The 128,983-nt window shown below is 32.8% G+C and overlaps 15 protein-coding genes and 3 non-coding genes across 24 annotated transcripts; 9 read left to right on the top strand and 9 right to left on the bottom strand.

Annotated features, from left to right (window-relative positions):
- Positions 1–2,403: 2,403 nt before the first annotated feature.
- LOC102597104 (protein IQ-DOMAIN 14-like) lies at positions 2,404–5,319 on the top strand. Its single transcript, XM_006352221.2, has 4 exons — positions 2,404–2,853; positions 4,188–4,388; positions 4,492–4,569; positions 4,688–5,319. Exons 1-4 carry the CDS (start codon positions 2,539–2,541, stop codon positions 5,174–5,176), a joined length of 1,083 nt encoding a protein of 360 aa, XP_006352283.1. The 5' UTR covers positions 2,404–2,538; the 3' UTR covers positions 5,177–5,319.
- A 1,922-nt stretch (positions 5,320–7,241) lies between these two features.
- TRNAV-AAC (transfer RNA valine (anticodon AAC)) lies at positions 7,242–7,315 on the top strand. The gene has a single exon. It is a non-coding gene; the product is annotated as a tRNA-Val (tRNA).
- Positions 7,316–8,231: 916 nt separating this feature from the next.
- Positions 8,232–11,156, top strand: LOC102579646 (LIM domain-containing protein WLIM2b-like). Its single transcript, XM_006352249.2, has 5 exons — positions 8,232–8,416; positions 9,158–9,257; positions 9,355–9,374; positions 9,908–9,997; positions 10,875–11,156. The coding sequence occupies exons 1-5, from the start codon at positions 8,282–8,284 to the stop codon at positions 11,154–11,156; spliced, it is 627 nt and encodes a 208-aa protein (XP_006352311.1). The 5' UTR covers positions 8,232–8,281.
- Positions 11,157–13,088: 1,932 nt separating this feature from the next.
- Positions 13,089–23,217, top strand: LOC102596782 (uncharacterized). The gene is made up of 14 exons (XM_006352220.2): positions 13,089–13,692; positions 14,902–15,844; positions 15,926–16,037; positions 16,114–16,234; positions 16,319–16,417; positions 16,526–16,825; positions 16,902–17,009; positions 18,443–18,514; positions 18,604–18,690; positions 18,947–19,018; positions 19,266–19,355; positions 20,957–21,064; positions 21,506–21,574; positions 22,834–23,217. The coding sequence occupies exons 1-14, from the start codon at positions 13,210–13,212 to the stop codon at positions 22,906–22,908; spliced, it is 2,739 nt and encodes a 912-aa protein (XP_006352282.1). The 5' UTR covers positions 13,089–13,209; the 3' UTR covers positions 22,909–23,217.
- A 997-nt stretch (positions 23,218–24,214) lies between these two features.
- On the bottom strand, positions 24,215–24,288 carry TRNAV-AAC (transfer RNA valine (anticodon AAC)). The gene has a single exon. It is a non-coding gene; the product is annotated as a tRNA-Val (tRNA).
- Positions 24,289–36,002: 11,714 nt separating this feature from the next.
- Positions 36,003–42,564, top strand: LOC102596448 (restin homolog). The gene is made up of 9 exons (XM_006352219.2): positions 36,003–36,557; positions 37,714–37,905; positions 37,996–38,118; positions 38,220–38,257; positions 38,368–38,473; positions 38,596–40,770; positions 41,000–41,155; positions 41,366–41,445; positions 42,085–42,564. The coding sequence occupies exons 1-9, from the start codon at positions 36,480–36,482 to the stop codon at positions 42,329–42,331; spliced, it is 3,195 nt and encodes a 1,064-aa protein (XP_006352281.1). The 5' UTR covers positions 36,003–36,479; the 3' UTR covers positions 42,332–42,564.
- A 4,234-nt stretch (positions 42,565–46,798) lies between these two features.
- On the bottom strand, positions 46,799–48,853 carry LOC102596117 (protein LURP-one-related 4-like). Its single transcript, XM_006352218.2, has 3 exons — positions 48,376–48,853; positions 47,580–47,810; positions 46,799–47,015 (listed from the first exon to the last, which is right to left on the bottom strand). Exons 1-3 carry the CDS (start codon positions 48,634–48,636, stop codon positions 46,881–46,883), a joined length of 627 nt encoding a protein of 208 aa, XP_006352280.1. The 5' UTR covers positions 48,637–48,853; the 3' UTR covers positions 46,799–46,880.
- A 4,056-nt stretch (positions 48,854–52,909) lies between these two features.
- On the bottom strand, positions 52,910–56,723 carry LOC102595779 (RNA-binding protein NOB1-like). The gene is made up of 5 exons (XM_006352217.2): positions 56,303–56,723; positions 54,415–55,537; positions 54,059–54,227; positions 53,413–53,526; positions 52,910–53,291 (listed from the first exon to the last, which is right to left on the bottom strand). The coding sequence occupies exons 1-5, from the start codon at positions 56,688–56,690 to the stop codon at positions 53,142–53,144; spliced, it is 1,944 nt and encodes a 647-aa protein (XP_006352279.1). The 5' UTR covers positions 56,691–56,723; the 3' UTR covers positions 52,910–53,141.
- Positions 56,724–72,455: 15,732 nt separating this feature from the next.
- LOC102595236 (serine racemase-like) lies at positions 72,456–77,756 on the bottom strand. The gene is made up of 8 exons (XM_006352216.2): positions 77,551–77,756; positions 77,212–77,320; positions 74,063–74,271; positions 73,844–73,930; positions 73,525–73,755; positions 73,354–73,427; positions 73,078–73,264; positions 72,456–72,965 (listed from the first exon to the last, which is right to left on the bottom strand). Exons 3-8 carry the CDS (start codon positions 74,236–74,238, stop codon positions 72,719–72,721), a joined length of 1,002 nt encoding a protein of 333 aa, XP_006352278.1. The 5' UTR covers positions 74,239–74,271; positions 77,212–77,320; positions 77,551–77,756; the 3' UTR covers positions 72,456–72,718.
- Positions 77,757–77,873: 117 nt separating this feature from the next.
- LOC102594901 (serine racemase) lies at positions 77,874–81,745 on the bottom strand. Of its 3 annotated transcripts, none has more exons than XM_006352214.2 (7): positions 81,645–81,745; positions 79,947–80,155; positions 79,733–79,819; positions 79,414–79,644; positions 78,919–78,992; positions 78,645–78,831; positions 77,874–78,188 (listed from the first exon to the last, which is right to left on the bottom strand). In XM_006352214.2, the coding sequence occupies exons 2-7, from the start codon at positions 80,120–80,122 to the stop codon at positions 77,942–77,944; spliced, it is 1,002 nt and encodes a 333-aa protein (XP_006352276.1). In that variant the 5' UTR covers positions 80,123–80,155; positions 81,645–81,745; the 3' UTR covers positions 77,874–77,941. The 3 variants fall into 3 exon arrangements, with proteins under 3 accessions (XP_006352276.1, XP_015166348.1, XP_015166349.1); XM_015310862.1 differs by having other exon boundaries at positions 79,947–80,156; positions 81,669–81,745; XM_015310863.1 differs by lacking the exon at positions 81,645–81,745 and adding an exon at positions 81,426–81,618.
- Positions 81,746–82,947: 1,202 nt separating this feature from the next.
- Positions 82,948–83,018, bottom strand: TRNAG-GCC (transfer RNA glycine (anticodon GCC)). Its single transcript has one exon. It is a non-coding gene; the product is annotated as a tRNA-Gly (tRNA).
- A 2,854-nt stretch (positions 83,019–85,872) lies between these two features.
- On the top strand, positions 85,873–92,589 carry LOC102594579 (protein QUIRKY). The gene is made up of 3 exons (XM_006352213.2): positions 85,873–85,988; positions 88,249–88,290; positions 89,326–92,589. Exon 3 carries the CDS (start codon positions 89,387–89,389, stop codon positions 92,390–92,392), a length of 3,006 nt encoding a protein of 1,001 aa, XP_006352275.1. The 5' UTR covers positions 85,873–85,988; positions 88,249–88,290; positions 89,326–89,386; the 3' UTR covers positions 92,393–92,589.
- A 626-nt stretch (positions 92,590–93,215) lies between these two features.
- Positions 93,216–99,935, bottom strand: LOC102594241 (AT-hook motif nuclear-localized protein 5-like). Its single transcript, XM_006352212.2, has 5 exons — positions 98,983–99,935; positions 97,197–97,264; positions 96,193–96,324; positions 94,169–94,330; positions 93,216–93,799 (listed from the first exon to the last, which is right to left on the bottom strand). The coding sequence occupies exons 1-5, from the start codon at positions 99,440–99,442 to the stop codon at positions 93,584–93,586; spliced, it is 1,038 nt and encodes a 345-aa protein (XP_006352274.1). The 5' UTR covers positions 99,443–99,935; the 3' UTR covers positions 93,216–93,583.
- A 1,672-nt stretch (positions 99,936–101,607) lies between these two features.
- On the top strand, positions 101,608–106,951 carry LOC102593911 (rRNA-processing protein UTP23 homolog). Of its 2 annotated transcripts, none has more exons than XM_006352211.2 (8): positions 101,608–101,712; positions 102,276–102,466; positions 102,608–102,688; positions 102,808–102,928; positions 103,850–104,152; positions 104,958–105,029; positions 105,880–105,989; positions 106,664–106,951. In XM_006352211.2, exons 2-7 carry the CDS (start codon positions 102,276–102,278, stop codon positions 105,964–105,966), a joined length of 855 nt encoding a protein of 284 aa, XP_006352273.1. In that variant the 5' UTR covers positions 101,608–101,712; the 3' UTR covers positions 105,967–105,989; positions 106,664–106,951. The 2 variants fall into 2 exon arrangements, with proteins under 2 accessions (XP_006352273.1, XP_015166345.1); XM_015310859.1 differs by lacking the exon at positions 101,608–101,712 and adding an exon at positions 101,748–101,824.
- A 4,130-nt stretch (positions 106,952–111,081) lies between these two features.
- LOC102593589 (probable aquaporin PIP-type pTOM75) lies at positions 111,082–115,170 on the top strand. Of its 2 annotated transcripts, none has more exons than XM_006352210.2 (4): positions 111,082–111,487; positions 112,654–112,949; positions 114,180–114,320; positions 114,939–115,170. In XM_006352210.2, exons 1-4 carry the CDS (start codon positions 111,157–111,159, stop codon positions 115,032–115,034), a joined length of 864 nt encoding a protein of 287 aa, XP_006352272.1. In that variant the 5' UTR covers positions 111,082–111,156; the 3' UTR covers positions 115,035–115,170. The 2 variants fall into 2 exon arrangements, with proteins under 2 accessions (XP_006352272.1, XP_015166347.1); XM_015310861.1 differs by having other exon boundaries at positions 114,180–114,324.
- Positions 115,171–116,112: 942 nt separating this feature from the next.
- Positions 116,113–120,147, top strand: LOC102579325 (short-chain dehydrogenase TIC 32, chloroplastic-like). The gene is made up of 8 exons (XM_006352248.1): positions 116,113–116,218; positions 116,602–116,833; positions 117,846–117,925; positions 118,582–118,735; positions 119,052–119,130; positions 119,239–119,323; positions 119,762–119,808; positions 119,983–120,147. Exons 1-8 carry the CDS (start codon positions 116,113–116,115, stop codon positions 120,145–120,147), a joined length of 948 nt encoding a protein of 315 aa, XP_006352310.1.
- Positions 120,148–120,636: 489 nt separating this feature from the next.
- LOC102593262 (BTB/POZ domain-containing protein At5g41330-like) lies at positions 120,637–123,972 on the bottom strand. 3 transcript variants are annotated; one of them, XM_015310857.1, is made up of 2 exons: positions 122,201–123,972; positions 120,637–121,926 (listed from the first exon to the last, which is right to left on the bottom strand). In XM_015310857.1, the coding sequence occupies exon 1, from the start codon at positions 123,729–123,731 to the stop codon at positions 122,313–122,315; it is 1,419 nt and encodes a 472-aa protein (XP_015166343.1). In that variant the 5' UTR covers positions 123,732–123,972; the 3' UTR covers positions 120,637–121,926; positions 122,201–122,312. The 3 variants fall into 3 exon arrangements, with proteins under 3 accessions (XP_015166343.1, XP_015166344.1, XP_006352271.1); XM_015310858.1 differs by having other exon boundaries at positions 120,637–121,497; XM_006352209.2 differs by having other exon boundaries at positions 122,211–123,972.
- Positions 123,973–127,347: 3,375 nt separating this feature from the next.
- On the bottom strand, positions 127,348–128,190 carry LOC102592926 (E3 ubiquitin-protein ligase RHA1B-like). The gene has a single exon (XM_006352208.2). The coding sequence runs from the start codon at positions 128,073–128,075 to the stop codon at positions 127,599–127,601; it is 477 nt and encodes a 158-aa protein (XP_006352270.1). The 5' UTR covers positions 128,076–128,190; the 3' UTR covers positions 127,348–127,598.
- Between the last annotated feature and the right edge of the window lie 793 nt (positions 128,191–128,983).

Here is a 128,983-nt window from a genome sequence, read left to right as displayed (position 1 = left end):
CGGACCCACCCCCTTCTTGATCATAAATCAGGTCAGCAAAAACATTCTTGATTGCGAAATTCATGCAGAAGATTTGTTATTAGAAAAGGGAACACAAGAGACTATCAACTTTCTAAAGCCATTTTTGTTGACTGGCTATGACCTTGTGTTATAAATATGAGTTTAAGTTATATATATCGTCGGAAATTTTTATATCATTTGATCAATTTTACCCAAATTAGTTTTATATATTGTAATAGATAGTTATTTCATTTTTGAGATTATAAATTTTAAAAGATTTCCCTTAATAAATATCTTTTAAAATATTTTTTAACAAGTACTGACGATATATATAATTTAAACGTCATAAATATATGAATGGCATGAATGGTCGGTGTTCATTAATTAGTATGGAAAATAAGAAGATTTGGAGCAAACAAAGTCAACAAATATCTAATAAGACAACTAAGAAATATTGAAACAAATCTTTTATATTTCTCTCTCTTTGAAATATCAATGTCATGTTCAATAATTGGACCTATTATTTTCTCCGTTTCAAAATAAATATCATTTTAATATAAAACGAATTATTATTTCAAGGGTCATCGACCGGTTAAGTCGATAGGAAACTTACGTGATTCATTTTATATATTAGGTATATATGTTTTTATTCAAGGTTTCACACCTGTTACTGTATTAGCTCGAAATGAAATTATATCAAACACCAAGATAATGAAGTCAAAGATTCTACAATTTTATATGTTATTTTCCTAATTTTGGTATTATAATAATTTTCACGTGCCAAGTAAATCTAGTCACCAATTTATTCACATTATTTATCTATTCGACAATAGGAATAACATATATTCTTTTCTTTTTGTCCATTTTGACGATGTACACGTTTCTGTTGTTTTTTTTTTTCTTCTATTTGAAAACATTAATTTAGATTGATAGGCTTCTATTTAATCTTTTTCTAATTTAGAAATTAACCATCCCTACAAAACAAATGACTCCAAAACAAACAAAAAGATGTCTAGCACGCACTCACGAAGGACCTCCAGTAATACAGACTACAGTACTGGAAAGTTGGGATGACGTTAAGTTCGTGAATTAATAAAAGGAATTGTTGTTGTTTTGCTACAAGTAAATATTTCCATCTGTTTTAATATGTTTGGTTAGCTTGTCATAATATTTAAGAAAAACTGAAAATGTATGCTTTAAGCATATCATTATATTTGTATAATTATAAGATTTTGAAATCAACCGTCTTAAATATGTCATAACATTAAGGATATATAAAGATTTTTATTTAAAATAAAATAAAAAGTTTAAAGTTAATTATTTTCAAACATAAAATATTTTGTAATTTTTTTTTGCAACTGATTAGTTAATAAGAAAATAATGCAATTAAATTGGAAGGGTGGAAATACCATATATATTAGAAGAAAAAAATGACCAAAAAAGAAGAAGTTTGATTTGCATTTTAGATTCATTGTTGATATCTGGTTAATAATAAATATATATATAGAAATAACAAGTGACAAATAAATATATAACAACAAAAGTGTTTACATCAAAATATATATATTTTTAAAAAGCGTGACTCACTAATAAATAGAATCTTCAATTATTTTATTTCAATATGTCCATATTACAGACAAAACTTGAAATCTGAACAGATTTATTACGCAGATTATTATTTTTAATAAAATAAAAGGAGGGACTTTTTTATACAACTTTTGTCAAAGTAATATATTTTTATGAGCCATTGATAATGAAGAGATCATATAAAAAACTATTGCCATTACTCAACAGATCTCGGGGTTTCAATATAAATTTCGAACATTAAATGGTAAACAAAAAAAAAAAAAAGAATAAAGTGAGCTTAGGTTCGTAATCAAAAGTCTTATGTTTGAGTCTTAGATATAAAGTTGTCTTTATTAGAAAACACATTAGCCTCTAATATAAAATTTTAATGCAAGAATTCAGATTTAATCAGAAAATACGAGAAAATCTTAATAGGGAAACAAAAGGACTTGATGATTGAGAGAATTTATTAGTTCAGTTAATCGACTATCTGAAATACTTTCATTTTATTAATGAGTATTCGATTCCCCACCTTATTGTAATCCTTTCTCCTATTTTTTTTGTTTTTCATCCGGTGTCCGGTATCCACATAGGAGCCTGAGTCCATATTCGCGCCGGAAAGTCCCACATTGAAAAATAAAACGCTCCCTAATAAAGACAACTTTGTACTCAGTGCTCTCTGATTTCTCCTTCTCCAAAATACCCTTTTTAATATATAAATAAAATCAATTAATAGAAAGAAAAAAAAAAGGACTTGGTGATCCAAGTAAGAAGTAGTCAATAATATATTTATATATTGATGTCCCAATGTCCTACTAGATAGCACATTACATTTGACTTGCTTACAAATCTTTTCCTTCCTCTTTCCTTCCCTTTATTTCTCACTCACTTTTCTTTTCAACCACCTTCTCTCTTCTCTTGACAAAAACAAATGCTCTTTTTTCTAATCTCACAATTTATTATAACAATACTATGGGCAAAGCATCCAAATGGTTCAAAGCACTTCTTGGCTTCAAGAAAAATGACTCTTCTTCTTCCTCTACTTCTTCCACTAATAAGAAGAAGTGGAGTGATGTTAAATCCTACAAAGATAAAGACTTTCAACACCACCACCAACACCATGACAAATCACACTACGTGAATAGTCGTGCTGGAGTGGACCCCACAATCTGTGAGGTCCACTCCAGCTTGACTAGTAGTGTGATCCGTACAACAACGTCCGTGACGCCGTGGAGTGGTGAGGAGTGGGCTGCCGTTGTTATACAATCACATTTTCGAGCTTATTTGGTTAGTTATATTATACGTACCCTCTTTCTGTTTTAATTTATATTTATGTGAAAGTATTTACTCGCACGAAAAAAATAATTTGAGAATTTTGAATTGTGTTTAGTATGAGTTTTCCGGAAAAATAAGTTGTTTTATGGCAATCAAACATTAAAAAATGTATTAGAAGGGAAAACATGAATTTTGTTTTCCTTGGGTTTTTTCTTCTATAGTTCATCAAAATAGTTTCTAATTTTAGAGAATGTTAGATAGTGAGAGACAAACATGTTTTTTTTATCTATAAAATTAACCAATTTCACTTAGTATGAAAATTTAAGAAATATATATTTTTAAAGAATTATGATCCTAAATATGTTGCAAAATTTATGTGCGCGTGGTTAATTATAATTTTTTTCTAAACTTGTAAACTTAAATATATTACATATAATATTTGTGTATAGCTATAAAAGTTTCACACTAAGGTAATATACAAATGTTTCAACCTTTTTTTAATGAACTAACAAAAAGATAGTATCAAATAAATTGAAACAAAACAATAATGTTTTTACAATTAGAAGATTTAACACAATGAAATATAATGAAAACCAAGAAGGGGGAGATAATCAGAACTAATAAGGGTTGGAATTTTTTTTTGGGGGGAGGGGGTAGGGGTGGACGGGAAAAGAAACGATTCCCAATATATACTCTAGTTGAGAAATTGAGCCACCCTGGCCTGTTTTTTTTATACAAAGTTACATTGAATAAAGAATGAGATATACTCTATATTATACTAGGATCATATGATATATGTGAAATTAGGGTTCAAATTTAGAAAAAAGGAAAAAAACTAAAACAAACAAATTAGCTAGATGGTTTTCTTTTCCTCTGCTTAAGTTTTGATTAGTTGAGTTACTTGTGATGTTTAGTGGAAGCAGGTCCGATAAAATAGTTGAGTTGCGCATAAATTGATTGACAATCGATGCAAATTTATATGTACTTTTTTTAAACATTTTTTTTTGGAATGCATGGGTTGTTGAGGTCGGCAGGGGGGTGGGTGGGTGGTTAGCACATGCATGGTCAAATGTATATAGGAAAAAGGAAAGTGGACTATTTTGGACCAGTGTGGACCAGATTGTCTAAAACTAGAAAAAATTGTGGTCCTAAGTGTACTTTAAAATTCTATGAAATTTGTCTATACATTCACACTATGAGTAACTTCAACATCACAATTTATTTATTTTTTAAAATTCACTAACTCTAGTTCTTGTATTCGTCTCTGCATTATTTGGTTGCAAAAAATCGAATGACACTTGATCATACACTCGTACTAATTTTCCATTTTGTGTTTAAATTTGAAGTCAAGGAGAGCTTTACGCGCATTGAAGGGACTTGTGAAGCTTCAAGCCCTAGTAAGAGGACACATTGTAAGGAAACAAACCGCGGATATGCTAAGGCGTATGCAAGCGTTGATAAGGGCTCAATCGAGAGCTCGTTTAGGACGATCTATGGTTTTTGAATCACCTCCTTTTAGCGCGAAGTCTACTCAATTTATTCCTCATGTAAGTAACACATCATCTTCCTCATTTCATTTCATTTTACATTTTATATATGATGTTGTTTGACTGATCATGTCAGTTGATCATTTTGAATCTTGATATATAGGGTCCTACAACTCCTGATAAATTCGAGCAAATTATTCGTGCAAGGAGCATGAAAAATGATCAAATGTTTATGCTCAAGGTATGAATGACCCTAAAGTATAGTAGAGGATAAAGTTAAGATATTTCGTATAGCAGAAAGGTAAATTTGTACATTTCCCCCCTTATATCTATCTAACATATAGTTTGTATTAATGCAGAGGAATTCTTCAAACCATATAGGCAATGCCAATGCCAAACAGAGGAATTTATTTCATTCTTCAGAATTTAGCTTAAATTCAGAGCAATTCTGTTTTAGCTATGATGAAACATGTTACTCCTCTATTGATAATAGCCCACAACTTCACTCAACAGCATCATCGAAATGTACTCGTTCGAGGACAGGACCATTTACGCCAACAAAGAGTAGTACACGAAGCTACACGAGTGATGAATACTCGAATAATCATCCAAATTACATGTCTTACACCGAGGCAGCTAAGGCAAAAACGCGATCTATGAGTGCACCAAGACTAAGGTCTCAGTATGATAAGAGGTACTCAAGAAGTAACATGCAAAAGGGTTCTAATTGTTATGCCAATTTCACTAGCAAAGGTGTTTGTTCGGGTTCTGATAGACTAGATAAGATTGGAGTGCCTATTAGTGGCGATCTGGATGAATTTGGACGTGGTTTTTGTCACATATATTGAGATGATTCAAGTTCTAAGTTATGTCCTGAACGCTTGAATCTGCATTTTTCGTTTGTTTTAGAAATATAATTACTAAACTTATGTGAATCATTTTGTATTTGGTTCCAATTTAACTTTAAAAGATGTAATCTCTTAGTTAACTACATGTTCTATTTACTTTTATTGGCATGATTAAAACTCTTCTTAAGAAGATTAGACTAGGGTGTGTGAAGCTACATGATATGAAGGGAGTTTAATTGAATCTTATTTATCGAAAAATTATATAGTGCATTTAGGTACAAAACTTTTCCTATGCACATTTATAAAAATATAAATAGGAGAAATTAATTGAAACACAATGTAAAATAAAAAGAGTTTAAATGGGACAAAGGGGGTAAAAGGAAGAAAAAAAAAGGGCCCAAATCTAACAAAATCCAAAGAAGAATTCTGATCAAGGAGATGTGTCACATCACGTCTCTCGATATACAAGGTTAGTTAAATACACTAATACAAGGGGAACTCTTTGTATATGAGTGAAGATACTTCGAAAATTACTTTAGATTATAAGTTTGAATCTCAATTACGACATTAACTTCATTTGTTTTTGAATTTTTTTGTTAGAATTCTTGCCTCCATCTAGTTAAAGCATTAGAAAACTTGTAGTATGGTTGTCAACTCATTCATGGCTTTTTGATCCCTTTTCACAATTAGTACTTTTGTATGGTTTGAAATTTTGAATTTCTAGTACAACATACATCTCAATAGTCAATGCATGTGTGAGCCTAGAGGGGAAAGAAACTAAGGTATTTAGTCTTTATTTACGAGTTTAAATCTTATGCATTAATAATATGTAATTTATAAAGTGATTACAATTAAGTAAGTTTTTATGACAAATATTAAGTAATAACATGATAAATATAAAAAGGAACATGTTATAATAAGCTAAACTACACTATAAAAATATTTATATATTAATGTATATAACTTAAATCTTTCTGTATACATGCATAAGTCTAGCTAGTTGCATGGAAAAGATAACATTCCACATAATAAATACTTAAAGTTTTTCTTCCCAATTGTAGACCCCAATGTCCATTAATTTGACTTATAATAACAATCCAAATTAATGGAAAAGATCTAATAGTGGCTGATCAATAGACAAACATATAAATGTAGGAGTTCTGGCAGTTGAAATTTACAATAATAGCATAGCTTAATATAATTTCATAAGTGAAATTTGAGAAAAAAAATGTGTATAAAGATTTTATTCTTATCTAATTGAGAAGTAGAAAAGTAGAAACAAAATTGTTTTTACTACTTCCTCTATCCCTAATTACTTGCCCACTTTTCCTTTTTTATTTGTCCATTTTGACAAATCAAAAAATGACAAAAAAAAAATTACCTATTATATCCTCAATTAATTACTTTAGAAAAGATAGAACTTCTTGAAAATATTAAGTTTTTAATTCATCCACTTTATAATTAATAGGGGTAAAATAATAAACTCACTATGTCAATCATTGTTTTCTTAATATGTATGTTTTACAATGTTTTCTTTATTATTTGCGATGCATGTGTTCATTACTTATGTTTTTCTCTTTTAAAATCTACTTTGATATGTGTTATTTGAGTTGAGGGTCTTTTGAAAACAGACTATCTACCTCCACGAGGTAAAAGTAAGATATGTGTATACTCTACTCTCTCCAGAGACCTATAGGCGGAGCCCAATGGCGTAGCTCCAACCACCCTAGGGTGTCCAATTGGACACCCTTCGTCGGAAAATTACTTACGTTGTATATATATGTCAAATTCTACATTTAAAGGATATATTTATATTTAAAGTTAGACACCCTTCACAAAATATATGCCTTTGGCACAGTGATAATGAGTGTTCATTTGAATAAAGGAGTTTCGGGTTCAAACCCCAAATAACACAATATTTTTTTATATATATTTTGATAGCCACACACCATTATTTTTAGACACCCTTAATAAAATTTCTGGACGAAAGGGTAAGAAGTCAAATTATATCAAACAAAAAGTAGTTTGAGTATTGTTAATATTGTGATGCAATAAGTAACAAGCAGGTTTCGTGGTGTAGTTGGTTATCACGTCAGTCTAACACACTGAAGGTCTCCGGTTCGAGCCCGGGCGAAGCCATTTCCTCTTTAAATCTTTTTGGCAGATATCCGGACCGATGAAACATTACTGCTTTATTGATATCGGGTTATTGGTTTGATAGTTTGTCCAATTTTCTTAAAGATTTAACCGATGACCCATATAAACATAATGAAAATTATATTTTTAACCCTAGAGGCAAATCTCAACCTTGAATGTTATACTACTATATTGTATGTTGATTTTGTTGAATGTTGTTTATCGGTTGGTTTGATTCAATTTTAAAGATTTTCGTTATTAAGTTTTCTCTTTCTTTTTTTTAGTAGAAGACTCTGGAGAAGGTGGTTCTAAAATACGAATATCTTTTTAGGTCCAACATAGAAAGGCCAACGATAAAATCGGGGATCATTTGCACTTTTGCCCCTATTTTATGTTGGTCTTTAATTTATGTCGTCCCTTATAATAAATAATTTTATCACATAGTACAAACTTATATTTTTATATCATAATATTTCACAAATAATGCTCAGGTATGACTTTAATTTCTAAAAAACTTATGTCTCATTAACCATAAACTCGATTGTTGAATGACAAAAATTAAAAATCAGTCTATTTGAAGGGGGAAAGGATGCAATTTTGTGATAAAAATCTACTTATATAATTCTTTGTTTTATACTTCACAATTTATTAAAATTTTCCATTTTTTAATTTTTTAAAATAAAATTCACTTTTTTTTTGTCTCAACTGAAATAACTACCTTAATTTTTGTGTTATGTCCTTAATATTAGGGAAATTTTAGCTTATCCATTCATTTTAAGAAATTGGTTCCTAGCCACTAAAAAAGAAGAATAAATCAACTAATTGTTCATTAGTACATAATTAATTCTATGAACTTTTTTTTTTTTCATTATAACTTTGGGGATTAGAGATTCATTCATATGTAAATTATATTAATGATCTCAAATCTCAATTCCCAAAATTGAAATTTCAAAATAAAAAATAAAAAAAATGTCAAGTTTTGGAACCCAAACAAAATGCAAAGCATGTGACAAAACTGTGTATGCTGCAGAAGTGATTTCTGCAGGTGGTGTTAATTATCATAATACTTGTTTCAGATGTAGCCATTGCAATGGAAGACTTGCTGTAAGTTTTAAAAAAAAATTATTTCATTAATTTTTTGAATGAATCTGATCGATCGATTCGACTGATATGATGAATGGAATGATAGTTTGTGTTATAGTTAGTTAGGACATTATCTCCCTTATTTCGTGAATTTTTTAAGGTATTGTTTTTAAACGGATCGAATCGATCGATCGATTAGACTGATATGAGAGATGGAATGGTAGTTTTTATGTTATAGTTAGTTAGGACATTATCTCCCGTTATTTTATGATTTTATTGATGACTATCGATTAATTCGATTGATATGATAGTTTATGTTGTAGTTAGGAAATTATCTCTTTTATTTTATACTTTTTTGAAAACTTGTTTAATTTTGTGAACGAATTGGATTGATCGACCCGATTGATATGATATATGACATGATAGTTTGTGTTATAGTTAGTTAGTACATTATCTTCCTTATTTGATGATTCTTTTTGTAGGCTCATTTTTGAACGAATTGGATCAATTTGACTGATATGATGAATGAAATGAATATTTAGTTAAGACATTATCTCTTTTATTTTATGATTCGTTTTTTAACAAATCGAATTGATCGACTCGAATAGAAATTATCTAAAAAAATGTATGGCTATGATGGTAATCAATAACACCCCTTTATGATGTGACCCTTCCCTTCAACCTGATGTGATTGAAAAATACTTTGTGTATCAGACTGTTATTATCGTATATTTTGTTTGATTTTTTCGTTTGAATTTATAGTTAAGCAACTATTCTTGCTTGGATGGAACATTATTTTGCAAGCCACATTTTGAACAACTCCTTAAGGAGAAAGGAAGTGGTGCTTTGAAGTCTTCCTCACGTTAGTTTTTCTAAATTTTGTTTAATTAATTATATTCCTAATTAATTTTGTTATTTTCATAACCTAATTATTTATTCATTTTATATCAAATGTGCAGTTGGGAGGAACAATGATCTGGTATGTATCTTATGCCAACTTTAATTATCGAGCTCTTTTTAAATATTCTGTTCAATTCAATTTATGTATCGAACTTTTTTTAAATATTCTGTTCAATTCAATTTATGTGAAATAGTTAAAAATGACACATAATTTTTAAAAAAAATAAAAAGCTTTTGAAACTTATGAAGTCGTGATATTAAACATGTTTATAATTTTGACACTTATAGCCTTAAACTTATAGCCTTAAACATATCATGTGACTATAACGCTTTTCATTAAATACATATAAATATTTGTATGTAAACCAATAATTATTATGTATATATTAATTCGAGATAGGAACTAATAAACTTTAATTTCTGAATCCGTCTCTGTTGATGCTCTGAAATGTTTTTACTTTATTAATTATGTGGAGATGATAATTGTTGTAATAAATCAACAATATTTTAACTTATATCCCTTTCATGTTTTTATTTGTTAAAATGATTAATTTGTTACTAGTTATATATCATATTTTGATTTTTTTCTTTTGAATATTTTTGTGATTACAGAACAGAAGCCCTAGCAAGTTGTCCTCTCTATTTTCTGGCACTCAGGAAAAATGTGCATCATGCAAGAAAACTGTGTACCCATTGGAAAAGGTAAAGAATTTTTTTCGAGTCTCGAGAATGAAAAACTTTTTAGTAGGACGCGCTTAAATCCTTTAGTAAGCTTATTCACGCGAAACTGAAATAGTCAGGCCTGTGAATTTTCAATATCAAATAATTTAACAAAAAAAAAATTGTATTTAGTTATATTGTGGTATGTTCTAAAACTAATTAAGCTTAACTAATAGAGATGACTAGTAATTAATCTGGTTGTTGGACCTAGACCTACTCAACCATTATATTTCATTGAGGTGGATATATATAGCTTAATATTGAGAGATTATTTCTTTCAATTAAAGGGGAAGAGATACCTAAATACTACTCGAACTCTTTAAAAATGTCAATACATGCATATCGAATCTTTCAAAAAATAGTAGTATATATTTTTGAATAATCCACATGAGCGTGCAAACATTTTTGAAAAGTACTAGCAACTTATATCGATTTTGTCATCTTTACAACATCTAATTAAGATTTTAATCATAATTTATATATGGGAAGAATGACAAATATACTCCCGAACTATCGTAAATGGTATGCAGATACCCTCCGTCATACTTTTGGGACATTCGTGCCCCTGCCGTCCAACTAGAGCACATATACCATTTATACTAACGGACATACACATGTCATAATCTTATGCACCAACCTGACATTTATTAAATATTAGATCGACAGATAAGATTGTGTCACGTGTCCCTATTTAGTTTTCTGTTAGAGTGAAGGGCATATATGCTCTAGTTTTTGGATGGCAAAGGCATCAATGTCCCAAAAGTATAATGGAGGGTATATGCATATCATTTACGATAGTTCGGGGGTATATTTTTCCTTTCCCTGTATATATATATATATGATTGATTGATAAAAACAGGTGACAGTAGATGGAGAATTTTACCATCAATCATGCTTCAAATGTGCACATGGTGGATGCAAACTTACAACATCATCATATGCAGCATTAGATGGACTTGTTTATTGCAAGCCTCATTTTTCTCAATTGTTCAAAGAAAAAGGTTCCTATAATCATCTTACAACATCTACAAATAAAAAAAATCATAGTGTTGATGAACAAGAAGAAGGTTCAACAACTACTACTACAACTACTGATGTTGATGAGCCACCACAGCCTCCTGTTGAAGAGACTCAAGTTTAGTCCTTGACTTTTCGTCGGCACGAATCCATATTTAATCAGATCCAAAATGGATATCGAGACATCGGATGAAAAATAAAAAAAATATATAGTTAATATTATATTATTGTCAATGAGATTAATCATATTCTTGATGAGAGAATATGGTATGGTGAAGTGATGATTAATTGGTTTTTTTGATTATTTGTTTCTTCATTTGAAATTTTTGTAAAAGCCTAGTAAGGCATCATATATATTTGTAATGTTTTTTTCCTCAATTTTGCTTTAATAAGAAATTAACACATTGTTCTCTTACTATTTTCCCTTTTTTTTTTTTTGGTTTAATCATATAGCATGATTAATTCAAATTCGGGTCAAATACTGATAGGTCAATAACACACTAAAGAGGTAAGTCAAGTACTTGATATATAGTGAGTAGAGCTGTCAAAATGGGCTTGGCCAGTCTAATCCAACCCTTGAACTAGATGGGATTGGGCTCAATTTTTCAGCCCATTTAGAAACGAGGCTTTTTAGCCCAGCCTCATTTGGCCCGCTGACCTCATAGGCCCAATTCGCAAGCCTCAGAGGCCAGCCCGCGGACTGTGAATTTTAAAAATATTTACTATATATATTTTAAGTAGTATTTTACTTGTTAAGATTTTGTCAATAAATAATTTTTAAAAATACCAATATAAAATCAAGACTATATTTTTTTACATATCTTTTACATTTTAGGGCCATTAGCCCACTAAATTTTTTTATTAGCCCAAGTCAATTACTCCATTATAACTAAGAATCTTTGACCTCTTTTACTTTTAATTTTATGCCTAATTTTTCACTTCTCCTTTATTGTCTTGTTTATGAAAATAGTGATCATGTAATTTTTTTGCTCAGATGAAACTTATGAATGTTGTATCTTGGCTATTATGTATTTGTTTTGTAAATATGCACTGAAGTATGTGTAATTCGTCAACGTTCATATTCTTTCTAACAAGAAAATGTTATCCGTTTTTTGGTTGAAGGGCCAACCCGTCTCAACCCGTGGCCCGCTTAGGACTGGGTTGGGCTGCTATTTTATAGGCCCTTCAATTAAAAGGGTCAGCCCGTCCCAACCCATTTAACTCTCTAGCTCGTTAGGGTTGGGTTGGGCCAGCCCATTTTGACAGTTCTAATAGTGAGTTTTGAGGGTCAAGTTATAAGAAATTGGATTGAGAGGAGAGTTACAATCCTGCCGAGAATGTCATTTGCGAGTGAAGGCGCTACTATGCTCCTTAATGAATCGAATGGTCCTTCGACCTTCATTTGACTTCATGGTCCAACATAGATCTTGTGAGACAAGGCATCCTATCAAAAGATTTTTAATTCTCAAAACTTGAACTTGACATCGCTAGTCAAATAAGGAAATGGATTGCTAGGAGAGTCACAACCCATGCCAACATGAGTGCTGATATCCCCTTAATGAATTGAATGGTCCTTCGACCTTCATTTGATTCCATCGACCAACAGAAATCTCATGAGACTCGCCGTCCTATTGAAAGGTTCTTCATTTTTTAGAATTCAGACCTATCGACATTGCTAGTCAAATAAGGAATTGGATCAAAATGAGAGTCACAGTCCTACCAACAACAGCGTCGGGCTAGGGTGTCGCCTATGTCATTGATAATGGATCCAAAGGTCCTTCGACCTTCATTTGAGTCTGACGGCCGATATAAATTTCATCGGATCCACTCTCCTACTATAAGATTTTGAATTCTCAAAACTCAAATCTGACATGACTAATCAAATATTTATAGATATTTATTGAATTTCTTACTATACATTACACGATATGCACAAAAGTTAATGAGTTCCCGCGAACCACGAAGAGATTTAAAACCACATTATACAACATCACGTGCTAATCACGTGACAGCCCCCTTGCCCCTGCACCACCAATTGTAAAACTCTCACCATCTCAATTTCAAAACTCAAGAGAGGATAAATTGGGATTTTGAGGTGCAGTGCAAAGAGACCCCATATATAAATTTTTCAATGCTATTCAATATTATCTGATGAAATTCACTTTATTTTTTCAAGAATGAACAACCTTAGACTTGACAAAACCTCAACACCCAACCCCTTCTTGTCAATTTCATCTCTACACCATTCAAGAATCTCAAAATCCCTTTGTTTACCCAGAAAAGTTCTTGTTTTTGCTGACAAAAATGATAATTCAACCTCAATAACTAGTGGGTTTTTGTCAAAAACTCATTTTTCCTCCAAAAAAGTTATTGTTTTTGCTGATAAAGATGACAATTCAAGTTCAATAGCAAGTGGGGTTTTGTCAAGAACTAATTTTTACCCCAAAAAAGTTGCTGTTTTTGCCTCTAAAGATGATAATTTAAGCTCAATAACAAGTGAGGTTTTGTCAAGAACTGTTTTTTTCTCCAGAAAGACTAAGAAATTTGCTGTTTTTGCTTCTAAAGATGATAGGAATAGTAATAAGCTTGACCAGTGGGACCAAATGGAACTCAAGTTTGGCAGATTAATTGGTGAAGACCCAAAATTGACCTTAGCTAAGGTTTATTTCTCTCATTTAAACTTGCACTAATATGTTCATTGTTTTTTTAAACTTATTTATTCAGAAAATTATGTTCTTAATTGGTTTTTAAATTTTTCTTTGCTTAGTTAAGAAATTAGTTACTCACTTTGTTCCAATTTATGTGACATTGCATGGCTATAACATGTCATATCTTTTATATGACTATAGAAAGCTTGTCATTATTGATTTCAAATATAGAAATCTGTCCGTCGTTTTGGAACAGACTGATAAGGAAATAGTGTCAATTAACTTGTGAGTGAGGGGATATGTAGGATTCATATTGCTGACATACAGTTGGTAGTGTATAGTTAAGAGACTTTTTAAATGATTTCAAAATTGAATTTTGAGTAGTCCAGTGGCCTTTCTACTTGTGTGTTGAGAGTGGGGAGTTTTATCCCCTCTAAAGTTTTAAACTTTGATTCTGTTTACCAACACAATGTGGATTCTAGAGGAAAGAGAACTACACCTGCATCTAGAATTGAGACAAAGTTGATAGTATCAATAGTCAAGAGATTTTTCGAAACAACGCGATTTCAATTTGAGTTGTACAATTTATATAGCGGTCGCGAAGACTAGTTTAGGATTATGACATAGTTGATAGTATAGATAGTTAATAAATTTTTTGAATTAATACAATTCGAATTTGCATTGTATGATATATATAGCCGACACGAAAACTAGTTTAGGATTGAGACATGGTTGATAGTATAGATAAAAGAGACTTTGCGAAATCAATGCAATTCAAATTTGAGGAGTTGAGTGATTTTCCTCCCTGTTGGTGAGAATGGAGAGTTCTAGCCCTTGAGAGTTTTATACTTGGCTTTGGTTAACAGCAAAATGAGGGTCATTAAAGGGAAAAAAAAATTAATCCTGCATCTGGAATTGTACAATCATATACTGTAAGTTGATATCTGCTAACATGTTATCAGTTTCTTAGTATGGACTTTATGTGTAACTTCAATTTTTTAAAATTTCAGTCTTTCATGCCAAAGTTAAACATCCCTGCTTGACTATTGTATGTTCCTATTTGCTAATTGCTTAGAGTTATTTTCCATTGAAGAGGAGAAAAAGGTTAATAGTAATTTGAAAGAAGTTCTCAGATTGGTTCCTGTATGTCCTTGCAAAACTTCTGTTGGTTCAATGCTGTATGTATCTGTCTATTTCTGATTGTGATTCTTGATTTCATAGATAATTAGTAGGAAAACAAACCCGGAGACATCTTATCTTGAAATTGAAGAATCATTTGACCAGAAGAAGGGAAAAACGTCCGGTGAAATTGTGGAGGTTCCATTTGATGCATCCAAGCAAAAGAAATCTCTCAATTCATCAAATGGATTAAATTTGGTTCGCCCTGTGCCCAAGAAGGGTGTTAAGTTCGAGGTTGATGAAAAACCACCAAAAACTGAGGGTTATAAACAAAGCCAACCAATTTCAAGACCTGAAGTAAGTAGAAAAAGTAGTGTTCCAAATGTCATATTGCGAAAACCAAGTTTGTATTCTGAGGAGGATGAATCATCAAAATTCAAAATTAAGCCAAACTTGACACTGAAAATGGGCAAAGAACTGAAACCTGAGAAGTTTAGTGATGTTACATTGTTGAAGAAGCCGGAACCAATGAGGATCAGCTCCGACGATAGTGAAAAGAATGGACAATCAAGTGATAAGCCTAGTGATGCTACATTGTTGAAGAAGCTGGAACCAATGAGGATCAGCTCCGACAATAGTGAAAAGAATGGACAATCAAGTGATAAGTCTAGTGATGCTACATTGTTGAAGAAGCCGGAGCCAATGAGAATCAACTCTGGCAATAGTGAAAAGAATGGACAATCAAGCGATGTCTTGCCTGTATCTAGTGATGACTCCGTAGATGCTAGTCTTACAGAGGTGTATGCATCAACTAGTGAACCCAAAAACAGCTTGTTTCTAAATAAGCCAGAGCCTAGTAATTTAAATCTAAAGATAGATCCAAATCAAGAATCTTCCGAGGCTCAGCATCCTAGTATTTCGGATGAAAGTACTTTGAATGCTGCTAACTCTTCTTCTGAGCTTATAAGTATGGCAGAGAATAAACTCCGCCAACCGTTACAATCTAGCAGAAGCAATCCTCTTGAGAAGCAAGGCTTTGGTACAGGTAACAGGATTCTGTTCTTGACAGATAGTCATCTGAGTGGTAATTTAGCATCTTAATCAGCGTACTTGGTTGTTTTTCAAGGATTCCAGCAGACTGATACACAGCCTGCTGAGAGAAGTTCTGATTCCAATACACCTTCTAAGACTGGACCCATGGAATCTTTGGATGCTGCTCTTCGTGGAAAACCGAAAAGGTACTTGTGGACGTTGTTTTGCCCTTCTATACTTTGCTGTTATTTTGTTCTTGATTAATAACTTGTGCTACTATAGATTAGACCAACCTAAAAAGGAAGCATCAAGTGTTAGTAAGGAGGATATGCGCCCTGTCAAATCTGAGGGCTATGGAAATGCTTCAGAGATTGAAAACTTCCTGGCAAAATCATCCACTAAGGTAGATTAATTTTTTCCTTTTTAAGCATCCGTTCCTTAACTAGGACGAATGTATTGATGAATACTGAGTGCTGCAATCTCGTAGGAACATGAAGATAATGACTGGGTAAGAGCTGAAGAGCTTGTTAAGAGTGGGGGAAGAGAGGATGTGGAACTAGTCAGCTGTAGCACCAGAGGCTTTGTTGTAAGTCTACTTACTACCCAACTCATCATATTACTTCATTTTTGTTTTTGAAGGTGCACATCTTCTCTCAACTTATTCCTTACGGATACTCTCGACGTCTTTTTACAGGTATCTTTTGGTTCCTTGATAGGATTTTTGCCATATCGCAATCTTGCAGCCAGGTGGAAATTCTTAGCTTTTGAATCTTGGTTGAGGCAAAAAGGCTTGGATCCATCCCAGTACAAGCAAGGTCTGGGGATCATTGGAGGCTATGATGGTTTTGGCAAGGCAGCTTCTCCTGAGGCAGGAGTAGATCCGCAAATTGCTAAAAATGCCGATGAGGAGATCTCGCCAGATATGAAACTTGAAGATCTTCTCAGGATTTATGACCAAGAGAAACTCAAGTTCTTATCATCATTTGTTGGTCTGGTGAGGAGGGCTTCGTTATTTAATCTCAATCTTAGAACTTTGAGAAAGACCATAATTTTTTATCTGTGTCATGTAGAGGATCAGAGTAAGTGTGGTGTTGGCTGACAGATATTCCAGAAGGCTAATATTCTCGATAAAGGCAAAAGAAAAGGAAGAATTGGTCGAGAAGAAGAGGAGCCTTATGGTAAGAAAATTGCATTCTCGAAAGCTTGCAATTTTTTTGCTTAATCTTTATCAAACTGGCCATCTCACAAACATCCTAGCTTCTATGGAATTTGGTTTCGGTTTTCTATGTGGAACTGATCATGAATATTGTAACTGACTGCAAGATATCCAACCTAACTTCTTTCTCCTTGTTCTATGTTGTTCAGATAAGAGATCTAGTAAATAGCTAGGAACCCTTGTAGAAGGACATAAGCTTGGTGTCACTGTTAATAAGATAATAGAGGGATGACAACAAGAAGTTTCTTAGTTAATACTTTGTCATTCTCTTCAACATTTCTGTTTGCCTTCCTACATACGACCAGTTTCCTTCTTTTCCATCTCCTTGTGCATTGCCTAGTCCGTTAACAGAAAGAGATGTTTACTGATGAAAGGCTAGTTTTTTTTTTTCTCTTGTAAATTAGCTTTGAGCAATTCCAGAAAATAGCAATTAGGTATTGGTTGAACAAATGTACATGTTATGTTAGATCTTTCTCCATATAAAAGTAGGAGTACATAAAATCAAAAGTAGTAATATATATGTTGATCGGATGCATGTTACTTGATTGGAAATATTGTGTTTCATATAAATGATGCAGCAAGTTGTTTGTTCTTTAATGTTCACGGTGAGTAAGGTGTAGCGCTGTGAACTTTTGTGGTTATGCTGCCATGTTTCACCAAAAACTCATAGTATATCTCTTGGACAATAAACCATTGTTACTTTTATAAAACACAACTTTGAAACGTTTGCTTGGGTCATTTTTCTGCAACTTAACAATTACTGTAGGTCACTATAATTTGTTGAGTTATTGATTTTCTTTAACTTGTGGAACTTTTAATCTAGAGATAGTTTGTGAAATATTCCGAAATCCAGCACTTCGAAGAAGATTCTGTAAAATGTCAAATCTAGGACACCTATTTGATCTTCTGATGCAGCGGTTTTGAAGTTCATATTTATTATTTCAAGTGCCCTACCTTGCTCTTTTTGCTGCCCCTGCACTCTGCTTTAGTTTTCATGTGTCTCTTCATCAGGAACAGAAAACACTCGTGGTTGCTGCTTAATAGGCTATTGTGTATGGATTTAGACACTTTATCAGTGTGCTTTATATGCCTTTCCTGTGATCCTGGTGAAATTTTGATATATAACAAGTTATGGAGACTTTCTCTGTCAATCTATGTTAGATATGGGATATCGACATCTTCCACTTTTGAAATGAAGTTGGTCATTGAAAACCCATCCCCTTCCTCTCAGCCCCCAAAATAAGGGACTTGTTGTTTGGGATTGGAAAGAAGCTGGAATATCTGCAATATTACCAATGTATTTTGGATAATTACTGTATGCTACCTCTCAGTGTTAGTTATTCTGAATCTTGCTCCCACAATGAAGTCACCGAGCTTGTGTGATTTGCATTGCAGGCAAAACTTCAGGTTGGGGACGTGGTAAAATGTTGCATACAAAAAATTACCTATTTCGGTATATTTGTCGAGGTATATCAATGACAGTAGCATGAGCTTCTTATGGAAGTAACTCCAATCAACTATTGATTACATCTTAAATTTGCAACACTTGAATATAGGTTGAAGGAGTACTTGCGCTAATTCACCAGACAGAAGTCTCATGGGATGCCACTTTAGACCCTGCGTCATATTTTAAAATTGGCCAGGTAGTTGCTTCTCTATAAATATGCATAAAAAAATTGTAATTCATACCTTCTGATGTAAAAGTAAAATGAAATTTAACTGATCCTTATAGATAAGTATAGTGTTTTGAGTTATGATATATCCATGCTGTCTCAGAGTTTATTGAATATATTGTTCATGTGAATGTATTGGAGGTTAAGCGCATAATACGTTCTCTGGTAATTTCAGAGCTAACTATTTTAGAGATATCTTAGTTTCTGAAGAAAGTTATCCTTGTAGATTGTGGAGGCAAAAGTTCACCAGTTAGACTTTTCACTTGAGCGCATCTTCTTGTCGTTGAAGGAAATAACGGTAAATTTCTTCCCATCTTGATACAATAACATTCCTTTTGAGCTGAGGGTCTATCAGAAATAGCCTCTCTACCCAGGTAGGGGTAAGGTTTGCGTACATCCTACCCTTACCCTCCCCAAACCCGGCTTGTGGGATTACACTATGTATGTCGTTGTTGTTAAGGAAATAACGGTACTGTCTGTTTTTTTTCCTGATATTGTATGGTAAGATTGATATTGACCTATGCCTTTATAAGTACTTTCTGCAGCCAGATCCCATGATGGAGGCCTTGGAGGCTGTAGTTGGTGATCATGATAATTTGAATGGAGAACTCCAAGCATCAGAGCTGGATACTGAGGTTTATGTTCTCACCCTTGCAATTGAGTAGTTTTATTCCTTTTGAACTTGATTCAATTTACCAAAGACGCCTTAGCTCAATACGTCATGGTTGTCCTCAATTTCGGTTAAAAGAAAACTTAAATTTTATCATCTCAGCAATGAATTGCATAAATAACTCATGTAGTTATTGTTGATACTTGTATCATGATTCCCTACATTTGTTGCAAATAGATTTCTTTACGTCATTGGTAAGAACAAGGGAGCATTTGCTATCCCTATTCTACTGGCCAGTGGTTCATAACTCAACAACTGGAGTATCATTTTAGCGTTTGGATAGGGTCTTCATTGATGGCAGTTAGGAGGATGTTTCGTAATAGAATTCATTCGGGTTTAAACGATGTACTGTATAAAGAATTTGCTGCATTTTCTTGGGGCCTTTTCTTTAGGCATAATACATAAATAGATATTTTAACTTGGCCTCAATTGACAACTAAACACGCCAACTTTGAGCACATCTAGACACCTCAATATGTCTCCATTGTGTCCAGTTGAACACTCCCACTTACAAAATGATCTTCTTCACACCTCCAAACTTTATGTGTCACATCAGGGTCTTCATTGACGGCAGTTAGGAGGATGTTTCTTAATAGAATTCTTTCGGGTTTAAACGATGTACTGTATAAAGAATTTGCTGCATTTTCTTGGGACCTTTTCTTTAGGCATAATACATAAATAGATACTTTAACTTGGTCTCAATTGACAACTAAACGCTCCAACTTTGAGCGCATCTAGACACCTCAATTTGTCTCAATTGTGTTAGTTGAACACTCCAACTCACAAAATGATCCTTTTCATACCTCCAAAATTTGTGTTAAACGTCAGCTTCAGGTGTCCACGAGACACTGTAGGGACGAGTTGGAGTGTTTAGTTACCAGTTGAAACCAAGTTGAGGTGTCTAGGTGTGCACTTTCAAAGTTGAAGTGCTTACTTGCCAATTGAGGTCAAATTTGTGTATGTTTTTGTATTATTATGCCTCTTCTACTATATTAATGAAGTATTAGGTGCTCCATGTATCCTAATATGGCTTGTGTTGAGGTCGGTTCCCCTTAAAGACTGAAGAGATGTAAGGGTGTCAAATAGGCGGGTTGGGTTGAAATTGAGTCAATGTCTTCTTGAATATGTTGCTTGGACTCTCCAAATATGTTGCCGCACCCATGTTAGATCCTTCAAAAATGCACTACTTTTGAAAGATCTGACCTTGCACCTGTTGGCATTTTTGAAGAATCCGAGCAATATAGCTTGAATCTACTGCTGAATGTTAATATCTTGTGGATATGTTAAAAATACATTTCAAAAGCTTGAGACAAGCACCCATAGCTTTGGTTTGGTTTAGTAAGGGGAAAAATCCGAAGCTTCTCAATGTGTCTATAGACCATCCTTTTCTACTAACTGTCCTTGGTGCTTCCCGATATATTATAAACCTTTACAACTCAAATCAATTGTAGAGCGTTTTCTTGAAGTACAAAAATATGAAATCATTAATGAATCTGATCTTCGATCGTAATATACATTTGCGTTTGTCGATGGCTGATAGTAGATTTTTCATGCAATGCTGTGCAGTGGCCTGACGTGGAGTCTCTTATCAAAGAATTACAGCAGTTCGAGGGTATTTCCTTTGTATCAAAAGGGAGGTACTTCTTGAGTCCTGGTTTGGCTCCAACATTTCAGGTATCACCTTACAGAAAAAATAAGCAATATAACTAAAAGATATGGAAACTAAAAATTGACTAGTTCACTCACTGCTAAACAACCAAGAAAAACAATTTGAAGGTGTTCATTTTGTAGTTATGGGAAGTAGTTCTAGTGTGGCCTTTGTACAAGCTATTTATGAGATCGTAAAAATGCATCACCTCCTTTCATTTGACTAAGCACGAGTCAAGCTTTTTCTGAGATTGTTTTCACATAGAATGAGATAAAACCTTCTTTCCGCATAACATTCTCTTTTGCTACTTAAAATTTAATTTTATGGCACATTTTTAGGCGCAATACTTACAGCAATGCATTAGGTTGAGAGGTTTACAGTCAAAGCATGTAAAAGATAGTGCATTCAACTGTGGATTGTCGGCTTTATTGTTTTTTGGAAGATTTTAATCATTGATTTTCTATTAGGTTTATATGGCATCCATGTTTGAGAATCAATACAAGTTACTTGCTCGGTCGGGAAATAGAGTACAAGAGGTAAAAATTTAAAGTCCTCCTTATTTTGCCCTATTGTTTTGTCATAATTTTATATCTGTCAGTGCTCTTTTGCAAAAGAAGGGTAAAGTTGCAGTTTTGAAAGCGGTGTCGTGAAATCATGATTAAAATGTTCAATTTTCATGTTCATATCAATCCAGTATTTAATTGAAGCTTTCTATGATTTCCTGAAGTCCAAAATGCTTGACGTGTTGTAGTCTGACAAACTTCTTGGGTAACTTATCACCTTTTCGCGAGAATGAAATTCTATAATCTAACACCGAGGGTGTGGCCTAATGGTCAATGAAGGTTGAGAACCATGAGGTCTCATGATCAAATCCAAATGGATGCAAAAATATTGAATGATCTATTCTCGTATTTGTCCAAACCTCAGTGGACAGAGTTACCCGGTACTAGTGCTAGTGGGAGATAGCAGCTACCCATAGAATTAGTTGAGGGGAATGCAAGGGGGTCCGGACACTGATGATTAATTAAAAAAAAGAATACTACAATTAGACGTAGTTGGAGAGTGGAGACCATTGATGTTGAAGAATTATGAAGAGAGAAAAGACAGGTTATATTGGGCTGTAATCGAGCTTGATTAGTCATGAGCTTCTCAGGGAATTTCTAGTACAGATTCCTGGTGGTATCGGTGGTGGTTGACGTATCATCATTAAATCCTGGAAAAAGAAGAGAAATAAAACCTTTTTCTTCATTCTTGGTTATGTTGGTTTTTCTTGTTAAATATTTGGAGCGGAGGGGTTAAACATTTTCGATGTGATACTTAGAACCAGGAAATTATGTATTAGATGATAGATTGAGGTAAATTTGGACACTAATTTAGGTGATCCACACTAACGCCATCATCAATGTGAGATCTTTGCAGTATCAAGAAACTTGGACCACTCAATGCTAGTTGAACGTCTGTAACAACCTCAAGGTTTACCTATACCTAGCTATAACTTGCCCGTTCGTAGACTTCATTCTGTCATGTCATTATATGTTTTCCAACTTGTAACTCCATTTAGATACTCGAACTATGGTTTGTGATGATTGATCACCTAAACATGTGATAAAATGTTTTATTAGATAACTTCCGGTTCAAGTTTTGAAGAAGTTTCTATGCATGTTCTCAAGCGCCTATTAAGTAAAAAAAATTTAAGCAGTTGTCGATGTATTCCGCCTCAGAAGCAACCGGAGATGTATGTAAGTCTTTTATATGGCAATACTAATTGGTGCTATTTGGACATTGTTTTGTGCAGGTGATAGTGGAAACATCATTGAGTAAAGAGGAAATGAAATCTGCAATTCAATCTTGTACAAACAAAGTTGAATAACCAATCAAAACGTAATAATAAATAATACGAAGAGAGTGACCGTGGAGACAACGAACGGATGGTAAGAGTCTGATACCGAATTAGCAGAGTCGGAAGTTATAGCAGCAGAAACGGAGAAAAGAAATGACCTAAACCGCGTTCTATTTTGAACGAAAATGGTATTAATTTTATTGTTTTGCCTTTGATATCAATAAGTTAGGAGCTTATTTACTTGCTAGTAAGTGTTTTATGTTTAAGCATCGATGTAATACGCTTAAACATCAATCGATTACGCTTCAATATCAAATGAGTTGTGGTCGACTATATGAATTCTCTGTCAATTTTACTGTGTGCATTGTGCAGGTTCATGTTGATGTATTCTCTGTCAATTCAATATTTAGCTGTAAATGATGCATTTGTGTTTTCATCCGGTGTTTGATAATGCACTTTTGAAGAATCCAACACGGGTTGCAGCAATAATTTTTTGATAGTCCGTGCAACATAGTTCTTAATAATATTTATAGCTTTATTTGTATGTATCAGAAGAGTCGAGGATCTATCAGAAACAACGTCTTTACCTCCAAAGGTAAGGGTACACTTTATCTTCCACAGACTCCACTTGGAGGATTATACTGAGTATGTTGTTGGTGTATGTATTAGAATGTATATTTTCCCTTGGATATTGGTATGGCGGATATTTTGATACTTTTAACTTTAATGTTAGGAGCGTCTCACTTTTAGTATATTATGATTATGATCTAATGTTCCTACCAGCAAAACCTATGTTCAGGTTCAAATCAGTCAGTAAAACTTCTTTATAACAATATTTAGGTATAATGGTCAAGTTTCTTGTGGAATCGATTATGTTATATTTATGTTCTCTATTATTATATTTTACTATAACAGTTGAAAAGTATCCGATCAACAGACACGGTTATAGAGAGATTTGACTTTGGATAAAGAACCAACGATTATGTTATGTACGTATGTTATATGTTCTCGAGAAGATCTATCTATTCTGAAACTACATGTCTCGAATTCAACCACAGGGAAAGGGAACGGTTCCCCCATTTTATAAGCCTTATTCTAAAAATTAAAGGTCTCAAATTCAAACACTGAAAACGCAGATCTCGACGGGAAACAATTATGTTAGGTACTTATGTTATTGATAAGATTTATCTCTTCTAAAATTAAAGGTCTCGAATTCAACCACAGGGAAAGGGAATGGTTCCCCCATTTTATAAGCCTTATTCTAAAACTAGAAGTCTTGAATTCAAACACTAAAAATGCGGATCTCGATGAGAAACAAAAAGAGATCAAAAGAGAATGGCTTCGCCCGGGCTCGAACCGGAGACCTTCAGTGTGTTAGACTGACGTGATAACCAACTACACCACGAGACCTGTTTGTTTCATTTTGTACCACAATTTAATATATTCTATCTAATTTGTTTGATCAAGTTTAAGAAATAAAATACTTTTAAAATTTGTGAGTCTTAAGCATGCCTTGACATTTTGCATGTTATAAGACTATTAAAATTTCTAATCTTAAATATGTCATAATATAAGAAATAGTCACATAAAATTGAAAAATATTGGTACACGATACTTATTAGATATACATATAAATATTGTCGCATTGTCGAGTTCTTCAAAAATATACTATTTCTGAAAATTTTGTGACATATCCGTTAATATTTTTTGAAGAGTCTGAACAACATAAGCTAATTATGTATTTCCTAAACTCTATTTCTCCATTATAACTTGATGAAAATCCTCATTCAACTCACTTTTATCATCATGAGTGTAATGGTAAAATGCAAATTATGAATCAAATCATTTTTTCAAATTTAAACTATAATAAAGTCATTTTTCTAAAACAAAGAAATAGTGTCACATAAATAAAAAAGGACTCGATACAAGATATGTTAATATCTTGAAAACTAGTATTAATGGTACACATACTTTTGTTAATTGGACACACATATGAACTCAACTTAATCAAACATATGTATCCTATTGCTTATACGCTCCTAAAATGTGGCACCAGTATGTATCAAACCTCAAAAACTGTACTCTTTTTCAAGAATCTGACACATACATCAATCGATATTTTTAAGAGTCTGAACAATATAGATCTTTAGAAGGCTATTAATTTTATATGTCCTCCATTATATCTTGATGAGACTCTTCATCATTCAACTCACAATTATTATCATGAGTAGTACTAACCAAATTAACAAGAAAATCAAAAACATCAGTTGCTATAATAGCAGATGCAACATCATCTTTTTGTAGAGTACTTCTTCTTTTTTCATGCATATTATTATTTGTCATAATAATCCATGCCCTTTTTGTTAATTCTTCAATAAATAATTCACATGCCTTAGAAAAAACAATTGGAGCTTCACCAGAAATCATCTTTACATCATCACTTGATTTCTTCATTATTTTCTTGATTCTTGCTAGTGGCAATGAATGTGGACCTGTTTTTCTTGAAAGAATTCCTGAATATGCCCCTGCTTGCCTCATTTTTTTTCCGGGAATTTATCAGAAACAGTCTTCCTACGTTCACCAGATAGGGGTAAAACTACGTACACACCACCCTCTCCAAATCCTCACGTGTGGAATTATACGAGATATGTTGTTGTTGTATATATATATATATATATAGGAAATTTTGATTAAAAATAAATTGTGATTTTTTTTTTTGAGTTTATAATTTGTTTGAATTATTTCAAGAGGGATATTTGCATGAATATATATAGATATTAGGATGGCCGGCTGGCTTGGCCGGCTAGAGGGTATTAGCTAAAGACTATTTCACAAAAAAAAATTAATACTATTCAATATTTGGAGGGTTTTCCAAATTTATATAAAATTTGATAATTTTTTCTTTAAATGTCAACTTATTAATTTTGGTAATTATAAGGTGTGGGTTTTATTGAAAACGGTCGTTGTACCTAATGAGGTAGGGGAAGGTTTGCATACATTCTTATTCTTCTCAGATCGACTTTATTGTGAGATTACATTGTTGTTGTATTTAGCTAAAGGGGTTATTTCCGATAGAGTCCTAGACTCAAGTGAAAGTATTTTAAAGCGACGGAAATGAAGAAGTCAAGACAATACACTAAAAAAAGCATGTCAAAGCATTCTAATAGAGGAACTAAATATTACTCCCTCTGTTTAAAAAAAAATGACCTAGTTTCCTTTTTAGTCTGTTTAAAAGAGAATGACCCCCTTTTCTTTTTTTGGCAACACTTTAACTTTAACTTTCCACGTGACATGTTTAAGGCCACAAAATTAAAGGGCATTTTGGTACATTTGACATAACTTTAATTTAGAACCACAAGATTAAAAAGTCTTCTTTATTTTCTTAAACTCCGTTCCAAGTCAAATTGGGTCATTCTTTTTGAAACGGAGGGAGTACAAAACAATATGATAATCAAAGTACAAGAAACAAAAATAAGTAACAAGGACCGAATACTGCCGGAATAATAATACAACAACTTGTAAGGAAGGATAAGTAGGACAATACTCAACTAGTTAATTAACCTTCTACCCTTATCTCTCTGATCTATATAACCTCTTATCTAAGGTCAAGTCCTCGGTCAACCGAAATTGCGTCATGTCTTGACTAATCACCTCTCCCCAATACTTCCTCAGCTTACCTCTATCTCTCGTGAAACTATTCATAGTCAACCTCTCACACCTTCATACTACTGATGCATCTCTTCTTCACTTTGTTCGAACCATCTCAATTTTACTTCCCGCATCTTGTCCTCAATCGAGGTCACTCCCATCTTGCTCCGGATATCATCATTTCTAATGGTATCTAAGTTTTCTAAGTTTCATATTCTTTCTATTTACTAATTAGTGAGGTAGGTCTTTTCTGAATTTTCATTGATGACCACATCTAAAAAAGAAGTTTTAAAATGCTAGTGGTCAATAATCATATCAATTTAATTTTTAATATGAACTTCCATAGCATCATCTGATTTTAATAAATTGAAGTTGACTAAAATTAAAATCTACGTACAATAATATTATTGCTTATCAGGACAAATTAACTACAACTTTTTGTGAAATTGACAGGATATTTAATTTAAAGATCATTGTTGATTATCATTATTTTTTTTATAAAAAACTCAAATTAATAAAATATGTAATCAAATAGTACTTGCTAATTATGAATATAAGCATAATCTATGAACCAAACATAAAGAAATTAAAAATAGACTAATGGTATTATTATTTTTTCCTACAATAAATTGTGTGGTCAAATATATATAATGCTACCTTTGATTTGAATGCATCCAATTTTTTTAGTTTAGGACCATTATATATTTGAAAGCATCAAACAAAAGGATATCGTTAACTTGTTATTTTCTTACCTTGTCTTTTGAAAAAAAATAGTTATTGTCGTGGAATTTTAAAAGTTCGAATATTTGAAATTTGGCATATCAGACAAAAGTGTAAAGAAACTTAGGTTGTAGAAATAGCGTTAATTCTCCATTTTTCAGCTTTATCTTTAAAAAAATAATCAATATTATGGAGTTTCAATTTATACGCGAAATTCCATGACAATATCCTGTTATTTCACTTGTTGAATTTGAAACTCAAATAATAATGTCTATTTTTCAAGTGCAAAATATGACTATTGTGAATTTTACCTATTTGGGCTTATGTACCAACTCATGACAGTTTGACTTTAGATGGCCCATCAGATTCAATAATTGGGCTGCAATGGGTGGGCTTATATTCTATTTTGGAAAAATATTAGTACATAAATACACAATTTAAGATATCATAATATCTAAAATTCTCTATCATTTAAAAATATTACAAAAATCGTCTCTCGGATACATCTCTATCCCCTCTCGAATACATCTCTCCTAATAAGTAATGTATCATTCGCAATGTATCAGACAATCAAGGAATATATCTGAGAACAATGAAAATTTGGGATTTTTGTAATTGAGAAAGCTTCCAGAATAGGATGTAAATAACCTCTAAATGTATGAGATTTCTGTAAGTTATACATCTATTTTTCCTTTCATTTACTATGATTGTCAGAGCCTAGAGGCGTAGCTAAGATTTCAATATTATAATTCTTAATTTTAGAACGACTTTAAATATTAATAATCGAATTCTAATTAAGAAAAAAATATACTAATTGAACAAAAACTAATAAAATGCAAAAGTGCCATTATATCCACTAATATTTACAAGGATATATGAGTGACTATATCAAAGAACATGATTATATATGACTATTAGATAGTCCCCTTTACTACTTTCCTCAACCTTCTTCCTTTTATATTGCTCATCATCATTTCTATTTTCATATTCACTTGAATCTAATTCTTTCTAATCATTTGTTTCAACTTTGTTTTTTTTTATAACAATATGGTATATATTCGGTATGTATATTCATTTAAAAGGGAAGAGCTAGTTTTCTATCGAAAATTTCTTTATTTAATAATTAAAGCTTGAACTTGACATTTCTTGTTAAGGATGAAAATGTCTTATCTGCCTAAGCTTATCGTTTGGTATAAGTACTAACCCTTCATTTCTACTCTTGCACAAAGGGAAAAGATAGATTTGATGGATTTTAGCTAATAATTAGCCCATCATTTGTAGAGTATATATTTATCATGGATAATTAACACTAATTAACTTACTTGCCTTGGTTAGTGCATTCAATTATATACCCTAGTGACTACAACAACGACATAATTAATGCAAAATGGACCGGTACTCTAATACAACTCATGATTAAAGTACTTTTGTTTAGTTTTCCATCATGGTTAAATATTTATATTGGATTCCGATGAAATTCAGATCGCATATTGCAAAACTAATTCAGATCGCATATGGCAAGACTCATTTTTTCCCGATTAAATTCAAATCGCATATTGCAAGACTCATTTTAGGGGCGGCGCTAGCTCCCAACATTTTTGTTTTTTCATTTCTAGAAGCTTGAACCCGAGATTTCTGATTAAAGATGGAGATATCTCAATCACCTCACCACAATCTATGTCTACAATGATCAGAGAAATTAATTAACAATAATATGACCTTTGAAAATCTTTCATGGATCACATCGTTCTCAACCTTCATGAAAATCTTTCCGAAATATCATATTCAAATTTCAGCAAAAAAATTATAACTTTTTTTTCTAATTGTCCAAACTTAGATGGATAGAACTACTCAATACACGTATTAATAGACGATAACAACTACTCTATGAAATTACTTAAAACTACACATAAATTGACCTGAACATTAATGTTATATAGATACAACGGATGACCTACATTCATATGTGGGGGTGTATGTGCACCCGTTAACTTCGGAAAAAAATCATGTGTATATATGTATATCAATCTTGAGAAACTGACAAAAATTAGGAAATAACTAACAGTGCATCCATGAGAAGTATAGGATTGCCCTTGTGCCATTGGTACAAGCTAGAGAAACTGCATGCGAGACCATGGTTCAAATCCAGCTAGAACCATATTTCTTTGTTTTTATTTTAAATTTATTGATTCACCCGAAACTTCAAATCCTGTGTTCGCCCCTTTAATAGATATAAATGTGCACATAAAAGAGACAACTCAAGGTGATCATGTATGATGAAGGTTCCCCACCTTCAAACGTCCCATCCCCACCACCCCTTTTTTTTTCCATAGTTGAAGACAGAAACAATAGCACATTCTATAGTGTAGGGCACAACAAGAGTGGGGAGGGGGAGGGGGGTAGGGGTCCAATTATTATTTTCAAGAAATTAAGATATTGGCTGATCTAAAATAAACGCAACAAATTTATCTGAATTCATTTTATCTAATTTAAACCTCGTAAAACACATATACATACATGATTTTATAATAAATTATAGTTTAACCAAGGAACTTTGACATTTATTCACCAGGCTAAGCAAATAAAGCTCAAAATTAACAATATATTATATGTAAGACATTTAAAATCGCAATCCAATTAAATTTTGAAATAATATACGCATGTATGTGATATAAATGAAAAGAAGTATATATATTGCATTATATTTTTAAATTTTGAATCCATCTTTAAAAAAAAGGTGAAAACATTAGTCTCACAAATTCAAAGATATGATAGATTTTAATTTAAAACTATATTGTATAAATTTTATGAAAAAATTACTCAAAGTGAGAAAATAATTAGCACGTGTATGACAGTTCAGAGATTACAAAACTCCACGTGACAAAAGTCTTTGTCCATCTCAGCAAGTAGACCAAATTTGTGTGCTGAAAATTTACAGGTTGGCCACATTAATTCAATTATTCAATAACTCTAAATAGTGTACTACGTACTCTTTTTCTGTTTCAATTTATTTATTTGATACTAAGTTTAAAAAAGTAAAGTAGACTTTTTGATCCTAATGGTCTTAAATTAATAATATATAAAATATATCAAAAATATCTTTTAATATTATAGTCTTAAACATGTCACGTGAAAAGTTACAATTAAAAAGTTATCAGAAAAAAAAGAGACGTTTTTTAAAGGAACTAAAAAAATAAGTAAAACAAGCAAATTAAAATGGAGAAAGTATTATTTTATATGAAGTTTGAAGAAAGATTTATTGGTATTAACGGATAGGTATATTTGTCAAAAGGGTTAGTACTCTTTAGTCCAATATTAATTGTCATGTTTCGCTTTTTAATAGTCAAGTTATGTAAATTTTCACTAGCATTTTAAAATTGGTTTTCATCAAATTGATATATAATTTTTTTTAAATAAATAAATTATAGTACTATAGTTTTAATATCTAAAAAAATTTAAATATAAAATATTGAGTTAATCTGATTCTATTTAAATTCAAATATTAATTAAATTGACTTTTAAAAAAGTAAAATACGCGAAGTAATTTAGGACAGAGGAAGTAGCACATATACCAAAAAATTATTTGTATTCGATTATTTTATAATGAATACAAGACACAAATCTTTTAAATACATGTATATTATTATTTAACTATATATGATTTAGTAATTTGTATTCACATTTTAATTGTGAATACAGAAGGACTAGTGACAAATAAATAGGAAGTGGTCCACTATCCAACATGTGCTTAATTTGGCTCATTCTTTTGTATCAACAAGAATTCTCTCATATGCCGCCCTTTTACTTGACCCCAATTTATATTTATGCTCTTCAAATTTATATAAGTAGACACTTAAATTGATATAAAGTTGAACAAATAGACACATGCTTCCTTCGTGATATCCTATGTGTCAATTTACGTCTTACATGGTGTCCTACGTGTATTATGTCATGTACGACTCATGTGTCTACTTGCTCAACTTCCTACAAATTTAAGTGTTTATTTGTGTACACCCAAAGTTTAAGAGCATAAATATAAAATGAGGTCAAATTAAATGACACATTTATGTATTACGCCTATTTACTAACATTGCTATATCTAGTTATTCATTATATACCTAATATATTATCAATAATCTTAATTATCTTCTAGAATTTGATTATTTTGTAGTCTTTACTCTCTTTATGAGACGCTAACGTGACAAAAACATGACCACTTTTTTTAGGCGTATGAGAATAAAAATAATTTTTAAAAATAACATTCAAATATATTATTTTCAACTATTAAATTGTCACATAGTCGTGTACAATGGTTTTATCTATTCCAATTATGTAAATTTTACCTCAATTTTACATTTTAATTTTTTTTCTCTTTAAATGCAATGACTACTTGCTTGTTCTAAACTATTTATTTCAATATTGTATATTTTTGTAAGGCCAATTTGTAAGAAAAAAACTAAACGTGACTCGAAATCTATCATTTTAGCTAAAGAAAATTAGTTTTATTTAAAATAATGAAGTATCAATCGTGTATTTTTTTTTTCTAGGATGCAATAACTATTTATTTCAATTATGAATTTTTTTTTTGGCCTTTTTAAGCCAAAAAAAATTTTAGAGAAATTTTCTTCACTTGGAAAATAATGCAAAAAGAACTTGGAGAATTTTTTCTGAATCAAATGAAAATGACTTTGCCTTCTGAGTAAACTGTCGATTAAAACATTACAAAATTGGACCATACAAAATATTATTTTGATAGGCCAAATGATATTTCTTCTGTCCAACAATATTTGTCCACTATTTACTTTACACACTTCTTAAGAAACTATAAATAGAAGAATAGTTTTACTATATCACCCTTTGAATATACTCCCTCCGTCTACTATTAATTGTCATACTTTCCATTTTTAGAGTCAAACTTTAAAAACTTTGACTAACATTTTAGGATATATTTAATCTTCATATTGATATGTAAAAAATTGCAATGTATAGTATTTTTCGTATAATTTTTGAATATCTAAATTTTTTGTTTAAAAAATCGAATTAATGTAATCTAATTTAACTTTGAAAATAAGTCAAATTGACTTTCGAAAAGCGCAACATGACAAATAAAAGTGGACGGAGGGAGTAATAAATACAATGTCTTGAAAAATGTAATAGAATTAATGATAAGGATAAATTAGAAACTAAGTGTAAAATTATCAATTGATTTTATAAAGTGGACAAATATTGTTGGACATCCCAAAATAGTATAGTTGATAACTATTGTTAGACAGATGAAATATTTTGTCTATTCTTTTTTGGTGAGTAAGAATTAATCAATTATTGTAAGAGAAGTTTTATTATGTTGTTGGACTTTTTAAAAAAAATATCGTCTAGTATGTAATAAATTCTTCAAAAGTTATGCATTTTCCCCCTTTTTTTATCAAATATAAATACGAAAATAGTTTAAGATATCCAAGCAATGATATTTTCTTATATTATCAGATTAAGATAACCTACCATAATACGCATATTGCTTTAGATACATAGTTATCCTAATTTGGTAACCTAAGAGGCAGTAAACATCCTCTTATAATCGACTAGAATGTTAGCTATTTTATAAAGTATAGAGTATAAATATTTCATATATTTGGGAGATAATTACATTTCATTCCGAAAGTTTCTTCAATTACAAAAATTATGGATGTTTTATTGCTCTCAGATACATTCCTTTGTTGTCTGATACGTGCAAATGATACATTACTTAATGGGAGGAATGTAATCGAGAGGGGGGATAGAAATGTGTATCCGAGAGGAGATGGATGTATCCGAAAGGAGATAGGGATGTACCCGAGAAGAAATTTTGTAATTTTTTTAAATGATAGGAAATTTTAGAAATTATGATATTTTAAGTTGTGCATTTATGTAATTTTTCCTTTTATAAAAAACACAAGTTCTCATAAACTCAATAGCTAACATTTAAATCATATATACATATTCAAATCTTATATTAACTTGATGTCATTGTAATAATCACAGACTTTAAAATCCTACATCTGCTTCCTGAATTAATTAACTAATTGTTAATAAGGGTTTAATTTATTCTTAGACTTAATTAATATATAGAACTTGTCTAATTCTGCTAAACATGTATTCTACAAAAAATACGGCAGCATTCACTGTAATTCTATTATATTTTATTATTAAAATAAAAATTAAGTTGCTTCAAAACAAATCTTTCGATGTTTAATTAGTGCTTAATTAAATAAGATAATAATAATATTTTAAATACTTCTTACTTACTTGTACTATGCTAATTAATATTTTCACCTAACACATAAAATAAGTACCACAGGCCAAAAAAGTCAGAGTTTGGGCATCAATACTGACTCTTTATATTATTATTGGTATACTATATATTACATATTATATACAATGAGATCTTGCTCTAAAATAACACTTACTAATCACTTTTCGATTTTATCTTTAAAAATAGTTATTATCGTGGAGTTTCAAATTTCACCGGTAAAACATTAAAATTATCCTGGAATTTTACTTATGGTATTTGAAACTCCATACCAATAACAACTATTATTAAAATGTGATGATAAATAACGTGATTATTTTGTTAATTTTGTCCACCTAATTCACTTTACACGCTACATTCTTAAAACTAAATCAAAGCTAATGTCTTTTAAATAATTGTTATCAAGGTCAAGTAATGGATTAATAAGTTTTTATGTAATAAAAAATTAATTTCATGACCGAGGTATTATAGTGGGTAAAGTTTAGTGATTTAACATTATATTATAATAAATAAAGTTCAATTACTATAATAACATGGTAAAAATATAGTTTTATGAATTTATTCATGTGGCCATACGTGAAATTAAATGATAGTAGGATAAAATTATCAATTAAAGGTGATAAATTTAATATCTTTTAATGAGAAAAATAGGGACATTTGATCTCCTAAAAATGAGACCTTGTCCGCTAAAAATATTGTGACAACATTATTTTCTTTTTTTGATTCTTTTTATTAAATTTTTATCAATTTATTTTTTATTAATAAGAAAAAAAAATTGACGTGACAATAGAAAAAAAAGTTTATTGGACCATTCAATATTGGCGTGCATTATTTGTTGCAAAGAGCCAAATTTGAAAATTTCATCCATTTTGATAGTGATTTTGTGTTTTTCCCATTATCCTAATATATGTAGAAATGAATTTAATTAATATAGACTGATATTATAACATAAATATATATTATTAGGTTATCTAAAAGCAAATTACAAGAAACTTTTATGTATATATTGATACTACAATAATAACTATGTCTCAATTATATATATATATATATATATATATATGATTTTTACTGATTATATTTTTTTTATTTAAACTCAATTTGTATCATCACTCATGACCTCATTTTAAGGGAATGTAAAACTTCCGAGACAACTTCCTTCCACTTAATTTTTGGTTTAACCTCGTTCCATTTTAACACCTTCACTCGCCATAGCTTCACATCTGCGAGTTTAGCCAATAATTTTTTTAAAAAAATCATTGTAATAGATATGTTATATAGCAAAGAAACTTTACTATACGTATAAATATTATTTAACCTATTAATGTATCTAAAATCTCAGCTAAATAAGTTGATAATTTTAACAAAGTAAGGATTATCTTGGGCCACATAATTTTTTTATTTTATTTTATTTTTTAAAAAAAACAATAAAAAGTCATACGTTCATATAAATTTTGAACCAAACATTTCTTTGGAAAAAATTGAATATAGCCAAATTGGGAAATTGACACATTAAAGTGTTCATCAAGCAAAGTCTCTTAGGAAATTTTGAGGGAATTTTTGCCAATTAAAAGACCAATGAGACAAATTATATACAATTTAAATATTTAATGCATTAACTTCATTTTTTGGTCACTTAAATATTAGAAAAAAAAATTAATTTTAGTAATGATTTCTATTTTATGAGTATTAATTAAAAGAGACATAAACCTCACCTCTCAATTCAATTCATTTTCCAACCCTTTCAACACATTCTTGATAGGACAGAAGCCTCACATCATAAATAAGATATCGAAAGTCTGGATCCCTTTAATTATTTATTTTTTAAAAAAGGTCAAATATTTTATCAAACATTTCACAAAAATCAAAATTAGAATTATATGTATAACTAAATATAACTAAAAGAAAATCAATTTTGCAATCATTTTTAACAACTTTCTCTAATTTTACTTTACTGATTTTGCCTAATATGTTGAGGTTATATCGCGAACAACCTTTTTATCCCATAAAATGTAGGAACAAGATTTCAAGTCAATGTCGACAAAGTCAAAAAAATTGTTAAAGTTGTTCAAGATTTAATATATACGTATGAAATTTTTTACCTACATACTTCATATATTTTCTATACAACATAATATAAATTTTCAACGGATAATGTTCAATTGCCCTCTTATACGTGGCTACACCATTGATCTGAACCTTACATATATATTATATTCTCCCGAGACTTCACTCGTGAGATTACACGACTGATTTTACCCCGTCTTTAATTTGTCGGTACCTCAAAGCAAAGGAAAAAAAAGAACTTTCACTTCCAATATTTTATTTTGTTTTTCTCTTTTCTCCCAATTTATGATCATAAAGACAAAATAAAAAAACAATAAAATCAATCATTATTTTCATAAAGTTAAAATAAAATAAAAGGGAATATTATTATTAATATGAATTTTTTACACAACTATTTCATGCACAATATATAGAGAGAGAAAACAGAGCACATATATAGAGAGAGAAGCAGAGAACTATTGTGTATGTGTGTGAAAATCTACCGGAAAAACACCATTAAACCCACTTCAGATCTACCGTATTCTCTTCTCTCAACCCATTAAATAATCAAATTCATCACTTTTCAATCTCAAAATCCTGAAATTTTAGAAAAAAAATAATAAAAATTGCTCTGTTTTAACTCATTTTTATCAACATTCAATAGTCCGGAGTATTTTTCTATCGATTTTCGCTCAGTTTCTGTGTTTTACAGCGAGAAATTCGAACTGGGTATTGTTTATTTTGTTGAAATTGGTGGGGGATTTTGAGTTTTCATGGTGGTTTTAAGGTAGTGTGCGCCGGAGCTCCGATAAGCGGAAGGGGAGAGCTCCGGCGAGAATTTTGAATTGGATTTTTTTTCTGTAATAAATGAGTTGAGTTGAGGGTAAAAGTGTAAAAAAAAATGTTTAAGTCGGCTAGATGGAGGAGCGAGAAGAACAAGATCAAAGTTGTATTCAAATTGCAGTTTCATGCAACTCAGGTAAAAACTAGTAGTGTATATATATAGATTGAATTTTAACTGTTTGTGTTGGTTTTTGGTAGTTTTAGTTTTTTTTTTTTTTTTGAAAGAGTAATTAGTGTTGAAAAATGTTGGAAATAGCAATCGGATGATTTGATTGATTAGGAAGAAGAAAGGTTAAAGCAAAAACTTGAAGCATATTAAATTTGATGATACAATTCATTTTTTCCAATTGATATAGTTTGTGTTAGGTCCAGACTCCACTTGTGGGATTACACGGGATATGTTGTTGTCTTTGTTATATACTAGGATGAGTAGGTTGAGGTATCAGGTTTAATTTCTAGCGGAGTCAGAATTACTAGGTGATTTCTTTCCATTTTGTCTGCGGGAGTTATCTGGGACGTGTACAGGTGGGAGGTAGGAAGTACTTCGTGGAATTGGTTGAGGTGCGCGTTGGTTGATGCTATGGTTATAGAAAAAATGAAATTCTAGGATAGGAATTGCTTTTGTATTAGGATTCAGGTGTTACATTGTGAATATCTTTGAATGTAGGCATGCGCTCTATTGACCAATAATTTGGCATTGGAAGATAAATTATTCAGTTTTGGAATGATATGGTGTGTTGTAGTACTGTTCTATTACTATCGGTTGTTTGTTGTATTACTTCTTTTTTCTGGACTGCTTTGGACTGTTTTTTTCTTGAGCTGAGGTTTAGCGGAAACAGCCTCTTTACCTCTGCGTACACTCTATCCTCCCCCAACCTCAATTCGTGGGACTACACTGGATATGTCGTTGTTTTTGTAGAATGAGATGGTGTCAATCAAGTAGAATGGATATTGAGGATTCACATAAACCATCCAATAATTTGGATTTGATACGTAATTGGTGATTGATTGATTGATCCCTCTGCATTTTCATGGGAAAAAAGCTGTTTTCTGCTTGCTTTCGATTTGTTTCACTTCAAATCAGGCACTTTTTTTCGAGGCAATGGATAAAAAGTTTAATGTATCGCAGAAGAGCATTGTCTGCTAACTCATGAGTCAGTAGTCACTCTTTTGAGACAGTGATACTATCACGCCTCAATCCATCTTCTGTTTCTTGTTCGTTTTTCTATAGGGTAGTTGAAATACTGACATTCTTTCAAAACATAACGGATTAATTTGTATATGTGCCATAGGTAGCGGGGGATGCATTGATGATATCTGTAGTCCCTGCTGATGTGGGAAAGCCAACGTTAAAATTAGAGAAGGCACCGGTTCGTGATGGGAGCTGTTACTGGGAGAAAGCAGTTCTTGAAACTGTGAAGTTCATTCAAGAACCGAAGTCGGGGAAGATTCATGAAAAAATCTATTACTTCATCCTGGGAACTGTAAGCTGCATTTTCGAGTCTAAGATTTTTATGCTGCATTGATCCCTTAGCAAGTGATTTACGTAATTTGTTTGGATGTATACTTTGTAGGGGTCTTTAAAATCCGGAGTTGCTGGAGAAGCTTTGATTGATTTCTCGAATTATGCTGAGGCGTCTAAGATCTCTTCTATTTCTCTTCCACTCAAAAATTCAAAATCTGGAGCTTTATTGCATGTAAGTCTCTCATCCATTCGTGAACGAATATGCATCGCATTGCTATTTTGCGAGCTTTTTGGACCTGATTGGATTTAAATGATGTTGTTCGTTGTCCATAGGTTTCGATACAGAGGATTCAAGATTCTTCTGATCAAAGGTGCTGTCCAGATTCCCGATGACTTCCATGATTTTCTTTTAAGTTTTTGGTTCTTGCATAGTGTCGAATTTAAACTAGTCTTTTTAACATCTTTTTTGGTGCTTCTACAGTGTTGAAGAAATCGAAGATGCAAGACCAAATTCCGATAATATGATCTCGAGGACACAACTAAGCAATGATGATGTAGAAGCTAGCCTTAAGGGAAATTATACAGAGGTAAGACATAAAAACTTATGTCTGATTGCAAGAGAACAAAGATCCGAGGATTGATCCTTCGACCTGAATTTGTTTCGACTGATAAGATTGTCTCTTTTCTTGTTTGTATTTGGTTTTAATAGGATGGTCTGATCAATAAACCTATTTTGCACAATGGTGAACTGAATGGCATCCGCCGGGCATCAGGTGAATCTGATATTACCATGTCCAGTTCTGGTAGCAGCTCAGGGCTTGATACACCTCAGCGAATCAAAATGAGAAACAACATTGGCAATCAGGATCACATAAACTTCCCTTTGTCTCCAAATCATGCGTTAATTCTGCGGAAGCCCAGTATTGACGTCTCTACAACAGTTTCTGAAGAAATTCAGCAGTCGGAATGGTTGGGGGGTTCCGTTCTTGAAGCAAGTACAGATGGCTCTTCAAGCACTCCAAGAGAAACTCTTCTTAGATTAGCATCACAGGAGGTCTCAGATATTGTTGTTGTGAAGCTAAAATCTGAGCTCGCAGTGTTTGCTAGGCAGGTAGAAGTGTCAGACTTGGAACTTCAAACCTTGCGTAAACAAATCGTCAAGGAGAGCAAAAGAGGTCAGGATCTCTCGAAAGAGGTTGCTAGCCTGAAAAATGAACGAGACGCTCTCAAGGAAGAATGTGATAAACTAAAAGCTTCCCAAAGACGTTTAAATGAGGCGAAATCCAAAGACAAGTTGCTCTATGAACAAGGGGATCTTCAAACTCTTGTTAGTGAACTTAGGCAAGAGTTGGCTTATCAAAAGGAACTTAATGCAAATCTGGAAATACAACTTCAGAAGACACAAGAATCGAATTCCGAGTTAATTCTTGCTGTGCGTGACCTAGACGAAATGTTAGAACAGAAGAACAAACAAAATGTTAGCCTTTGCAACAAATCAACCACATCATGTGATGCTGAAAATTTGCCAGATGTTGTCTCCAAGCATGAAATGACTGATGAAGATGACGAAGAGCAAAAAGCACTAGAGCAGCTTGTGCGAGAGCATAGTGATGTCAAGGACTCATATATGCTGGAGCAAAAGATCACAGACCTGCGCGGTGAAATCGAGATATACAGGAGAGAAAGAGATGACTTAGAGATGCAGATGGAGCAACTTGTCCTCGACAATGAGATACTGAAGCAAGAAAACCATGATATGTTATACAAACTTGAGCAAAGTGAGTTTCAGGAACAACTGAAGATGCAATATGAATGTGCAACTTCTTATTCAACTGTAAGGGAACTTGAAGGACGGATTACGGGTTTGGAGAATGAACTGACGGAGCAAGCAAAAGAACTCTCCGATTCATTGGTCACCATAAGTGAACTCAAAGCTCAAGTCAGTAGCCTGGATGAAGAGCTGGAAAATCAAGCTCAGGGATTTGAAGCTGATCTTGAAACTCTTTCTTGTGATAAAGTCAAACAAGAGCATAGAGCAATACGAGCTGAAGAAGAACTGAGGAAGACAAGACGGCACAATGCTAGTACAGCAGAGCGGCTTCAGGACGAACTTAAAAGTCTCTCCATGCAAATGATGAGCTCATTAAAAGCGAACGAAAAGAAAGCATTACATGAAGCTAATGAGCTCCACCTGCAGAAAATGCATTTTGAAGAGACGCTTCAAAAATCAACCAAGGAACTCCGATCAATCAGAGTGCATTATGAAGCAAAAATGCTTGAGCTTTCTAGCCAGGTAACTAATATGTACGGTCAAATGGAAAAATTGCAGTTGGAAATTGAAGCAAAATCCGCACAACTAGAAAAACAAGAAGAGGTGGCTAAAGGAACTGAACACCACTTGTCGCAGAAAATCATCTCTCTTAAAGCTGAGATTGAAAATCTATTAGCAGACAAGAATATCCTTTATCAACATGCCGAACAGAAGAATATGCTAATCGAGGAGTTGGAAAATACTAGGAAATCAATTGAGAACATGCGATTGCTTGTCGAGCAAGGTCACAGTGAAAGAAGAGAACTGGAAACTAGGCTAGATTTAGTGGAAAAAGAAGCTATGGAGACTGTGAAGGAACTAAACTCCACGAGATCTATTATGGATGAGAAGGAGACATTAATATTAGAACTGCATTTGGAAGTGAATATACTTATATCTGAATGCAATGAAATGAAGAAGTTTTTGTTTGAGGATGAATCAGAGAAAGAAAATTTGAGAAAGCAGCTGTCCCGGCTGAAAGAGGATCTGAACAAGAAAGAGGATGCATTAAATAGTTTGGACAAAAAACTCACGGATTCTAATAGTCTAAAAGAGACAATAAAGTTGCTTGAGGTAATATTCACCTACACTTGATCTACCTAAATCTAGTTGTAAATCGTTGGAATTGATTTATTCATGTACTTTGTAGCATGATTGAGATTGTTTCCATCTACAAAGGTAACATTCATGTAAGAAATCCGTTGTGCATTTACTCTTGCTATCTCTATTCCTGCATAGGTGTTTTATAAAAATTGATCATTGATGAGTATGATCAATCTAAGTATTCGTTCCATCATCACAGGGTCAGATCAAGCTGAAGGAAAATGCACTTGATATTGCAAAGGATTCATTTATGGAGAAGGAGAAGGATCTTCAAGACAAAATCGAAGAGTTAGAAAGAAGATTAGAAGAACTCCAACAGAGCACAGAAAGGCTCTGCGAACAGAAGTCCCTAAAGGTGAGCAGCAAGAACCTTATCGTGTACACTTGCATTGTCACAATAATTATTATAATTCGCTTCACTAAACATCAGACATAAGACCGCAACAATGATGTTTGAACTAGTCATGATTGAAATAGCTAGGTCAGGTCTGAATCGACAATGATACAATTTTCACACTGTGTAACTCTTATTAAAGTGCATATGACTGATGGTACATTGACACAGGTGGCGATGGAAGATCTAAATCGCACAATTACAACAGGCACGGAAAATGAAAATCCCCCTCAAACGTTGTCTACAGAGAGGTATGAGTCCTGCCCTGCATTCAAGATTGATTCTTATGCTGTTCAAATCTATGTTGCTTGAATCTTCAAAATGTCGTCGGGTGAGTGTCGGATCCCGCGACAACATCTTTGGAGAGTTCGACCTATATAGGATCAAATAACTTTTGACAAAGATGAGTTTATATTATTAAAATCATTCCATATCACTATTGAGTCACTTGAACAAGGATAACTTTACACTATTTGAGTGTTGGTCCATTTTTGACATGCATAATACATAGATAGATACTGGTGGTTAAACTCTCCAACTTTGAATATACACATCTAGACACCTCAACTCATCTCCACTGTGTCACTTGAACACTCCAACTTACAAAGTGATCATCTAGACATCTCCAAAATTTATGTGTCACGTCAGCATCAGATGTCCATGAGACAAAGTGAGGACGAGTTGGAGTGGGTTAGTTGTCAGTTGTAACCAAGTTGAGGTTCTTTGATGTGCACTCTCAAATTTGGAGTGCTTATTTGCCAGCTAAGGACATGTATTATGCCTTTTTGACTATACATACACATCTCGTGAATAAACTGTCGAAGACTAATGTCTCCACAATAATTGTCTCTCTTCTACATTCCTAATTGGCAATGCATATACCAATGCAGCAACAACAGCTGTTGTTCGGACGAGGAAATGGAAAGCACAGCATCCAATACCAGAAATCTCGAAGAACTATCAAATGAAACGGAACTACTGAAGGAGAGGAACAAGTTCATGGAAGTTGAATTGAAGGAAATGCAAGGTAGATATTCAGAAATAAGCCTTAAATTTGCAGAGGTAGAAGGAGAAAGACAGAAGCTTGCGATGAAACTGAGAAACATCAAGAGCACAAAAAAAGAGCTCGTAAAATAGATTTAAATTGAAATAAATGTAAATTGCTGAGGGATTATTTATTTATTTTGGCATATTCTTTATTTATTTTTTCCTTGCATAGAGTTACACCATCAGATAAAATACAAAAAAAATGAGTAGTTTTAGCATATAGTTTACAATTCCTTTGAGAAATAAGATGCTGTGTAAGAGCATTTCAAGTTGTTTTTTTTGTAGGTAATGACTAGTGGTATTTTATACCTATGAATTTTATTTTTTACTAGAAAATTACATTTGTATATATACGGTAATATTTTTATTTATTTATAAGTTATAAATATTGAATCCTTTGATGTCCGCACGATCAGGGCGGAGCAGGCTTTTTAGCTATGAGTTCGGCAGAATCTAGTAGCTGTGATTTGAATTATGTGTATGTGTTAAAAAAATTCATTTGGTATGTATAAATTCAAAATTTAGTAAATAAAAAAAAAAGTGTGATCAAATACTCATAAACTAAAAATTCTGACTCCACTAATCTAATAATCATATGCATAACTCACCTGTGACAAAGTCATACAGCTTTACCATACTCGAGAGGTTTCGATTCTTTCGTTCCTAGTCAAAAAAATTGAATTCGAGTTTTAAAATGATTTTTTCTTGATAAAATATTTTTTAACTCATAGTGAATCTATTCGATGTAAATTCAGATTAATTGGTCAATAAATGAATGGCTAACCAAAAAAACAATTGGTTCCATAAAACATCCAAAAGATCTATTGTATATATATTTGATAAATTTCTTAAAATAAATATATCGTTTAAGGAAATTATTGAATTTAATTAATTCACCTACTAATAGTGTAAAGATGTATGTTATATGTATAGTAAATACTTATTAATATTAAAATGTTTATTACACCATTTCATGTTGCTACATTTCCAAGCTAAATATTCTTATATATTTGATGAATTTTTAAATATAAATACATGGTCTATAAAAAAGTTATTAGGTTCATGTAGCCATTATCATGACACTAGATCCGACCCTAAATACAACATTACCTAAACAAAAGAAAAATAATATTTACGCTACCAAATTGCTTAAAGAATAGAAAAAATAACTTAAATAATTGTTCACTCTCGATCAACTGCTTAAATTAAAAATAGACAACAATATATATATATTAAAACATTTCAAAAGAATATAAACAAATTAAATCAGCGGGGCCCCATTCCCTACCTCTCAAGTGTTTTTTTTTTTTCTTTTTTTTTTTGTATTTATATCAATATTTTTGTTTAATTTGCTTATTTTATTCTCTCCTTTTGGAGAATCCAACAAAACAGTAATTGCCACCTTTCGAGTGCACATTGGGTGAACTTACTAGTAAGTTGTAAAGTGCATGGTCAAGCCTGACGTGACGAGCTCAACTGAAAAGGCATTGATTGGAAGAATCGATCTCTGACTTTTCCCTAATGAGATATCGTATATTGTATCAACTCAATCACCTTTACAGATTGTTTGCTTATATATATATATATATATATATATATATATATATTAAAAAAATACAATAATATCATTTAACGCAAGATAAATTCATCTCTACGAATCAAATTATATCACATAAATTGAACACGAGCTCTGATCGTGAGAAGCTTGAACACGATAGGGTCGCTATTGTTGAGCCCATCAGTTTGTATTCATGCTAATATTTTCAACGTGGTCTGTTTCCAAAAATAGTAGAACTCCAATCAATCAATTCATTACGTGAATTTAAATTAGTCGGCCAGTATATTCAAAGTATATATTTGATGATTGAATTTGATAAGATCACTCTGGTTTTAATTAGAAGTTTTAAATTCAAAGCTCTTAAATTAATAAAAACTCCTTATGGAAGTGTACATTTTCCCTTTTAGTGGGACATACATAATACGAATTTGAATTAGTGGACCAACACAGTCTGATAATTAGAAAAACATTAACATTTTATGAATAAAGTGCTTGCCTTTTCATTCTACACAAGTATAAACGAGTTCAAAATTTAAATTCAATGTGTTAATACTTAAAATACTTAGCATAGAAGTTATTTTAAATTTGATATTTTGAGTTTAAAATTTAATCTTTAGTTAAAATTTAGTGATATTTCATAAATGATATTTTGTAATAAAAATGCTTAATTAAGTTGAACTCATAATCGATTAACTTTATCTGCCTCTATTAATGCATATCCTAGCTCAAAAAAACATATAATAACTAGATATATATGTTTTTTTGGGATTTGCATATATAGTGTCAGCTATCAATTATTGTAGTTTATTTTTCTTCTTATATCTATGTTTTGACTCGTTTTGTTTTTGGTTTTCCATCCGGTGTCTGGAATATTGGAGCTCCAACTAAATTTGGATCGTGCACTGCAAAATCCATTCGGGGGTGGAGTTCCCAACAAGATTTTCTCCATACCCAAGACTCAAACCTGAGACCTCTGATTAAGGTGAAGCACTCCCACCAGTGCACCATAATCCATGTTGGTATGTTTTGACTTGTTTGAATATAAAAAAAAACAATAAAGTAAATGACAAAGAGGATGACTTGGAAAGTGTTTTAAGAAGGTGATTGAAGATACTTTTTGGAGCATATAATTATTTAATTAAAAACAATCAAGTATATAAAATTCTGCCTAATTAAAGTAAATGTACAATTAAAGGTTATGGTAAAATAAAAAAATATCTTGATCTTCAATTTAAAGATCTTGAGTTTGAACTTCAGAAATAAATAAAGTGAATGGATTAAGAAAAGATACAAAGCTTGTAAATAAAGAAATTTTAAAAAATCAAACAAATAAAAAGATGTGTATTGTACTTTATTTACAAAATTTTAAGGCCTAAACGATGTTGTTATTAGGAGATTCTTCAATCTCGCAAGTTAGGAAAATCACCCTACATCACTCTACTTCACTTCTATATTTCATGTGTATAACTTTGAATAACTCATTAATTATATATAAAGAGAAATAAAATTAGATACACGACATATTGAAACTGATATAAATCTTGAAATACTATAGTGCTATTTATCAATCCCTTTGGGATGTCGATAAAATTAAAATAATATTGTAGAAAAACTAGTATGTTATTGTCATCAACATATTTGTTCATAATTTGCGATGAATCAATCCACATACTATTACAAAAGCCACAATTAGTGCGTGATTTATATTGGGTTCCACTTCTAAAGTTAACACATCTTCACCATACCCAAATCCTCTTGATGATTGCTTTTGTTTTACCTATAAATTCACCATAAAAATGTTTGAATATTATAAAAAAACAATAAAGTAAATGCCAAAGAGGATGACTTGGAAAGTGTTTTAAGAAGGTGATTGAAGATACTTTTTGGAGTATATAATTATTTAATTAAAAACAATCAAGTATCTAAAATTCTGCCTAATTAAAGTAAATGGACAATTCAAGATTGTGGTAAAATAAAAAATATCTTCATCTTCCATTTAAAGATCTTGAGTTTGAACTTCAGAAATAAAGTGAATGGATTAAAAAAGGGAAAATTGTATAAAATAGCAAATTATTAATTCAAATTAAATCATATAACCACAATTTTATTTAATTGTAACTCGTAGCAAACTGTTGTCATTTGCCACTCTCCCTGAATTTCTCGTTCGCCACTCTCGTTTTCTCGTTGGGCAGTTTTTCCCTCGCCTGTCTCATTTTATACAAACGCAAATGTATAAAATGTGTTTATGTTTGTATAAAGTGAGAGAAAATTGAATATATACATATCTTTTCGTTCACCTCTTTCCCCAGAGAATCTCGCTCGCCACTCTCCCAGATCTCGATGGCCCCTCTCACTTTATACAAACACAAATATATAAATTGTGTTTGTATTTGTATAAAGTGAGAGAAAATTGTATATACAAATACATATATATTCGTCCTATACACTTATAATTATACAAATACATATATTTTCATGCCCAGTTTTCTTTTGCATTTCTCTCTTTCTCGCTTTATATAAACACATATTATACAATTGATTCTTTTGTATTTGTATACCGAAACAAATTATACAATTGCTTCTTTTGTATATGTATACCGAAATATACATATTAATATCCATAACAAACATGCGCAATAATACAAACTATAGTTATAGCATAAAAATAGCTAAACCTAAAATTTACTCATTAAAAAAAAATACAAAAGCTACTTTGTAAATAAAGAAAACTTTAAAAAATCAAACAAATAAAAAGATGTGTATTGTACTTTATTTACAAAATTGTACGGCCTAAACGACATTGTTATAAGGAAATTCTACAATCTCGTATAAGTTAGGAAAATCACCCTACATCACTTGTATATTTCATGTGTACAACTTTGAATATCTCATTAATTGAATCTTGAAATACTATAGTATTATTTGTCAGTCCTTTTGGGATGTTGATAAAATTGAAATAATATTATAAAAAAACTAGCATGATTTTTGTGCAAGTATGATACGAACAAATCAAGAAATTTTATAGGAATTTGTTGTGGGGTTAGTATGTTATTGTCATCAACATAATGTTACAATATTTGTTCATAATTTGCCATGAATCAATCCACATACTATTACAAAAGCCACAATTAGTGAGTGATCTATATTGGGTTCCACTTCTAAAGTTAACACATCTTCACCATACCCAAATCCTCTTGATGATTGCTTTTGTTTTACCTATAAATTCACCATAAAAATGTTTTAGAACATAAAAACTAATTATCTAAAAGAGTTTAACTTCTATATATTAAATAAACAAATTTTAATATTATCAGGACATTTAAAAGATAATTATCACCTCTTAAGCTTATTTTTGAAATTGAGTTAGATTCAGTGTCTAGTCATCAATTTCAATTCATATTTTACCCCCACATTGGGCACCCCTTCATATATTGTTCACAGACGTGTCGGGAGGCTAAAGGTGTATTCCGTACACAACAACTATGAAAAGGAAAATGTAATTTCTTATATATGTTCATTTCCTTATCATGATATATCAAAGCCAAGCTCATCGGTTCTTAGTTTACGTATCCAATATTAGACTTCATATAATATTATTCACGCTCTACCCTCTAATTAGAAAGTCACAATCGTGTTGGATGGTGCAACTGGACTTTTTACGTAGTTTTACACAATTTTTATCTCTTAAGCTAATTTTATTTAAACTTGTGTTAGGTCTATATTTTTTTTTCACCATATATATATACTGACAGTACAAAAATTATTTAATAACACACTGACCTCTGCAACAACTTGGCCAGTAGAATTTGTAACTTTATATGATGAATTTCTATCAAATTGTTGAATCTTGTAGCAATTTATTCCTACATTATTTTCATCACATGACCCAAAATTACAAATGATATTTTCTCTTGAAAAAATATCACAATTCCTTTTTACTTGAAATAATGGTCTCCCTTTTATTTCACCACATGATCCATATCCATTCCAACGACCAAAAACTCTTAGTTTCTGAAAAAAAAAATAACAATATTATTAAAAATTAATAGTAATAATATTAACAAATCAATATAATATTTCAATGAAATTTTCGAGTATTAAAAATTGATAATAATATCTAATTGTTGACTAAAACATTAATGTTGAGAAGTTAAAGATTAAGGTAATTGTGAAGGAAAATGACAAACCTCCACTTAATTAAAAGTGAGGTTTTCTTCCTTTGAAAAATGTTTTCCAACCATAAAAACACTATCAGAAAATTGCTAATTTTAATGGAAATTAATCCGTTGATATTGGCTTGTTGACAACTTTTTCAACAAAAATGCCTTACCGACAAGTCAAATTCTAACGAAAAATTTCTAAAAAAATTAACGATTTTCTGGTAGCGTGATACAAGAACACACCCCTAAATAGACACTAGTGTCAAAGGTTGTATATATAACATGTGAGTTCGATAGAATCCCATATTCAATTACTATCACTTGAGATCGTATCCTAGAATTCAGAATTCATAAAGTTCAAATCCTGACTCCGCTTCTGATAGATATATAACAACAATATTTTTATAATTAATTACCTCTCTTTTAATTGAGAAGTGAACTTGGCCTTTGAGATCCATGATACAAACTTCATCTCTACAACTTTCTTGGTAATTATCAACTCTAAAAACAATTTCACCTTTGGAATTAAAAACAGTACATCCATTTCCATGGAAAACTAAAGATTTCATCCATATAGTAAATGTTTCTCTTGTAGATTTAATATAAGGCGATGACGACGACGACGATGATGAAGGAGAAGATTGTTGTAACATTAATTCTGGACATATTTTAGCCATAATTAATTGAATTAGGAGCTTGAAGGAAGAAGAAGATGTAAAATTAAAGAATTAAAAGAATAAATGATATAGTAGATATTGAAAGGGCTTATATAAAGTGTATAACATATATATATTTTGAAGTCACACACTTGAAAATAGCTGAATAACATTGACTTGGAATATGTCTATGTGTAACTTTGACAAGGATTTAGTTTCTTTCTGGTTTAGTCGTGGAGTCAAAAAAATTTTACGAAACTTATATACGTGTATATTTTTCTTTACGTTAGGATATATATAATTTATATAGGATGTATGTAGACCTTATTCTTATCTTTATAGAGAGGTTGTTGTCGACGGGCTCAAAAGAAATGTTTTCGAAGTAGAATTGCAAGCTCAATATGCTAAAAGAATAAGAAAATACAAAGCAAATGAGGTAACATGTAGATAAAGTAATAATTATAAATATGATAAAACAAAAAAATGTTTGTCTTGTTTATTTTTTGTGTCTTTGTCCATTATATATATTACCCTACACATTGATGTTTTTCTAATAAGTTTGAAAGTGTCATGACTATAGGTAGAACCCACTCAAAAAATAATTATTTCTCCTCCTATTCAAGTATTTAATTATAACTTATTTTGTACTGGGGAAATTAATTAATTGTATTTGTATATATTAAATATAAACCAAAATTTTGACTGAATTTACATGACTTAGTCTTATACCAATTCTATTTTTAGGAGGAGTCAACATATTCGGTTATGTGTATGAATTAATTTTTAGTTAGTTTTCTAGATGAGATCAACAATAAAATAAAGTTAATAGGGTAAAATGGTAAAATTTTCTCTCGAACTATGCAAAATGAAACAAACTTACGTATCTTCTATTAATTATAGTTCGAGTCAAAAATATTGTTGTTACTAAAACGGACTAATTATGGTCTTATTTTCAAACAACGGAAGCTAATTAACATGGTGAATTAATTTTTAAAATTAAGGGTAAATTTGAACCTTTCGCATAGTTCAGGAGGCAAAATTTTGACCTTTCTTCTTAATTTGTTAGTATAGTTAAGATAACTATACTAACATGTTTTACGATTACAACTTGTTAGATAGTTGTTACGTATTATGTTATTGTATGTGTTGTTAGTTTAATATAACGTTGATTTTGATTGTCATTTAAATTTACTATATCATATCGTCAAATTCATCATTATATAACAACGAAAAAGTCTCATTTTATATGATGTGATCACATCTTTACCTTATTTTTTTCCTTCTCATTTAGTTTTCGCGTATTATCTAATAATTCTATTTATTTTTATTGTACTTTTTTAAAAAAACTCTCGTACCCTAATTTTTTTTATAAATTTATCTATGGTATTATATAATAATGAAAAATGATATATTCAACAAAACAATGCATACATACATTATAATACAATACAATATAAAATCAAACATTAATAATCTTTTAGTTAAAAACAAACAAGGCCAAAGTTAGAAACTCTTGCATACAAACAAAATAAAAAAAGAAAGATCACTTTTTTTCCACTTGGACAAAACTAATTAAATACAAAAGAATTTAGCACTTTTATCCACTTGGGACATAATTATAACTAATTAGTCGTTTTATTAATAATTGATTACATCATTTGCTTGCTAATCACTTAATTAGTTACTATTAAACTGACAGTGACTAACTACGCACTTTTTCCATCCAATTTCCTTCATTTGGAAAAATAAGGTCAATTTTAAAATTTATGTACCCTTTGAGAACTTCAAACGTCAATGAAAAATTGAGTTTATGTTCGTTATACCGTGTAAAAAATATTTATACAATCGCATCATTTATAACGTAATTAGTAAAAAAAAGTTATAAATACCGATTGATATATATAGTGTGATTAGCACCAATCACGACCATTTGCGTTTACACATAAAAATGTAAAATTTAGAATCATTAAACTTCAAGAATTTGCTTCGAATAAAAATAAGATTAGAAGTGTTTATTTCGATTCACACGTAAAGATGATTGGATAGTAAAAGTCAAGATATATGAAAAAAATATATATGTTGGGATAATTATATATATTTAAATATGTAGTACAAGTTGATTCATGCATATATATTTATTTTTTAAAATATGACTTTTTTTAGGTCTTTTCCAGATTTTCAGTATGAAAAGTTAGGTACAGAATTTATAAATTCAAATTAGGCTACTACTTCAAGAAAAAAAACTATTCTTACATGCATATAAATGCCGCCTTGAAGAAATTAACATGCAACTATATGATAATTAGGTTGTCGTTTTGCAAAATTGTTTTGTATGTATATATATTTGTCTATATATATACACGTGTGCGCAACTCTAACTTGTTAAGCATATGATCTTAGGTAGGAGATTTATGAAGGATACGAACTGGGGTAGAAGATTAGTAGATACTTGAATGTTGTATCGTTCCATACTAGCTATAGCACATGAGCGGAGCCACTTCAGGCAAATAGTGGTCCAACACACACATCTTTTGCGGAAAATTATGTGGTGTATGAAGGTTGAATAGTAGGTTTGAGTGTTGTGATCTCGTTTAGCCTTCCATACTAGCACATATGGGCGAGGCGACCTTAGGCATAAAGAGTGGTCAAGTGCATATCTTTTACTGAAAAATTATGTTGTATATAAAGGTTAAATGTTAGATTTATGTATAAATATTTAATTTTGTACACCCTTAACACATTGAGAAAGGAAATTTACACACTTTTCACCAATTTCCTGGCTCCGCCACTAACTCGGATAGAATCCTTTCACCCTAATTAGATTATTGTGCACCGAATCAGATGTCTAGGATTTGATCCTTGCAAAAGAAATAACTTTTAATACTGGATCACATACGATAATAATTTAAATTAATCAAAATTTAAAAGTGAATATCATACCAATTCACTCCTGTCACGCTTTGTATTCATGAAAAGCCAACTTGAATGAACAAAGAAATGTTGAAATACTACAAATTAAGTACCTATCAAGTGACATTAACTTAGAAAGTAGGTATAATGATACACTATTTATATACCACAACAATTGGTGCACGAATATCTGATTATGACGTCGTCATTTAACTTATTCCTATTTTTTTTTTAAAAATTACACGTATATCCACTTTGAACAACTTAAAACATATTACAATATTTTGAAGTTAGCTTTAATGAAGTCAAATTTAAGACATATGACTAAAATTTAATTATTTTTATTTGAATTTCAGTCATAAATAGTAGTTCGATCATGTTTGTCTCACTTAGCCATTTTGTTTGAACTTCAGTCATATAATCGAAGCAATGCTCTCTTTTTTAACAACCATCAAGATTGATGGAGTCTTTTAGGGGTCGTTTGGTGTACGGGATGGTATAAGCATAGATATCCTATGAGACTATTTTATCCCAACTTTCATATGGGATACTAATCCCACAATTTTAATACAAATGGTGGAATAAAATAATCCCGAAATTATCCAATACCTCACACCAAACATGAGATAAAGTTAATCTCAAATTTTATATCAAGATTATTATACTTATTTCACGTACCAAACAACCCTTTACAACCTTAAATGTTGAGACATTATTTTTGATAACCAAGAAATTGCACAATTCAAAACTCAATGGATAACGAATCAACCCTGAGTAAAGCTTTTGTTTGTTGAAAGTTCGAACCTATGATGTGCGCCTAATTTGCTCACCACTAAACCAAAGCCCAAGGCATGTTGAAACACTAATTACTCCATCCGTTCCATATTAGTTGTCCACTTTCTCCTAACCAACGAATGGCAAGTGCTTTTCCTTGTGTGGATCCTATTTCAATGGGAACTTGATGAGTCGATCCACCTACACGTCTTGCTTTTACTGTTATATCGGGAGTTACTCCACGTATTGCTTGACGTAAAACGGATAGTGGATTTGTTTCTGTCTTTTGTTGAATCTTTTTCACGGCTCGATAGATAATTTGATAAGCCAATGATTTTTTTCCGTGTTTCAGAATACGGTTAACCAACATGTTAACTAATCGATTACGATAAATTGGATCGGATTTTGCTGTTTTTTTTTCTGCAGTACCTCGACGTGACATGAGCGTGAAAGGGGTTCAAGAATCAGTTTTCTTTTTATAAGGGCTAAAATCACTTATTTTGGCTTTTTTACCCCATATTGTAGGGTGGATCTCGAAAGATATGAAAGATCTCCCTCCAAGCCGTACATACGACTCGTTCGTCCCAAGGTTGACAGTATATACTAGGAATGAAACAAGAAGCACTGCAGAAACTCAATATCATTAAATATTTATAACCAAACTGTATCCCATATTACTGAGACCATCCATAAACAAGCCTCAAAACAAAATAATCTGTAAAGTAGGATTTGGTAACATTGATCTTCAGGGCATCCAACTATATAATGGACTAGTATAGAAAACCCAGATCGCTCGTACAAAAATGTGAACTCATAAGAGTGGTCTTTTCGAAAAATTCAAACTAATGCTTAGCGCGAGAATAATGATTGTCGTTAGGATTCCTCTTCCCGCTGAAAACAGCTAGTGCCTTGCGAACAGGGGGCTGCAGAGGAGCCTTCTTACTAGTATGGTTGAGAAAAATAGTGTCCGGAGTAAATATGTTGTCATCCCCCTACAGAGAACAAACAAATCAACTCAACTTCTCATGCAGCGCGAAAATGTAAACTTATAATGTTCATCATATTACTTGAAAATAAAAAAAGAAAAAAAGGAACATCTTTGCTGAAACCAACCTTGTTCTTCTTCTTTGTTTTAGGATAAAGATACTTCTGCGGAAGCTGGTCCTCGCGTAATACTGGGTTCTTGGTAACAGCACCTCTACCCCCTTGAGGTAAAGGCAGGGAGAACTGCAAAGGGAGCAATCAGCAAAAACGTTTTACATTCTAGCTACGTTGCTCAGACTGAGTTCAAAAATATTGTCTGAGTGTGCGCCAGATCCCCCAAAAAGCTATGCATTTTTGGAGGATCCCACACGGATTTGACAACATTTTTGAAGTGTCCAAGCATGAAATTGGACTGAATAGAGGATTTCAAGCATTGGTTACAGCGTCTGATAAGACTCTAAAACGATTGCTAAGCATGGTACACATTTGAGGTCCCCTCCACGTGTGTTATGTGCAGGGTGTAACTGACACAAACTCACTAACTAAAATTTAGAGAGAACTTTCATGGTTATGCTTCAGACCACTCAAATTTGATTCTTGAATGCATTCTGTTGTTATTCGATTGGGGGAAAAAGAAGCTATGTACAGAAGAAGTGACAAATATGAACTTATCTAAGCATATTACTCGAGTTACTGTTTTTAATTAGGCCGCAGGTTGTAATTTATGGAAGTGTCAAAGTTGGACATGTTTAGGAAAGGAGATGTCATTTCTCACCTTTGTCCCTCGCAAGGATATACATGGTCTGCGTGCTGCAATCACAATACCATTTTCGCCAACAGTCACTGCTACCTTGCGTAAAGTGCCCCCATTTCCACAATTGGGACAGAAAATCTTAGTAACATCTGTTGTCACTTTATAGCAGGCATGGCATTTCAGTACCCACCTGAAAATAGATATGCTAATATAAGCAAATGATGCAATTAAATATTAGGATTCCTAGCATCTAAGGCTGGTGTATTGACTGGATCATTAGGAGTACGTCAATAGTCCGCTTGCAGCATTCATGATAACTCTGGCAACTTTTATGACATGAACAATAGACAGTGGATATTACAACAGATTTTACATACCTGTGCAGCTCACGGATCTGCATTCCTCCAGGTGCCACAAGGCGTAAACCGATTTGAAGAATAACATTTTGCATTGCATAATCAGCTGTCACACAGGCCACACTTGACTCGGACAAAGATTTTAACATCCAACTTTGTTCACTGCTGTTATCATCCACAAACGATGTCTCAACGCTCTCATCCATCTGGCTGGACATCTCTGCATCTTCCGCTCCTCCATCAGCACAGACGAAATCCTCCCCTTCATCTTCTTCAAATTCTTTACCATCTTGATTAGCATCATTTGATTCAGGCCCCTCATTAGAAATGTTTACATCTGCATCATCTTGAAGAGCTTTAGCAGAATCTTCTTCAAGCCGCATCTGACTCAAAATCGTAGACAATTTTTCTTCACCGTCTCTTACTTCAGAAACATTACCATCCTCGGCATTCGCCTCGGGATTTTCTTCAGGGATTTGGTTCATAGAGATATCATCGCATTGACAGTTTTCGAGGTTTTCATCTACTGTATTTTCAGTTGCATCTTGTAAATCATCCATTTTAGATGATGTTTCAGACATTTCACGCCTAGCTTTTCGTCTGAGAAATCTCCTATGAGTACTTCTGCTCACAGCAGGTAGCCAATCATCACCATGATCATCATATTGTCCCTGTGATGCATCAATTCCATCAGCAACCAACTTCTTACCATTAATCTTCACCTCTTTTTTCTGTGGCAAGTACTTTTGAGGTTTACTGAAGCCATCGTCGGCATCCATCTGATTCTCAGAATGAGAATCAACACCATTCACGACAGAACCATCTCTACCACTTTGTTGATCAAGAGGAATAACATTCAAGCTCAAATCTTTCAAGGGAAGAATTCTAGAGGTAGTGTCTGCTCCTTCATCAAGTGCATGTTCTATTGCTTCCCATTCTTTCGGATTAGAGATGTTAGCGCCCCATCCAGGCAAGTCCTTCTCTGGCAACCTTTTTACATTAATCATGTGAATAGCTGGAGGACAATCTCGGAGATGCTGGGTTCCATGAAATTGAGCGTGCAATGTGTAAGTTAAAGCAATGAGCTTGAGATCCACATCAGAAAGTGTGTGCAAATCACCAGTACCCCTTGCAAAGCTGATAACTGCAAAGCCAGGTAACACAACATATTCAACAAATATCCTTAGTGTTACTTTCAGCAAGATAAGATGTTCTTTCCTAACACCTCCGACCACCCAAACTCACAGCAGCCTTTGTGAGCTTATTTGCATTGTCGATCCCAAATCCAAATAAAAGATGAAACTTTTATTAATATAGATAGATGGCTAGCATATAACTAGTCAATCAAATGATCAATCACTACACCTTGTTTGAATGGTTGTTACCCGTTGTACTGTATTATTAGTTTAAATACAATATTTGTTTTGACTGTAACTTAAATTTTACTGTATTTGCATCGTTTAAATCCATCGCTAAGTACCAACGAAAAGTTCCATTTTGAGTAACAACCGATTTGGTGTGATCGCATCAACACCTAAATATTTTCTTCTCATTTTTATCTTCACTTATTATCTAATGATTCATAGTAACTCTACCCGTACCCTATACTTTTCTTATAGGTTGAGCGCGATACGATCTATTCATATGTTAGATTCCAAAGCAATCAAAATAAATTTTTTTTATCAAATCTACCAAACTACACATTCAACAAAACACATAACTACAAACAAAACACTTAACCATAGGTCACGAGTTCGAGCCCTGATACATAAACACAGCTTGTGTGCAACTCGATTATTCCACCGGATACCTAATACCTCCCATCAATATCGGTATCGGGTAACTCACTCTGGGGAACAATCAGCCAGTGATTTTTTGCAAACAAACAAAAAAATGAAAAATTTCCAACCTTTTTTAAGAGAATCAGGGGAAGGCTCCGTGGTATCAATAGTGAACGGAAGTAAATTGAGTGAATGACGGGAGTTCCGGTCACGAATCTCCGCAAGCACTTCAGGTACCGTAACAAATCGGTCAGCAGAATGATTCAGCTTATCTCCGCCTTGAATTATAGCGTTTGCATCTACCACAGCCACTGCTATCCCCTTCGTCGACTTGCAACTCCCTACCAAAACTCCATTACCTACCTTCGCCGCCGTTGCTGCAGCTACGGCGGCGGTGACGGTGGCCGGAGTAGTAGAAAGTTGCGGCGGTGGCCGTGGCGGCGGTTGTTGCTTCACTATGTTGCTCCAACATGGTGGTGGAGGAGGGGGTTGGGTATCCATGGCTGTAGAGCTCATAGTGATGGGAAGGGGACTCTAAAACCCTAATAAAAAGTTTGTAAAAAGAAGGGAAGACAAGATAAACGACGCCGTATTAGTCTGATGTTTTTATTATTTTATTTTTTTGATTTCCTATCATATTGGTATTAGAACCCGACTAATAAGAAATTTGTGTCACCTAGGAAAATCTGATTAATTTGTGTCACGTAAGGCTTCATTCAAGGGAAAGCGCGATGCTAGGTTGATGTTCCTTTACTCCTATTAGGGGTGGGCATGGTATGGTACGGTATGGTATTTCAAAGTTTCGATATTGAAATTTTGAAATTCAGTTTTTAAAACATTATACTACTACCATACCAATTTAATTCGATATGGTTCGATATTTTGAAGTTCGATTTCGATATTCTACGGTATGATAAATTGGTAATCATAGTTTGTTCAACTTCTACTAATATATATTCGTATAATAGAGTATTATGACTTTGAAATTAAATAAAGTCTCAATTGTATCATACTAGCAAATTACACGTGTAGAAATATATATTCGAAATAAAGTACAAACAACTCATTTTATTAATCAATTAAATTTCAATTAAAATAGTGCAGTCAAAGTTTCAACTTATAAAATTTAGTTTATAATACTATGTTGCATATTTGTTAGTATTATATATATATATATATATACATATATATCGGTATGGTATTCGGTATTTTGATATATTATTTCTACATATCAAATACCAAAAAAAAAAATGTATACCATATACCATACTCCCTCCATTCCATATTAATTGAATTGTTGAGACATTTTTCATTTTTTTAAATTAACTTAATTGTTCAGTTTTCAAGACTACATTTAGAGTGTTCTTCCAATTTTACCCTTCATTAGTTAGTATTGGAATTAGTGATTAATTAATATTTAGTTATTTTAATCATATATTTGACAAAAATTAGTAAGGATAAAAATGGAAAACTATGTTCAATTTATGTCTTAATCTACTTTTCTTAAAAGGTGTGCAACACCTCAAAAATTCAATTAATATGAAATGGAGGGAGTATCAAATACCATAATATCAAAATCACGGTATTAAAATTTTTGATGTGATATGAAAATCCGGTATATACTATACCATGTCCACCCCTAACTCCTATGTTTAAGGATAAATTCTTTTTAAATATTTATTTTATTTTATCAAATTTTTGAAAGAGATGTTGACATGACTTGAACAATTATTTCTATATGATCGATCGAGAAGTAATAATTTTTTTGTAAAAATACAAAGTAATATTGTATACGATATATATTTATGATCCGACTATTCTTTAGTTTCTCTATATAGGAAAGATTAAAAATACGTGCAATGAACTCTTGTGGTTCGATTGTTCTTCAAATTTAATGCACAAAACTATTCTGTAACATCTCACAACTAGAAAGAACTAGAAAGAAGTTAAAAATCTGGAAATAGTCATTTTTGGAAAGTATAAGGAAATCTGGAAAATTTTAAGTTAGTTAAAGTGAGTTTTTGATCAACTTCAAACAATCATAACTCCAAGCTCAGGATGATTTAGGTGTAGTTCCAGATATGGTTGGAAATCTCTTGGAATCATCTTTCCAACACCGCCAAGTTTGCGCGATTCCGAGTTCGGATGAGTGAGTTATGCCTTTTGGAAGTTGGGGTGCTGGATTAAGGAAATGTCCAATCCGGAATTTTAAGAGGTATTTATAGTCTTTTCATTGCCCTATTATTTTAATCCGTTTTTAGGAGTTTAATATGGGTCAAATCATATTTTAGTCAGTTTTAGAATTTGGGTTTTCACGCTAGGGCTAATGAGAAAGGAGAAGAGGAAGCAAGAGCATTCTAGATAGTCAAAGTTTGGCTTGTGGAATTCGTCGGGGGTGATCCCTACAAGGTATGTGAGATCACATAGCGTTGGGTTAGTTCATCCACGCGCCAAGCATGTTTAATTCAGCATATTTTCGTTCTAAAGGATTGGGAAATTGATGTTCTTGATAGTTGTTCTTGAATTGATTTCATTCTTGAACATGAGTGGGGAGTTAGGAGTTTCTTGATGGTTAAGTGTTGTTTCCTTGAGTTGTTTGGGTTAGATTTTGTGTATACGATTTGGGTACATGGATCTAAGATGAAACTTGGAAAAAAGAATCAGATTAAAATGATTTGGGATCAGAAAACGAGTTGAAAAACTCATCAGACGCCCCTGGGGAGGGCCAGGCATGTTGCACCCCCATAGCGCTAGGAGGCTGGGGCAGCGCGCCAAAAACAAACCCCAGTAAGTGGACGCGCCCGGATCGGCGTTTTTCATTAGTTTTTCGTCGATTAGCCTATTTAAGTTATTCTAAAGTGTCCTAACACTTTCCATTGATTCTAACTACTCTAAATGACTTCTAAACACCTAGAAATCATCCAAAAACATAAATCATAATCTTGAATCCATAAATTCAAATTCATGGGAAATCAAGAGCCAAGTTTAGGAAGTTCTTCGAGTCCTCTCAATAAGTCTTTTACAAATGCTTTTAACTTTGTTTTAAGGCTTAAGTTCAAGTCAAGCAAAGAGTAAAGATTTGAAATTTCATTTCTTCAAAGAAGTATATGGGAACTAAGTATTCCCAAGAAGTTCGGAAATGTTTTCACATTTTGAGAAAGAAAAAGGGAACATCGATTCCAAGAGAACTTTTAAACTGAGTTTTGAGTAATTATCTCAAACCAAAGAAAGAAGTTATTTTAAAACATATGGGCTAAGTGTATTTTTGGGAGTAGTATTGACCACCGATATGGGGATGCGAGTTCATATTAACTCAAGTCTACATAAACCATGTAGCCATTATGGGTATTAATGGGTCATACTTTTTTAGATGATCACATAAGTTAAGCTAGTGGATCCACTAAGTTAAGCGTTCTATATGACAACAAAGTATAGGACAGTTCTGGCAGTGTGAGCAAAATGATGTATCACCACTTAGGCTCATAGTAGTGGTTGTCGGTTAGAGAATCTCCCACAGAAACTATATTATTTTATTATATGGGTAAAGTTGGATTTGTTATTGCATTTCATTTAATGAACTAAGTTGATTTTACTGTTTATGAAGCTTTTCATACATTGCATATGTCCATTGCTTTATTTTGAGTTAAGTTATCCATGAGTTGAGAAGAGCCAAGGTAAGTGTTTCTTTCAGAATCTTTTCAAGCATGTGTATTGTTTAGCATTCCAACTTGTATACTCGTACATTCAATTACTGATGTCAGTTGGCCTGCATCTTATTATGATGCAGACGCAGGTAACCTGGATCAGCATCCAGCGCCTCGTTGATCCAACTTGAGCATTCAGAGTCTGTTGGTGAGCCTCATTGCATTCCGGAAGACTCCTTTATTTGCTTTCTAGTCTTTCAGATGTTAGGATGATCGGGGGTCCTGTCCCGACATCCCTCCTTGTTTTAGAGGCTTCATAGACAGTTAGTAGTCAGATGTTTTTACATTGTCATTTCATATGTTAAGACTTGAGGTGTCATTTTGGCCAAGTTGAATGTTGACTTTAAAACATTCTAAGTTATTTGAGTAAGCTCATTTGATCATTGTATTAATGTTTTGAGTCTTCCGCTGAGTCAGTAAGTCAGGCCAACGGTTCGCTTGAGGCCAGCAATGGTCTTCGAGTGCCAGCCACGTCCAGGGTGTAGGCTCGGGGCGTGACATATTCCTTTTTTTTCTTTATCAAATTTTCTGAATTGAACTATTCTCTTATGTTCCAATTTATGTGAATTATTTAAAGTTTCAAGATAAAAAATAAAATAAAAACTTAATTTTTCAAAGTAAATTCATGCATGAAAGAATTGATTTTTCAAGTAGTAATATGTTCATGAAAAATGAAGTGGAGTGGGTACTTAAAATCAAACTTGTATACTAACAACAAATAAATAGGCAACAATAACTTTGAATAACTTCATACAGCCGATATCAACTTATGGTAGAAAGAAAATAAAAACAACATTATATGGTTAATAAGCTAAGAGCATATTTGGTATTACTCCCAAAACCTATTTATTTGAATGACACTTATTTCAATGGAGGAAGTAGTAACTTCATATCATACCCTATATATATATAATTTCATGGAAGTAAAATAAATAGTAATTGATTTCGAACCTAGTAAATCAAATGAGTTGTGGTAGAATTCCAAACTTGAACCACTAGTTTAAATGTAGAATTTGAAGGTCATAGTTTTCAGGTAAAGCCAAATTAAGGGTCATGTTTATATATTATGCCTATATGAAAGTATTATCTATATATATAAGATATAATACATCAATGTACCCTCAACTTTACTTCAACTGACATCTATGTCCTCCAACTTTGGATATATACAAGCAAACACTTAAACTTGTATAAAATTGAACAAATAGATGCATTCATCTTACGTTAAAATTCCACGTGACAATTTGTGTCTTAAGTGAAATTCTACATGTATTATGTCATGTAATGAACTTGTCCTGAAAATAACCAAAATTGTGAAGTGCAGTTAGTAAATCGCATCTACCAAATACGTTTTATGAGTTAACAACTTCTTGGGTTGAAATTTCCTAGCTGAATGGGATTTATTTCCTATTTAATAAATTGTCCCATTATTTTGGATGATATTTTTCTTTATTCCCAATCTTTGAAGCATATATATATATATATACTATAAATACTAAATAGTAGTACTATATATGAGGAAACACTATGTCATTGTTTATGGAGTATGATTTGCTCGTTTGGTAAGATTGTATAAAATTTGATAGTTTTCACAATTTGTCAAGGTGTTTATTTACACTAAAGAGGCATAGCTCGTGCTCCAACATATAAGTAGGTTTGCTCTCCATTGCTGAAAATTATTCAGATATATAACTATAAAAAAGTTGAACAAATGCATTGATGTACACTGAAGATATATTAATGTGCATCATACATTATGGTGTGGATCACACACTTGATTGTATAGCTAGGCAAAGTTAGTTATAATAAGTTGTTACAGTTAGTTCAAAACAGTTAGCATTTGAGTCTGTTAGATTAGATCACAGCATTAGAAGCATGTTGTATATAATGTACATATTAGATTGAGAAATAATCAATGAAGCTTAATATTCTTCTTGCTTAATCTATATTGCTTCGTGTGTTCTTAGCTCGAGTTGATTTTTGGCTATGGATTCTTCCCAGATTCCATAAGCTTCACATGGTATCAGAGCGTAGATCTAGGATTTATGTTATAGAGTAAAGATCTGGATTGATTTCCAGTTTCAATTCGTGAGTTCGAGAAACTTTTTTCTGCGTTATTCAAATTTCATGGGTCCCACTGGAGTTCCAGCAGGAGATCTCTCAGGGTCATCAATGGCATCTACGATCATTGATCATCTTCATCCTCTTTATTTACATCCGCCTGATGCACTAGGTTCACTCAATGTGGATATCATGCTTACTGGAACTGATAACTATACTCTGTGGAGCAAAGCTATGTAATTAGCTCTGCTTGGAAAGAACAAAGTAGGCTTTATCGATGGAACAGTGAAGCGTGATCAGTTTTCAGGGAATTTAGCTCAATTGTGGGATCGTTGCAATGCTATTATTGTTTCATGTATTTTGTGTAATGTGAGTAAGGATTTAAACAGTGGAGTTCTTTTCGGTTCAGATACACAGTTGATTTGGGCAGATCTCAAGGAGAGGTTCAATAAGATCAACAGTTCTCGTGTATTTCAGCTGCATAAAGAGATTTTCACACTCGTTCAAGGTGTATCTTCTGTATCTGTATATTACTCAAGGCTTAAGGACCTCTGGGATGAATATGATAGCATTATGCCACAACCTGCTTGTAATTGTCCAAAATCTAGAGAGTTTTTTGAATACCTACAATACCAGCGGATGTTGCAGTTTCTTATGGGACTCAATGATAGTTATAGTCAGGCTCGTAGTCAAATTTTAATGATGCATCAACTTCCTAGCATCAATCAAGTTTATGCCATGATAAATCAAGATGAAAGTCAAAAACTAGTGGCGAATTCAAGCAGGTCATTGAATGAAAACTTAATTCCTACTGCCATGAATACTTCGAGACCAGGTGTTGCTGATTCTAGGAGCAAGGAGCCCTACAATCCTAATGCTTTCTGTGATTATTGTCACATGAAGGGTCATATGAGAAGTGATTGTCACAAGCTGTTGAAATGTGACTTTTGTCACAAAACTGGTCACCTGAAACTTAATTGTTTCAGACTTATTGGATATCCCCCTGATTTCAAAGGCAAGAGAGATGCAGTTGTTGCTGGGAATTCAATCTATGAAGTTCCACCTGGTTCTTATTAAACTCCACATGCTTCCTATCACAATAATCAACAACATCATATGGCCTTTTCTCACCAAGCTGCAGGGTTTGGATTGTTGCCCATGCCCATGATAACACCAGAACAATATCAAAAGCTTCTTCAAATGCTAGATCAAACAACAATTAGAGATGCAAATGATGTTGCCAACATGGCAGGTAATTCTCTCCTATCAAATGACATTTTCTTACAATGGATAGTCGATACAGGTGTTTCCCATCATATGATAAATGATGCTAAGCATTTACACTGTGAAGGATTGATAGAAAATGCAAGTCATGTTCAGTTGCCCACAGGTGACTCTGCTAAGAAATCTCACATTGGAGATTGTCATGTAGGAGGAGGTGATTTTCTTTGAAAAGTTTTGTGTGTCCTAACATTCAAATTCAACCTTATGTCAGTTTCACAAGTGACTAAAGATTTGAATTGTTGTGTCACTTTCTTTCCTCATTACTGTGTTTTTCAGGATCTCTCATCTGGAAAAGTAAGGATGACTGGTAAGGAAAGAGATGGTCTATACATACTGAGTACACAAGCAGTAGATGAGAATTATGTACCTCAGAGATGCTTGACAGCAACACAAGGTGCTAATGATAAAGCCAATGTTTGGCATCAGAGACTATGTCATGTACCTATGTGTGTAATTAGGAAGATTCCTAATTTTCATAAGTTTGGTAGTAAGTTTACTTTACATAACTGTGAGGTCTGTCCTCTTGCTAGACAGACCTGGCTGCCTTTTCCTCACAGTACTAGTAGATCCACAAGTAGTTTTCAATTGATTCACTTGGTTGAAACTTTTGATGGTATGAGATATTTTCTTACTATTGTTGATGACTATTCGAGGTGGACATGGACTTTTTTAATGAGACTCAAATCATATGTTATTAGTTTGTTAAAGCATTTCTTTACTGAAGTTGAAACTCAGTTTGGTACAAAAATTCAGAAAGTAAGATTAGATAATGGATTTGAATTCTTCAACTCCAATTGTAATGAACTTTTCAAGTTGCATGGTGTTATACATAAGAGTTCTTGTCCATATACACCTCAGCAAAATGGTGTAGTGGAAAGAAAACATAGGCACATCTTAGAGACAGCAAGGGTTATCAAATTTCAGGCTAGTTTCCCAGATAGGTTTTGGGGTTTGTGTATACAAGTTGTTGTTTACATTTTGAATCGAATACCCTCTACTGTCCTAAATGGTGCATCACATTTTGAGAAACTGTACAACAAACCTCCTTCTATTGATCATCGAAGAGTCACAGGCTGTTTGTGTTTTGCTACTGATCTCACTAAGCAAGACAAGTTTGGTCCTAGAGCTCTGAAGTCTGTTTTAGTGGGCTATGGATCCACTCAAAAGGGGTACAAGTTGTATAACTTAGACAACAAGACTTTTTTTGTCAACCGAGATGTGGTTTTCTTAGAGTCTGTGTTTCCCTTCAAAACCTGTCATACTACTACACAAAATCCAGCTCCCATTTTAGACTTGTTCAACTATGATGATCTGATCACTGTGGTACCACCTCTCATGACCAATGTACCAACAATACTCCCTCACAACAGAATCTTCCTTCACCATTGCCTTTTGATCATGTTGATCCTCCACCTCCACTAAGAAGGTCTGCTAGGAGTTCAAAACCTCTAATCTGGCATAAGGACTATCTTACTAAGAATGGGACTAGCAGGTGTCTCTACTCCATAGCTTCAGTCCTGGATTACACTGGCTTATCTGAGAAATATCAAAGTTTTGTTTCAAAATTCTCAGTTGAAAGTTGAAACTGAGCCTACTACTTATGCTGAACCTGCTCAGGATGCTAGATGAGTGGAAGCAATGCAGAATGAAATACAAGCCTTAGAAGATAATAAGACTTGGGAACTAGTAGACTTGCCAAAGAACAAGAAGGCCATTGATTGTAGATGGGTTTACAAAGTTAAGTATAATATTGATGGTGGTATGGAAAGGTTCAAGGCAAAGTTGGTAGCTAAGGGATATAATCAGAAGGAGGGCTTTGATTATCAAGAGACCTTCTCACCAGTGGTCAAAATGGCTACAGTAAGGTCTGTTATTTCTATTGCAGCTGCTAGTCATTGGCACATCCATCAAATGGATGTTTACAATGCTTTCTTACAAGGAGATCTTTATGAAGAGGTGTATATGACACTGCCTGAAGGTTCTAGTAGGGAGTCTGGAAACAGTCAAGCATGCAGATTATTAAAATCACTTTATGGGCTAAAACAAGCTTCAAGACAGTGGAACATCAAGCTTACAAATACCTTGGTTGAATCAGGGTTCCATCAAAGTACAAGAGATTACTCTTTGTTTACAAAAAGGGAGAAAGACAAGATAATGATAGTACTCATATATGTAGATGATCTTTTATTGACAGGGAATGATTCTTCCATGATTCAACATACTAAGGAGGTTTTGCAACATGCTTTTAAGATCAAGGATTTAAGAGAACTCAGATATTTCCTTGGTTTGGAATTTGCTAGGAGTGATGCTGGAATTTTAATACACCAGAGGAAGTATGCCCTAGAACTCATATCAGACATTGGGTTAGCAGGTGCTAAACCAGTTTCAACTCCAATGGAATTGAATCAAAAGCTTACTACAGTGGAATTTGATGACAACATACCACCTACACATCCTGATGAAGTGTTGAAGGATCTTGCTAGCTATCAAAGGTTAATTGGGAGGTTGTTGTGCCTCACCACCACTAGACCAGATATATCATTTTATGTGCAATGTTTAAGCCAGTTTATGCATTCTCCAAAGGCTTCATAAATGGAGGCTGCACTCAGATTAGTGAGATATTTGAAGTCAGCACCAGGTCTAGGTATTCTGATGTCATTTGTAGGGGGAATGAGCTGAAAGTGTTTTGTGATGCAGACTGGGGTGCATGCATTACTAGTAGAAGATCAACCACAGGGTACCTGGTACAATATGGAGGTTCACCAATATCTTAGAAGTCTAAGAAACAAGTGACAGTGTCTAAAAGCTCGGCAGAAGCAGAATATAGAGTCATGGCTTCTACAGCTGCTGAAATAGTTTGGATTGTTGGTCTATTTGAAGAACTTGGAGTCAAGATCAATCTCCATGTACCATTATATTCATACAGCACTTCTGCAATGCAGATAGCAGCTAATCCAGTCTTCCATGAGAGGAAAAAACACATAGACATTGATTGCCATTTTGTGAGGGAAAAGATCCAAGAAGGGTTGATTGTCACAGCCTATTTTCCTTCATTTGAACAACCTGCTGATATTTTCACTAAGGCTCTTGGAAAAGATCCTCATACATATCTTGTGTCCAAGCTAGGAATGAAGAACATCTTCATAGCTCCTAGCTTGAAAGAGGGTGTAAAAGAGTTAAACAAATGCGTTGATGTACACTGAAGATATATTAGTGTGCATCATACATTATGGTGTGGATCACACACTTGATTGTATAGCTAGGCAAAGTTAGTTACAATAAGTTGTTACAGTTAGTTCAAAATAGTTAGCATTTGAGTCTGTTAGATTAGATCATAGCATTAGAAGCATGTTGTATATAATGTACATCTTAGATTGAGAAATAATCAATGAAGCTTAATTTTCTTCTTACTTAATCTATATTGCTTCGTGTGTTCTTAGCTCGAGTTGAGTTTTGGCTATGGATTCTTCCCAGATTCCATAAGCTTCACAATAACCCACAAACAAATTGCAAGGAAACAATTTATTCGAGTTCTGTGGATGTATTAGTGAAAGGAATGATAAAGTAAGCAGACATAGAGTCTATTCACTCGAGCATCTGCAAACTATACACAACCTCACCAAATCATCATATAGTAGGACTCATAAAATGTTGACACAACTCAAACAAATTTCCCCCAAACAAAATAATCAAAAAGTAAGAAAAAAAGGGAGAATACCCAAGTTGTTAGGAACATTTTGCATTTACAGTTTATCATCATTCATATTCTATTGGTGTCACAACTTCTGAACAATCAAATGTACCATGGAGAACATCAACTCTTTGTACATATCTACTCTTCCTTGTCCAGACATTACCGTATGTTTGTTGTTCCTGAAAATTATTGAAAAGTGAATACACCAAAAACAGTCAACACAAGTTTCTGTTAAAGTCCATCAACTTCACTATTTGCGCAAACAGAAGATTAGACAGCAAAAATTAAGTAATCCTTTTAAGAGTCAATTTCATATTTATTTGCTTGAACAAGTCATGTTTTTATATAAACTACAAACGCCTTTTTAAAGTACACATTTGCTCAAGCCCTCTCTTGGCAAAATTGGGATAGAAGTGAGCCACAATCTCTATTAAAGATAAATTCATAAGAAAGTGATATTACGGATAGATTTTTTTTTCTTTTCCTCCTAAAGATCATGTACTTTAGTATGCTATTTGTTTTACAAAGATGCTATTTAAATTACTGCACTTAGACATTGTAGCTTCTATATCTAACAAAACGATAAGGAAACTTATAAGTTCAAGTAAATTAAAGATAATGATACAAAGGAACGGGTCAAATCGACTCGCTTTGATATTATCCTTACCTCTAATATTAATAGTTTGAGTGCCTGACTTAGATAAAAAACATGTTATAACTACGTTTTTATCCTTTCATTTAAGTTTACTACTCGTAACTTAAAGATTTTCAATTCAATAAAGGAAAAGTTGAAACAACAATTTTTTTAAAGCAAAACCTATCCCACATGCATAATCACATAAAATGTGAAAACTTCTTCATAGGATATTATGTGTGTCAAAAAGGAGTTTGAAACTTAAATAAGCCACAAAAAGATAAAAGTGACCAAAATAAGCCACTATTTTAGCAAGTGACTAAAATAGGCTTAGTGGAAGAAAAAAAATCCATTTTATGCAATATTCCAAACGTTTTCCGTTAGTCTCATAATGTGTATATTTTAATATATAACGGAACTATTTTTTACAGTTTGTAAAGTGTAAGTTTTTCTTACACTTTGTAAAGTGGAAGTTTTTCTTGCACTTTATAAAGTGGAAGAAAAAATTATGTTTTACAAAGATGAATACTTTGCACGTTCTCTTTATGTAGCTTTTGCAGTACAATTATATTGATTTTACATATCATTGAAACAGGTAAAAATTATTACATTATGTATTTTTATTTTTTTATTCTGAAAACTCCTCCAAGCTCTATTTAAGGACGTTCAAACATAGAGATAATATTTCATATTGTCACTCAACTTTGCATACTTCACTTAGAAAGTCACTCAACTTTATTTTATAACTCAAAAGTCACTCAAATATTGATATATTACTTAGAAAGTCTCTCAATTATTGATATTTTATTTAAAAAGTCATCCAAATAATTTAAATAATTCCTTCATTAATTTTTGTTGAAATACAATTTCATTTTAAATTAATTTTAAAAAAATAAAAAGGTGCTCGTTTTAATTATTTTATTAAATTTTGTTGAAATATAATTTCTTAAAAAAAAAAATTAAAAAAAAGATCGCTGCTGCATTTTTTTGATTACTCCTTTTAGTTTAATAAAAAAATTCTGTTTTAGACCAACAGTTGCAATTGACAAATTAAAATTAAAACATACAGTAGCATTGCTACTAATTTAATAAAAAAAATTGCTATTTTAAATGTACTGTAGCAGTTGAGAAAAGAAATTTGCTTTTCTGTTCTAGCAATTGTCTTACTAAAAACATACTGTTATAAAATGCTACAGTACGTTTTTAAAAAAAATGTAATTAAATAATTGAAGAAGGTCAATAAGATAATTAAAATAAATATTTTAATCTTTTTTAAAAAATAATTTAAAATAAAAGTTAGATTTCAATTTAACAAATAAATAATTTAAATTTGTAGGGTGACTTCTTAAGTGAAATACCAACATTTGAGTGACTTTCTAAGTGAAATATCAACAGTTGAGTGATTTTTGAGTTAAAAAATAAAGTTAAGTGACTTTCTAGGTGAAAAATTTAAAGTTTAGTGACTTTCTGAGTGAAGTAAACAAAGTTGAGTGACCATTTGAGATATTATCTCTTCAAACATATTACTTTCAACATCTTTAGTCTTCTATTTTTCTTCATTTCAATTAAAAAAAAAATGTTTTCTAAACCAAAAGTTAGAGTTTCGATTTATTGGGATGACAAAATTATACATGACAAAAATATCGTTTATTATAATTGTCTTTCCAAACACAATGTTAAATATTTAATTAATGTCCGATATCATAAATTTCTTTCATCAATTTATAAAAGAATGGATATAAATAGTATTGATTATAATTTGATTATAGTCGGAAAATACCCTACTTCATTTTTGTCACAAGGAGAAGTAAATTTTGGAGAGTGAATTATCTATAGTGACAAATCGTTGACCGACTTTTTGAGGGTTCCAGATGACTACATAGATCAAATCAAGTTAACACTTATGATACATAATGTAATTAATTTTTTCCTTAAATAGAGCTTGGAGGAGTTTTCAGAATAAAAAAATAAAATACATAATGTAATAATTTTTCCGTTTTTATGATATGTCAAAATCAAATATAATTTTTCATAAAGAGATACAATTTAAATGCAAAACGTGAAAAAATATTCCTCTTTGTAAAACAGAATTTTTCTTCCACTTTATGAAGTGTAAGAAAAACTTACACTTTACAAAAGTGTAAGAAATAGTTCCGTTATATATTAAAATATACCCGTTATGAGACTAACGGAAAACGTTTGAAATATTTCATAAAACGGATTTTTTTCTTCCACTAAACCTATTTTAGTTATTTACTAGAATAGTGACTTAAGGAAATGAATATTACTTGAATCATTTCCAAACATCATTAGTCTCCTATTATTAAAGCGAGTAAGAATCCAAAAGTTCTAATGGGCAAGTATATCAAACGTCTTTGAATCACAAAGGAGTCATATAGTATATATTAATACAAAGTCGAGGCAAAATATCAAGGATTTGATAACTCTTCATCTTCTATGACATGAAAAATATAATGCTATTTTTCTTTCATTACCTGAAACAAAACATACATCCTCTTATATGTAATCCAAATTCCATTTCCATATCGCCTTGTAAAGTTGTTTATATACCATTCATCTTTTTGAACCCACACTTTTGTAATCACCCTTTTTCAAATTACCTCTACTTCCACATTATATTTCCACAACCAATTCATGAGTAAATTATTTTTTTTCTTAATCTATTTATTTCTAAGGCTACTATTTTTCTTGTCCAATGTGACATTGTCCCACTTTATTAGACGTATCACCTTGTTCTCTTTGTTTCTTTGTCATTCTTCCACCTCTCATTTCATACAACTTCTATGTCATATTTATAGCATGGGGAAGAGAGAGAGAGAGACATCAAATAAATACTACTATTAATTATATTTTTCATTATTATTTCTCGCCTAAGTTGATATAGGATTAGGCAACATATATAATTAAGATGTCAATACCCAGTCTGCTTAGTCAAAAAAGATAAATTCAGGTTTAACAACAGTGTCATCATACGGATTGAATCTGAATGTGAAATTCAGGTTTAGATAAAACAATAAAGAGTTAAAATATGAAACTTATAGCACCACATGCTGCTACCATCGGTGTATTTCCTATAAATATGAAATGTCAAAAATAATATTGATACATAGTTTATAATTCTATATCTCAAAGAAATGATAGAATTTACTCATACAAATGGAGAAACAGAATATGCGTCTTACAGTCAGTCAACAGAGAGAATCTTATCATTCCTGACATAATCTAGCTCTGCAAAAAGAACATAGCAAAATATCATTTTTACTTGATATATAATTGTGAAAAATAAATATAAATGCATAACATTACAAGTGTTTTACAATCGTTTGTAACATTAATAATTTCATCCAACATGAGTCTGAGTCATACACTCAGGGGCGTATACAGGAGGGGGTCACCGGGTTCACGTGAACCCATGGTCCCTCCCGAAATCATATATAGTAGTGTTATATTTTAAAAAATATTTAAATATAAATGCGTGAACCCAGACTCGAAGTATCATATAATGTAGTACGATGATGATTGGGTGCACCTCTCTAGGTGAGGTTAGAAATTTGAATCTTTTATTTATCTTGTTTTAGTTTTTTTTCTAAGATTTTGTAACTGGTTTGAATAAATAAAAGTTAATTTTGGACCTATGATTTTAAAATTTTAATGGTTTTCAGTAAAAAGAATCTAACCGATCAAATTTATGTCTTAGATCCACCTTTTTGTAATAGTGCACCCATTATCTATAAATCCTAAATACGCCTCTACATACACTAACTTTTCTTTTTCACATCTATCCATCACCTCCTGGAGGAGAAAAAATAAGTAGTTTGGAAGACTATATTTCAAAAATTCCTACAGGTTCATGGACATTATCTATTTCATTAACAGGGAATAACCAAAAATTATTCTGCAAGAAATGAGAAACAAAGAGTTGATGGTATAAAAAACTCCTAAAGTGTCCCTATATTTTAGTTTCATTGTTGAACTACACCGCCAACTATTTTATCAAAACACCCGTTAAGTTCACTTCTCAATTGATATTTCATGTAAGAAACTCACACACATGATAGTTTAGGCAAAGTTTGAAACAAATAAACAAAAACGACGAATTTTCCAAAGCAACAAATATGACTTCCCTGTTTTGAAATATCCAATTCCATTTGTTTCAAATATTTTTGTACAGTTGGTTGTGGAGATCAGCAAATCCACCCATTTGACCATTATCACCTGTAGACGCACTGATCTGACAGAGAGTTGTCGCCGCAACACCATAAATGGGTGATTATGTCGATCGAATTGATGCGATTTCTCCAAATTTGATTCAAAAATTTGAGAGAATAGTAAGTGATAATGCAATTTGACCATTATCATTTCCATTTCTTTATCGCTTTGTTGACAGACTCACATTGTGACTTGTAATTTTTGGGCATTTCTTCGTATTCAGCAAACAGAGGTATAAAAATGCATTTTCTAAATTATATATAGAAATGGATTTATATAAAGCCAAATCAAAAATTCAAGTTCAGGTATTGGTGCTCAATTTATCCAAAACACAGGAAAATTATATATATATTTGTTGGCCTATAAATAATAGAAATATGTATATAGTTATGCAAATCAATACAATATTGTACAAACTGGGATCATGTTTGTCTATATTATACATAAAAAGAAATATTTATATTGTCCTGAACATAATTGTAGTAGTGCTTACATCCGATGCTAGAATACAACAATAACAACTACGTCTCAGTCTAGAACAAATTAGGATTGACGATATGAATCCTCAATAACAGCTCGAACCAGATACTATTAGCAGGCAACCAACAGAAGAAGTTAACGGACAAAAAAAACAATAAAGATTCATATAGTCATGAATCCTCGCGATACGAAAATTAAAAAATATGATCAATAATAGAAAAGTTGAATCATTGAATAACACCTGTTTCCAAGGATGGACATAGAGTGAAAGTTACGGATTCATCTGAGACTAGTAACTTTGGATCGAACATTGTATATATAAAAAAAAAAACTTAACTAAAGAAGAACAAATAGTAATTGATTCCGAACCCAGTAAATCAAATGAGTTGTGGTAGAATTCCAAACTCGAACTACTAGTTCAAATTCTGAATCTGCCTCTCGGGACTAATAGAGTTTCTCATTTATCAAAGGAATTCCAGAGCACACCAAGATCAACATTTCCTCCGGACAGAACAATTCCAATATGATAGCATTCACTATAGACTGGATTTTTTCGAAAACCATCAGAAAGAACAGCTGCAAGGCCTATAGCTCCACTTGGTTCCACTGCAATCTTCAGAATTTCATAGCAAAGTTTCATAGCTTGTATTATCTCCTTATCATCAACAACTATAACGTCATCCACGAGATCGCGGACAATAGGCCTGTTTGATGGTAAAGGTAAATACCAGAAGTTCAAGAAAGGTTTGATTTTGACTATGAAAAAGCTTTAAAATAGGCAGACAGTAGTTTATAGTAGAAGGAGCTCGACTTTACCACGTGAGATCTCCAAGAAAAGCTCGAAGGCCATCAGCAATAGTGTTGACTTCAGATAACTTAGTAATCCTACCATTACTCTTTGATTGGAAAGCATCATTTGCCCCCATTGGTTCGGCAGCCAAAATGCGAATGGCAGGATTGATGGCCTTGGCAGCCAATGCAACTCCCGATATCATACCACCTCCTTCATTCCGAATCAGAAAATGAGGCTGATTTACAAATTAAAATTTCAAGAAAAACAATATATCAAAGTCTTAAAATTGTTGAATTTACCGCTGATTGGGACTATTAAAGTGTCAATATCTGAAGCTTGTTCCAGAAACTCCAGAGATATTGTACCCTGCCCACTGTAAAGATCATAAAGAAACATAGAGGTAGAGAACTATTCATTAGTAGAGATCATTCTGTGTAGATTCCTAGTGAAAAAAGTGAGACTTGTGTTACCTTATAATGCGCCCATCATTAGAGGAAGGAATAAGAACAGCACCGGTATCTTGCAACACCTTGTTTGCAGTATCTTCCCGGGACTGCATTGATGGCTCACTGAAGATAACACGACCACCATAACGTTTGACATTTGCGACTTTGCATTTTGGAGCATCTTTTGGTATAACTATATATGCAGGGATGCCCCGTAGTTTTGCAGCCAAAGAAAGAGCTGCAGCATGATTTCCACTAAATTCGACAGGAAGTAGATTAGGGGATAATCCAAAAAAATAAATAAAGATAGTTTTACCAGTAAACCAGAAAGCTCTGAACGAACCTGCTATGTGTTACAACTCCTTTAGTGGCCTGATCATCATCAAGTGAAAATATAGCATTGCATGCCCCTCGGAATTTAAAAGCTCCCCTAATAAATTGCACGAACAAATGGCCCTTAGTTAGAAGCGAAAATAGCAGAAACTTTAGTTCACTACGACACATTTATATAGGAACTACTTTGAAGAAAATCCCTTCCATTCTACGTTACAGAGCTTCTTACCCCTTCTGAAAGCATTCACATTTGAAGTACAGCTTTCTTCCAGCAATAGAATCTAACGTGTCTGAGGTGAGGACAGGGGTTTGTTGTGCAAAGGGCTTGATGCGTACTTGCGCTTCCCTGATGGAAGAGATATCAGCAGCATAACTGTCACTAGATTTTGTGTGATTCGGTTCCATCAATGATTACTTTGGAAGTTAACAATCGTGAAGCTGTAAACATGTGATATTTTTTTAGTCAGTCCAGGGAAGATCAATGAACAACAATACCAAACAAGGTGGAATCTTTCAAGTCTATCCAGTGAAGATCTAAGACGAGAAATATATAATCAGTTGATTTTGAGAACAAACACAAGAATAACAAGCTTCCAAGAAAAACAATAATATCATATAACGTGACAAATAGCCTGAGATTAGACTTAATGAGAAAGGAAATTCTTTTGATCTCAAGGATCAACCAAGGGAAATGATGGATCATGGACATGTTACCCATAAACCACAGAATCTAAATCTATAATCAAGTTTCAATCTTTCTGTCAAATGATGGGTCAATCTCAATTTCCCTAAATTTCAGACTTGAGGCCAAATCTCAATATTCTACACCTCAAATCATAAATCTAAAGCTGAAAGCATATCTCATTACCACAATCCATCAAAATATTCAATTTTAATATATCAATATATATATTGACATTCTTGTTCCAAAGTAAAACGTCTCAATAGTATAGGAATCATTATAGAATCATTAAATCGTCATCATTTCTTACTACACAACATTTTCAAAAGAACCAAGAAAGCAGTTACATGGAAAATGGATGTGACCATCATCACAGATGTGTTGATTCTCTTATCACATCTGCTCCATGGACTCTACATTATATCGTTAACAAGTTCTAGCGTATACTTGTCAACAAAAAAAAAAATTAAAAAAAAAAGAACCAATAAAGCTATGAACCAAGTAAATTTTAACCTGAAGCTTAAATTGACGAGAGCTTCACTATCGGCTCAAATAAAGTTCCAGCCCCTTCCTTCGAGTAAAAAGCTTTTTTTCAAAAGAACCAAGAGCTCTCTTACCCTAATATGTCTCATATACTTATATGTTGATAAGAATAAGAGCCTGTTTGGATTGACGTAAAAAAAAGTAGCTTTTAAGTCCAAAATAAAAAGTCAAACTGAAATGACTTTTAAGTCGAAAAATAAAAAGTAGGGGGAGACCTACTTTTGGTTTTTGACTTATTTTAAGTCATTTTTTACTTTGCCAAACACTCCCCAACTTATTTTAAGTCATTTTTAACTTATTTTAAATTATTTTTGTATTTGCCAAACACTTCCAGAAGTCAAAAACTGACTTAAAAGTTGGTTTGACCAACTTTTAAGCCAAACACCCTCTAAATAGGTCTAGCCCCCTTCTGAAAGAAGAGCAAATTGATTTGTGGAAAATTTCTGAATCATTCATTCATCCCAAATCTTCTGTATTTGTACATGTATATTCACTACAAAACAACAAAATAATAAAACAAACAGCTATCAAGTATATGTAACCAACTATTATTCCTCACAAGCTTGTCACGTGAGAGCATATTTCTAGAAGTTCTAATCTAATGGTTCATAATTGATCATCTTCATTCTTGATGAGGGGTTGTGATTTAGCCACGACATCTACAGACAAACTTTTCATACAGCTGGGTTTTATCAAAGCTTTGTCTGAAATGTCTGAAACTCTTTTTCCTTTTCTTCTTTCTTCTTCAATTTGTGTCGTTTCTTTAGAAGAAGAAATGGTAGATGGTGACGATGATTTATGAGTGTCAATACCTTCTTCACTCATAAATTAGTTACCTAACTAAGCAAATATAACTACTATATAAAAAATACATAGTTATAGTTTTAAAATATTACCAAATGTGGCGTCAGTTACCATTTTATAGCAAATTCACTAGCTTGTGTCCTTTCTCCTTTTTAAGGATTAATGGTCCAGCCCACTTCTTCACTCATAAATTAGTTACCTAACTAAGCAAATATAGCTACTATATCTAAAAGGCATAGTTCTAGTTTTAAAATATTACCAAATGTGGCGTTAGTTACCATTTTATAGCAAATTCACTAGTTTGTTTCCTTTCCCCTTTTTAAGGATTAATGGTCCAGCCCACTTCTTCACTCATAAATTAGTTACCTAACGAAGCAAATATAGCTACTATATCTAAAAGGCATAGTTCTAGTTTTAAAATATTACCAAATGTGGCGTCAGTTACCATTTTATAGCAAATTCACTAGTTTGTTTCCTTTCCCCTTTTGAAGGCTTAATACACTGTATGTCTATCAGTTAATTCTCTTACCAAATCCCACTTTTCTTAATTTGCTCCTATTCTCTATCTCGCGGTTTTGCTTCTTCCTCAATTCCTCAATAAATATGTTGGTTATGTGTATCTAATAGTTTCTTCTACTGATTCTCAGACTCCAAGCTGTTAATTTGAATTATTTTAGGGGGCTTCTCAAGCTTTTTTTCTGTGTATCAATGGCGGAAGCTTCTACTCCTAAGAGGCTTACTCGAGGTATTACCCTCTAACCAACATTCTTATCAAGATTGTCCATACTTTGATTTGTGCATTTTCACTCAAGAAGATAACAATGCAGGGGTTGTTGCTGCTTTAGAAGCCGAGAGGAGAACTAAGTTCCGCAATGACCCCATAAAAATGCGGTCATTGGATGAACAACAACAAAAAAATCAAAGAAATTGAAAGTTGTTGCAGCAGATGCAAGTATCGATAATAAGAAAGGAAAGAGGTTGTTTAAGATACATGTATTGAAAAAGGGAAAAAAGAAATTTTGACCCATGCTATCAAGGAAACAAGTGTAGGGTAAGAGAACTCTTGGTTAGGTAACTTATCCCTCTCCAGATACACACAAATTTCTAGATATTACCCAAATATGATCCAGAGAGGGTTTGATTGAATTTTTTTTCTTCTTGATTGTATACATTTATTATTATATTTTGCCACAATATGTATGAGATAATAAACATTGTATTTTGCCACAATATGTCTGATAAAAATATGAATAATAATACATGTATCAGATATATTACTATAACCGGAATAATGACAGAGTGGAACCAAGTATCATTTATTCAAAAATGATAAAGAAAAACAGTGTTACCTTATAAAGCGCCCAGCATTAAAGGAAGGAAAAGAACAGCACCGGTATCTTGCAACACCTTGTTTGCAGTATCCTCTTGGGACTGCATCAATGGCTCACTCGGGATAACCTGACCACCGAAACATTTGACATTCTCGACTTTACTGAATCAACTCAAAAATCCATTTGGGTCAATGAGAAACAGACTCAACTTCAGATAGTTTCTACACCCATTACAGCAAATTTTAAAAAAAAATACTAAAATCAAGAACCAGTATTAGTGGATAGTAGACACTGAAAATAGAAAGAGAACTAAGAGGGAAAGAATGAACCTTAATGGCTGGAAAGAACTTACAGTACCTGAGCAGAAAGATACCCCAATACTCAGTAGCTAAAATCACAGAAATTGACTCAACATTCGATGGAACTTCCATACCAAGTGTAATCCCACAAGTGAGGTCTGGGACGGTAGAGTATATGCGGACCTTACCCATACCTCGTGGAGGTAGCGAGGTTGTTTCCAAAAGACCATCGGCTCAAGAGCATCAAAGCAAGCAGTTATAAAAAAGAAAATAAGACAGTAGCGAGAAAATGACAACTAAGAAGGAAAGCAGTACAGAGCATTCAGAACAAAAGAACTGTAAAAAAAACAAATAATGTGAAACATAAATCAAAGAACAAGAAATTGCAAGAATACATGAATCATATAGAAGTTTGTTCCAATGAGGGGAGAGATTGAATACAAAGTTTCTCATTTGTTAACGGAATTCCAAAGCACACCAAGATCAACATTGCCTCCAGAAATTACAATGCCAATATTATTGCATTCTCTATAGGCTGGATTTGTTTTAAAACTATTGGAAAGAACTGCTGCAAGGCCAATAGCTCCACTTGGTTCCACTGCAATCTTTAGAATTTCATAGCAAAGTCTCATAGCTTGTATTATCTCTTCATCATCAACAACTATGACGTCATCCACGAGATCGCGGACGATAGGCCTGTTTGATGGTAAAGGTAAATGCCAGATACCATTTATCAAATTGGCTTGTTAGAAAAAGCAAAGTTATCAAGAGTGTGTTAGAAAAAGCAAAGTTATCAAATTGGCTTGTTACAAATCGGCGTAGAAGTGAAAGAAAAGGAGCTAGGGGGTAGAAGGGCTTGGGAAAAAGGGACCAAGAGCCTTCTTCAGTGCAGGGGTAAATACACTCAAAGTGAGAACCAAAAAATTCTGTTGCCTGGACCCTCCAAAGATGTTGCATCACTTGGGTCAGATCCTCAAAAATGCATACCCGACAGTATTTTTGAAGAATCCAAGCAACATAGTTAAAAATATTAGCACAATCTCCAAAACATTGAGTCATGCCGATCTGGCTGCCAACAAACCTTTGATTTTGATTGCGAAAAGCTCCAAATAGGCACAGTAATTTAGAGTAGAAGGAGATCTAAGACCTTACCATGTGAGGTCTCCAAGAAAGGCTCGAAGCCCATCAGCAATAGTGTTGACCTCAGATAACTTAGTGATCCTCCCATTGATCTTCGACTGGAAAGCATCATCCGCTCCCATTGGTTCGGCAGCAAAAATGCGAATGGCAGGATTAATGGCTTTGGCAGCCAACGCAACTCCCGATATCAGACCACCACCTTCATTCCATACTAGTAATTGAGGCTGGTCTACAAATTAAAATTTGAAGAAAATGATATATCAAAGTCATTAAAAAGTTGTTTTACCGCTAATTGGGACTATTAAAGTGTCAATTTCGGAAGCCTGTTCCAGAAGCTCCAGTGATATTGTACCCTGCCCACTGTAAAGACCACAAAAAAACATATTAAATGGAGAAATATTCATCAGCACAGATCATACTGTCTAGATTCCTAGCAAAAAGGTTCAATTTTTTGGAAAAAGTATATTTTGGAATATCAAAAACTACCATTCCATACAGTTCAATTAGAAGTTCAAGGTTGACTTGGAATAGTTCGTAATGAAACTGCTGCAAATGCCGAGAAAGATGAAATCATCATACAGAAGGATCATTAACAAATAAAGTGAGATGTAAGGCTCAGTTTGTCTTGGGCAGGATATAGAATTTTAACAAAACATGTGCACACGAATACTCTTAAGGGTTCTTTGGGGGCTTTCAGGCCCCTCTCAATCTATTTTGTAGTTGAGAAGGGGGAAGTACCAAGAATCATCTATTAAAAAATTACAAAGAAAACCAATGTTACCTTATAATGCGACCATCATTATAGGGATGAATAAGAACAGCACCAGTATCTTGCAACACCTTGTTTGCAGTATCCTCTCGGGACTGCATCGATGGCTCACTCCAGATAACCTGACCACCGTAACGTTTGACATTCTCGACTTTGCATTTTGGAGCATTTTTTGGTATAACTATATAAGCAGGGATGCCCCGTAGCTTTGCAGCCAAAGCAAGAGCTGCAGCATGATTTCCACTAAATTTAACGGGAAGTAGATCAGGAGGTAATCCAGAAAAATAAATATAGATAGTAAACCACAGAAACTAGAAAGATCTGAACGAACCTGCTATGAGTTACAACTCCTTTAGCAGCATGATGATCATCAAGTGAATAAATAGCATTGCATGCCCCTCGGAATTTAAAAGCTCCCCTGATAAATTGCACAAACACTGGCCCTTAATTAGAACCTTTAGGCAGAAACTCTAGTTCACTACAACACACTTATACAGGACTACTTTGAAAGAAATCCTTCCACTCTATGTTAAAGAGCTTCTCACCCCTTCTGAAAGCATTCACATTTAAAGTACAACTTTCTTCCAGCAATAGAGTCTAAAGTTTTTGAGGTGAGGACAGGAGTTCTGTGCGCAAAGGGCTCGATGCGTACTTGAGCTTGCCTGATGGAAGAGATGTCAGCAGCATAATCGTTGCTAGATGTTGGGCAGTTTGGTTCCATCAATAATTACTACGGAAGTCAATACTCCTGAAGCTGAAAACATGTGGAACTTCTCATGTCAATCCAGGGAAGAACAAAAATACCTAACAAGGTGCAATCTCTCAAATCTATCCTATGAAGAACTAAGACGAGAAATATATAATCAATTGACTCTGAGAAGAGAACACAAGAATAATACACTTCCAATAAAAACAATATCATATAACATGACAATTTTTGTGAACTCGGCAAGGGGGAATCAAACGTGATACCCATATTTGCCTATAAACAAAGGGCATTCTGTGTCCCAAAGGACCTCAATGTACTGAATTCAGACTTATCAGTCTTTTACCCTCATCCCCCACAATCTGAACGAACAGTCTTCGGCTCGAACTAGTTATATTAATCAATCAATCAACTACGTCTCAACCCTCAACTAGTTGGTATCTGCTATAAATACTAGAGTTTACACCAAGGATTTGAACCTATGACCTAAAACAATTTTTTAACCCCCTTTACCACTATACTAGAATCTTTCCTCACGCGAGGCAGGAGTGGATGTAGTTCACAATTTACGAGTTCATCTACACTAGTAACTTTAGCTCAGACCTAGAATATGTTAAAAGATTCACTAACTAAGAACAGATAATGGATTTGAATGGGATGCAACAAAAGTTTTGAACTTGAAACCATAGAGTTCAAAATTTGGATCCGCCTCTGTGTCGAGGGATTCAATAAAACATCTTTTCAGCAAACGGATTCAGTTGAACCCCTTTATCTTTCTTTGCTCCGCCTCTGGATCCAGATACACAGACCAATCAACCAAATAACCATATGTAAATACACCCCTGTCAAATCCTTCAAAAATGCACTATTTTTGGAGGACCCAACATACACCTTGAACAGAGTCTGAGCAACATAACTTATAAGTCAGTGGTCACATCCTCACAACATTATTCTACTTCCGCTACCTTAAAATTCAACCCCTCAATGAGAGAACCAACTTCCCCCATCACCAACAAACAAGATGCAGATACACAGACACATGGATAGAGGTAGCATATATCTTTGGTTCAAATCATGTATATGCATTTAAAAAAATCACCAAATAAATCCACAATCCAATTACTAGCACTTGAGACAGTAAAATCTTAGAATCCAGAACTCATACTTTCAAATCCTAGCTCCGCCTCTCTACAGAACACTTAACCAAAACAAGCATATGTAAATACACTACTATCATCTTTATCAAGGAAATATAAATAAAAAAGGTAACTTTTTTAATACAAAAACAACAAGAAACAGGAGAATCTTAGTAACTCACTAGGTTAGCTATCCGAACTTTCACCTTGTTAATAAGAGTCTGATTCCCTGTCATCCCCTCTCCCAATTCCCCATTTTTATTTAAAAAATCAAGAGCTTGCTGAATCAGCTCAAGAAAACATTTGGGTCCATGAAAAAACAAACTCAATTTCAGATAATTTCTACACCCATTACAGCAAATTAAAAAAATATACTACTAAAATCAAGAATTAGTATTAACCTTTATGAGTGGCAAGAACTTTCAGTCACTGAGCAGAGAGGAATTGAAGTTCCCCAACAGTATAATCAATAGTCACATATGGGGTCGTTTGGTACTCGAAATAAAAGATAAATATGATACTAAATTTATTTAATATGATGTTATCGAGATTTTTTTGATTTTTGATGACAAGGAAATCCACAATCGCTACTCTTTGGGTGCGGACAGGTAAAATCTCTGCTCCTATGCAATAGTTCGCAAATCACACAGGAGAAGTAACCCGCACTAGGCAAGTCCGGTGCAACGAGCTCGACCCAGAAGGCATTCTCTTCCTTTCGCTGGTAAGGAGTTTCGAACTTGAAACCTCCAACATGGACGTTATCCAGACTTTTGATTAAGAATAAATATGATTTAGAATTGATATGTTAACCTTTTATTTATTTATGATAAAATTTATATATTTAAAAATACATAATGTTAGATAATAAAAAGTATTTAAATATATTGAAAATAATTGTGGTAGAAAATTGCTCGGCTACTTAAAGTAGACTAGCATAATTCTTTTTTGATAATGGTGCGAGATCAATGGATAAAATTCTCCATCATTAACATAAAAGATGTCATATTCGAGCTCTAATAGAAAAAAGTTTAATAAGGAGCATTTTTTTCTTTTAATTAGCTTACAAGTCGGTGCTATATAATATATAAATACGTACACCATGTGAAAAATTACAAAAAAGAAAAAAAACACATGAGGGCATGTGCATTTTTCTAATATAGAATATTTATAGTCTTAAAAATACTAGATTATTTATTACAAATACAAACTACTTTTTTCCTTATAAACTTGATGCAAGATTGAATATTATTTTATATATCTTTTAATTCAAGAAGGGGAGCCTTGGAGGAGGTCACCTTGTGGTCAGACCCTTCCTCAAACACTGCATATAGCGCAAGCTTTAATGCATCGAACTGTCTTGATTTATCTTCTAATGCACACCTTTTTCTTATCAATCCTCGGTACGTAGATAGAAAAACTTATTGAATTGTAATTACGTTTATTAGTTTCCTCCTAATAAAAGAGGAAGTACACAAAAATCAAGTAAATCCACTATGTTAATTACCTATATCGCTTTTTGACTTTCAAAAAATGTTGTCACACTCGTATCGAATTCTTCAAAAATATATTTCTTTTGAACATAAACACGTACGCATTTACGAAACAAAAAAACAAAGCTCAGATATACTACATTTCATCATTTGAATCAGATGACTATGAAGACCCAACTTCACAATTTGTGCAATAGTTCATCACAGCTCTAAATGCACCAGCCGGGAATCGAACCCGGGTCTGTACCGTGGCAGGGTACTATTCTACCACTAGACCACTGGTGCTACTTGTTTAATGTAGGAGGCATAAAATATATAATTTAATCGAATTCTTTTCTTTTTTTCCTCTCAACATAGATGATTTACTTAATTAATCATTGAAGTAAATTATAATATTGTTGAACTATGTGGTAAAAATAACATAAATTATGAAAGTATATCAAAAGTACATCAAATGCAAGCATTACATTTCATAATTGTGTATTTTCATAAGTGAGATCTGAAAAAGATAGAATGTATTTTAATAGCTATCTTGCTAGATAGAGATGTAATTTTCGATAGGATATTTCAAAAAAGAAATACGAAATGAAAAAGTCATATTAAAAAGAACCGACAAAATATGTATTTTTCAATACATTAAATGAAAATACAACAGCAAAGACACTAAATTAAAATTTACTCTATGGTCAATATATCTATTTTTCAGTTTATTCAAACGCTGATTTGTTTTCATTTTTGAGCTAAAATTCACATTTTTAGAGTATACAAGAAAATTACTTCAATTCATCATGTTTTTAACTGTGAAAAATATATACATAAAAACAACTAGAATAGCAATTAAAAAAATATATATCATGAAATCAATATGGTGTCCTTATATATTTGACACAGTATTACTACCCATACATTAATTAATTTTGTATGAATGTATTTGGTATTTGGACAATTTTAATTTAAATCAGTGAGAAGAGGACTTGAGGAGCCAGTTTTTAATAATATTGTTAAAGTTTGTGGTGGGATATATATGATTTTTTTTGTCCATGATAAGAAATTTCGATATTGAGCTTAAGAAATTAAAAAAAAATTGGTGAGGAATTTTTTTCCTGAATGAATCTTATGTATTGTGATAAGATGTATAAGATTTTTTCATCCTTCTTTTGAAATCTCACACTCAAATTTAAGAATGAATACAATCTTGATAAACAATGTTTCATCTAGAGATTGTTTTGTTACAGGGACTAAATCGTATTATGTGTTATAATGAGATGTATAAGATTCCTCCATTCTTCATTTGATATCTCGTATTCAAAACTAAGAATGAATACAATTCAGATAAGAAACGCTTCATCTAGTGGTTGTTTCGTTATCATGACTAGTTCGTATTATGCATTGTGATGAGATGCCTTCATTTGAAATCTCGAATTCAAATCTTGAAATGAATACAATTTTATTAAGCAAAGCTTTCACCTAAATCTCATTTCGTTACCACAACATGAATACTAATCTCGATAAACAAATTTGGAATTGTATTTATTTTATGCTCCGTTATTTATATTAGCTAAGATCGATCCATTTTATATAGAATATGAGATTATAATTATAATTTTGGAGTGGTAACCATAGGATAATCCTATTATGAACTAAATAACCTCATTATAAATTTCATTCACCTGAATTTAGATTAGTCGAATCAGTAAATTACAGAAGATGCCTCGATAAATGTGTAAATGTGGGACCATGTGACAGGCCTTTAATGTTAATCTGAATGTACATTTAATAGATAGTATTGGCATTTTAAATTGTCAATTCCCAAGTCCCCTTGTGATCCTTCCCATGATCAAACTCCATATTTCATCACAATGCCCAACATAAAAAGATAATTGGTGATGGGGACTTTTTTTTATTTATTTACTAATAAGAATTGCGGTGGAGTGATATGTACTCTTTCATTCTTAATAAGAGGTTTCACCGTCGATTCTTCCTGAATATGAAATTACCTTTATTAGAGAGAGTTTACTCCTTAATGTGAGACTTCTTGATGCAAATCAAATTTAGTCAAATTTTAATATCGATGCCAGACATCAAGTGAAAATTAAAAATAAAAAAATGCCAAAACTAAGGCATGGGAAGTTTGGGACCATGTAGATAGATATCCATTAGGACCATTACTTAACTGGACCTATTACCAATAAAAGGATTTTGTAAGCTCTATTATTAGATAATAAATTTTGATTTGTACTTGAATTTGAGGAATTGAAATTCGATTTTGAATCTTTGTCTTGATCTTTAGAACTTATAGATAAATATTTGAGTGCTTAAATATTTTTGTAAAATAATTTGTGGCATTGGATTCACGAGTTCTCGCTGATTTCTTATTAAAATTTTAGCATATATTTCATTAACCTTTAATTATTCATTTTGATATATGACTTGATTTTATTGGCTTTCTAATTTTATTCGACATGCTGATTCTTTAAAAAAAATAAAAAATATTGCAGCTTCATATCAATTGCATGTGCACTTTTTTCTGTTCAAATAAAACAGACAACTTTGTATGTACAAAATAGTTGTGGACCTCTTTTAACCCTCGAAAAAAGTGTCACTTCAATTGTACTTTTTATTTTAATATCCGCATTAGAATTTGATTATATTTCAATTTGCGTAATATTGAGCTTCATTTAAGGGAAGTGCTTCTTATCAAGGATTTTTTCATTCTGAAAAGTTAAAACTCGAATTCGAAATCTCCAATTAAAAAAGGAACAATTCCATTAACTGAATTATATTTTTTTGATGGTGTGTCGATTCGATCTCAATATTCGCTATGTGAAATTCATCTTTTTATCACTTTAGAGAAAATCACTAAAATGATCCCTTAAGTTTGATATAAGTTCAAAATAATCGTTTAAAGTATGCTCTCAACAAATTTCATTTAAAAATAAATGAAGTATATATATACATAAATTTTTGGTCAAATTTTAATTGTGTTTCGAAAAATGAAAAGTATCACGTAAATTGAGATATAATAATTTATTTATTTTTTTTGTTAAAAAAATAATAATTGAATCACATGAGTCCCTTACCCTTCCATTAAATTCTTGTATTGGACACAAATCTATATATACACACAACAATAATGTACTATATACATCAATGCCAAAAAAAGAAAAAAAGTTTCATAAATACATTCTTGATTTTCTCTTTTGAAACTCTGTAATGGTGGTGAAATCTCAAGATTTAAGCTTTTTAAAGAAAAGGGTATGCTTTATTTTTCTCTTTTTTTCTTCTTAATGCTTTAAAATTTGGTTCTTTTTGTGTTTCATAACTTGTGATGTCAAAATAAAAATAAAAAGATTACTCTTTTATGCTAATATTTGTTTCAAAGATGAAAGCTCAACTTGGTTTACCTCAAAATGCAAGAGTTTTGAAGCACAAGCTCAAGAAATTAGAATTTTATCTGTTTCGATTTGTTTATCTGTTTTTGACTTGACACGAAGTTTAAGAAAATTAACAAGAATGTATCTATGTGCTTTAATCTTGTGGTTTAGACATGTGAAAAACTAAAATTAGAGTGTTTCCCATAATTTTTTAATTTTTTTTTTGAGTTTTATGTGTTGTAATGCCAAATGAAGATTTAGTTTATTATGCTAATTATATTTGTTTCAAGAAAAGCTCACTTGCCTTGCTCCAAAAAAATGCAAGGATTTTCAAGAAGAAGAACAAGAAATTAGATGTTTGTTTTAGTTAAATTCCCTTTTCATTTGTTTCAAGAAAAGCTCATATATCATTTTTTTTCTTCATTAAATTAGATGCCCAGAATTTGCTTTTTTGAGTTTCATGACTTGTGATGCAAAAAAAGAAAAAAACTTTATTATTCATCCTTCTTCAAGTTTGGTGCTTTTCTTAGCTCCTGGTTGTTGAAACTTGAAAAATTGAGTTTGAGTTGTGTCTGACATACATTTTACTTGATTTTTTAAAATTTGTCCCAAAGACTAGTTTTAGCCAGTTTATGTGAAGTTGAATTCAAATGTCACATTTTCAGAATATGATCAAATATCATGGTCAAACACATATTTTGAAGATAAATTTTCAAAAACTACTTGAAAAATCTATAGTCAAACACTAGCTCAAAAATTCAAAATTTGCCTTTTGTTTTCATGATTTGTGTTGCCAAAAAAAAATAAAATAATTATGCTAATTTTTGTTCAAGAAAAGCTCACTAATCCCCCCCCCCCCAAATACATGAATTCTTTAATTTCCCTTCATTAGTACTCATTTCCCTCGAGTTTACTTCTTTTTTTTTTTGGTTATTTTGTATTTATGTATTACTTTTGACTAATAAAATATCAAAGATCTTCTGTTTTTGACCAAAAGTTGAAATCTTGAAATGTAATTATTGTAGGATTTTGTTTCATCCCTTTGAATTGATCCTAAAGTTGGAGTCTTTTTGTTTGCATCAAAGTGTTATGGCCTTTCTTTTTGTAATTTAGTTACATATATGGATAATTACCACTTTTTCCCTTTTCCACTTTTTTGTCAAGATCAATGAACTTTATGTATTTTAGTGGCTTATGGTTAGATTTTTAGTTGAATATGACAAGTCCATGTGTCTTTAGCTATTTTTAAGGAACTTTAACTTCAAGCATGCTTTATGAATTTTTCTAATTTTTTTTCTTTAGTTTTATATTATAATGTTTGTAGATCTCCACACTTGGCTGACTAGCACATGGTATTCAAAGATAGTTGACCTTTTTTATTTTATTAATCTCAATTTAGTTTCACACTACATCTTTTCAGTTTTATAATTAATTATCATATATCTTTAGTTTTTTAGATGAAAAGTGTCATTAAAAAAGAAGGTGAGAGTATGCAAATAGAATGATTTTGTGGATTGTTTGATGAGTGATTAAATCTTGTCTAGTTGTTGGTTATGTTAAGTGAGTTTTTGAGTAAAGGGACCATACTTGTTTTTTTTTGGTAGGCCTTATTGATACTGAGTTTATTTTTCTGTGGCTGAGCGTCTTTCGGAAAAAAAGTCTTTTTTTCTCCGTAAGGTAGGGGTAAGGTCTGCATACACTCTACCCTAACCTCCCCAAACCACCTGTTATGGGATCACATTGGATATGTTGTTGTTATTGTTGATTTTCCTGTGGTAGCATGTAGGTTTGAAAATGTTCTTTTCAGATAGGGTCTGCATGATTATTTTCACCATGTTGGGAATTCAAACGTCTTTTATTTTAGAGAGTTTTGCACAAATAGTCAGTTAGATTTACTGTTTATTCTTTTTAGCCGGTAAACATAAATTAAATATTGTTGTACACATATTATACATTAGTCGGCTATTTTTAGTTTAAGCGGTTGTATGAGCGACTGCTAAGGTTAATTCTTCTTTATTTTTAAATCGGATTACTCGTTGGAAGTATCTTTGACTTAGATTTGTTAATGATTTCCACAATGATCTGATTGTTTGAAGTTATTCGAAGACTGTTAAGTACTAACTAAACTCTGCATTTTGCAGATCTGTCTTTGAGTTAGAGAAGTGCAAATTCTTCTGCTTTTGGTAAGTTTCAACATTATGTTTTTACCATTTTTGTGATTTTATTACAGGATGGAAATGCGGATGTTGAAAATATGGTTGTTTTCCTGGACTAGGTTATATTTGAAGCTTCTTTTTGAATTTTCCCTCTTTTTTATGGTCTTATTTAGTTTATGACGGTGACATGAGTTGAGCTTAAATGGAATAGTAAGGATTCATATAGCCGATCTCAACTTGTATGGGACTGAGGAGTAGCTGTTGTTGTTCTCGTCTCTTTTTTGTGTTATGGTTCAATGGTGCTTGTTTATTGCGTCTAACGATGCTATAGGTTATTCTTGTTTAGTGGTGCTTCTTTTGCATTCAAAATCCATCTCTATTCGAGGATCATTTTCTAGCATAATTTCATTGGTTTTTCCGTCTTGTGTGAACTTATCTCGTAAAGTTGATCAACTTGTGATATCGTTGACTGATAAGGTTCTTGTAATCTGTACCAGATCGTTTAGATTTTTCTTGAAATTGAAGAACATATTTTTTTCCGATTATACCTATGAAAATTCATAGTTAAATTCCTCCTGACATCGATAGTACTTAACAATTACCTTGATAAGAAATACGAAAAGTACATTGTTTTCCGATTTTCAGAATCCATTCGCTCCCCTATTACATCATAAGTTACTTCACTTGGAAACTTGTTTATGGTTGTTATTGGCTGATTAAGTAAGATCAGTTTATAGTTCAATCTCATTTGTTGCTTAATGAGTCAAATAAGCTAATTTTTTCTTTTTTGATTGTATGAATTGGATATTGTAGGCCTCCTTTGTTTCCATTAAGCTTAAGACGTCTGAATATGAATAAACATCTTAATATTAAGATGTGCATTAAGATTAGATGCCTAAGATGTTGTCTTTAGATTTGAACACTGAATGATTACCCTGTCTGGTTTCATTTTAATGTGGTGCATTTTTCGCCGAATGGTTCTCTTCCAATTAAATTTTTTTATCTGCCTCACCCTCCGGAGATACAGAGTAATTTTAATTTTTTTTGCTCCATATCTCTCAGGTACTGCTGCCCGTCTTTAGTTTCTGTTGGTTCGACACATTCTTAACGATAATCTCCGAAGATGATCTTAAACAATCTGAAGCTAGGTGTTGAAGTTGTTGGTGCACATAACCTTTTGCCGAAAGATGGTCAAGGTTCTTCGAGTTCTTTTGTGGAACTTTACTTTGATGGTCAGAGGTTCCGCACTACCATCAAGGAAAAAGATCTGAGTCCTGTGTGGAATGAAACATTCTACTTCAACATCTCTGACCCTTCCAACCTCCATATGCTAACTCTTGACGCCTATGTCTATAACAATATTCGAGCTTCTCAGTCCAGGTCCTTTCTTGGAAAGATTACTATCAATGGGACTTCCTTTGTACCTTATTCGGATGCTGTTGTCTTGCATTATCCTCTTGAGAAGCGCAGTATCTTCTCACGTGTGAGGGGAGAGCTTGGTCTTAAAGTGTATGTTATTGACGATCCGTCCATAAAGTCCTCTACACCTATTTCCGCAGCCAATGATACTCAGGTTCACAGCCATTCAGCTCAAACTTCAGCTCCGAAAATTCCTAGATCTGAAGTGAGACACACCTTCCATCATCTTCCCAATCCAAATCACCCACAGCAGCAGCAACAACAAGCTCCTGCTATTCCTGTGCCTCATCAAGGAGCAAGATACATACCTGAGGAAATGAAGGTTCCAGAACCACAGCCTCCACCACAGCTTGTTCGGATGCATTCTGCCACAATGGCACAACCCGTTGATTATGCACTAAAGGAAACAAGCCCATTCCTTGGTGGGGGTCGAGTTGTGGGTGGTCGTGTTATTCGTACAGACAGGATGTCTGGTTGTACTTATGATCTTGTTGAGAAAATGCACTTCCTTTTTGTTAGAGTTGTTAAGGCTCGTGAGCTTCCTGCGATGGATATTACAGGGAGTGTGGATCCTTACGTTGAAGTCAGAATTGGGAATTACAAAGGAATTACAAAGCACATTGAGAAAAATCAAAATCCTATGTGGAATGTAGTATTCGCCTTTTCTCGGGAGAGGATGCAGGCATCCGTGCTTGAAGTTGTTGTCAAAGACAAGGATCTTGTCAAAGATGATTTCGTAGGCCTGTGCAGATTTGACCTCAATGAAGTCCCCATGCGTGTGCCACCAGATAGTCCTCTAGCTCCAGAGTGGTACAGGCTTGCAGATAAGAAAGGAGAGAAGATAAAGGGGGAGCTCATGCTTGCTGTCTGGATCGGTACACAAGCAGACGAAGCGTATCCTGATGCATGGCATTCTGATGCAGCTCTATCCGTTGACACAGTTGCATCCACTCTTATACGTTCAAAAGTCTATCATGCACCCCGGTTATGGTATGTCCGTGTTAATGTTGTCGAGGCACAAGACTTGGTGCCAACAGACAAAACTCGTTTCCCCGACACTTATGTGAAAGCACAAATAGGAAACCAAGTTTTGAAAACTAAGCCAGTTCAGGCTCGAACGTTCAATCCTCTTTGGAATGAAGATCTCTTGTTTGTTGCTGCAGAGCCATTTGAAGACAACCTTGTCCTCACAGTAGAGGATCGTGTGGCTCCAGGGAAAGACGAGATCATTGGGAGGGTCATCATCCCTTTAAGCATGGTAGAGAAGCGTGCTGACGATAGAATGATCCATTCTCGTTGGTTTAATCTGGAAAAGCCTGTGGTTGTGGATATTGATCAACTTAAGAAGGAGAAATTCTCGAGCAGACTTCATCTTCGAGTCTGTCTTGATGGAGGCTATCATGTCCTTGACGAATCCACTCATTACAGTAGTGATCTTCGCCCAACTGCAAAGCAACTGTGGAGGCCACCAATTGGGGTTCTTGAACTCGGAGTCTTAAATGCTGTGGGACTTCATCCTATGAAAACACGAGATGGAAAGGGGACATCAAATACATATTGTGTAGCAAAGTATGGTCATAAATGGATTCGAACTCGAACAGTTGTTGATAACCTCTGTCCAAAGTACAATGAGCAGTACACTTGGGAGGTTTTTGATCCAGCTACAGTTCTCACTGTTGGTGTGCTCGACAACACCCAACTCGGAGAAAAAGGTTCAAATGGTACCAAAGACCTAAAGGTCGGAAAGGTAAGAATTCGTATCTCAACACTTGAAACAGGCAGAGTTTACACACATTCATATCCGTTGCTGGTCCTTCATCCTACTGGTGTTAAGAAGATGGGAGAGCTGCATTTGGCAATACGTTTTACGTGCACATCATTTGCTAACATGCTGTACAAATACTCGTGTCCTCTTTTGCCAAAAATGCATTATGTAAGGCCTTTCACTGTGATGCAACTTGACATGCTAAGACACCAAGCGGTCAACATAGTGGCAATGCGGCTGGGACGAGCAGAACCCCCGTTGAGGAAGGAGGTGGTTGAGTACATGTCTGATGTAGACTCACACCTATGGAGCATGAGACGTAGCAAGGCAAATTTTTTCCGCCTGATGTCAATTTTCACGGGATTATTCGCAGCAGCCAAATGGTTCGGAGATATCTGCATGTGGAAGAACCCGATCACAACAGTCCTTGTGCACGTTCTCTTCCTTATGCTCGTGTCATTTCCTGAGCTTATTTTACCAACTGTTTTCCTTTACATGTTTCTAATAGGAGTGTGGAATTACCGTTACCGGCCTAGGTACCCTCCTCACATGAACACAAAGTTATCACAAGCTGAGTCAGTGCACCCCGACGAGCTTGATGAAGAGTTTGACACGTTCCCAACTAGTCGTAGCCCTGAATTGGTGAGAATGAGGTATGATCGTCTAAGGAGCGTGGCTGGACGGATTCAAACAGTTGTTGGTGACGTTGCAACACAAGGCGAGCGCCTCCAGTCACTGCTGAGCTGGCGTGATCCCCGTGCCACAGCCCTTTTTGTCACATTTTGCCTTGTTGCTGCTCTGGCCATGTATGTGACACCATTTCAGGTAATTGCTGCCCTGATAGGCATTTTCATGATGAGACATCCAAGATTTCGCCATAGGCTGCCTTCTGTGCCTGCCAACTTCTTCCGCCGACTGCCTGCTAGGACAGATAGTATGTTGTAAATTGTTGAGGTCCTAGTGAGGATTCATATTGCCAATCTCAATTTGTTGGGAATTGAGGCGTAGTTGTTTTTGTTGAACTCGGGCATTGGATGGCCTGCTACATCTATATGTATAATAAAACCCATTCCTACAACCTTTTTCCTTATTATGATTTATATATGTATCATTATATTAAATGTGCATTTTTGTTTTTCTAAGATTGGGGATACATGAATCTCAAGCTGGTTATCATTACAAAAAAATAAAATAAAAATGCTATGAAACTGATGTTAATATGTCGTTAAATAGCATTTATGTAGCTAACATAGTTTTTTGATAATCTGTCACTAAATGTTGAATCTTTGAATCGGACGATATAGACTTATATGAAAGGAAGTTATTTCAAAAGGTCGATAATTATCTATAATCTATGTGAGTGAAAACATAATAAGCTAGAAACAAAAGATACTTACTTTTAAGACTATTCAAAAATATCATCGAGTATGTATCGGATCCTCCACATGCTGAGATCCAACACGGATATAACTACTACAATTTTAAAAGGTATGAGCAGCATCTTTCACTCTTGTCCAACTTATATGGTCTTAATTTTGCTGTAAGCTAAGTGTGGATTAGTCCTGTGTTGCTCAGACTCAAGAATATTACCCCTCGTACCAAATCTATCAAAAAAACACTACTTCTGAAGAATCAACACACACTGAAAAATTCGAACAACATGGACGAGTAAAATGCTAGTAAATGTAACATCTTTCCTTGCAAGAATCTTATGGCAAAAATTGAGCAAACAGAAAAGAGAGATTTATATCAAAGAAAATCTCAAAACTTCAAAGTTTTTCTTGCTTTGCCAATTAGTGCACCAGACAGATGTAGTGACAAAAAATGAGGCAAAAAGTTCATTCATCAATTTTTCTAAAATGACATATGGTCCATCATCACACTTAACCTTCTAAAAATAGAAATATTACAATCTAACTTCCACCAACACCATCTTCTACACCATTTTGCTACTTTAAAGAACCTAAAAAGAGGATACTTTTGTTACATTGTGTGTTAGCACAAACCATCATTCTACTAGATGGGCAGAGCTAATTAAATGGCTCGAGCTGATCTCTCCTGCCGCATTTCATTTACAACAACAGCACATATATACAAACTCTGTCTTCATGTGTCCATTGAAGCAAATCATAATAATCATCCACGTGTCAGGTCAATCTCGGGCTGGGAATTTCTTAGTTCAGGCCTTGAAATCGGAGGCCAAATGCCAGTAGCTGAATTTGAAGTTGGATCTTGACTCATAGCATTAACCGGTATAGACGACTTTTCAGCAGATTCTTCATCGCTGCCTTTGGTACTAGTTTCTGGTTTGCTCTTTACCTTGGGACCATATACAAAGCTGCACACAACCACCTGCAAACAAAATTAAATTATTTGCTCGTCACGTAGATACTCCCTCCATTTTAATTTATTTGCTTGGTTTTTACTTGTCAAGGAGTTCAAGTAATGACTCTTGTGGTCATTAACTAAAGATATGCAAACATACCAAAATGCCCTTTAATCTTGTGATCTTACACATGCCATGTGGGAAGTTAGAATTGAGGAGTTGTCAAAAAAGGAAAGAGACAATTCTTTTTTAAAGGGACTAAAAAGGAAAGTAAGACAAACAAATTGAAATGGAGGGAGTAATTCTGATCTCCACGTCAAAGGTAGAAGGTAAGAAACTCGTAGAATCTAATTATGACAGGAGCAAGTTCATTATAACAACAGCAACTTCACTACCTGTACAGGGCTGGTTGCAATGAGCCTACCACCAACAGCACCCCCGAGTACATGCCCATCAGGGCTACTAACTGATATACTTATACCACCCGTGCGATCACGTGGACCACCACTTTCAGCGACCAAGTACGATCCAGACAAGCAAAGTATCTCAAAACGACCCTGCACAACATGATGAAACATTTGAATCTCAGTTAAGTCAAAGCACAAGTTCCACTCTATAGGGGCAGAAGACTCCCAACGAAATGATAAACAGTCTGCAAACTGGCAAAAGGTAACAAGAACAATTTTAGAGTTGACAAAAAACTAGTAGCTAAATACATTTTTCAGCTGACATCAACATTCACCTACATGATCCATGTTAAGAAGACAAGAATCACTTCCGAATATATAAGGGAAAGCATGTATGCATGTACATATAAATAACAATTCTAGCATGGAAATAAAGGAAAAATTGTGGGACTACAAAATTGATCTTTAAAAATTACTTCTTCAATTTTTGTTAGTTTTGCTTTATATGGTCAACACAATATTCTTGTTAAGTTTGACTACATCGTCAACATCAACCTTAAGAATTTTAGGATGAATCGACTATTAGGCATTCAAAGTCCAATTCCACATGGTTAATAGGCTTTGCACAACGTATAATGTGTGAGTTAAACGTGTGTTACGAGTTAGAATTCTGCCACGAACAAAAATCAAGTATTTAAGTGGAGAAGGGTAGAAGAGCATCTCCAATATCCACCGATTTTTTTACAGTGCACCAACCAAGGATTTCTCGGTTGTCAAAATTTTAAAAGTAAATTCAATTTGAAGCATTTAAGAACTAGGGGTGGTTTATCAAGAGAAATACACCTGGCCCATAGGTTTTTAATCATTTGAACAAGAACATAACACATCAGCTGATTTTATCTGAACAACCAAACAAGTATACTGCAAAATCACTAAATTAAGGTAGTAAATTGTGAAAAATTGAAAACTGAACACTTGAAGTCTAATGACTTTGTAAGTTAATGGAAGCATTATAAAGAGGCAATTGTGTTAGAAAGCATGATCTTAGGAGGTCTGTCATGTTTCTGTTTGGCTAAAACATAATATTAGTTGGATAGAGCTTTGACATGAACTTTAAAGTCATGCTCTTACTATTGTATGTGTTGAGGAAATTAGTAAAATATTATCAACCCAGAATTTTGGGTTGAGATTCACGAAAACTAATGGGACGTTAACAATTGCAGGCACTTAAATCTATACAAGATGTTTGAAGACATAAAAAAAAAAAGACCAAATCAGAACAGCACCTCACTACAATGCAATTCTGGCGTATCACACAAAACAAACTATTCTTCTTGACCATTTTGCTCTTCCCTCGTTTATCCCTGCAGCAGGATCAGACCTATGCTATCCTTGGTGATGATGTTGTGCATATAGTAGGGTTGTGAAGGAGTACCAAGGAGGAGAAACTCTCTAAATAGATGTCAAGATTTCAACTTTGAAATCTCTAACCCTGGAGGTCGGGTTGATATAACACCTATATCAGCCTTCAAGACTCTTCTCCGGTGCAGAACAACCTTTGTCCTTGCTTCCATTCCTAACACTATTCATCCACCAAAAATGCTCAGGAAAGGAGAGAGTTCAAGAAATTCTGATTTAGGGTCAAATCCTATCATACACTATAATCAAAATCTTAGGGTAAGAATTCCAGTGTGACATAACTATGCAAAAGTTCACTTGACATCAAAACTATATAGTATGTACATGGTGGACTCTAAACAACCAAAATATTTCAAATTCACTTCTATAAAATCCAATAACATACTCTACAAAATAAAAGAGTATGTTCATTAAACGATTGACATCAAATCAAACAGTAAAGATCAAGTAGCAACTGAATGATGAAATCATATTGCACTGCTTGTGCTTAACAAGCTCGAAGAATTATTAGTGTTGTGCAGACGATAAAATGAGTCACAGGAAACCCTAGACATGTCAGATGAACAAAGTTGCGTTTGCCAAAGAACTCCAACCTCATAGGTGACAGTCGAACCAGAACTTGTAGGAGGCCGTAATGTTACTGCAGAAAGTGACCCACTAGCTGATAAGACACATAAAGCCCTAGGCCTCTGTTCTGCAAACGCCAGTAATTTTGCTGCAACATCCTACAGACATTAAGGTACTATGTCATGCATATTGCATATAGGGAACACGCAACACCAGTAAGTGCATTAAGCATAATACAAAATAAAATAGGCTGTAGGAAGCATGTTTTTCAAAATCAGTCAAACAAAACTGCAGAAGTTTTGACTAATATAAAATGTTGATGGCGCGGGTACGATTTTTAACTTACAATTTATCAACTGCTATCATATTATCCCATTTCTGCTTAAGAACTCTCCCCTTTGAGTAACTTTTAAGGAAAAGTCTTCCAAACAATATCAAGTGAGAATGGAGGAACCATGAACTTATAAGAAATCATACAAAGCACTTCAATTTTTCATCTGATGCTGATCATATGGTAATAAACAACAACATACCCAGTGTAATCCCACAAGTGGTGTCTGGGGAGGGTAGGATGTATGCGGACCTTACCCCTATCGTTGTGGGGTAGAGAGGCTATTCCAATAGAACCTCGGCTCGACAAAAAAGAAAAGAATTTGAAGCATGATAGCAAGAATATATGACAGCAAAACAGCAAGATACGCATCAAATCAAGTATCAGATAGTAATAAGTATAGAAGCTGATCACATGGTAATATCCCACATAAATTCTCATTCACTCACGTGCCTGATTTGGTAATATATGATAGCATGATTTCAGATGTACAAATCGACAAAGTAAAACAGATAACACTACTTTACCAGATGGCTGCAAAAACCATCTTTGCAGCATGTGCAAGAACAGATTATATAAGCAAAACTGTGATGATCGGATCCTTCAAAAGAAGTGCATTTTTTTAAGAATCTGACATGGGTGTAGCAGCATTTTTGGAGAGTCCGAGCAAATCGGAAGCAAAACGAGGGAGGACATTACCTCTCCTACACTGATGTGTATAACATGAGGGGTAAAAGCCAATCCTGCTGAAGTATTCATCCATTCACCTGCAGTGAGCAATTCAATCTTCAGAACTAAAACTCAATTATTGGTCCATCTTCCGAATTACTACAATTGGAAAACTTAACCATCCAAGTCGAAAAATTATCAATACTTAGTGAGAACCATTGCCACCCAACATCCCCAACAGACAAGATAATCATAATAAAAAGAAAAATTAACCTTTACAAAAGAAGGGGGTCGATGGTGGAAGTCAAATAGCATTAAGACCTTATAAGTGGCAGAAAGCATCATTCAAGTGTCACCATCCCAAGAAATACAACAAAAGAAATTTGTTTTGCCGGGATGTTACATGTTACCATAGGTGTAAAATTGAGTTTGGATTCCTTATAAGATTATATTCCCTTTTTTCATTGTAAACAACATTCAAGCTGAGACAGTGGCGGATCCAGGATTTTAAGATCATGGGTACTCCCTCTTTAATATAAATGCATAATTATTTTAATTAACTTGAAAATAAAAAAAAATCTTACTATTACAAATAAGATTTCTAGTCTCAAATTACTGAGCAAATTACGATTAATATTAATATATTTTATAGAAAAAAAAAGGTCTTCTAGTCAGTACGACTCTCAACGACTTTTCATACTAAGAAGATATTGAATAATTGTATCATATCATGCGTGCTTACAATTACAAATATTTACACTCTAAAGTTTTCTAAAGCTTAAGCTTTAGTTGTAATAAATGAGATATAGGAGATTTAAAAAATGGGAAAAATTAACTAAAACAAAAGGTTAAGATTGAAATGTTACCGGAAAAAAGGGCCAAGATTGATAAGAAAGAAAAAACAAGAGAAAATGTTTAGTACTATAAGAAGTAAGTAGTAGTAACAAGCCTTCTCTTAAGGAAAAAAGTTCAACCGAGATTCGAATCCTCGTTTCTCACATTTTGAGCGCCGAAAATTCAACTTCAGAACCAATGCGCCTATCACATTTTATTGTTAATGGGTAATCAATCGTTCCATATATTAGTTTTTAAATATTTTCTGTCTAGCTTTACAAGTTACGTGTCAAGATTAATGGGTGCTCGAGCACCCGGAACCTACAACGTAGGTTCACCCCTGGGCTGCGAGCCTTGATTCTCACTAGAAGAGGCACCACCAACAATAACATAGCCGGTGTAATCCCACAAAGTGAGGTCATGGGAGGATAGGTGCACAAAGACCTTACTCCTACCTAGGTAATAATGAAGAACACAAATATAGAATATGAAAGTATATCATCGGTTTCACAAGCAAAAGTTATTTATCTTATGATGTAGTATAGACAAATAAGTATATCATAGAGTCCAAAATCCTAACTACTCAGAAATACTGAGGAGGTAGTGAGAATGTCATCAATGAACCAAGACAATCTTTCACATAATAATGCACAACAACCCAGAAAATTATCACTAGATAGCATGAGACAGAACATCTCATCAGCTATGTTTTCTCATACCCTCTACAAATGCTGTCACACCCGTGTTGGATCCTCCAAAACTGCACTTTTTTAAAGGATCAGACACGCACTCGTCAGCATTTTTTAAGAGTCCGAGCAACATAACTTACAAGTTTACACCAACAACAACTAAGCATTAGTACCAAATAAGTTGGAGTCATCTATGTGAATCCCCATTTCTTCATTCAAGCTCACGTCATATGATTTACACCACATTTAAAAAAAAAAAAACATAATCCACTAAGTTCAACTGAGAAACATACCAAGTGGAGCTAATTTTTGCTTCCATCCACTTCCAGGAGGTCGGCCCTTGGCCCGCTTAGGCCCGGGAGTAATTGAACCAGTTGAAGGAGTAGAGGACAAAGGTGACAGTCCTAATGACATTTTGGACCCATCAGGACCATATTTCCTTGGCCTCCCTCTCTTCTTTTTCACTGGATCACTACCAGGTGAAACACTAGATGCCACAGTCATATTAATACCATGAGAAAAATGAGGTGATGGGTTCTCAACAACTTGGTATGTGGAACTCAAAGTACCTCCTCCCCCTACATTGGACTGAACTGAAATGTTGGGGTTTGAGAGGGACTTATAAGTAGGTGGGGTAGTTACCCTTGTAGGTGTCCCAGACCCACCACCAACACCAGAACCAGACCCACTAATCCCTCTGTTGAGATAATATGCAGCACCCCCAGATAGCACCATCCCTTCTCTTCCATCCATGCATTTACTCACTAAAAACTTTTAAAACTAAAAAAAAAAAAACTGATTCTTGATGCTTCTATACACAAAAAGATTGAAACTTTAACATAAATTAGTAAACAAACTAACAAAGGCTTAAGTGGGGTTTTCAAGAAATGAAGAAAAAAGCTAATAATCAGAAGAAAAAAAAGAGGAAATGCTGGTGAAAAAAGAGACACACCCAAGTAAGAAAAGACAGTGAAAAATGCTAAAAATTGAATCTTGAACCAAAAGATCACATATTTTATAGCTTTAAGACAAACCCAAGTTGTAGTTTTAAGTAAAAAAAGTTGATATACAATTCTTTGGCACAACAAAGATGAAAAAAAGAAAAGGAGAAAATGAAACCCTAGATTTGAAGTGAGAAAAGGAGAAGGAAGAGAGTTTTTGGGAAAGAGAGGAGAGGGAGTGAGGGTAAGACAAAAGCGCAATGAAATAGAGAAAATTTGAGCCCTTTTGAATTAAAGTAAAGGAGTAGACACAGACAATTTCTTTTTAGACCATAGAATAATTATAAACTAATGGGGGGAGAGAGGGTTCAATAGAAGTCAAGTGATAGAGTAACACGTATTATATTATATTATATCATATTTGTATTATCTTAATAAATATATTATTTACATAAATTATATTATTCTTTGTCATTATATAATGTCATATATTAACAATTTGAATGACAAAGAAAAATAATAAGGTACAAGATAGAGCTATTATGAAAAAGTGGAGTAAATGATAAAATATAATTATTGAATAATAAGTAAAGTTAAGATGAAAATAAAATATTAAGATAACGACGCGATCACACCAAGTCAATCGTTACATAAAGTGGGATTTTTCATTGTTAACTAACTATGAATTTAAACGATACAATACAATAAAATTTAAATAATAATCAAAATAAATATTACATTTAAATTAACAATATAATATAATATGTAATTCAAATTTAGTCGAGCTCTAATACAGATATCGAACCTCGAGTGAAAAAAAAACCATCCAAACAAGATGTTAGATTGTTTTTGACTTGAGGGGCTCGTTGGTGGACAGTTGGCTAAGTTGGGTGCACCTAAGTAACAACATGTTTGTAATATTGACACTATTAGTACTACAAATTCTTGGGAAAAATCAAAGGAGAGAGAAGGGAAACAAAGACATTTTTTTCTTTATCTCTCTTTAGGGTCTATTTTGTACTTTGATGAATTTATTGAGAGTTCGGGACCTTAGGTTAAATTGCTTTTGGAAGTTTGAATAACAAAATTTTGACTAAAAATGGGATAATAGAGTGATAGGAGAAAGAATCAAAAGCTCTTTGAAAATAACAAAGTTTCAAATTAAGCAAAAAAAATATTGGCATTAGTTCTTTACACCAAACATTTAGATACATCATATATAATATGAATCTATATATAACCTTTTAGGACTAGTTTAGTACGAGAGATAAGAGATAATTAATTTTAGAATGAGTTTACCTCAAATTTAACCTGAATAAAATTACAAAATAACTTATTCGAGGAATATATTGTTATTTTATTCTACATTAAGGATGGAATAACAAATCTCGAAACAACTTATTTTCAAATCAAATGAGCCCGGACTACTTTAACATAGTTAATAATAGGAGCGTCAATTATACAATTTAATCGGTTATTTTATTAAATTTATATAATATCAAATTTTTTATTATTCTAATTTGTATAATCAAAATTAAACATTTTACGTTGTCCCATCATTTTGATTTTGGTTTAGTTTTGATTAATTTACGACATTCTATTATTAAAATGTCATGTAAGAGTCACATAAAAATTAAGACATGATACAATGCCTACTTTTGTGGGTGAGGAGGAATTTGAAGTTCCGAAATCTTGATTCGTAACCACGTGCTCTAATCCTTTGTGCTATTGCTTATGAATAACTATAAGAATAGTTAAATCACGTTATTATATATTTTATATAAAAAATATACAATATACTTATTTTTGTCTAAATATTTTATCTATTGATAGATATATATGGAGTGTATATAGTGTATAGTATTGTTAGGCCCATTAATGATTAAACCCAAATTCACAAAATTCCCATGACCCGTAAGTAATAATGTAATATATACATATACAAATAAACAAAAAGCCCCAATTCAGCAAATTCTAGGGTTTTTATTTTCCTAATCGCCGACGCCGATTGCCGTCAACCTTCAAATCGTCGCTCATCACCTTTATTAGCAGTTATCGTCGGTTGACGATTCACCGGTCCAGGTAATCTTCTGACTTCTCTCTTTTGCTTCATATTTTTCTCCTTTTCAGGCTTTAATTTCTCTGTTTCGTTATGTGCTTGCTGCAACAGCTTACAAGAAGTTACTTGCTCAAGTTGCATTGTAACTCTTTTACATTCATGTAGAATTCTGTAATTTAGCTTGTGCTTGGTTTTTTCTTTTGGTGCGTAAACTTCAATACTAATGAAATTGATGATATGACTTCTCTAATCTCGATATATTGATAGTAATGAATTTGAAGTTTGAGCCTGGAGAAGGGATATCTTTTTCTTTTTTGATGCAGTACAAGTTTAGAGTTTTTCTTTATTTTATTACTACTAGTGTTGTAGTGTTCTTTAGTTGAAAATTCCTTCAGTTTCTTATAAGTTACCAGTGTATGTTGTCGCAATTTATGGATGCATTTATCAAATAAGATATCCCTTTGTGTATAAATAATTTTCTTAAAATTTTATTGAATAAAACTTGCTGTATTGCTTCATCCGTATTGCTTATCTTTTTCTGTTGAAGTTTAACTTTCTTTTATCGTTTTCTCTTGCTTGCTGACAGATGAGGGTGAAAAAGCAGAAGCGGCATAGGAGAGCTGTGAGGTTTTACACAGCTTGTTTTGGGTTTAGAGAGCCATTTAAAATCTTCTGTGATGGAACATTTGTGCATCATCTCGTTGTTAATCGCATAACACCTGCTGATACTGCATTGACAAATATTCTAGGTGCCCCAGTTAAACTATTTACCACAAGGTTTATATCAACAGCTCCATTTTTCTCTTTTATGCTATGGTCTTTTACATGATCTAACTTTGTTTGCACGAGTTTGGAGGACAAGCTAAATATGTTTCGCTTTTAAACTGTTTGGTCACTTCCTGTCCTCTTTGCTTGCAGATGTGTTCTTGCGGAGTTGAAGAGCCTTGGTGCTTCCTATCAGGAAGCACTGAATGCAGCTAATAACCTTTTTACTGCACGGTTAGCCATTTATTCTCTTCTTCTTGCTGGCTCTTCTCAAGAGCAGGATGTGTGTTGCTTCAGTTCTCAGGACATTCTTTTGAGTTATGCCACATAATTTGAATCTTACTCTGTTGCAGATGCGACCATGAGACGCGGAAAAGTGCTGAAGATTGCATAACTGAAGTTATTGGGGAGAAAAATTCTGAACACTTTTTTGTTGCTACTCAAGATGCTGATTTGCGTAGAAGTCTTCAAAAGGTATTTGGACTTACTTTCCTCGATTTATAATGTCCTATATTGTAATATCAGTCATATAAACATGTGAACTGGAAAAATCCCATATTCTAGGATGTCTTGTCAGAAAAATCTTCGGCAGCTACTTAGTGTAATAGTGTTGCATCCATTTTAAAATGCGAAACTTGCAATCTCTGACTTTTGTCAGTAGTCAAAAGATTTTTAACTATCTAAGTGGGAAGTGGTAAAAACAAGAGATTTTTGTGGGAAGTGGTAAAAACAAGAGATCTTTGTGCATCTACAGGACTATATTGTGGTTCACCAGTTGACCTTAGCATGTGGGACTAAGATGATAAAACTGTAAAATATTTCTGTCTCCTTCTGGGGGCGAGGGGGTAAGATTAACAGTTCCACACTGTTTGGCAATTTAAATGGTAGTTTATGTACTCGCGATGGAGTGACCAGAATCTATTTTGTATCTGTAAATCTTATAGCTTGTTTGGACAAGCTTCTAGGGAGTCAAAATTGCTTATTTATTTCCTAAGTGCGTATTTTAGAGGGTTGAGGTTACCATACTTTTTAGGGAAAAAAAAGTTTTAAGTGCTTTTAAATAGCAGTAGAAGCTGAAAACAATAGCTTTTTTCCGAAAGCACTTCTGAAACCACGGCCAAGCACAAATTGCTGTTCTAATATTGACAAAAGTGCTTTTCAATTTGATTAACTAAGCACACACTTCTACTCTCCAAAATTACTTTTTCGAAAAGCACTTACCACAAAAAGCACTTCTCAAATAAGGATATTTCAAAAGCTTGGGCAAACAGGAGTTGCTTTAAAATGAACCTGAAAGACCTCCAACATTTAGGAGAACAATTTATTATGTATATGCCAACTGGCTTTTCTCCTGTTTTTTCTGACCTTTGTTTCCTCTTTTCCTGAACCGGGAAGATACCTGGTGTGCCCGTAATTTTTGGTCTGAGGAATGCATTATTTCTCGAACAACCATCATCATTTCAACGTGAATTTGCCAAATCTTCTGAAGAAGAACGTCTTCATATGACTGACCTGGAGTACAATATGCTTAGACAAAACAAAAAGAGGAGATTGTCCGATGACAAACAAGGGGATTCTTCCGATGCATCAGAGGAAAAGATAGATGATGTTTCACAGGTTCAGATTATCAATACAAATGTTAAGAGGAATGGAAGTGATGTCAAGGATAAAGTTCGCTTCAAGAGAAAGAAAGCTAAGGTTAGGGTTCATAATATTTTCTTATTTTCCCTTGCATAACTTAAAATTAACTCGTTGCTTCTCTCATTCTATTAAAATATTGTTGTTTAGGAACAAATTCTCCACTTTCATGTGTAACATTACACGTTAATGTTCAATGCCTTAGTTAAAAGTTCTCTCTGTTTATAGGTAAACAAACATTTTATTAAAGCAGAATACATTAAGTTAGTGACAGGTAAATGTAGAAAGACATGGGCTACAAAACTCATCCTTGCCAATTCTTAGGAAATGCAGCTTTTGCTGGTTTGTGACACGAACTTTTGAGAAACCATAATGATTTTAATAAAAAGAGGTTTTCTGGAACTTCTATGTGTGTCATTTCATGAATGATTGTTAGGATACAAAAGTTACTCCGAAAGTTGCTTGATTCATATAGAATGATTTTGTTCATCTAGATTGCTAAGTATCTTTTATTTTAGCTTGTGTGGAAATTGTGTTCCTTAAGCTCTGAACCAAAGGTTTTTTCTTTCTCTACGCTAGATGGCTGGACATATATTCGAAATAAGAGGTTTTTTTTTTTTTTTTTTTTGTATAAGTGGGATATTATTTCTTATAAGTAGACCAACTTTGAGTTGAAAAAGATTGAATGACATAGACTAAGTATTATGTTGTAAGGAAATTGTTTTGCCTGTTGTTCCTCTAAATTGATTAAGTCGGTACCATATTTACTTATATAATATATGTTGCATGGACGTTATTGACGTAATGCATGATTAGCTAAACATGTTCCTGAGTGACTCTATGGTTTATGCCTTCCCTTCTACAGGGTCCAAATCCACTCTCTGTCAAGAAGAAGAAAAAGAAGTCTGGGGATACAAATTTTACGACCTCGGGAAAGGTGAGATTAAGTTTCTCAAGTAACTGAAGTCGAGCTGGGTAATATATTCTCATATAGAGATGAAGGGTATTCATTCTTTTCTGCCTGTCTCACCACTCTTTTGTTAAAGAGAGAAAAAAGAACGTCTACGTGCAACGCCTCGTAAAATTTGTCAGTAGTTCTTGTATTATTCACCTGTTTAATTACTATAGCGCTTGACCTCTATAAATATCTGCGGGGAGATGGTATGCACTATGACCGTTGTGAATTATACCTCACGCATAGTAGTTCTCTTAGGTGCGACATTGATGGTTGAAGGTTATAGTAGGGAACGAGGTAGACCTAAAATCATAAGAAAGGAAATTGTCTCACTAGGACTAAAACCTGTGTATGAAAGCACTGGTGAGTTTGGCCATTGTATTTATTATTGGTCGGGTGTAAACCCAGCTGATAGTTTTTAGTTAATAATATAAACATTGACTAATAGATTAAAAGCATGAAAAATATAGAACTTTCTCAAACTTGAATAAGGTTCAAAAGAAAAAGATGCAAATTTGATCAACTATCTAGGCATAGTGATAGAATATTCTAAGTCAACAAATACTTTATTATATAACAATATTTATACTATATGACTTATGGTGAGTTTCTTAAAAGTTGGAATTTACAAACAATGGAGATTAGAAGTTGTTACAAGTCTAGATTAGTACTCTTGTACCACTAAATGAAGGAAAACCATGGAGATAAATCTGATAGGCACGAGTGAAAGTTGCTCCCCCTCCTGGTAATTAAGCCACTGAATTAGTGTAATAAACTGTATTATCTCCCCAACTTTTTCTCCTCTTGGTGAATGTGGAAGTTCCAAGTGCAGGAAAACAAGAATGGTGAGGGAACTGTGAGAAGCAGGAAGAGATCAAGGAAGAGGTCGCGCAAAAATGTTGTTGAAGGAAATGCTTAGTGTTGAAGGCTTTGTAATATCAGGTAAATGATGATCTATAAAGTTAGAAGTGAAATGCTGATGCTGCATCATAATGAGATAAATTTCTCTAGAGCACCATATAACTGAAGACACAGTTATTTCGCAAAAACGTCAAGTACAATGTAGAAATTGCTAATTGCTTTAGAGTTTACATGATCTACTGTTTTTCTCTTAGAACTTCCAAGAATTGACAATGGTTGATATTAAATGCATCAAGAGTTTCTTTATTCTCAACTAAATACTTGCTTGTGTTGGTCTACACTGTTATATTTATTCGGCAACTCTGCCCACCAAAGCTTAGGCATATGTGAGAAAACCACCTAGTGTTTGTTGCCATCTACTGCTTTTAATCTTACAACTTCCAAAATTTGATTATGGTTGATTTGAATGGATCATGAGTTTCTTTCTTTCTTTCTTGGAAGTGTTGCTTCTTCAACTAAATCCATTTCTTGTTTTTGTCTACGTATGATATTTACGAGTTTGTTCTCACCAGCACATGTATCGGATAACTCTGTCTACCAAAGCTTAGGCATACGAGAGTATATAACCTGGTGTCATTGCTATCTAGTGAGATTTGAACCCAAGATCTCACGCTTCTCCTTCCACTTCATTGACGTTAAATGCTTGATTAATTTTAGATCATATGGAATCTCTGAGAATCATGTCTCTTTTGCAGGAGGAATTTTGATATCAAGCATAGTACAATCTTCCAGAGGAAACACTATATTTATCAAAGGAAGTGTTAACTTGAAAGACAACAAATATTATGAGAACACAAGGGTCTATTGCTAATTGTGATCAATTTTGAATTTTCTATGAATTTTGCCCTTATAAGAACACTAGACATAGGTTCCCGTGCTAGTACGGGCCCAATATCTACTATTTTTTAATTTTAATTAATGCGATATAGATAGAATTAGAAAGTTCATTAAATTTTAATATGATTTTTAGATTTTTAAGTTAATTACTTTTTGTTTGCGCAAATTTAATGTGAAGTGGCCCATTAAGATGTACATAATTGTGGTTATTTTCGTTATCGATCGTTGATTTTTTACTCAAAATAGTTGCAAGATATAAACAAATATTGCCGACATTAAAAATAATAAGGCTATAATTAAAGAATGTGAATTTAAAACTAAAAGTCATAGCTAAAATGGATCTCATAATTTTGATAATATTATATTCTAATTAAATTAAAGTAGAACAAAAGAAATAATTTTTAAAAAGTTTTTTTTGCCGAAACACGTAACTCTCTTATATAGTAAGAGAAAATGATGAAAGTTGAAAACGCATTAATGTCAATTCTAAGTTCTAACAGTTGTGATCTGACTAATTCAGATTTGTGTCGTATAGTACCCACTAACAAGAAAATATCTCTTATTCCACTCTCAAAATTCAAATACGAGATGTTTGGTTAAAGGTAGAAAGACTCTTATTATTCTATCATATCTTGTTATATGTTTGTTAGTTGTCACAAATAAGTTACCCATTATTGCAAATAACTTAATTCGATATTATATCGCTTCCAATTCGATAAAGGGTTTTTTCATTTTCCACGAAAGTCCGTCCCAACAATTGTTGCAAAGGATATAAATATGAATATGAAAAAAAAAGGTAACCGCCTGGAGAGTCGTTTTTTCGTTTTTAAGTGGAATGTTCATTATCATAATAAGTAGTCGATTAGGAAAACTACTATCTCACTACAGAGTATACTCTTCCTCATCTTTTCCTATCTTTTTATCATGTTTGTTAGTTGCCACAAATAAGTTACCCATTATTGCAAATAACTTAATTCGATATTATGTAAGTGCACAAAATATTTATCTAACATTCTTTTTCATGTTATATAACATGAGAAATTGGCGAGGGAAAGGCTCAAAATAGTCCCTCATCTTTGGGTTAAGGCTCAAAGTCATTCTTGAGTTTTCACATGGAGCACTAATAGTCCCTCATGTTTGCAATATTGGTGCACTTTTGGTCCTCCTCAAAAAATTTGCCTATTTTTTAACATTAATTTTGTCCACAATTTTATGTAAGGAATGTCCAATCGTCTTTTATATATTTAGTAGAAATAATAACTCTATGTGAGAGAAGGTGATAAGAAGAACACATTGTTCTGTTCAGTAGAAATATTACTGCAGCTAAACTAAGAACATCTTAACATATGACGTTGGACAAAAAGAAAAAAATTTGTACTATTGCACGTGAAATTATCGTGATGAACCTCTCGACTTTACCTGCAATACAATTTATACTAAACAAGACAAGATGTTTTTCTTCTCACATTTTCTCATATGGAGTTATTATTTCTACTAAATATATAAAATGACGATTGAACATATCATACATAAGTTATGGATAAAATCAATGTTAAAAAATAGGCAAAATTTTGGTGGAGGACCAAAAGTGCACCAATATTGCAAATATGAGGGACTATTAGTGCTCCATGTGAAAACTCAAGGATGACTTTGAGCCTTAACCCAAACATAATGGACTATTTTGAGCCCTTTCCTCAGAAATTGGCACTAAGCAATCATTTTGAAGAAAGCACAGTTGTTGACATAGATTTAATTTTTTAAAATTGCATAAGAAAAAATTATGGTCACAAACTTGTTCAATAAAATAGTATAGTTGTGATTAAGACGTGAACTATTATTATTATCATCATATTATTATTACCATTATATTCATTATTTAGAAACCATTAAGAGTTGGCCAGTAAATAATATATATCCAACAAAGGTATTCCTAATCAATTACATCTTATAAAATTGTATGGAACATAATTGATTGGTCGGTTTGATTAGGGCGGTTCTTAATAAATAAATTTTACTAATGAGTTTTTGTGACACAATAGTTGATAATATATTAATCATCTTGATAAGGTTTTAGACGGCTTATTTTATTCCGGTCACAAGTTCGAGCTTTGAAAACAATGCTAATGATCGCGTAAGGGTATGATAGTCTTTTTCTCTCTTGTATCCAAAAATGAACTATATACTGTTATATTAATTCATTGATGCAATGTTTAATCAATTATATTTTGGATTTAAATCTTGATAATGAAGTTGATGCTTCATCCTCAAAATGAGACTTATAATCGATGTAAATTCAAATTAATTAAACTCAAGATATTGTTAATCTGAATTAGACAAACTCAAAACGAATACCAAATATAGAATAGAAAGAATAAAATGGATTTGGTTAAAGACTTAACAATGTTACATCATAAAAATTAAAACAGAAAAATGACTTATTCCTCTCAGCCACTCAATTAGCTTCATAATAAATCATTTCTAAAAAATTGTGGCTGTGATTCTCCCATAATTTTTTTTTAAAAATAATTAGGTTTTAAAGTTTGACATTAGAGCTTTTATTAGGTTACTTAGCTAAGGTTAATGATAAAATCAAATCAACTAAACTTTTTATGGTGTGCTATCTTTATGTAGACCCAAAAAAAAAAATTACTTCTTTTTTCGATACGAATAGTGAAGAAGTATACTATTATTGATTAATAGAAAACGAAATTTAAAAAAAAGGGCCATATTCCAAAAAAGTGTAATGTATTAAGTTCAAATTAGAATTATTTACTTCAAACTTCAATTTTTTATATATTTAATTTAAATAAGTAATATTTACTTCAATTTCATAATTGTTGAGATCAAGAGATGATTTTTTATGCCCTCATTATCTAATGGAAATTTAATTTAATTTTTTTTTGTTGCTTAGCTGCCCACATTATCAGAATTATTTGAAGATTAGGTGATTAATTAGTAGGTCCAGAGCAGCTAATCAAATGCATATATGCTTAATAAATAAATAATGTGATATTCTAAATTAGAACAATAAGAAAAAGAAATAAAACCATACAAGAATCTGCCAACTTTTTCCCTTCTGTTAATGTTGATAGTATATCAATAACTAATAATTTGATTAATAAATCAATTAAATATAATCACATTTTTGTGTCATTTCTAACCAGTTATACTATTTTTTATTCTTGAAAGAGATTAAAATCACATAAACAATTAAGTATTTTTGTTCTACTTTAAACCTTTTCATATTTTACCCTAAGGAAATGAAATCACACATAGGAGAAGGATGAGTTTTTTAAAATTTTAGTATGAGTTGGACAATTCTTCATTCGTGAGCTAACTTTTGCGAGTGAGTTAAGCTCAAAATTCATTTAACATGATATCAGAGCTAGACTCTTGATATTCCCCCCCTCTCCCCTTCCCTTCTACCCCCACTCATCCTATAATAGATTGTTCACACATTCAGTATTCGAATTGAGTGGGAGCGTGAGGAAATGATTAATGGAATTTCAAATCAGAGATGGATGAGTTTGTAGGACTCTTTATATAGAAGCATCTTTTGAGCTATATTTTGAAGTTGAATTAGGTCCAACATTCATTTCTTAACATAATATTAGAACTAGACACTCGATATTAGACCCTCAAATAAATTGTTCAGCCATCCAATGCCGAAGAATGTCTAAACACGCGCCAAGGGGGTGGAAAGTCTCACATTGGAGATAGATGAGTTTTCTTGAACTTTTAATATGACTCGAATAATCCTTCCTGAATTAATTTTTTAGGTAGATTAGGTCCAAAAGTCATTCCACATATTTCAATAGATACTAAATTATGAATATAGTATCAAAAGTGCAATAGTAGATTCAATAATTAACACTTTAATCTACCCTTAAGTTTGTCACCCTTTTTTGTTAATTTTTGGTTGATATAATATATAAACGTGTCATTTAACTGATATTTATGTCCTTCAATTTTAAATGTACATAATCAAACACCTTAATTATCATAAATTTGAACAGGTAGATATACACGTCCTACTTGACAAATCGCATGAGATGCACCCATTCAACATGCCAAATCACGTGAAATTTGCTAAAATGTGTGTGTCTGTTTATTCAAATTTATGATAGTTGAAATGTCTATTTGTTATTGAACAACATAGATGTTAGCTAATATCAAAGTTAACACCATAAATATTAGTCGAAGTCGAGTTAAAAAGAGGGTGTTTATGTATTATTATAATGACTTCTCCACTATATAAGGACACAAGCACATACCTTTTCTCAGTACCAAAAAAAAGTAGAAAAAACACACACAAAAAAAACAAGAAATCTTAGTGAGTGTGAGTGTAGAAATGGCAGAAAACAAAGAAGAAGATGTTAACCTTGGAGCCAACAAATTCAGAGAGCCACAACCCTTAGGCACATCAGCACAAACAGATAAAGATTACAATGAACCACCAGCTGCCCCTTTATTTGAACCTGGTGAACTATCATCATGGAGTTTTTACAGAGCTGGAATTGCAGAGTTCATGGCAACTTTCTTGTTTTTATACATCACAATCTTGACTGTAATGGGTCTTAAAAGATCTGATAGTTTGTGTTCTTCTGTGGGTATTCAAGGTGTTGCTTGGGCCTTTGGTGGTATGATTTTTGCCCTTGTCTACTGTACTGCTGGTATCTCAGGTCAGTTCTTTTTTCCCTAAAAATTTCAACTTTTTTTTGTTTCTTGTACTAAAAATGTCATTTTTTTTTCATTTTTTTTTTGTGTATCATGGGGTTATGTAGAAACTACTTTTATGAGTTCTTGATAAAAAGTTTTTAGCTTTCATTGCTCTTGTCTATTGCACTACTGGTATCTCAGGTTAGTTAATTGCTCCTAAAAAATTGAACTTTTTTTTGTTTATTTGTACTAAAAATGTTATCTTTTTTTGTGTGTGTATTATGGGGTTATGTAGAAACTAGTTTTATGAGTTCTTGATTATATACCCATATAAAGTTTTTAGCTTTCTTTGCTCTTGTCTATTGTACTGCTAGTATCTCAGGTTATCTTTTTTTGTGTGTGTATTATGGGGTTATGTAGAAACTAGTTTTATGAGTTCTTGATTATATACCCATATAAAGTTTTTAGCTTTCTTTGCTCTTGTCTATTGTACTGCTAGTATCTCAGGTTATCTTTTTTTGTGTGTGTATTATGGGGTTATGTAGAAACTAGTTTTATGAGTTCTTGATTATATACCCATATAAAGTTTTTAGCTTTCTTTGCTCTTGTCTATTGTACTGCTAGTATCTCAGGTTAGTTAATTGCTCCTAAAAAAATGATTTATTTTGTGTATCTTGTGCTAAAAATGTTAAAACTTTCTTTTTGTTGTTGTGTGACATGAGTTTCTCTGTGTAGTTTTGCTGCTGATTTTCTGACCTTGTTTTTTTTCTTGCTCTAAAATTGTGAACTTTTTTGTGTATTTCTTGTAAAAATGCTAACTTTTTTGTTTTGTTTGGTGTACCATGGGTATGTATTCAAAAGGGGTAGTCTATTACAGATAAGAGTTTTACTTCAAAACTATCAAGTCACCAAAGTGGAAGTAGTTTCTTGAAAATTGAGCAGTTAATTAATTAGACTATGGTTATTTCTTACTTTGAGCCGAGGGTCTTTCAGAAATAGCTTATTTCTATAGGGATAAGATCTGTATACAATCTACCCTCTCCTACCAGTGAGATTACACTTGAGTTGTTGTTTTTAATTGTTTCGCCTTCACATGATTCGAGTAGAAAGCAATGTATTTTCGGTTGAACCTACTTTTCTTTTTGAAATTTGTCAAGAGCTGACTCTCTTTTTTTTGGTACTGAAACAGGAGGGCACATTAACCCAGCTGTGACATTTGGTCTGTTCTTAGCAAGGAAGCTTTCCTTAACCAGGGCAGTGTTCTACATAGTGATGCAGTGTCTCGGTGCCATCTGTGGTGCTGGTGTTGTCAAGGGATTCATGCAGGGTCCGTATCAGAGATTTGGCGGTGGTGCCAATGTGGTTCAACCCGGATACACGAAAGGTGATGGCCTTGGTGCTGAGATTATTGGGACCTTTGTTCTTGTCTACACTGTTTTCTCCGCCACTGATGCCAAGAGAAACGCTAGAGATTCACACGTTCCCGTAAGTGTTTTCTTTCCCCATCCATTACTTTATTTTTGTTTCTTTTAATCGAAAAATTGTTTCTTACTGATAGATAATGTGTTTGGATCATCATACTGCAAGGATTTCTCTTTTCCTTTCTTTTAAGAATTGCCATGATAACTAAGGTAAGTATACTGGAAAGAGGGTGTGGGGATCTACGTTGCTCAGACTATTCAAATATGCTGCTGCACATGTGTCGGATCGTTAAAAAATGCACTATTTTTGGAAGATCAGATGTGCAACTGTCGATATTTTTGAAGAGTCCGAGCAACATAGTTTGGAAATTTGATTGAGTAGGATGAGTGAACATATGCCTTTGTGTTGGGTAATGAAGGGTGATTAGGGCGTTATGCGGAAGCTTACAATTGCAAGTCATGAGTGATAAATTAGATAGCAAGAACTTATACTAAAAACAAAATATTATTATATGGTTATGAAAATTAATATAAAAGAAAAATATTAAAACTATAGAGAGAAAAATCTCCCCATAAACAAACCATAAACAAAAGTCTTTTACGACTACATTTTGGATTTTATTGTGTTTTTAGTGTGAGAAGAGGGATCTTCTATTTATAGGATTCCATACGTTTCCTCTAAGGAAAGAATAAACCAAATATGAAAGAGAATTATATTTTCCTTTCAGAAAAAGTTTAAGCATTTATGGTAATACTTTAACTTTTCTTTTAAGGAAAAAATAAACTTCAAATAAGGTAAGAAAATCAGGGCAAAACCCTAAGACTTTACTATCATGTGGCATTATAGTTTGTCAGCAAGTGATGCCCCATTATTTCTGGCGGGAGATAGCAGATACCTAGTGGAATAGTTGAGGTGCGCGAAGGCCGACCCAATCACCAACTCATCAAACGGAAAATCATGCCCATACTAGCATGCCTATGTGGTTTGTCAGCAAGTGCTTTTTGGTTGATGTAGTTGTATGATGGGATACCACGCAATTGATAATATGGTCTAGGGGTTTGGCCAAAGATGCTGATTCTCACATCGATGAGTTACCATACGGGTTGATTTTTCAAATGATTACTCAACTAATAGTTATTATCTTAGTTGCTTGATTCCAATTTTTTTCAACAAAGAAAACGACTTTCTGATAACGAATGCATACAATCCCAACTTGCATCGGATTAAGGCGTGATTGCTGTTGTTTGAAGAATAAAGAAACTGCATTCTTAACTCTTGTATTGTGTTATACAGATTTTGGCACCACTTCCAATTGGATTCGCGGTGTTCTTGGTTCATTTGGCGACCATCCCAATTACCGGAACTGGCATCAACCCTGCTAGGAGCCTTGGAGCTGCTATCATCTTCAACCAAGACCAAGCTTGGGATGACCATGTAAGTCCCTTCAACTTACATTCATGTGATGATCATATTTCATACTTTCATTTCTATTTTGTTTTTGATGACCGGAAAAATACGGAGGTTCGTTGGCGCGTTTGAAATTCAGTGGATAATCAGTTCACCCTTCTCCACTTAGATACCAACGATCATAGTATGTCTGCTTATCTAATATAAAATCAATGAGTAGATCTCACCTCTCCTTCCCCCTACCATATTCACAAGAGATAGGTATCCACCGAAAAGAGAGTACGACCCCTTGTCCAACAACATTTAGTTTAAGCATGGTTGAAATGTCTTTATGCTATAAGTTGTGTTCAAAACTGTAAATACGGGCTGACCCAACTCAGACGGGCCGACTCATCATTTTGATAGGTCTTAAGATAGCCAGCCCAATCTTACGGGGGCCGGGCCGGGCCAAGGCCAAGGCCACATTGACGACTCTAGCTGTATTAAGCATGCTTCTTTGATAGAGAACACTTGGCTCGAACTCATGACATGCACCTAATTCACATAATCACACATCACATGTTGTGCTCTTACCCCTGAACCAAAATCGCGAAGGCTCTCGATTCTTTCTTTTCATAGCTAACAAGTTTTTTTCTTCTTTTTCAGTGGATCTTTTGGGTTGGACCATTCATTGGAGCTGCACTTGCTGCAGTTTACCATCAAATAATCATCAGAGCAATTCCATTCAAGAGTAGAGCTTAAGAGTTTCAACCATTTTCTTATCTTTCTAGTGTTTGTCTAAATGTGTATTTTCTTCAATTCAAATGTCATTTATGTGAAATAAATTCTCATCAAGTTGTATGTAAAAGCTTCTTTCAATGAAATAATTTTTATTTTATCCTTCTTAATTATTTATATGATATTGAATAGCATTACAGTCTTTCTATCTTTATGAGAAGACGGTATAATTTTAATATAAAGTATGCTACAAATAATTGAGATCAATACGTTCTAACTAGAAATGAAATATAATGTAGATATATTTAAAGGGAAGAAATGTTGTTTTCGAAACGTATTAAAAAGAAAAGTAAAACAAGCAAATTAAAACAGAAGATTTAATATATTTTTATAGAAAACTTTGATAATCGTGTCTGTCTATGTTCATTGTTGTCATATACTCCTTGTGATTTTGTTCAGTTTTCCTTGATTTCTCCCTCTAAAACAAGAAACAATTAAAAAAAGATCAATTCGTCCAACATTATTGCCTATCATATACTCTTTCCGTTTTAATTTGTTTGTCTGATTTTGATTAGATATGAAATTTAAGAAAGTAAAGAAAATACGTAGAATGTATCAAAATGTTATTTAATATTGTGGTCTTAAACATATCACGTGAAAAGTTAGAATTAAAGAGTCGTCAGAAAAGAAGAGAGACGTTCTTTTCAAAACAGACTAAAAAATAAAGTAAAACAAACAAAATTAGTCTACTACTCCATTCGGTTCAATTTGTATGTCTGAGTTAAACTTGATACAGAGTTTAAGAAGCTAAAGAAAACTCTACAATCTTGAAGTCTTAATTTAAAGATACATAAAATATATCAAAAGATTCTTTAATCTTATAGTCTTAAACATACCACGTGAAAAGTTGGAATTATAGAGTTATCCAAAAAAAAAAAAACATTATTTTCTAAACGGATTAAAAGGAAAGTAAAACACACGAACTGAAGAAAGAAGTATATATAGTCTACTATTATATAGATTATTCTATCATCAATTTTTATGAGTGAATTCTCCAAGAATATAATTCATAGAGTGAAACAAAAATTAAAATTAAAATTAAATGTGGATATTTGGAAGAAAAGGAACATCTGGTTTCTCATGTTGTTCAACTGCTGAGGAAGTTACTCAAGGAATTAATGGATTTGGCCTCACTGCCATTGTTACAGGTCACTTTTTATCTATGTTTGATAACAAAAAAATTGTCGTAAAGTTTTATTCTTCGTTTTATTTGTTGTCAACGATCCTATTTATGAGACTCTTTCATCAGGTAAGGAAAGAAAGGACCTAAGCATGATAAATTTCATACACATAGTTAATCCGTAGCTAAATAGCTTTTAGTTAAAATTGATTTCTTATATTCTATCGATAAATGAAATTATCATGAAATTTTTGTTGCTTAGCTACAAAAATTTGTACACCACTAATTCCTTGTTTTCTAACCATGTTAGTGGAAACAAAAAACTACTCATTTATTTCTATTCATAGTATAATTTTTCAATGTAGGAGATTCAATTCGACTAAATTTTGTCTTCGTTTTTACTTATCTCAGGAGCAACAAGTGGCATTGGCATGGAGACGACACGTGTCCTCGCCTTGCACGGTGTGCATGTAATTATGGCAGTACGTAATATGGAAAATGGCAAAAAAATTAAAGAAAATATACATAAATCCATTCCAAATGCTAAAATTGATTTTATGGAATTAAATCTGAGTTCTATGGAGTCGATAAGAAAATTTGCCAAAGAATATAACTCTGCTGGTCATCCTTTGAACCTTTTAATGTAAGAAAACAATATATTTATAAGTTTTATATTGTGTTTGATATGACGATAAATATTTTCGATTTTTTTTCACTATTCAACACTTTACAAAATTCATAAACTAAGAAAAACAGAAAAAAAGAAAATCATTTTTTATCCTTTTGATGAATTTTTTTTTTGGTGTTTGATTGTCAAAAAATAACTTAATTATTTTTTGAAAAAGACGTTTTCTAGATAATGTTTTTCTTATGACCTTTTTTTTTTTTTTTTTAGAGAATGACTTATTTTCTGAACTAATTCCTTGTTTTCTAACCATGTTAGTGGAAACAAAAAACTACTCATTTATTTCTATTCATAGTATAATTTTTCAATGTAGGAGATTCAATTCGACTAAATTTTGTCTTCGTTTTTACTTATCTCAGGAGCAACAAGTGGCATTGGCATGGAGACGACACGTGTCCTCGCCTTGCACGGTGTGCATGTAATTATGGCAGTACGTAATATGGAAAATGGCAAAAAAATTAAAGAAAATATACATAAATCCATTCCAAATGCTAAAATTGATTTTATGGAATTAAATCTGAGTTCTATGGAGTCGATAAGAAAATTTGCCAAAGAATATAACTCTGCTGGTCATCCTTTGAACCTTTTAATGTAAGAAAACAATATATTTATAAGTTTTATATTGTGTTTGATATGACGATAAATATTTTCGATTTTTTTTCACTATTCAACACTTTACAAAATTCATAAACTAAGAAAAACAGAAAAAAAGAAAATCATTTTTTATCCTTTTGATGAATTTTTTTTTTGGTGTTTGATTGTCAAAAAATAACTTAATTATTTTTTGAAAAAGACGTTTTCTAGATAATGTTTTTCTTATGACCTTTTTTTTTTTTTTTTTCAGAGAATGACTTATTTTCTGAAAAAGTATTTTAAATATTTGTTGAAAGTGGAAAATATTTTTCTAAAAGAGACTGATAATAATATCAATAAAATATTATTTAATTGTTTTTTTTTTTGGTTTTGCAAGTAATAATGCAGGGGTTATGATTCCACCATTTACACTTTCTCAAGACAAGGTAGAATTACAATTTGCAGTTAATCATTTAGGTAACTCAATTTATCTAATTATGTTTAATTTGTTGAAGATATAATTAAATAATTCAATGAAATATTAATTTTTTTAAATAATTTAAGCTTTTAGATAAGATGATCACACACTTTAATACAATATTAGAGCAAACGTCATCATAGATTTGATGAGTCTCTCAAAAAATATATTCAAAAATGATCATTTGATTAATTAACCCATGATAAAGAACCAAGTTCGCATATGAAAGAATATATTGAAGATACAATTAAGTAAATTAAAACATATGCTCCAACATGTGTGCAAAAGCAATATATTAAAGATGTAATTAAGTAAATATAAGTGTGATGATGTTTTGTCATTTTGAAGATACAAACTAAAGTAAATGAAAATCTACACTATCCTTGGTCTTTTAGATGCAATAAATAATAGTATGATGCACTAAGCTCTTATTATGTGTGGGATTTTAGAAAGGATCGTATCACGAGGATTTATGCAGCCTTATCTTGTATTTTTGCAAAAAAAATATTATTTCTGTATCTCAAATCTGTGACCTTCTTCCTAATCACATGACAACAATTTTATCAGTTAAGACTCTCCTACATCGTTTAGATAAAGATGAATACATTATTCAATGTATGATCAAATATGATGTGTTAATATTTTGTTTTTGCAGGTCATTTTCTTTTGACAAATCTTTTATTGGAAAACATGAAAAATACAGCTAAAAATAGCAAAAATGAAGGAAGGATAGTAAATGTTGCATCAGCAGCACATGATTTTGCATATTCTCAGGGAATTATTTTTGATAAAATTAATGACAAAGAGAGGTATATATATAGTCCACAATTAAATAACTTCTTTAATTATAATTTTTAATTGAAATTTCTTATTTAAAGAATAAAATATGATATTATTTTATTTCATGTTTAATTGAATATTTGATTTCAATTAAATATAAATTTATTTTATTTCATTTTTATTTCCCATAAAAGTCTTCTAAAAAAAATTAAGGTTAAAATTGAAAATAAAAGTACATCCTAATTTATTTATATAGTAAATCAAACACATATGTTATATTTATATTTTGTATACATTCTATTTTTAGAATTTTAATATTTCTTTTTTATTTGTAATTATTTGCAGCTACCATAGATTTCATGCTTATGGCCAATCAAAGCTTGCTAATATACTGCATGCAAATGAACTCGCTAAGCGCTTAAAGGTAATTAAAGTTATTATCATCACTTAAAATTGTTATTATAAAATTCAAAATTTATATAGTTAAAATTCTGATTTCGCCTCTATCAATATTTTTTTTTTTCATAAATAGGAAGAAGGGGTGAATATTACTGCTAATTCTGTTCATCCTGGACCAATTGCCACCAACATTATGCGTTACGACAATATCCTTCATGGTAAAATATTTTAACTCACTTTTATTTTTTTTATTCCACCATTTATGTAAAATCTCTTTAGTATTTAGATAAATTTAAAATTTTGGATTTATAAATTTAGAAGTGTAGTGTGTTCACTTGTAAGAATCTTAAGCATGAACTCGTCAAATTTAAATTTTGAATCCATCTCTGATAATTTTGACTATATATTTGTTCAAAAATAGTAGGAAGTCATCCATAGTCCATATTGAGTCATCTTTAGAGGGTTTTTGGCTTAGCTTATTAAGTAGTTTTCAACCTTCAAGAATGTTTGGATATTTTAAAAACGACTTAGAAAGAGTTAAAAGTAGGTACCCCTACTTTAACTTTTTAAAAATTACTTTTTTTAAGCTAAGTCAAACGGACTCTTAATCTTTAGTTTGACCCTATTTTCTCCCCCTCCCTAACCATATTTTACAGGAATAGTTAACTGGATTGGGAGATATGTGCTAAAGAATATTGAACAGGTACTTGAATTTTTCTCTCCTTACATTGATATTCAATACTATAGCTCCGCCCTTGTATTTATCGCCAAATCTTTAACCCCCTCCCCCCTCCCTTATATTTAATATTGTAGCTCCGCCCCTACGTATGATTATCACCATTTTTTTGTCCCTACATTGTTTATCCTATGATTATAGGGAGCATCAACTACATGTTATGTGGCTTTACATCCACAAGTGAAAGGATTAAGTGGTGAGTACTTTTCAGATAACAACATAGCTACAAACACAACTACTTCTTTGGCTAAGGATTCAGATTTAGCAAAAAAATTGTGGGAATTTAGCTTGGATTTGACCAAATAGGATTGTCAAATGGGCGAGTTAGGTTGAATCTGGATGAATTAAGATGCAGCGAGTTAATAAATGGACGGGTTAAATTTGGATTGACTAGGCGAGTTGTGTTTTCATGAGCTAATTTTGTTACCCCTAGTTGAGAACCTCAGTTCATCAATTTCTAATTTGACTATGTTATGATGTCTTTCTTTCCCGTCTTCGTATATTGTTTGTTGGGCTAAGTCTGATCCAAATATATTTTTAACATAGTGTGATATTATCTATTTTGGACCACGTCCACGCGGTTTCTCAAAAGCCTCACACCATTAGAATGATAGACGGGTCGATCAATTATCCATCTAGTTTCGAACCGTACACCATTAGAGGATTTCTAGATTTTAGGCTAAGTTGATGCCACTTTATGGCTATAGAACAAGATGACAATAAAGAACCAAACCAAACAAACATTATTTCACCTATCCAATATAATATATACATTGATTGGCAGCAACAAAATACTAAGATAATTTCTTCTTATTTATATTCAAGTTTTAATGGACAAAATACTCAATATTTGTGTTGGTGAAAGATAACAAGTACCCTGCGAAATTAGTTGAGGTGCACACAAAGTGATCTGAACTTGAACAAAATGACCTCGATACCTGTGCTAATGGAAGGTAATAGATTTTCACCAGGTTTCCTATAGAATTAGCTGAGTTATGCACAAACTGACTTGAACACCACGATTATCCAAATGTCAACACTCATGACAGTTTGCAGGACTTAAAATATCAATAAATATAAACAAATCTCTTCAAACACCTTTTGATGCCAGTTAAGATCAAGTGGCAGTTACCATTCAAATGTCCATGAGTTTTCATGATTGAATAAGAATATGACACTATGTCAGTCCACTTGTAAAGCTTCACGACTATTAAGAAATGGACCTTAGACCTGACTCGACTTCAAAATTTGTCTTATGAAGCAATGTATGCCAAGACCATAATGAGACTACAACTTGTATCCTCAACCAAATGAGGGCGCTATATTGGGTAAACCAAGAACAAGGGTTAGTCCGACTCTAATACTATATAAAGAAAATGGAGATTGGCCTCGCTCAACCCCAAAAACTTCCTCGTGAGGTGAGGATGGTTCAAAACTATATAAAGAGATTACATCCCATACCCGCAAGGCCTTAACTGGTAAAGTTGCTGCCATGTGACCAGGAAGTCTTGTATTCAAGCCTTGGAATCAGCCTCTGGCAGAAATGCAAGGTAAGGCTGCATACAATAGGCTCTTCCTCGGACCCTGCGCATAGCGGAAGCTTGAGTGCACCGGGCTGCCCCTTCTTACCCTCAAGGCCTCAACTAATGTGAGTTCCTAGCAAAGACAATGAGTTTCTCCGGTCACAAGATCAACAGGCGACAACATATAACGGATTCATATAACTGACTACAATGCATGAAACATTTGCGAACTGGGAATGATGCAATATGTGACAATGGCATTCTACAAAACCAAAACGAACAGTTCAAAATGACAAAGTCATGGCAAAACAAGAAATGCTTCGACAAAAAAAAAGAAATCCCATCAGCTTAAAAGTATGTCCTGACTGGAGTGAAGATGCAACTGTTCCAGGAAGTATACTAATACTAAATCATATTTGGATAGCACAAAGGTACAGCAATATATACTATCTTCGAGCAACTTGATTAATTCTCTTCTGGAGCTTTTGTAACGACTATAATGGATCTCCCCACGTGAAAGGCTATTGGGATCGATCCCTTCAACTTTACTTGGCGTGGAAGGCTGCAAGAGAAAAGAAAACTATTCTTCTTAGCAGCTTTTTCAACCTACCCGACCTCAGCTTTAGAAGTTAACTTTAAGCAAAGAAGACAAGAACTATATAACAAAAGAGCCATACATTCAGCAAAGACTTAATGGTGAAGAAATGAACAAGATTGAAACAAAAAAAGAATCACAATTCGGCATTTCATTAGCGTTGAATAAATACAATTCTTGTGCACATAACAGTCTTGATGAACTATATAAACATTTACAAATAATAAAGCTAGCAACTAACCTTCTCTTACCAATCAATCAATCAATCAATCAATCAATGAACCGCGTCTCAGTCCCAAACAAGTTGGCTTCAATGCCACGACCTACTCCTACCAATGCTTGTGAAAAAAAAACTAAAATCCCCTAACTGAACTCTGCCAAACCTCAACAAATTGTTGATCCTTTCGTGTAACAAACATTCTATTCCCACCAAAGCTGAAGTGAGTTATCCGATTTCCACAAAAATCTTTTGCTCTTCCCATATAGTTCTTCCTAAAAACTCTGCCTTCTGATCCAAACCTACCTTTTATCGAACCATCGATAAGAACCTCAGACCACAACTCAACATCTCCTCCTTTAGTGCAGAAAACTTGATTCCCATAGCTCTCGATTTTGCATCCAATTCCTTCCTTTTTACCATTTGTTACCTTTCTTTGATCACCAAGACAAATCCAAGCATTCTCAGAACCAATATTCCTCAAATCAGCAAGAAAAACCTCGCCCGAGTGTACTCCAACTTTAAAAATACCAGACAAACTATCCGAAACTGTGATATCGGAGAAACAATCAACGTTTTCCTTAATTTCCCAAACCGTATTCCCAGACCTTAAATCCCAAAACTTAATATTCCCAAGTACACCAGAAGGACCACTATGTGAACCAGCAGACATTAACAAGTTATGACTAGGTAACCATCTTAACTTAGTAGCTGGAATTGCTGAATCCAATTCAGCACCAAAGATTTCATAATGACCAATCTTAGTAACCGGTTTAAAATCATCGTTAACGTCATATACCATAATGCAATTCGAATTCCTCCTAGATGATTCGAAACTCGTAAACAAGAATTCACTTGATGTTCCAATTGCTTGTACTGTTGAACCAGACTTAGTCACATTTTCCCAATTAACATTCTTTTTAACAGAACCCTTAACAAGATCAAGAATCTGCAAACCCGAAAAATCAGTAGCACCAACTGCAACAGTTCTTGAGTTCAAACACAACATAGAATCAATAGCTGGAAATTGAGTTAAAATTGTGGATTTTCTCTTTAATGACCAATCAAAAGAAGTAATTTTACAACCATGAGCTACTTGAACTGAACCATTTTCTGTTGTGGAAATTGCTGTAGGTGAATCTCTACCAGTTAAAGGTAAAAGAAGAGATTTTTCAAGATCAAAAGGCTCAAATTGAGATGGGTTTGACTGAGAATTCAAGATAAGTTGTTCTACACCATAAAATTTTGCTTCAAAAATCAAATCTTGAATATCAAAGTTTTTAGCTTTTGAGGGTAAATTTCCAGTTCTTAAAAGAGATAGTAAAACAGAGAAAATTTCAGGGTCTCTATCAATAAATGGAACTGAATCATTATCTAAATTACTAGAAATTGTAGAAAAAAGAGATTTTGAACCTGCTTGATTTAGGGTTTGTTTAGTTGTTTGAAAAAGATGGCCACCAACATCAATGGTGACTATGTTGGAATTTGAATCCATGTTGTTGTTGTTGTGTCTGAAACCATATGAAAGAGGGTTTGATCCAACAAAAGGTGACATTTTTATGAGAAAAAACAGAACAAATTTCAAGAAAATTTATGCTAACTTGAAACTCAAGAAAACAAGAAAGAACACAAACCAAATACTAATAAGAGACCTAATTAAAGTATGGGTTGTTGAGTTTGTTAGAAGATGAATCAAGAATGGTTGACAAATGTGGGAATTTATTAGGTGGGGGGTGGGGTAAAATGGTGGCTAGTGGTCAAGAATGACCTAAGTCTTGTAGATTTCTTAGTGATTTCCTTTTACCATTTGAGTGTCATTAGGAAAGGAGTCCAATGTGGACCAAATTTGTGGTCTTTCTTTGTTCCTTCTTTGTTTTGGGGGGTGGGGGAGATGAAATGACAACAACAACATATTCAGTTTAATTCTATTCTATAAGTGGAAGGGTGGTATGTATATAATTTTATCTTTTTTTGGTGAAGATAAAGAAGATGTTTTTAATAAATTCTTGGCTCAGATAAGAACATATAATAAATATTTCTTTTGTGAAAATAGAATATATTAGATAAAAGAATTGTAGTAACAGCAAATAACACGCTAACTGATGCAAAGAAAATAACATGTAATAATCAAATGAAGCATAAGATATAATAGGAACATAATAATAATAGTACATAGAAGGAAAATTAGATGATGCTTGATTGTCTGATAATACATTTTATCCTAATTCTTGACTTTCATAACCTTGTATCTAGAATCGTATCCTCAAGAATTTACAAGTGGATATCTTGTCTAATCACCTTAATTAGGTGAGAGGAGATATAATCTCCAAATACAACTCATTATTAATTTGTATCATGTTTGGTTGTATTTGTGGAAATACAATTTTCATATAAAAATCAATAATAAATTATATAATATTTAGTTGTTAGTTTTGTGTTTTATTCATAAATAATATAGGCATAAGTTATATAGGTATATATATTCAATCCCCTTAAGGTTGGAAACAAAAGTGAATCCACGATATTAGGAATAGACGCAATAAAATTTGATAAGTTTAGCTCAAACATTTTGTATGTATATATTATCAAACTCATTTAATATGTATAAATATTTTATCCAAAAAGTAATAATTTAATAATCTATAATCCTATGGGCCACACCTAATTTTAATCATTTGGTTGGAGGAATGAAGTATAGAAAAAACAATTGTAATTACGTGATTTAATATTGAAAGATTCTTTATCTTATGTTTAGTTGCCAATTTAATTTCATGAATAACGAATACATTAATGTAAGCATTATATTTGTTAATTTGTATCAAATAAAGAAGGAAGATTGTGGTAGGTTAATGGTGAATGTAAAATTAATCGAGAAGAATCATATAATATGTTAGAACGTGCTCGCTCAAATACATGTCATATTTTGAAATTGAGATAAATGATTTACATGAAACAATATAGATATATGATATTTATTAATTTGAATAGATATTGAGTATCGATAATAAAAAAAGACATGCAAAGAAAGACAAATTGGAATAAACACCACTAGGGACGGGGTTGTAGTCAACAAAATATGATTAATTGAACATTGTCATAAAAATTCTAAACTATCCTTCATAAAATTTCTGACGTTCAACCTGAAACATATTTAAAATATCCATAACAATAAGTCAATAACCTACCAGCTAATAACCACATACTTACCAAACTTTAGTTAATAAATACAAGTTGACTAAGAGTTTGGTTAAATATGTACAACTCACAACATCATTATCATCAAGTCACAGCTAAGTCACAGATGTGCAATGTATCATTTTCCTTTACAAAAGATCTCGTAAACGTTTGGACATGAATCGGATGATATTTTATTTTTTTTAAAAATAATATTATATGGAATTAAAGTTATAGTTGGAGATGTATTTCACTTGGAAAATGTTAAAATTTTATGAGGAACCAATTTTTAAAACTTGTTAAAACAATTGTTGGAGTAAAACAAATTGATTTTGTACTGAAAAGTTCTACATTGCTCGGGAGAAGAGGAGGGGGAGGGGTGGGTGAAATGCTCGCTGATATAGACAATTTCATATCCAGACTCAAATTCGAAACCTTTAATTAAAAATGAAGAAATAATTACCATTTCACTATTATGACCGATGTTGTCGGTATGAAGTTACCTTTTTGCTTATATATAGGAAGAAACCCAAATTGAATCGAAGCCCCTTTTCAAAAAAAATCGAGGGTTACAATTCAAAACTCGATGGATAATGGGTGCATTTTTCTATTTTTCTTCATTTTAAAAAATAAGTTTTTTTCTGCAATAAGATTTGAAACCTATGACATGTACTTAACTCACTTATCTCGTGTTGTGCATTTGCCATTAGACCAAAACCTCGAGAGGAAACAAAGTTATAGTTTATCCAATGCAAATTTCTAAAATACATCTCTATCTTTTGCCTTAGCTCAACAAGCACCCTCTATCTTTTGCCTAACATGTTTTTATGTTGTTCGGACTCACAAAAAATATTACTGCACTAGTATTAAATTCCAAAAATATACCTCATTCTTTTTTTCTTTACCCTCCTTATGAGCTCCCATCCCTTTTGCTCCCTTGGTGACTCGAACTCTCAACCTTTGGGTTGAAAGTGAGGGGTGCTTACCATCCGAGCAACTCCCTCTCGTCAAAAAAAATATACCTCATTCCATTCGAAGATAACACCTTAATATTCACAATTTGTTTTAGGATGATAGTGGGCTACATACCTTGCAAGTCGGTTGGGCCGATTCAGTAACCCAATCAAATTGGCCCAGAAAAAAAAGAGAGGACTTCAATCGGCCCATGATTTTGGTCTAATCCCGGCCCATATGCAAGTACGGTCCGAGTCCATTTACCTGCCCAATTAGAAGGGGCAAAATGCATAAATATCCACTTATGAGATCGTGATTTAGTTTATATTCAATGTTAAACATCAACTGAAGTTGAAAATCCATATCTCACTTCGGATATATTTGTATAAAATAGAGCATTGTAAAGATCAAATATCAAACATTTTTACCTAAAGTTTGTTATGTCTTATCAAGGATAACTTTAGATATTTTTAACTGAAATTGTGACCTTCATAACGCATATTTCAGACATTTTTTTATTAAAGCTATTTTCAAAAAAAATGAACTAGGATTATTGATTGATTTACTTACTCATCAAAGACCTAGCTAGGATACAGTCTTTTTCCTTTCTTTTTTGTTCGAGGAATCCTAGGTTGGTAAGCTAAATATAAAAACCTAAAACCTAAGCTCCTATAAGCAAACTCCAAGTGTAGAAGCAAATGTTTACTTTGAGGCTGACACTAACTTGTATGGAGAAATAAAAAAACCAAAGTTATGAATATGGGGGCGGGAAAGCTATGAGATCGACATAATTCAATAATTTTTATTAAAAATTGATTAATATGCCAGATCCAACCACAATCATTAAAGTCGTGATAGAATGATGAATTTTTCTTTATTTTTAACTAGAGTTTTCAAATTCAAATGTATAGAATAATACATATTTTTTCATTTTTAATCAAAAGTCTCATATTCAAACCTTATATATACATTCACTCCCTTTGAACAAGAATACTTTACGTAAATTTATTCGATGCATACCTGAATCAATCGGACATAGGGAGAAATCAAAAAATCCCAATAACCACTAAAAAAATTGTTTTACAATCTTTTTCTCATACGCGCGTGTAACTGAAGTAATACCTCATCTGCAATAACATTTCACTGTAACAACTAAATAGTGTCGGAACAAAGGATATCATTCAATTTTTTCGTATATTTTCCATAATAGCGTTTCACTATAACAACTAAAAAAACTATCAAAGCTATCAACATCTTTACGTTGTTATAAAGAGGTTTGACGGTATAACACGGACTACTCCTCACAAAAATCATTAACCCCAAAAGCCAACCACAACTTCTCATTAAAAGTCCCCATCATATCCTCCGGTACAAACTCCTTCCTACAAAGCGGACACGTCTTCTGATCATGATCCATCCAACGGTCCACACAGCTCCGGTGAAACACGTGTCGACAATTCATCAACATCCTGATCTCGTCGCCGGAATCAAACTCGTAAAGACAAACGGCGCAGTTCTCCGGCGGGTCAACTATCTCGGAAAACTTCACTACCGGTAATATCTCCCGGATTATCGCCGCCGACACCGAACACAACCGGGTATTCTCTTCTACGGGTCGGGTCGGGTAAGGAAAGTCGGGTTCGAGGAAATCGGGGAGACCGAGAATTGTGAAGAGATTACAGATGAGTTTTCTGATGAAGAATAGAATTGAAAGAAGATGGAGAAGTAATTTGGGGAAATTGAGATCTGTATAGCCTAGTGGAAAACCCATTAAGAAGGTGTTTTTGTGAGTAATTAGTGTGTGTAAAAATGGAGATTTGAACTGAGCTGAGATTCCTTGTTAATGGCGGAATGGGAGGTTTATATAGTGGCAATATTTTGGGGGAAATGTTCAAATTTGCCCCTAAAGTAATCAAATTTGCGATGTGTCCACTACACACGGAGAAGTCGTAGGGGTTCAACATATATCATACGTACATAAAAAATAATAATTTTTAATTTTATATATATAAAATGTAATTTTTATCGAAGAGAATTTGAATAAACACCCTCGGTTCTATTTGCCTCCGCAGGTGGCCATGATATGATAAATATAAATTATTATATTGAGATTGAAAATAAAATATTTTTTGAAAAGCAGATATGATTCTGCATAAATCAAAGTCTAATAAATTATGACTATCTATTTTGTCATACCGTAGAATATTAAAATCGAATTAAAAATATGAAATTATAGTGAATCAATTTGATGAGCTAATGAGTTGTAAGGTATGTGTACATTTTATTCTCTTTAGATTTTATTTTACGAAACTATATTAGGTATGTTATTGCTATTGGTTGTAATATACATTTCTCATTAATTTGCGATGGAAAAAATCTCTATTTCTGATAGTGTATAATGGATAATATTAGACTAAAAGTTGAACAAACTATTAAGTTGCTCAATTTTGAATAATAATGAACATATTTGGCCTTTTTTTTTAATTCCGATATTTAGTTTCTAGCCTAACTAATTTAGATTTATGCCTTAAAGTCATGCTTTGGGAGGAAACACGCCTTATCAAAGATAGCTATATTTACAAGACTCGAATCTGAGATCAGTAATTAAAAATAAAAGATCACTTTAATGAATACCTAATTTAGAAAATATTTTTGGAGTGGGGTGTGTGGGTAAGGGGG

This window comes from Solanum tuberosum, unplaced genomic scaffold, assembly GCF_000226075.1.
Source record: "Solanum tuberosum cultivar DM 1-3 516 R44 unplaced genomic scaffold, SolTub_3.0 scf00147, whole genome shotgun sequence".
NCBI lineage: Eukaryota > Viridiplantae > Streptophyta > Magnoliopsida > Solanales > Solanaceae > Solanum > Solanum tuberosum.
The sequence above is the reverse complement of the archived record's forward strand: the minus strand, read 5'-3'. Positions and strand labels throughout refer to the sequence as shown.

Coding starts and splice junctions, on each gene's coding strand:
- LOC102596782 (XM_006352220.2), top strand. CDS start 13,210: ATGAACAACCTTAGACTTGACAAAACCTCAACACCCAACCCCTTCTTG. Junction 13,693..14,901: donor CAAAATTGACCTTAGCTAAG/GTTTATTTCTCT, acceptor TTGATTTCATAG/ATAATTAGTAGGAAAACAAA. Junction 19,356..20,956: donor CATCAGAGCTGGATACTGAG/GTTTATGTTCTC, acceptor AATGCTGTGCAG/TGGCCTGACGTGGAGTCTCT.
- LOC102593911 (XM_015310859.1), top strand. CDS start 101,783: ATGTGCTTGCTGCAACAGCTTACAAGAAGTTACTTGCTCAAG. Junction 102,467..102,607: donor GTTAAACTATTTACCACAAG/GTTTATATCAAC, acceptor CTTTGCTTGCAG/ATGTGTTCTTGCGGAGTTGA. Junction 104,153..104,957: donor TCAAGAGAAAGAAAGCTAAG/GTTAGGGTTCAT, acceptor TCCCTTCTACAG/GGTCCAAATCCACTCTCTGT.
- LOC102593262 (XM_015310857.1), bottom strand. CDS start 123,731: ATGTCACCTTTTGTTGGATCAAACCCTCTTTCATATGGTTTCAGACAC.
- LOC102594579 (XM_006352213.2), top strand. CDS start 89,387: ATGATCTTAAACAATCTGAAGCTAGGTGTTGAAGTTGTTGGTGCACAT.
- LOC102579646 (XM_006352249.2), top strand. CDS start 8,282: ATGTCAAGTTTTGGAACCCAAACAAAATGCAAAGCATGTGACAAAACT. Junction 9,258..9,354: donor TGCTTTGAAGTCTTCCTCAC/GTTAGTTTTTCT, acceptor TCAAATGTGCAG/TTGGGAGGAACAATGATCTG. Junction 9,375..9,907: donor TTGGGAGGAACAATGATCTG/GTATGTATCTTA, acceptor TTGTGATTACAG/AACAGAAGCCCTAGCAAGTT.
- LOC102579325 (XM_006352248.1), top strand. CDS start 116,113: ATGTGGATATTTGGAAGAAAAGGAACATCTGGTTTCTCATGTTGTTCA. Junction 116,219..116,601: donor CCTCACTGCCATTGTTACAG/GTCACTTTTTAT, acceptor TACTTATCTCAG/GAGCAACAAGTGGCATTGGC. Junction 117,926..118,581: donor ATTTGCAGTTAATCATTTAG/GTAACTCAATTT, acceptor TTGTTTTTGCAG/GTCATTTTCTTTTGACAAAT.
- LOC102594901 (XM_006352214.2), bottom strand. CDS start 80,122: ATGGAACCAAACTGCCCAACATCTAGCAACGATTATGCTGCTGACATC. Junction 79,645..79,732: donor GGAGTTGTAACTCATAGCAG/GTTCGTTCAGAT, acceptor CGTTAAATTTAG/TGGAAATCATGCTGCAGCTC. Junction 78,993..79,413: donor AATGATGGTCGCATTATAAG/GTAACATTGGTT, acceptor TGGTCTTTACAG/TGGGCAGGGTACAATATCAC.
- LOC102592926 (XM_006352208.2), bottom strand. CDS start 128,075: ATGGGTTTTCCACTAGGCTATACAGATCTCAATTTCCCCAAATTACTT.
- LOC102594241 (XM_006352212.2), bottom strand. CDS start 99,442: ATGGATGGAAGAGAAGGGATGGTGCTATCTGGGGGTGCTGCATATTAT. Junction 97,265..98,982: donor GCAAAAATTAGCTCCACTTG/GTATGTTTCTCA, acceptor TGCTCACTGCAG/GTGAATGGATGAATACTTCA. Junction 96,325..97,196: donor TACACATCAGTGTAGGAGAG/GTAATGTCCTCC, acceptor TAATGTCTGTAG/GATGTTGCAGCAAAATTACT.
- LOC102595236 (XM_006352216.2), bottom strand. CDS start 74,238: ATGGAACCGAATCACACAAAATCTAGTGACAGTTATGCTGCTGATATC. Junction 73,931..74,062: donor TGTGAATGCTTTCAGAAGGG/GTAAGAAGCTCT, acceptor GCAATTTATTAG/GGGAGCTTTTAAATTCCGAG. Junction 72,966..73,077: donor TTTCTTGGAGATCTCACGTG/GTAAAGTCGAGC, acceptor ACCATCAAACAG/GCCTATTGTCCGCGATCTCG.
- LOC102597104 (XM_006352221.2), top strand. CDS start 2,539: ATGGGCAAAGCATCCAAATGGTTCAAAGCACTTCTTGGCTTCAAGAAA. Junction 2,854..4,187: donor CACATTTTCGAGCTTATTTG/GTTAGTTATATT, acceptor TTAAATTTGAAG/TCAAGGAGAGCTTTACGCGC. Junction 4,570..4,687: donor ATCAAATGTTTATGCTCAAG/GTATGAATGACC, acceptor GTATTAATGCAG/AGGAATTCTTCAAACCATAT.
- LOC102593589 (XM_006352210.2), top strand. CDS start 111,157: ATGGCAGAAAACAAAGAAGAAGATGTTAACCTTGGAGCCAACAAATTC. Junction 112,950..114,179: donor CTAGAGATTCACACGTTCCC/GTAAGTGTTTTC, acceptor TGTGTTATACAG/ATTTTGGCACCACTTCCAAT. Junction 114,321..114,938: donor ACCAAGCTTGGGATGACCAT/GTAAGTCCCTTC, acceptor CTTCTTTTTCAG/TGGATCTTTTGGGTTGGACC.
- LOC102596117 (XM_006352218.2), bottom strand. CDS start 48,636: ATGGCTAAAATATGTCCAGAATTAATGTTACAACAATCTTCTCCTTCA. Junction 47,811..48,375: donor ACTTCTCAATTAAAAGAGAG/GTAATTAATTAT, acceptor TTTTTTTTTCAG/AAACTAAGAGTTTTTGGTCG. Junction 47,016..47,579: donor CTGGCCAAGTTGTTGCAGAG/GTCAGTGTGTTA, acceptor GTGAATTTATAG/GTAAAACAAAAGCAATCATC.
- LOC102595779 (XM_006352217.2), bottom strand. CDS start 56,690: ATGAGCTCTACAGCCATGGATACCCAACCCCCTCCTCCACCACCATGT. Junction 54,228..54,414: donor CAGATCCGTGAGCTGCACAG/GTATGTAAAATC, acceptor ATCTATTTTCAG/GTGGGTACTGAAATGCCATG. Junction 53,527..54,058: donor TATCCTTGCGAGGGACAAAG/GTGAGAAATGAC, acceptor CTCCCTTTGCAG/TTCTCCCTGCCTTTACCTCA.
- LOC102596448 (XM_006352219.2), top strand. CDS start 36,480: ATGTTTAAGTCGGCTAGATGGAGGAGCGAGAAGAACAAGATCAAAGTT. Junction 36,558..37,713: donor TGCAGTTTCATGCAACTCAG/GTAAAAACTAGT, acceptor TATGTGCCATAG/GTAGCGGGGGATGCATTGAT. Junction 41,446..42,084: donor CAAACGTTGTCTACAGAGAG/GTATGAGTCCTG, acceptor ATACCAATGCAG/CAACAACAGCTGTTGTTCGG.